Source organism: Cupressus sempervirens, chromosome 11, assembly GCF_028749045.1.
Source record: "Cupressus sempervirens isolate cs-2001-9-10 chromosome 11, ASM2874904v1, whole genome shotgun sequence".
NCBI classification, from domain to species: domain Eukaryota; kingdom Viridiplantae; phylum Streptophyta; class Pinopsida; order Cupressales; family Cupressaceae; genus Cupressus; species Cupressus sempervirens.
Window position 1 is genome coordinate 665,225,535 of NC_143128.1, and position 144,179 is coordinate 665,369,713.

Here is a 144,179-nt window from a genome sequence, read left to right on the forward strand (position 1 = left end):
AATGTAGGTATTCTTTGTGTGATGACAAATGTGGTCACACGAAATTATTATTAAGATTTCCAATATAGCTTGTATTTAAATAGTATAAGATATTATTATTGAATTATTATTATGATCTTTTGAGTATTGAATTATAGTTGACTTTCAACTTACAGAATTCTAGTTAGTTATTAGTCAACAGATATTAATTGGAATGATGCTATGGTTATGCAATTATTAATTGGATTAATTAATGAGAGTTAATGGAGATTTAGTTGATATAATTCTTTTAACGAGATTGGAAATTATCTATATCGAAGTTGATAAGTTTTATGACTTGAATAATGACTTTAGACATTATATGGTTATCGACGATGATAACGATTAAAGTAAAAGACTCAAACTTTAGTAATACTTAATTAAGTTTCTAATTGAAAAACTAGTAGAATGTAATAGGTCATGGATGGTGTACCTATGTTAATTGATCATTTTAATAAAGTTATAATCTTCTTATTCGAAGATTGATAATTGGTCTTCTTATAATATAACAAATAATGATCTTAGAAAAGTTGAAAGGTTAATCAATTAGAATGTGGATCATAGTTAAATAAAAAAAATAATTTAATTAAAGGCCAATAAGTAAATACTTATCCTTAAGTTATTCTTAGAATGTAATTCTTAATAATGGAAGGATAATGCTATCGGGGAACAAATGGGTTGACTTGTAGGTCAAATGATGAAACTTAAGACACTTGAAAGTATACTTGCAAACAGAAAACTGGAAATCCCTACACATTATTCAACTATGTGATTTTAATAAACTAGAACATGTGTTTGCATCGTGTATTCTCTATGCTTCTTGTTTTGAGTTTTGGGTTGACTAGTGTTGACCAGTCCTAGGTTGTTACCAGAGGCTTGAGGGTTATGAGATGTGATGGCATGTTGATATTATTTGGTCTCGGTCTTTATAAGCCCAACCATGGTAATGTGATCGTATGCTCTATGAAATGTTTGTATTTACTGATTGTTATTGTTCATCAATCTTCATGGGTGAAGCTGAGATGTATGTGTATGAGACACTTGAGCTAATCATTTTTGAGTCATCGATCAGTTATCCTTGGATTATTTTCTAGTCACCATGATGGGATTGAAATGTGGATTTATTTCTTGATGATGTCATGTTGTGACATGTTTGACTCAACCATTTTGGAGTCCTCGATCAGTATGATTTTGAGATATTCTTGGTTGCTTGTTGAAGAACCAATGGATATGGTGATTTATTTTGAAATGTATTTTGGTTATTGAGAACCAATTGATACTTATGATTATCAGTGATGCCTTCAATTGCCAATAGAGAATTGTTGTGGTCATGATTTTCTATGGATGCTTTTCGGATGCTCATGGAGATTTGATGATTCTTATCTTGGAGGTTTGATGATTTTTATTATGGATATTTGATGTTTTTATGCATATTTGATGATTTTATTATGGATTATCTTTTGTGATTTTAAAATTTATAATTCTATGAGCTTAGGGTAGGCAATCTACTTGTAGTGTCAGGAAGTGGCTTGCAATGGGGGTCAGGGCCCTAAGTGGCTGCCAGGGTAACTCATTGTAAGTTTGGTTAATAAGTGATAAAATTTACACACTAAATGGAGATTAGATGAACCTAAAAAGATAATTGTTTTCATGTTCTCGCCCATGCCTTGCGTGCTTGTACAGGCTAGGATGGGAGTAGTGAGAATGCATGGTTGCGATCGTGCATTCCGTAGTATTTCTCATCAGTATGAGAGGATACTAGTGGCCACATGAGATCAGTATGGACCTGTGGAGTTTAGCTAACTACCAGGTTAACTTGTACCTGATAAATGCGATGACACTTTCCCGCTTGTAGAGTAGGTTTCCTACATGTCATTGTGTGCCTCTGGGAATTAGATGTCGATTTTGTGTGTGATTGGAACCTTTGAGTTAGTATACTTTTAGGATTCTTGGACTATAGAGATTTATGCTATGTGTTATGGATAGCCTATTTGGGACTTGAGATTATCTCCTTAGCACGGTGGGAGTGGACCACTTAGGTTCCACACGGTCGGTTGGTAGTGTATTTTCTACTCTTATCATTTGAGATCCGTTTGAGACACCATGGCTGTAGCATTCTTGGTTGGTATTTATCTTCATTACACTCTTGCAGAATTATGATTGATGATATACCTTATGATGGATGTATTTACTGGTATGTTTCTTATATTGATGTTTTACATATATTAGATGATGGTATCCTATGCTTTACTTTGCATGTTAGTAGGATGTTTTAGGAGTGACATTCCTACTATGATAATACTGATGATCTCTTCGATGCTTTAGAATGTTACGCATAGAGGGATGGCTAGGATCCACGATGGGCTAATGATGCTATTAACGGTTGGGAGGAATCGTGCACTTAGCTTATTTTGTTTGATCTTTATGATAGATGTATATGTCTTCTATGATGATGTATCATGTGATTGTCTCTACTTTGATGCATCATGGATTGGAATAGGATGATGTAACTTATTTCACATATGTATATTCTTTTAAGCCTTCATACCCTGTGACATGTACAGTGGATGATTGAGCATTTTGAAATGTAATGTATGAACAATAGACTTATTATTATTATTCACGTGGATGTTGTACTAGATGGATTCATGTATGTTAGTTAGTCTAGATGTAACTCAACGTTAAGGAATTCTTAAAGAATGAAATCGGTTATGTATGTTATGTTTACTTTTAGATGAACAATGCTATTGCTTCCATTACTATGTATATGTTATATGTGGTATTTACTTTCCTGTTATAAAAAAAAAAATGTTACCAAACTTAGTAAAATTCTAAGTTAACTTTGGATCCCTTGGTGGGGCATTACACTTTATGACTGAACTTCACCTTTAATCCTGACCGTTGATGAATTCTTGGAAAGTCTATTTAAGAGACCCTCATCTCTTCATTTTGAAAGGCTGAATGAGAATTTGCATCGAATTGTTGTTGGAATTCATACTCACATTTGCTCATATTCACATACGCAAAGATCAAGTTTGACCAAAAATTGACCAGATTTAACCACGGTTGACCTAAGTTGACTAGTTTCGAAAAGAATTTTGAAATAATTAAACAAAATTATTTAATTAAATGGAGTACTTACTTCTAATTAATTAAACAAAGTTATTTAATTAAATGAGAAGCCATTCCTAATTAATTAAATGAAGTTATTTAGTTAAATAAGAAAAGTGTCTCTAATTAATTAAAGATTATTTAATTAAATAGAAAAAGTAATTATGAGAGCATATATCATTTTATTAAATTAAATATCTCAACAAAATCACCATTCAGTTCAAAAAGGGAAATTTTCAGTTCACTATTGATAAAAATGAGTTAAATCAATTAACTCCTTTCTCTACTCAAATTGAATAAGTTAACTCCTTATTTTACTCAAATTATATCTGTTAACTCCTTTTAATTTAGAAATCTCCTTTTATGACTGAACTTCACCTTTAATCCTGACTGTTGATTGAAATTGATCTCAACCATTGATGAATTTTAAGAAAGTCTATTTAAGAGACCCTCATCTCTTCATTTTGAAAGGTTGAATGAGAATTTGCATCGAATTGTTGCTGGAATTCATACTCACATTTGCTCAGATTCACATACGCAAACAACAAGTTTGACCAAAAGTTGACCAGATTTAACCACGGTTGACTTGAGTTGACTAGTTTTGAAAAGAATTTTGAAATAATTAAACAAAATTATTTAATTAAATGGAGTACTTACTTCTAATTAATTAAACAAAGTTATTTGATTAAATGAGAAGCCATTCCTAATTAATTAAATAAAGTTATTTAATTAAATAAGAAAAGTGTCTCTAATTAATTAAAGATTATTTAATTAAATATAAAAAGTAATTATGAGAGCATATCTCATTTTATTATATTAAATATCTCAACAAAATCTCTCTTCAGTTCAAAAAGAGAAATTTTCAGTTCACTATTGATAAAAAATGAGTTAAATCAGTTAACTCCTTTTTTTACTCAAATTGAATTAGTTCACTCCTTATTTTACTCAAATTAAATCTGTTAACTCCCTTTAATTTGGAAATCTCCATTTATGACTGAACTTCACCTTTAATCTTGACCGTTGATTGAAATCGATCTCAACTGTTGATGAATTCTAGGAAAGTCTATTTAAGAGACCCTCATCTCTTCATTTTGAAAGGTTGAATTAGAATTGTTGCTGGAATTCATACTCACATTTGGTCATATTCACATACGCAAAGATCAAGTTTGACAAAAAGTTGACTAGATTTAACCACAGTCGACTTGAGTTGACTAGTTTCGAAAAGAATTATGAAATAATTAGACAAAATTATTAAATTAAATAGAGTACTTACTTCTAATTAATGAAACAAAGTTATTTAATTAAACAACAAGCCATTCCTAATTAATTAAATGAAGTTATTTAAATAAATAAGAAAAGTGTCTCTAATTAATTAAAGATTATTTAATTAAATAGATAAAGTAATTATAAGAGCATATCTCATTTTATTAAATTAAATATGTCAACAAAATCTCTCTTCAGTTCAAAAAGAGAAATTTCTAGTTCACTATTGATAAAAAATGAGTTAAATCAGTTAATTCCTTTCACTACTCAAATTGAATTAGTTAACTCCTTATTTTACTCAAATACAATCTGTTAACTCCCTTTAATTTGAAAATCTTCCTTTATGAGTAAACTTCACCTTTAATCCTAACTGCTGATTGAAATCGATCTCAACCGTTGATGAATTTGAGGAAAGTCTATTTAAGAGACCCTCATCTCTTCATTTTGAAAGGTTGAATGAGAATTGTTGCTGGAATTCATACTCACATTTGGTCATATTCACATACGCAAAGATCAAGTTTGACAAAAAGTTGACTAGATTTAACCACGGTTGACTTGAGTTGACTAGTTTTGAAAAGAATTATAAAATAATTAGAAAAAATTATTAAATTAAATACAGTACTTACTTCTAATTAATTAAACAATGTTATTTAATTAAACGACAAGCCATTCCTAATTAATTAAATGAAGTTATTTAAATAAATAAGAAAAGTGTCTCTAATTAATTAAAGATTATTTAATTAAATAGAAAAAGTAATTATAAGAGCATATCTCATTTTATTAAATTAAATATGTCAACAAAATCTCTCTTCAATTCAAAAAGAGAAATTTCTAGTTCACTATTGATAAAAAATGAGATAAAGCAGTTAACTTCTTTCTCTACTCAAATTGAATCAGTTAACTCCTTATTTCACTCAAATTAAATCTGTTAACTCCTTTTAATTGGGAAATCTCCCTTTATGACTGAACTTCACCTTTAATACGGACCGTTGATTGAAATCGATCTCAACCGTTGATGAATTCCAAGAAAGTCTATTTAAGAGACCCTCATATCTTCATTTGGAAAGGTTGAATGAGAATTGCATCGAATTGTTGCTGGAATTCATACTCACATTTGCTCATATTCACATACGCAAAGGTCAAGTTCGACCAAAAGTTGACCAGATTTAACCACGATTGAGTTGAGTTGACTAGTTTCGAAAAGAATTTTGAAATAATTAGACGAAATTATTTAATTAAATGAAGTACTTACTTCTAATTAATTAAACAAAGCTATTTAATTAAATGAGAAGCCATTCCTAATTAATTACATGAAGTTATTTAATTAAATAAGAAAAGTGTCTCTAATTAATTAAAAATTATTTAATTAAATAAAAAAAGTAATTATGAGAGCATATCACATTTTATTAAATTAAATATCTCAACAAAATCACTCTTCAATTCAAAAACGGAAATTTCTAGTTCAATATTGATAAAAAATGAGTTAAATTAGTTAACTCCTTTCTCTACTCAAATTGAATCAGTTAACTCCTTATGTCACTCAAATTAAATCTGTTAACTCCTTTTAATTGCGAAATCTCCCTTTATGACTGAACTTCACTTTTAATACTGACCGTTGATTGAAATCGATCTCAACCGTTGATGAATTCCAGGAAAGTCTATTTAAGAGACCCTCATCTCTTCATTTGGAAAGGTTGAATGAGAATTTGCATCGAATTGTTGCTGGAATTCATACTCACATTTGCTGAGATTCACATACGCAAAGATCAAGTTTGACCAAAAGTTGACCAGATTTAACCATGGTTGACTTGAGTTGACTAGTTTCGAAAAGAATTTTGAAATAATTTGACGAAATTAATTAATTAAATGAAGTACTTACTTCTAATTAATTAAACAAAGTTATTTAACTAAATGAAAAGCCATTCCTAATTAATTAAATGAAGTTATTTAATTAAATAAGAAAAGTGTCTCTAATTAATTAAAGATTATTTACTTAAATAGAAAAAGTAATTATAAGAGTATATCTAATTTTATTAAATTAAATATCTCAACAAAATCTCTCTTCGGTTCAAAAAGAGAAATTTCTAATTCACTATTCATCAAAAATGAGTTAAATCAGTTAACTGCTTTTCCTACTCAAATTGAATAAGTTAACTCATTATTTTACTCAAATTAAATCTGTTACATTCTTTTAATTTGAAAATCTTCCTTTATGACTGAACTTCACCTTTAATCTTGATCGCTGATTGAAATTGATCTCAACCATTGATGAATTCTATGAAAGTTTATTTAAGAGACCCTCATCTCTTCATTTTCAAAGGTTGAATGAGAATTTTCATTGAATTGTTGCTGGAATTCATACTAACATTTGCTCATATTCACATACGCAAATATCAAGTTTGACCAAAAGTTCACTAGATTTAACCACGGTTGACTTGAGTTGACTAGTTTCGAAAAGAATTTTGGAATAATTAAACAAAATTATTAAATTAAATGGAGTACTTACTTCTAATTAATTAAACAAAGTTATTTAACTAAATGAGCAGCCATTCCCAATTAATTAAATGAAGTTATTTAATTAAATAAGAAAAGTGTCTCTAATTAATTAAAGATTATTTAATTAAATAGAAAAAGTAATTATGAGAGCATACCTCATTTTTTTAAATTAAATATCTCAACAAAATCTCTCTTTAGTTCAAAAACGGAAATTTTCAATTCATTATTGATCAAAAATGAGTTAAATCAGTTAACTCATTTTTCTACTCAAATTGAATCAGTTAACTTCTAATTTTACTCAAATTAAATTTGTTAACTCCTTTTAATTTGGAAATCTCCCTTTACGACTAAACTTCACCTTTAATCCTGACCGTTAATAGAAATTGATTCCAACAGTTGACGAATTCCAAGAAAGTCTATTTAAGAGACCCTCATCTCTTCACTTGGAAAGGTTGAATGAGAATTTCCATCGAATTGTTGCTGGAATTCATACTCGCATTTGCTCAGTTTCACATACGCAAAGATCAAGTTTGACCAAAAATTGATCAGATTTAACCATGGTTGACTTGAGTTGACTAATTTCGAAAAGAATTTTTAAATAATTAGACGAAATTATTTAATTAAATGGAGTACATACTTCCAATTAATTAAACAAAGTTATTTAATTAAATGAGAAGTCATTCCTAATTAATTAAATCAAGTTATTTAATTAAATATAAAATGTCTCTCTAATTACTTAAAGATTATTTGATTAAATAGAAAAAGTAATTATGAGAGCATATCTCATTTTATTAAATTAAATATCTCAACAAAATCTCTCTTCAGTTCAAAAAGGAAAATTTTCAGTTCACTATTGATAAAAAATGAGTTAAATCAGTTAACTCCTTTCTCTACTCAAATTGAATCAGTTAACTCATTATTTTATTGAAATTAAATCTGTTAACTTCCTTTAATTTGAAAATCTTCCTTTATTACTAAACTTCACCTTTAATCCTGACCGCTGATTGAAATCGATCTCAACCATTGATGAATTCCAAGAAAGTCTATTTCAGAGACCCTTATCTCTTCATTTTGAAAGGTTGAATGAGTGCTTGCATCGAATTGTTGCTTAAATTCATACTCACATTTGCTTATATTCACATACGGAAAGATTAAGTTTGACCAAAAGTTGACCAGATTTAACCACAGTTGACTTGAGTTGACTAGTTTCGAAAAAAATTTAGAAATAATTAGACAAAATTATTTAATTAAATAGAGTACTTACTTCCAATTAATTAAACAAAGTTATTTAATTAAATGAGAAGTCATTCCTAATTAATTAAATGAAATTATTTAATTAAATAAGAAATATGTCTCTAATTACTTAAAGATTATTTTATTAAATAGAAAAAATAATTATGAGAGCATATCTCATTTTAATAAATTAAATATCTCAACAAAATCTCTCTTCAGTTCAAAAAGGGAAATTTTCAGTTCACTATTGATCAAAAATGAGTTAAATCAGTTAACTCCTTTTTCTACTCAAATTGAATCAGTTAACTCCTTTTTCACTCAAATTAAATCTGTTAACTCCGTTTAATTGGGAAATCTCCCTTTATGAATGAACTTCACCTTTAATCCTGACCATTGATTGAAATCGATCTCAACCATTGATGAATTCCAGAAAAGTCTATTTAAGAGACCCTCATCTCTTCATTTTGAAAAGTTGAATTAAAATTTGCATCGAATTTTTGCTTGAATTCATACTCACATTTGCTCATATTCACATATGCAAAGATCAAGTTTGACCAGAAGTTGACTAGATTTAACCACGGTTGACTTGAGTTGACTAGTTTCAAAAAGAATTTTAAAATAATTAAATGAAATTATTTAATTAAATGGAGTACTTACTTCTAATTAATTAAACAAAGTTATTTAATTAAATGAGAAGTCATTCCTACTTAATTAAATGAAGTTATTTAATTAAATAAGAAAAGTGTCTCTAATTAATTATAGATTATTTAATTAAATAGAGAAAGTAATTTTGAGAGCATATCTCATTTTATTAAATTAAATATCTCAACAAAATATCTCTTCAGTTCAAAAAGGAAAATTTTCAGTTCACTATTGTTCTACTCAAATTGAATCAGTTAACTCTTTATTTTACTCAAATTAAATCTGTTAACTCCTTTTAACTTAGAAATCTCCCTTGATGACTGAACCTCATCTTTAATCCTGACCGCTGATTGAAATCGCTCTCAACTGTTGATGAATTCTAGGAAAGTCTATTTAAGAGACCTGCATCTCTTCATTTTGAAAGGTTGAATGAGAATTTGAATCGAATTGTTGCTGGAATTCATACTCACATTTGCTCATATTCACATACGCAAAGATCAAGTTTGACCAAAAGTTGACCAGATTTTAGTACGATTGACTTGAGTTGACTAGTTTTGAAACGAATTTTGAAACAATTAAATAAAATTATTTAATTAAATGGAGTACTTACTTCTAATTAATTAAACAAAATTATTTAATTAAATGAGAAGCCTTTCCTAATTAACTAAATGAAGTTATTTAATTAAATAACAAAAGCGTCTCTAAGTAAATAAAGAATATTTTCATTAAATAGAAAAAGTAATTATGAGAGCATATCTCATTTTATTAAATTAGATATCTCAACAAAAACTCTCTTCAGTTCAAAAAGGGAAATTTTCAGTTCACTATTGATCAAAAATGAGTTAAATGAGTTAACTTCTTTCTCTACTAAAATCTAATTAGTTAACTCCTTATTTTACTCGAATTAAATCTGTTAACTCCCTCTAATTTGAAAATCTCCCTTTATGACTGAACTTCACCTTTAATATTGACCGTTGATTGAAATCGATCTCAACCGTTGATGAATTCTACGAAAGTCTATTTAAGAGACTCTCATCTCTTCATTTTGAAAGGTTGAATGAGAATTTGTATCGAATTGTGGCTAGAATTCATACTCACATTTGCTCATATTCACATACGCAAAGACAAGGTTTGACCAAAAGTTTACCAGATTTAACCACAGTTGACATGAGTTAACTAGTTTCGAAAAGTATTTTGAAATAATTAAACGAAATTATTTAATTAAATGGAGTACTTACTTCTAATTAATTAAACAAAGTTATTTAATTAAATGAGAAGCCATTCCTAATTAACTAAATAAAGTTATTTAATTAAATAAGAAAAGTGTCTCTAATTAAATAAAGATTATTTAATTAAATAGAAAAAGTAATTATTGGAGCATATCTCATTTTATTAAATTAGATATCTCAACAAAATCTCTCTTCACTTCAAAAAGGGAAATTTCCAGTTCACTATTGATCAAAAATGAGTTAAATCAGTTAACTCTTTTTTCTACTAAAATTGAATCAGTTAACTCCTTATTTTACTCAAACTAAATCTGTTAACTCCCTCTAATTTGGAAATGTCCTTTTATGAGTGAACTTCACCTTTAATTCTGACCGTTGATTGAAATCGATCTCAACCGTTGATGAATTCCAGGAAAGTCTATTTAAGAGACCCTCATCTCTTCATTTTGAAAGGTTGAATGAGAATTTGCATCGAATTGTGGCTTGAATTCATACTCACATACACAAAGATCAAGTTTGGCCAAAAGTTGACCAGATTTAACCACGGTTGACTTGAGTTGACTAGTTTTGAAAAGAATTTTGAAATAATTAGACAAAATTATTAAATTAAATGGAGTACTTCTAATTAATTAAACAAACTAGTTTAATTAAATGAGAAGCCATTCCTAATTAATTAAATGAAGTTATTTAATTAAATAAAAAAAGTGTCTCTAATTAATTAAATATTATTTAATTAAATAGAAAAAGTAATTATGAGAGCATATCTTATTTTATTAAATTAAATATCTCAACAAAATCTCTCTTCAGTTCAAAAAGGGAAATTTCTAGTTCACTATTGATCAAAAATGAGTTAAATGAGTTAATTCTTTTTTCTACTCAAATTGAATCAGTTAACTCCTTATTCTACTTAAAATAGATCTGTTAACTCCCTTTAATTTGGAAATCTCCCTTTATGACTGAACTTCACCTTTAATCCTGATCATTGATTGAAATCGATCTCAACCGTTGATGAATTTGAAGAAAGTCTATTTAAGAGACTCTCATCTCTTCATTTTGAAAGGTTGAATGAGAATTTGCATTGAATTGTTGATGGAATTCATACTCACATTTGCTCATATTCACATACGCAAAGATCAAGTTTGAGACAAAGTTGACTAGATTTAACCACGGTTCACTTGAGTTGACTAGTTTCAAAAAGAATTTTGAAATAATTAAACGAAATTATTTAATTAAATGGAGTACTTACTTCTAATGAATGAAACAAAGTTATTTAATTAAATGAGAAGCCATTCCTAATTAATTAAATGAAGTTATTTAATTAAATAAGAAAAGTGTCTCTAATTAATTAAAGATTATTTAATTAAATAGAAAAAATAATTACGACAGCATATCTCATTTTATTAAATTAAATATCTCAACAAAATCTCTCTTCAGTTCAAAAAGGGAAATTTCCCGTTCACTATTGATAAAAAATGAGTTAAATCAGTTAACTCCTTTTACTGCTCAAATTTAATCAGTTAACTCCTTATTTTACTCAAATTAAATCTGTTAACTCCCTTTAATTTGGAAATCTCCCTTTATGATTGAACTTCACCTTTAATCATGACCGTTGATTGAAATCGATCTCAACTGTTGATGAATTCCAGGAAAGTCCATTTAAGAGACCCTCATCTCTTGATTTTGAAAGGTTGAATGAGAATTTGCATTGAATTGTTGCTGGAATTCATACTCACATTTGCTCATATTCACATACGCAAAGATCAACTTTGACCAAAAGTTGACCCGATTTAACTATGGTTGACTTGAGTTGACTAGTTTCGAAAAAAATTTCAAATAATTAAATGAAATTATTTAATTAAATTGAGTACTTACTTCTAATTAATTAAACAAAGTTATTTAATTAAATGAGAAGCCATTCCTAATTAATTAAATGAAGTTATTTAATTAAATAAGAAAAGTGTCTCTAATTAATTAAAGATTATTTAATTAAATAGAAAAAGTAATTACGAGAGCATATGTCATTTTATTAAATTAAATATCCCAAAAAAATCTCTCTTCAGTTAAAAAAGGGAAATTTCCAGTTGACTATTGATAAAAAATGAGTTAAATCTATTAACTCCCTTTAATTTGGAAATCTTTCTTTATGACTGAAATTCACCTTTAATCCTGACAATTGATTGAAATCAATCTCAACCATTGATAAATTTCAGGAAAGTCTATTTAAGAGACCCTCATCTCTTTATTTTGAAAGGTTGAATGAGAATTTGCATCGAATTGTTACTGGAATTCATACTCACATTTGCTCATATTCACATACGCAAAGATCAAGTTTGACACAAAGTCGACTAGATTTAACTACGGTTGACTTGAGTTGACTAGTTTCGAAAAAAATTTTGAAATAATTAAACGAAATTATTTAATTAAATAGAGTACTTACTTCTAATTAATTAAACAAAGTTATTTAATTAAATGAGAAGTCATTCCTAATTAATTAAATGAAGTATTTTAATTAAAAAAGAAAAGTGTCTCTAATTAATTAAAGATTATTTAATTAAATAGAAAAACTAATTACGAGAGCATATCTCATTTTATTAAATTAAATATCTCAATAAAATCTCTCTTTAGTTCAAAAAGGGAAATTTCCAGTTCAATATTGATAAAAAATGAGTTAAATCAGTTAACTCCTTTTTCTACTCAAATTCAATCAGTTACCTCCTTATTTGACTCAAATTAAATATGTTAACTCCCTTTAATTTGGAAATCTCGCTTTATGACTGAACTTCACCTTTAATCGTGACAGTTGATTGAAATCGATCACAATCGTTGATGAATTCCAGGAAAGTCTATTGAAAAGACCTTCATCTCTTCATTTTGAAAGGTTGAATGAGAATTTGCATCGAATTGTTCCTAAAATTTATACTCACATTTGCTCATATTCACATATGCAAAGATCAAGTTTGACCAAAAGTTGACCAGATTGAACCACGATTGACTTGAGTTGTCTAGTTTCGAAAAGAATTTTGAAATAATTAAACAAAATTATTTAATTAAATGAAGTACTTACTTCTAATTAATTAAACAAAGTTATTTATTTAAATGAGAAGTCATTCTTAATTAATTAAATAAAGTTATTTAATTAAATAAGAAAAGTGTCTCTAATTAATTAAAGATTATTTAATTAAATAGAAAAAGTAATTATGAGAGCATATCTCATTTTATTAAATTAAATAACTCAACAAAATCTCTCTTCAGTTCAAAAAGGGAAATTTTCAATTCACTATTGATAAAAAACGAGTTAAATCAGTTAACTCTTTTTTCTACTCAAATTGACTCAGTTAACACTTTATTTTACTCGAATTAAATCTATTAACTCTCTTTAATTTGGAAATCTTCCGTTATGACTGAACTTCACATTTAATCTTGACCGCTGATTGAAATCAATCTCAACCGTTGATGAATTTCAAGAAAGTCTATTTAAGAGACCCTCATCTCTTCATTTTGAAAGGTTGAATGAAAATTTGCATCGAATTGTTGCTGGAATTCATACTCACATTTGCTCATATTCACATACGCAAAGATCAAGTTTGACCAAAAGTTGACTAGATTTAACTACGGTTGACTTGAGTTGACTAGTTTCAAATTTTTTTTTGAAATAATTAAACGAGATTATTTAATTAAGTGGAGTACTTACTTCTAATTAATTTAAAAAAATTATTTAATTAAATGAGTAGCCATTCCTAATTAATTAAATGAAGTTATTTAATTAAATAAGAAAAGTGTCTCTAAATAATTAAAGATTATTTAATTAAATAGAAAAACTAATTATAAGAGCATATATCATTTTATTAAATTAAATATCTCAACAAAATCTATCTTCAGTTCAAAAAGGGAAAAATTCAGTTCACTATTGATCAAAAATGAGCTAAATTAGTTAACTCTTTCTTCTACTAAAATTGAATCAGTTAAATCTTTATTTTACTCAAATTAAATCTATTAACTCCCTTTAATTTGGAAATCTTCCTTGATGACTGAACTTCACCTTTAATCCTGACCACTGATTAAAATCGATCTCAACCATTCATGAATTCTAGGAATGTCTATTTAAGAGACCCTCATCTCTTCGTTTTGAAACGTTGAATGAGAATTTGCATCGAATTGTTTCTAGAATTTATACTCACATTTGCTCATATTCACATACACAAAGATCAAGTTTGACCAGAAGTTGACCTGATTTAACCACGGTTGACTTGAGTTGAATAGTTTCTAAAAAAATTTGAAATAATTAAACGAAATTATTTTATTAAATGGAGTACTTACTTCATAATTAATTAAACAAAGTTATTTAATTAAATGAGAAGCCATTCCTTATTAATTAAATGAAGCTATTTAATTAAATAAGAAAAGTGTCTCTAATTAATTAAAGATTATTTAATTAAATAGAAAAAGTAATTACAAGAGCATATCTCATTTTATTAAATTAAATATCTCAACAAAATCTCTCTTCAGTTCAAAAGGAGAAATTTTCAGTTCACTATTTATCAAAAATATGTAAAATCAGTTAACTCCTTTTTCTTCTCAAATTGAATTGGTTAACTCCTTATTTTACTCAAATTAAATCTGTTAACTCCCTTTAATTTGGAAATCTCCCTTTATGACTAAACTTCACCTTTAATCTTGACCGTTGATGTAGTGCCTATCCTCGTTCACATCTTTTCTGGACATATTATTTCTATTATTATCAGACTATGATAGACTATCTTTATGTTAATGGATTAGTGCTATTGTTTTGACACTATCAGACATTATGTTATGGATTCAGTTGTTATATGATGAGATCATTTAGACTTTACATTTCATGTATGTATGTTGATCGTTATATTGTTTTCAGTTATTGTTGATGATTAGTTAGATGGTTTATTATCTCATGTGTTTTATTATGGATACTTACCCCATACTTGCATGTGTATGGTGTGCGTGTTTTCTTATTGTATGGCATTTCTGATGTGGTTAAGGAAGGGAGTCGTAGTCACCTGCTTAGTCGAGATCTACACGATGCACCACTTCCTGCCATTGCTTGTTTAGCTTAGCACTATATATATTGTATGTACATGCATGGTTTTTTTGCAGGTTGCAGGTACCGGGTATCGACTTCCCTGAATTGCCAGGATGAGCGTACCCTATTATACTATCTCAATGATAAGAGAGAGGAGATAAATTCTCAAGTCCAAATTCCAAACCCTAAAACCATTTGTCCTAGTGAGTTAGGACAAGTATCAAAGTTGAGTACCCACTGAATGTGTCGGATGACATATTTCGTGATTTTTAATCTTTTAGACTGATTTTAAATGAATTGTCCTATGATGGGTTTTCATATTTTATCTTGGAGGTCTATGGTGAATTTTTTATTAATTAAGTCTCAACAAATAGATTTAATTAATAAATTAATTATTTGAGAAAATTAAATATCATGATCTTTGATATTTTGATTATTATTAATTAAAGGAGAATTAATTGAGAGAAAAGAATTAAATAAAAGAAAATTAGAAATTAAAATAAATAATAATAATAAAATACTAATAAATTAATAAACAAATAATAATAATAAAAGTTATAAAAATTAAAATAAAAGTTATAAAAAATTAAAATGGAAGCTATAAATTTTTAAATGAAAATTATTTAAAAAGTAAATTGGAGTTATAAGCTTGCAAAGGAATTAACGCATTTATCTATTTATCATGTGTCAACAACACGAGGGTTAGTGCATCAATTAAGCACATGGTGTCTACAACCCTATGGCTCATCAAAAAGGTTGGAAAAGACCCATGCTTAGTTGGTGACACCTTCCAGCTATTTTTAGAAGCATTCTAGAGGTTTCCTGAGAGCTCTTTATATTCAGGCATTCCTAGAAGCTTAGACATAGCGTGGATAGTGTGTAGAACAATTGGAGCATTGGAAGACTCGAGAATTCTGAAGAAGGGAGCTTGCTCTGCGAGTTTTCTGAGGAAGAGTGAATTAGCATCAGAATCCGGGTAGATTCTTGTGATTTTATTTATGCTATTTCCGCATCATGCATTCCTATCTTCTTCGTGTCTTCCATATGTCTTCTGAGAAATTTCATATTTCTATTGTATGCATTCTCAATTTGAGTAGTTAATTTGTCTGAGAATTCTATATGCATAGATCTGAAAATAACACGGGGCTAAGGTTGCAATTCATAGTCAAACCCATTAGAATTAATTATTGGAAATTTTGGAGATCAAAAATCTATAGGAGAATTCTAAAAATTAGAGGTTTTAAATAAACTGTGTATATACATGATTATACATAAAATATTTATATATAACTTGATTAAAGTCTGCGAATGCATATATATGTATGTATGTATGTATATATGTATGTATATATATATGTATACATACATATATATATATATATGTATACATACATATATATATATATATATATATATATGTATGTATACATATATATATATATATATATGTATGTATACATATATATATACATATATATATATATGTGTGTGTGTGTGTGTGTGTGTGTATATACATATATATATATATGTATATGTATATATGTATATATATATACATACATATATACATATATACATATACATATATATATATATATATATATATATGTATGTATATATATATACATACATATATACATATACACACACACACATATATATATACATACATATATATATATATACATATATATACTGAATAAGGGCATTTATATATGTTTTAATAGTTATGTGATAAAGTTTTTATGATTGAAGTTGTTATAATTCGATTTGTTTTTGTTAAAACATAATAATAATAAATATTTATATATTATATATGTATGTGTATATATATTTCAATACATATATATATATATATATGTGTGTGTGTGTGTGTGTAATATGTAAATATATTATTAATAATAAATTTAAAATTGTTTGATAAAAGATTTAAGGATTCATTTTTATAATGATGAATTATTTTATAATATTATAATTTGACTATTAAGATTTAATTAATAGTTTTAAATTATAAAATATATAAAGTATATGAAATTTAATTGGAAGTTGGTGGGGAACAATTTTAATAAAATATTATAATGGGAAATTGGATCCATCCAAAAATGTTCCTCCATTTATTCTTTTAACTTGGAAATGTAAACCGAGATTTTTGTATTTAAATTCAAATGTGAAAACTTAGCAAAACCAAAACATGTGTTTACATTGTGTATTTCTTATGCTAATGTTTTGGATTTTGGGTTGACTAGTGTTGACCAGTATAGGATGTCTACCAGAGGCTTGAGGGTTATGTGATTGTGATGTCATGATGATGTTCTATTCTCGATCTTTATAAACCCAACCATGATTATGTGATGGAATGCTCTATGTATTGGTTGTGATTACTGATTGTTAAAGTTGAGATTCTTATGTTTGAGACCCTTGACTTAACCATTATTTTTGGTCATCGATCAGTTATCCTTGGTTATATTCTAGTTGCCATGATGGGACTAAAATGTGGATTTATTCTTAATGATGTCATGTTGTGACATGTTTGACTCAACCATTTTTGAAGTCTTCGATCAGTGTGATTGAGACATATTTTGGTTATTAAGAACCAATGGATACTTTGATTATCAGTGATACTTCAGTTGTCAATAGAGAGCTGTTGTGGTCATGATTTTCTATGGATGTTGCTCATGGAGATTTGATGCTTTTATGCATATTTGACGATTTTATCATGGATATTTGATGATTCTTATTGTGGATATTTGATGATTTTATTATGGATTTTCTTTGGTGATTTTGATGATTTATGATACCATGAGCATTAGGGTAGGATATCTACATGTAGTGTCGGGAAGTGGCTTGCAATGGGGGCCAGGGCCCTAAGAGGCTGCCAAGGTAACTTATTGTAAGTTGGATTAATAAGTGATAACATTCACACTTAATACTAACTGAAAAAACCTAAAAAGATAAGAGTTTTGGTTCTTGCCCATGCCTTGAGTGCTTGTATAAGCTAGGATGGGAGTAGTGAGAATGCATGGTTGCGACCTTGCATTCCATAGTATGCCTTGTCAGTATGAGAGGATACTAGTGGCCGCATGAGATCTGTATGGACCAATGGAGTTTAGCTAACTGTCAGGGTAACTTGTATGAGATAAATGCGATGACACTTTCCCGCTTGCATAGTAGGTTCCTACATGTCATTGTGTGCCTCTGGGAAGTAGATGTCTGTTTTATGATTGGAACCTTTGAGTAAGTATACTTTTAGGATTCCTGGACTTTAGAGATTTGTGCTATGTGATTTTGATAGTCTGTTTGGGACTTGAGATTATCTCCTCAGCACGGTGGGAGTGGACCACTTAGGTACCACGCGGTCGGGTGGTAGTGTATTTTCCACTCTTATCATTTGAGATTCATTGAGACATCGTGGCTGAAGCGTCCTTCGTGATGGTGGATATGTATCCTTTCATTGATGATTACCATATGTTAGATGATGTTATCTTATGCTTATATTTGCATGCTAGATTACTTCTACATATGATGTTGTATTTATTAGGAGTGACATTCCTACTATGTTAATGCCGATGATCTCTTCGGTGATTTGGGATGTTACGCACGGAGGGATGGCTAGGGCCCACGATGGTCTAATGATGCTATTAACAGTTGGGAGGAACCATGCACTTAGTTTATTTTGTTTGATCTTTATGATGGATGTATATGACTTCTATGATGATGTATCATGTGTATCATGTGATTATCTTTACTTTGATGTATCATGGATTAGAATAGGATGATGTATCCTATTCTACATATGTATATTCTATGAGCTTGTCATACCCTGTGACATGTACAGAGGATGAATGAGCATTTGAAATGTAATATTTAAACATTGGATTTTCATTATTATTTCATGTGGATGTTGTACTAGATGGATTCATCTATGTAATTCAACGTTAAGGGATCTTTAAAGAATGTAATCTGTTAAGTATGTTATATTTATTTTCAGATAGACATTACTATTGCTTCTGTTATTAAGTACAAGTTATATGTGGCATTTACTTTCATGTTATTTTATTATAAAAATTTGTTACCAAACTTAGTGAAATTCTAGGTTAATTCTTTGGATCCCTTGGCGGGGCATTATAGTTGATTTAAATCGATCTCAACCATTGATAAATTCTAAAAAAGTCTATTTAAGTGACCCTCATCTCTTCATTTTGAAAGGTTGAATGAGAATTTGCATTGAATTGTTGCAAGAATTCATACTCACATTTGCTCATATTCACATACACAAAGATCAAATTTGCCCAGAAGTTGACCAGATTTAACCACGGTTGACTTGAGTTGACTAGTTTTGAAAAGAATTTTGAAATAATTAAACAAAATTATTTAAATAAATGGAGTACTTACTTCATAATTAATTAAACAAAATTATTTAATTAAATGAGAAGCCACTCCTAATTAATTAAATAAAGTTATTTAATTAAATAATAAAAGTGTCTCTAATTAATTAAAGATTATTTAATTAAATAGAAAAAGTAATTATGAGAGCATATCTCATTTTATTAAATTAAATATCTCAACAAAATCTCTCTTTAGTTCAAAAAGGGAAATTTCCAGTTCACTATTGATCAAAAATGAGTTAAATTAGTTAAGTCTTTTTTCTACTCAAATTGAATCAGTTAACTCCTTATTTTACTCAAATTAAATCTGTTAACTCCCTTTAATTTGGAAATCTCCCTTTATGACTGAACTTCACCTTTAATCCTGACCGTTGATTGAAATCGATCTCAACCGTTGATGAATTTTAGGAAAGTCTATTTAAGAGACCTTCATCTCTTCATTTTGAAAGGTTGAATGAAAATTTGCATCAAATTGTTGCTAGAATTCATACTCACATTTGCTCATATTCACATATGCAAAGATCAAGTTTGATCAAAAGTTGACCAGATTTAACCACGGTTGACTTGAGTTGACTAGTTTCGAAAAGAATTTTGAAATAATAAAACGAAATTATTTAATTAAATGGAGTACTTACTTCTAATTAATTAAACAAAGTTATTTAATTAAATTAGAAGCCATTCCTAATTAATTAAACGAAGTTATTTAATTAAATAAGAAAAGTGTCTCTAATTAATTAAAGATTATTTAATTAAATAGAAAAAGTAATTATGAGAGCATATCTCATTTTCTAAAATTAAATATTTCAACAAAATCTCTCTTCAGTTCAAAAAGGAAAATTTTCAGTTCACTATTGATCAAAAATGAGTTAAATCAGTCAACTCATTTTTCTACTCAAATTGAATTAGTTAACTCCTTATTTTACTCAAATTAAATCTGTTAACTCTTTTTAATTTGAAAATCTCCCTCTATGACTGAACTTCACATTTAATCTTGACCGTTGATTGAAATCGATCTCAACCATTGATGAATTTCAGGAAAGTCTATTTAAGAGACCCTCATCTCTTCATTTTGAAAGGTTGAATGAGAATTTGCATCGAATTGTTGCCAGAATTCATACTCACATTTGCTCATATTCATATACGCAAATATCAAGTTTGACCAAAAGTTGACCAAACTTAACCATGGTTAGTTTCAAAAAGAATTTTGAAATAATTAAACAAAATTATTTAATTAAATGGAGTACATACATCTAATTTATTAAACAAAGTTATTTAGTTAAATGAGAAACCATTCCTAATTAATTAAATGAAGTTATTTAATTAAATAAGAAAAGTGTCTCTAATTAATTAAAGATTATTTAATTAAATAGAAAAAGTAATTATGAGAGCATATCTCATTTTATTAAATTAAATATCTCAACAAAATCTCTCTTCAGTTCAAAAAGGGAAATTTCTAGTTCACTATTGATCAAAAATGAGTTAAATGAGTTAACTCCTTTTTCTACTCAAATTGAATCAGTTAACTCTTTATTTTACTCAAATTAAATCTATTAACTCCTTTTAATTTGAAAATTTTCCTTTATGACTTTTCTTCACCTTTAATCCTGACCGTTGATTGAAATCAATCTCAACCATTGATGAATTCCAAAAAAGTCTATTTAAGAAACCCTCATCTATTCATTTTGAAAGGTTGAATGAGAATTTGAATCGAATTGTTGCTGAAATTCATACTCACATTTGCTCATATTCACATACACAAAGATCAAGTTTGACCAAAAGTTGACCAAATTTAACCACAGTTGACTTGAGTTGACTAGTTTCAAAAAGAATTTTGAAATAATTAAACGAAATTATTTAATTAAATGGAGTACTCACTTCTAATTAATTAAACAAAGTTAGTTAATTAAATGAGAACTCATTCCTAATTAATTCAATGAAGTTATTTAATTAAATAAGAAAAGTGTCTCTAATTAATTAGAGATTATTTAATTAAATAGAAAAAGTAATTACGAGAGCATATCTCATTTTATTAAATTAAATATTTCAACAACATCTCTCTTCAGTTCAAAAAAGAAAATTTCCAATTCACTATTGATGAAAAATGAGTTAAATTAGTTAACTCATTTTTCTACTCAAATTGAATTAGTTAACTCCTTATTTTACTCAAATTAAATCTGTTAACTGCCTTTAATTTGAAAATCTCCCTTTATGACTGAACTTCACTTTTAATCCTGACCGTTGATTGAAATCGATCTCAACCGTTGATGAATTCTAGGAAAGTCTATTTAAGATACCCTCATCTCTTCATTTTAAAAGGTTGAATGAGAATTTGCATCAAATTGTTGCTGGAATTCATACTCACATTTGCTCATATTCACATACGCAAAGATCAAGTTTGACCAAAAGTTGACCAGATTTAACCGCGGTTGACTTGAGTTGACTAGTTTTGAAAGGAATTTTGAAATAATTAAACAAAATTATTTAATTAAATGGAGTACTTACTTCTAACTAATTAAACAAAGTTATTTAACTAAATGAGAAGCCATTCCTAATTAATTAAATGAAGTTATTTAATTAAATAAGAATTTTGTCTCTAATTAATTAAAGATTATTTAATTAAATAGAAAAAAGTAATTATGAGAGCATATCTTATTTTATTAAATTAATTATCTCAACAAAATATCTCTTCAGTTGAAAAAGGAAAATTTTCAATTCACTATTGATAAAAAATGAGTTAAATCAGTTAACTCCTTTTTCTACTCAAATTGAATTAGATAACTCCTTATTTTACTCAAATTAAATCTGTTAACTCCTTTTAATTTGGAAATCTCCCTTTATCACTGAACTTCAGCTTTAATCTTGACCATTGATTGAAATCGATCTCAACTGTTGATGAAATCCAAGGTCTATTTAAGAGACCCTCATCTCTTCATTTTGAAAGGTTGAATGAGAATTTGCATCGAATTGTTGCTAAAATTCATAATCACATTTGCTCATGTTCACATATGCAAAGATCAAGTTTGACCAAAAGTTGACCAGATTTAACCATGGTTGACTTGAGTTGACTAGTTTCGAAAAGAATTTTAAAATAATTAAACAAAATTATTTAATTAAATGGAGTACGTACTTTTAATTAATTAAGCAATGTTATTTAATTAAATGAGAAACCATTCCTAATTGATTAAATGAAGTTATTTAATTAAATAAGAAAAGTGTCTCTAATTAATTAAAGATTATTTAATTAAATAGAAAAAGTAATTATGAGAGCATATCTCATTTTATTAAATTAAATATCTCAACAAAATCTCTCTTCATTTCAAAAAGGGAAATTTTCAGTTCACTATTGATCAAAAATGAGTTAAATCAGTTAACTCTTTTTTCTACTCAAATTGAATCAGTTAACTCCTTATTTTACTCAAATTAAATTTGTTAACTCCCTTTAATTTGAAAATCTCCTTATATGACTGAACTTGAGCTTTAATCCTGACCGTTGATTGAAATCGATCTCAACTGTTGATAAATTCCAGGAAAGTCTGTTTAAGAGACCCTCATCTCTTCATTTTGAAAGGTTGAATGAGAATTTGCATCGAATTGTTGCTAGAATTGATACTCACATTTGCTCATATTCACATACGCAAAGATCAATTTTGACCAAAAGTTGACCAGATTTAACCATGGTTGACTTGAGTTGACTAGTTTCGAAAAGAATTTTGAAATAATTAAACGAAATTATTTAATTAAATGGAGTACTTACTTCTAATTAATTAAACAAAGTTATTTAATTAAATGAGAAGCCATTCCTAATTAATTAAATGAAGTTATTTAATTAAATGAGAAAAGTGTCTCTAATTAATTAAAGATTATTTAATTAAATAGAAAAAGTAATTATGAGAGAATATCTCATTTTATTAAATTAAATATCTCAACAAAATCTCTCTTCAGTTCAAAAAGGGAAATTTCTAGTTCACTATTGATCAAAAATGAGTTAAATTAGTTAACTCTTTTTCTACTCAAATTGAATCAGTTTGTAGTGCCTGCCCCTAGTTCGCATTTTGCTAACATTGTTAAACTCTTTTAGAGCTAGTTTAATGTTTTTGGTTAGCAGCATTCTTTTAAGATTATTAGATATTGTGCTATGGATTCAGTTTATTATGTGATGAGATTACTTAGATTCTACATTTCATGTATGTATGATGATTATTTTTAGTGTTCGCAATTATTAATGATGATTATTACATTGCTTTCAGTTATTAATGATGATTAGTAAGATGATTTATTATCATATGTGTTTATTTATAGATACTTACTCCATACATGCATGTGAATGGTGTGCATGTTTACTTTTGTATGGCGTGTCTGATGTGGTTAAGGAAGGGAGTCGTAGTCACCTGCTAGTCGGGATCTATACGATGCACCACTTCTTGCCATTGCATGTTTAGTTTAATATATATTATGTTTTTACATGGATGGTTTTTATGCAGGATGCAGGTACTGGGTGTCGACTTCCTTGAATTGTCAGGATGAGCGTACCCTATCACATTATCTCAATGATAAGAGAGAGGAGATAAATTCTCAAGTCCAAATCCCAACCCTTTAAGCCATTTGTCCTAATTGAAAAATTAGGACAAGTATCTGAGTTGAGTACCCTCCGAATACATTGCATGACGTAATTTGTGATATAAACGCTTGATTTAATTTTGTATGTATTTTGGTTGTGATGGATTTTCATATTTTTACCTTATGAGTCTTTGATGTATTTTCTATTAATTAAGCTTAATTAAAAGATTTAATTAATGGTTTAATTAAATGAAAAATTAATATGATATTTTAATATTTATTTTACTTAATTAATTGAGAAATTAATTAAATAAAATAATTAAATTTGAAAATAAAAAGTTAAAAGTTTAAATTTGGAATGTGACAATATTTATTTTAATAATAATATATTTGGAGTTCACTTTTAAATAAATGACTAAATAATATTATTATTACAGCTAATAAATATTTTTGCAATTAAGTTTTGGGAAATGAAATTTAAAAGTGGAAAATATATTTAAAATTATTAAAAGATTTTATATTTCATGTGATTAAAATATAAATATATTAAGATTGAAAAGTGAAATTATTAAAGTTAGTGCATGAGATTTAATAAATAAATAAATAAAATTGGAAAGGGTTAAGTAAATATTATATTAATGATTGTGTATTATTTTAATATTGAGGAGTTTACAAATTCTCGAGAGTTGTCATGTAGACAACACAAAAGTTTGCACTCTAAGAATGCACTAGTTGTCTATACTTAGGAGTTAGCATTTTATTTGAGCACACGGTGTCTACAACCTTAAGACTCATCTAGAAGGTTGGAGAAGACCCATGCTTGGTTGTCATGCTTATCTTCTAGTTGTTTCTAGAGACACTCTAGATGCATCTTAGAGGCCTTTAAATAGAAGCTCTTCTAGTGTGTTTGAAACTTAATGGAAGCTACAAGCTTCCAGCTTAAATGGAAGCTACAAGCTACAAGCTTAATGGAAGCTACAAGCTACAAGCTAAATTGGAAGCTTCAAAGCTTACATGCATTGGAGAAGCTCATATGCTCATATGTTTCTACATGCTACTATGCTCCTTCTAGCACTTCTAGTCACTTGGAGGTTTTTAGTTGGCTTGGATCTTGGAGGAATTTCAAATGATGGAAAAAGAAAAGATTTTCTATGGACTTCTGAAGCATAGAAAAATTAGCATCAGTGTCCAGGTGCACTCGTGATATTGGCATATTTCTTTTGCACTATTTCTCTTCTTGTCTTCATCGTGTCTGATTATATTCCATGAATGAATTTGCAATTTAAATTGGAACCTAGATGTTTTATTTGGTTGAAAAGAAAACAATAGAAAACACTAGATCCAATTGAGGAAGAAATTAGATCTTAAACGGATTTGGGTTCGAATTTATATTAATTTAGAAAGACAAGATTTAGAATTAAAATAGAAATTTTATGGTGAAAATTCAAATGGTTAGATGTAATCTTTCTATCAAATTATATTTTTAGATGCGTATGAAAAAATCCTTTTATTTAATGATTAAATTTAGAGAACAATTATTTTAAGAGGAAATTCTTAATTCATCACAAACTACCCTGTCGCTGCCCCTTGGATAGACCCAAACTCAGTCATTCATAACTTTTTATTATGATCTAATTTATTCGATCACTCCAGTCAGAATTTATGCAACTTGGCCCTTTCCAACATATTTCAATTTCAGCTCGATCCAATAGTTCACTAGGAAGATATAGCCGTCGTACTGAGACTATTTTATTCAAAGACAGATATTTCTCCATTTCTCATAATCAAGAGTTCTTTATACTTAAACTTCACAAAAATAATATATCAAAGCATGGAATGAATTAAAGATATTATTGCAATCTTCCCTTATTAGAATCTTATTAATATGTATTAGTTTTATATGGTTTATTATCTAATCTAATTAAATCAAATTTAATTAAAATTAGTTAATAGTAGAAGAAGTGTAATTAATTATTAGTCAATCTAAGTAAATGGATTTTTAAATGAGAGAAAGTTTAAAAAAAATATTTTAATATAGTTTATATAGTGGACTTTTTATAATGTATATTAAATACTATTTAATATATATTAAATAGTTAAGAGGTGATAATTATAAAGATGTTTAATGATGATTATTAAGAGATGCAAATTTTAATGATATTGGACAATGGGTCATTGTTACATTTTGACCTTGTTATAACATAGCTACGATTTGAATTATTGTTATGATTAATACATTATGTATTATTGATATACCTTAATGGTATTAAGAGTTAGCTAATGAAGTTTATGCAGGGGTTCTCTAGATCGATTATTTATAATTTTGATGAGTTTATTATTTATTAATGTTTGTTGGGTCTAACAAATTATTAATAAATAATAATATAAATGGTTTAAATAGCTATCAATTAATTCGATTAGAGTAATCTAGTGGAGATTATTTATTAATTGAAATTTGTAAAAGATAATAATTTTTGAATTTGGATTATAATTGATTTTAATCAATTAATGTTCATTGAGTTGACAATATGATTATATGTGATAGAGTTTTAACTTGAAACGATTATTATGATGAATGTGATCTATTAATAAGATTCTCAATATAGCTTGTTATTAATATTAACAAGTTATTATTATTGAATTATTAATATGATCATTTGAGTATTGAATTATAGTTGACTTTTAACTTACAGAATTCTAGTTAGTGATTAGTCAACTGATGTTAATTGGACCGTTGCTATGGTTATGCAATTATTAATTAAATCAATTAATGAGAGTTAATTAGATTTAATTAATAATTAAGTTATGTAATGGAGATTTAATTGATATAATTATTTTAATGAAATACTGATATCAAAATTGATAAGTCTTATTCCGATGACTTGAATAATGACTTTAGATATTTTAATGGTGAGGACTTAGTAATATATAATTGAGAATTATTAGGATGATAAAAGGTCAAAGATTGTGAACCGATATTAATTGATCATTCTAATAAAGTTATGATCTCTTATTCGAAGAATGATAAATGGTCCTCTTATAATATAATGAATAATAATCTTAAAAAAGTTGAAAGGTTAATCAATTAGAATATGGATCATGGTTAATATAAAGGACAATTTAATTAAAGGTCAGTGATGATCAGTTTAGTGAATATTTATTCTTAAGTTATTCTTAGAATGTAATTCTTAATAATGGAAGGATAATGCTATCAGAGAACAATTGGGTTGACTTGTAGGTCAAATGATGAAACTTAAGACACTTGAAAGTATACTTGCAAACAAAAAACTGAAAACTCCTACACATTATTCAACTATGTGAATTTGGTAAACCAAAACATGTTTTTGCATTGTGTATTCTATATGCTTCTTGTTTTGGGTTTTTGGGTTGACTAGTGTTGACCAGTCTTAGGTTGTTACCAGAGGCTTGGGGGTTATGAGATGTGATGGCATGTTGGTTTTATTTGATCTCAATCTTTATAAGCTCAACCATGGTAATGTGATCATGTGCTCTATGAAATGTTTGTATTTACTGATTGTTATTGTTTATCAGTCTTCATATGTGAAGCTGAGATGTATATGTATCCGAGACACTTGAGCTAATCATTTTTGAGTCATCGATTAGTTATCCTTGGATTACTTTCTAGTCGCCATGATGGGACTGAAATGTTGGCTTATTTCTTGATGATGTCATGTTGTGACATGTTTGACTCAACCATTGTGGAGTCTTTGATCAGTATGATTTTGAAATATTCTTGGTTTCTTGTTGAGAACCAATGGATATTGTGATTTATTTTGAGATATATTTCGGTTATTGAGAACCAACGGATACTTATGATTATCAGTGATGCTTTCAGTTGCCAATAGAGAACTATTGTGGTCATGATTTTCTATGGATGCTTTTCTAGATGCTCATGGAGATTTGATGATTCTTATTATGGATATTTGATGCTTTTATCATGGATATTTGATGATTCTTTTTTATGGATTATCTTTTTGATTTTCTTTACAGTCGCTTGTACAGGACTGTGGTGATTTATGATTCCATGAGCTTAGGGTAGATAATCTACTTGTAGTGTCGGGAAGTGTCTTGCAATAGGGGTCGGGGCCCTAAGTGGCTACCAGGGTAACTCATTATAAGTTTTGTTAATAAGTGATAACATTTACACACTAAATGGGGATTAAATGAACCTAAAAAAATAATTGTTTTGATGTTCTCGCCCATGCCTTGAGTGCTTGTATAGGCTAAGATGGGATTAGTGAGAACGCATGGTTGTGACCGTGCATTCCGTAGTATGCCTCATCAGTATGGACCCGTGGAGTTTAGCTACTGCCAGGGTAACTTGTATGTGATAAATGCGATGGCATTTTCCTACTTGGAGAGTAGGTTTCCTACATGTCATTGTGTGCCTCTGAAAATTAGATGTCGATTTTGTGTGATTGGAACCTTTGAGTTAGTATACTTTTAGGATTCTTGGACTTATAGAGATTTATGATTTGTGATTTTGATAGCCTGTTTGAGACTTGAGATTATCTCCTCAGCATGGTGGGAGTGGACCACTTAGGTTCGATGCGATCAGGTGGTAGTGTATTTTCCACTTTTATCATTTGAGATCTGTCTAAGACACCGTGGCTGGAGATTCTTGGTTGGTATTTATCTTCATCATTATGATAGATGATATACCCTATGATGGATGTATTTATTGGTATGTTTCTTATATTGATGATTTGCATATGTTAGATGATGGTATCCTATGTTTTACTTTGCATGTTAGTAAGATATTTTTAGGAGTGACATTCCTACTATGATAATACTGATGATCTCTTCAATGCTTTGGAATGTTATGCATGGAGGGATGACTAGGATCCACGATGGTCTAATGATGCTATTTACGGCTGGGACAAACCGTGCACTTAGTATTTATGTTTGTGATATATGGTTATCTTTTATGATAGATGTTTACATCTTTTGTGATGTTGTATCATGTATGACATGTGGCTTCATTTATGTTATTGCATCATGAATTAATATTGAATGATGATGTTCTTTATTTACACCGATGTATGTTCTTATAAGCTTTTCATACCATGTGTCATGTACAGTGGATGATTGAGCAATTGAAATGTAATTTATGAATATTGGATGTATCATTGTTATTTCATAAGAATGTGATGTTAGATGAATGGTTGATTTAGATGTAATTCGATGTTAAGAGATCTTTAAAAAATGTAATCTGTTATGTATGTTATGTTTTACTTTCAGTTGGATGTTCTATTACTTCCGCGAATGTTATGAATGGTTTATCTTTCATGTTTCAAAAAAAAAAAATTGTTTAGCAAACTTAGTGAAATTCTTTGGATCCCTTGGTGGGGCATTACAAAATTAGCTCCTTATTTTACTATAATTAAATCTGTTAACTCCCTTTAATTTGGAAATCTTCCCTTATGACAGAACTTCACCTTTAATGCTGACCGTTGATTGAAATCGATATCAACCATTGATGAATTTCAGGAAACTCTATTTAAGAGACCCTCATCTCTTCATTTTTAAAGATTGAATGAGAATTTGCATCGAATTGTTGCTGGAATTCATACTCACATTTGCTCATATTCACATATGCAGAGATCAAGTTTGACCAAAAGTTGATCAGATTTAACCACGGTTGACTTGAGTTGACTAGTTTCAAATTTTTTTTTGAAATAATTAAACAAAATTATTTAATTAAATTGAATACTTACTTCTAATTAATTAAACACAGTTATTAAATTAAATGAGAAGCCATTCCTAATTAATTAAATAAAGTTATTTAATTAAATAAGAAAAGTGTCTCTAATTAATTAAAGATTATTTAATTAAATAGAAAAAGTAATTATGAGAGCATATCTCATTTTATTAAATTAAATATCTCAACAAAATCTCTCTTCAGTTTAAAAAGAGAAATTTTCAGTTCACTACTGATAAAAAATGAGTTAAATCAGTTAACTCCTTTTTCTACTCAAACTGAATAAGTTAACTCCTTATTTTACTCAAATTAAATCTATTAACTCTCTTTAATTTGGAAATCTCCCTTTATGACTGAACTTCACCTTTAATCCTGACCGTTGATTAAAATCGATCTCAACCATTGATGAATTCCAAGAAAGTCTATTTAAGAGACCCTCATCTCTTCATTTTGAAAGGTTGAATGAGAATTTACATCGAATTGTTGTTGGAATTCATACTCACATTTGCTCATATTCACATACGCAAAGATCAAGTTTGACCAAAACTTGACCAGATTTAACCACGGTTGACCTGAGTTGACTAGTTTTGAATTTTTTTTTGAAATAATTAAATGAAATTATTTAATTAAATGGAGTACTTACTTCTAATTAATTAAAAAAAGTTATTTGATTAAATGAAAAGCCATTCCTAATTAAGTAAATGAAGTTATTTCATTAAATAAGAAAGTTGTCTCTAATTAATTAAAGATTATTTAATATAATAGAAAAATTAATTACGAGAGCACATCTAATTTTATTAAATTAAATATCTACACAAAATCTCTCTTTAGTTCAAAAAGAGAAATTTCTAGTTCACTATTGATCAAAAATGAGTTAAATGAGTTAACTCCTTTTTCTACTCAAATTGAATCAGTTAACTCCTTATTTTACTGAAATTAAATCTGTTAACACCCTTTAATTTGAAAATCTCCCTTTATGACTGAACGTCACATTTAATCCTGACCGTTGATTGAAATCGATCTCAACCGTTGATGAATTCCAAGAAAGTCTATTTCAGAGACGCTCATCTCTCCATTTTGAAAGGTTGAATGAGAATTTGCATCGAATTGTTACTAGAATTCATACTCACATTTGCTACTATTCACATACGCAAAGATCAAGTTTGACCAAAAGTTGACAAGATTTAACTATGGTTGAATTGAGGTGACTAGCTTTGAATTTTTTTTAAAAATAATTAAATGAAATTATTTAATTAAATGGAGTACTCACTTCTAATTAATTAAACAAAGTTATTTATTTAAATGAGAATCCATTCCTAATTAATTAAATGAAGTTATTTAATTAAATAAGAAAAGTGTCTCTAATTATGAGAGCATATCTCATTTTATTAAATTAAATAATTATGAGAGCATATCTCATTTTATTAAATTAAATATCTCGATAAAATCTCTCTTCAGTTCAAAAAAAGAAATTTTCAGTTCACTATTGATAAAAATTAACTCCTTTTTCTACTCAAATTGAATCAATTAAGTCCTTATTTTACTCAAATTAAATCTATTAACTCCCTTTAATTTAGAAATCTCTCTTTATGAATGAATTTCACCTTTAATCCTGACCGTTGATTGAAATCGATCTCAACCGTTGATAAATTCCAAAAAAGTCTATTTAAGAGACCCTCATCTCTTCGTTTTCAAAGGTTGAATGAGAATTTGCGTCGAATTGTTGTTGGAATTCATACTCAGATTTGCTCATATTCACATACGCAAAGATCAAGTTTGACCAAAAGTTGACCAGATTTAACCACGGTTGACTTGAGTTGACTAGTTTCGAAAAGAATTTTGAAATAATTAAATGAAATTATTTAACTAAATGGATTACTTACTTCTCATTAATTAAACAAAGTTATTTAATTAAATGAGAAGCCATTCCTAATTAATTAAATGAAGTTATTTAATTAAATAAGAAAAGTGTCTCTAATTAATTAAAGATTATTTAATTAAATAGAAAAAGTAATTATGAGAGCATATCTCATTTTATTAAATTAAATATCTCAACAAAATCTCTCTTCAGTTCAAAAAGGGAAAATTTCAGTTCACTTTTGATTAAAAATGAGTTAAATCAGTTAACTCATTTTTCTACTCAAGTTGAATCAATTAACTCCTTATTAAACTCAAATTAAATATGTTAACTCCCTTGAATTTGGAAATCTCCCTTTATGACTAAACTTTACCTTTAATATTGACCATTGATTGAAATCGATCTCAACCGTTGATGAATTCTAGGAAAGTCTATTTAAGAGACCCTCATCTCTTCTTTTTGAAAGGTTGAATGAGAATTTGCATCGAATTGTTGCTGGAATTCATACTCATATTTTCTCATATTCACATACGCAAAGATCAAGTTTGACCAAAAGTTGACCAGATTGAACCACGGTTGACTTGAGTTGACTAGTTTCAAAAAGAATTTTGAAATAATTAAATGAAATTATTTAATTAAATGGAGTACTTGCTTCTAATTAATTAAACAAAGTTGTTTTATTAAATATGAAGCTATTACTAATTAATTAAATAAGAAAAGTGTCTCTAATTAACTAAATATTATTTAATTAAATAGAAAAAGTAATTATGAGAGCATATCTCATTTTATTAAATTAAATATCTCAACAAAATCTCTCTTCAGTTCAAAAAGAGAAATTTCTAGTTCACTATATTAATAAAAAATGAGTTAAATCAATTAACTCCTTTTTGTACTCAAATTGAATCAGTTAACTCCTTATTTTACTCAAATTAAATCTGTTAATTCCCTTTAATTTGGATATCTCCCTTTATGACTGAACTTCACCTTCAATCCTGACCGTTGATTGAAATCGATCTCAACCGTTGAGGAATTTCAGGAAAGTCTATTTAAGAGACCCTCATCTCTTCAATTTGAAAGGTTGAATGAGAATTTGCATCGAATTGTTACTGGAATTCATACTCAGATTTGCTCATATTCACATACGCAAAGATCAAATTTGACCAAAAGTTGATCAGATTTACCCACGATTGACTTGGGTTGACTAATTTCGAAAAGAATTTTTAAATAATTAGACGAAATTATTTAATTAAATGGAGTACTTACTTCTAATTAATTAAACAATGTTATTAACTTAAATGAGAAGCCATTCCTAATTAATTAAATGAAGTTATTTAATTAAATAAGAAAAGTGTCTCTATTTAATTAAAGATTATTTAACTAAATAGAAAAAGTAATTATGAGAGCATATCTCATTTTATTAAATTAAATATCTCAAGAAAATCTCTCTTCAGTTCAAAAAAAAGAATTTCCAGTTCACTATTGATAAAAAATGAGTTAAATCAGTTAACTCCTTTTTCTACTCAAATTTAATCAGTTAACTCCTTATTTTACTCAAATTAAATCTGTTAACTCCCTTTAATTTGGAAATCTGCCTTTATGACTGAACTTCACCTTTAATCCTGACCGTTGATTGAAATCGATCTCAACCATTGATGAATTCCAAGAAAGTCTATTTAATAGACCCTCATCTCTTCATTTTGAAAGGTTGAATGAGAATTTGCATCGAATTGTTGATGGAATTCATACTCACATTTGCTCATATTCACATATGCAAAGATCAAGTTTAACCAAAAGTTGACCAGATTTAACCACAGTTGACTTGAGTTGACTAGTTTTGAAAAGAATTTTAAAATAATTAAATGAAATTATTCAATTAAATGGAGTACTTACGTCTAATTAATAAAACAAAGTTATTTAATTAAATGAGAAGTCATTCCTAATTAATTAAATGAAGTTATTTAATTAAATAAGAAAACTGTCTCTAATTAATTAAAGATTATTTAATTAAATAGAAAAAGTAATTATGAGAGCATATCTCATTTTATTAAATTAAATATCTCAACAAAATCTCTCTTCAGTTCAAAAAGATAAATTTTCAGTTAACTATTGATCAAAAATGAGTTAAATCAGCTAACTCCTTTTTCTACTCAAATTGAATCAGTTAACTCCTTATTTTAATCAAATTAAGTCTGTTAACTCCTTTTAATTTAGAAATCTCCCTTTATGACTGAACTTCACCTTTTATCCTGACCATTGATTGGAATCAATCTCAACCATTGATGAATTCCATAAGAGTCTATTTAAGAGACGCTCATCTCTTCATTTTGAAAGGTTGATTGAGAATTTGCATCGAATTCTTGCTGTAATTCATACTCACATTTTCTCATATTCACATATGCAAAGATCAAGTTTGACCAAAAGTTGACCAGATTTAACCACGGTTGACTTGAGTTGACTAGTTTTGAAAAGAATTTTGAAATAATTAAATAAAATTATTTAATTAAATGGATTACTTACTTCTAATTAATTAAACAAAGTTATTTAATTAAATGAGAAGCCCTTCCTGATTAATTAAATGAAGTTATTTAATTAAATAAGAAAAGTGTCTCTAATTAATTAAAGATTATTTAATTAAATAGAAAAAGTAATTATGAGACCATATCTCATTTTATTAAATTAAATATCTTAACAAAATCTCTTTTCAGATCAAAAAGAAAAATTTCCAATTCACTATTGATCAAAAATGAGTTAAATCAGTTAACTCCTTTTTCTACTCAAATTGAATCAGTTAACTCCTTATTTTACTTAAATTAAATCTATTAACTCCCTTTAATTTTAAAATCTCCCTTTATGACTGAACTTCACCTTTAATCCTTCCCGTTGATTGAAATCGATCTCAACCGTTGATGAATTCCTGAAAAGTCTATTTAAGAGACCCTCATCTCTTCATTTTGAAAGGTTAAATGAGAATTTGCATCGAAGTGTTGCTGAAATTCATACTCACATTTGCTCATATTCACATACTCAAAGATCAAGTTTGACCAAAAGTTGACCAAATTTAACCACCGTTGACTTGAGTTGACTAGTTTTGAAATTTTTTTTGAAATAATTAAACGAAATGTAGTGTCTGCCCCTAGTTCACATTTTGTTATCATTGCTAAACTCTTTTAGGGCTAGTTTTATGTTGATGGTTAGCAGCATTGTTTTGAGATAATCAGATATTCTGCTATAGATTCAGTTTATTATGTGATGAGATTACTTAGACTCTATATTTCATGTATGTATGATGATTATTTTCAGTGTTTGCAGTTATTAATGATGATTAGTAAGATGATTTATTATCATGTGTTTTATTATGGATACTTACCCCATACTTGCATGTGTATGGTGTGCGTGTTTGCTTTTGTATGGGATGTCTGATGTGGTTAAGGAAGGGAGTTGTAGTCACCTGCTAGTCGGGATCTACACGATGTACCACTTCCTACCATTGTCTGTTTAGTTTAGTATATATTGTGCTTGTACATGCATGGTTTTTATGCAAGTTGCAGGTACCGAGTATCGACTGTTGGAAATGAGAATGAAGTAACTGAGAGGGGGAGGGGGTGAATCAGTTACTACAAAAACATTTCATAGTCCCTTAGATGTCTAAAAGTTTGATCTATTTTACAGATTATTGAAACTTGATATTGCAGCAAATTATTAAAATCATTAAGAACTGATAACCAAAATAATTCAGCAATCATGAACACTAAAGACACCAGATTTAACGTGGAAACCCAATATGGGAATAACCACCAATGTAACTAGTTACTATTTTTCACTCTTCTAAAGTGAGCCCTGTTAGGAGCCAACCCTGTTAAAGGTTACAAAACACACTATTAGGTGTGACCCTGTTAGAGGATTTAATCACCCTGTTAGGAGTGGCCTTGCTAGAGGTCTTTAGAACAATTCAACTGAACTGTCACCTTGTTAGAGGATTTATAGAATGGCTATTAAACCAACTCTGTTAAGAGATTTTGAGTGCACTGTTACAATGGTAAGAAAGCAACAATGAAGTGACCTGATATAATGTGCAACTTATCTTTGCTGATTGTAGATCTCTGTTATGCTTGACTGGATCCTTACTGATCACATACAACTTTGTAGCTCCTTCAATGCATATGATCCTTCATCACACTTCTTCAACATTCGCTCTTATGTTCAATATTCACTCATTCCATATGCATACATTCGCACTTCTTATGCATCCAAATTCTTACATCTCACGAATTCACAACTTGATCTTTCATATATACCTTACAGATTATCTTAGTCGGCTCTAATCACTAACCAATAAACAAATACAATAGTTGGCTAGAAATAATTAAAATTACAAACTAACAAATCCCTTTACTGGCCGAAACTGCTTGGTTAATACTGTTCAAAAAATAATTCCTGTGTTAACCGACTGAGCTCGGTTAATACAGCAAACTTCGTGACATCCCTTCAATCGTCGGGGGAACTCGGTAAGTATAGATGACTGAGTGAGCTCGGTAGAAACTGTCTTTGCCAAATTCCCTTTGGACACCGAGTGAACTCGGTAAACACTGACTTTCTTTTGTTTACCTTCCCAGATCAGTAAACACTAACTTTTCTTCGGTTACCTTCCTAGCTCGGTAAACACTAACTTTTCTTCGGTTACCTTCCCAGCTCGGTAAACACTAACTTTTCTTCGCTTACCTTCCCAACTCGTTAAACACTTTTTCACAGTTTCCTTCGATTACCGAGTGAGCTTGGTAAGTACTGAACTTCCTTCGTTTAACCAAGTTAGCTCGGTAGAAGCTATCTTTACAGTGTAATATACAACAATGCTCGGTAGACTTTGTAAACGACTATACTTACCTTTTGAGCTCGGTAGACTCTGTCTGATGACTGATATGACATTTGTGTAACATCAAAGACAACACTCAATTAACCAATTGTGTCCAACATCGACTTCCTTGAATTGCCAGGATGAGCGTACCCTATCATATTACCTCAATGATAAGAGAGGGGGGATAAATTCTCAAGTCCAAATCCCAACCCTTTAAGCCATTTGTTCTAATTGAAAAATTAGGACAAGTATTTGAGTTGAGTACCCTCCGAATATGTTGGATAACGTAATTTGTGATTTAAACCTTTGGTTTGATTTTGTATGTATTTTCTATTAATTAAGCCTAATTAAAAGATTTAATTAATGGTTTAATTAAATGGAAAATTAATATGATATTTTAATATTTATTTTATTTAATTAATTGGGAAAATTAATTAAATAAAATAATTAAATTTGAAGATAAAAGTTAAAAGTTTAAATTTGGAATGTGACAATATTTATTTTAATAATAATATATTTGGAGTTCATTTTTAAATAAATGACTAAATAATATTATTATTAAAGCTAATAAATATTTTAGCAATTAAGTTTTGGAAAATGAAATTTAAAAGTGGAAGATATATTTAAATTAATAAAAGATTCTAAATCTCATGTGATTAAAATATAAATATATTAAGATTTAAAAGTGGAATTATTAAAGTTAGTGCATGAGATTTAATAAATAAATAAATAAAATTGAAAAGAGTAAATTAAATTTTAATTTAATTAATATTTGCTCATATAGGAGTTGACAAATTTTCGAAAGTTGTCATGTAGACAACATAGGAGTTTGCACTCTAAGAATGCACTAGTTGTCTACACTTAGGAGATAGCATTTTATTTGAGCACATGGTGTCTACAACCTTAAGACTCATCTAGAAGGTTGGAGAAGGCTCATGCTTGGTTGTCATGCTTATCTTCTAGTTGTTTCTAGAGACACTCTAGATGCATCTTAGAGGCCTTTAAATTGAGGCTCTCCTAATGTATTTGGACAAGCTTAATGAAAGCTTAAACACAAGCTTAATGAAAGCTTAAACAAAAGCTTAATGGAAGCTTAATGCAAGCTACAAGCTACAAGCTTCAAGCTAAAATGGAAGCTTCAAGCTTACATGCATTGGAGAGGCTCATATGCTCATATGTTCTATATGCTTCTATGCTTCTTCTAGCACTTCTAGTCACTTGGAGGATTTGATTGGCTTGGATCTTGGAGGAATCGCGGATGATGGAGAAGGAAGAGATTTTCTATGGACTTCTGAGGCATGGCGAATTAGCATCAGTGTTCAGGTGCACTCATGATATTCACATATTCTCTTTGCACCATTTCTCTTCCTGTCTTCATCATGTTTGTTATATGTGTCTGATTATATTCCATGAATGAATTTGCAATTTGAATCAGAATCTAGATATGTATTTATTTGTTTGAGAAGAAAACATTAGAAAACTCTAGATCCAATTAAAGAGAAATTAGATCTAAATGGGTATGGGTTCGGATTAGAATCAAATTGAGAATGATGATTTCAAATTTTATAGATAAACTTATTGGATGTTTTAATGAATATGTCTAGAAAACAATTATTTTAAGAAGAAATTCTTAATCTATAGATTTAGAAAATCTTGTTTGTTCTTTTATCAAGATATGCAAATCTGCATATATATATATATATATATATATATATATATATATATATGCTGTTATAATTTGCATATTTTTACATATATAAGTATATATATACATACATACATACATATACATATATATACATACATATATAAATATATATATATATATATACATATATATACATACATATATAATACATATATATACATACATATATAAATAAATAAATATATATATATATATATACATACATATGTATATATATAAATATATATATTTATTTAAATTGCATAGAAATTATATACATGAAATTCAGATTTGGACTATTGGAAAAGCGAAAAATCATTTAAATAAAATAAAATTTATATCACTCTTGGGTGGGCAGGATTTACCCAACCGCACCCCACTTTTCCCTTCATTTACCACGACAGTGTACTCAACTCTACCGCATGGATGCAGAGTGCAAGGTACTTGCGGGTGCATGTACGTCGCAGGGTACCCGCCTGCGACCATTGTTGAGAACAGGTGGGGTCAACGAAATTTAGAAACCCCTCGTACCTTTCCTTTGACCGTCACTACAAGGACGTGTGGCACGTGGTAAGGTCACGGGGTACTCATAAGGTACCAGCAACAGTGGTATTATTAAGCCACGGTCTGAGTGTATTTTAAACTTTAATATGTTTTGAGAATTTGGTATTAATCGAATCATTAATAAATAAAAACATTATTGTTATTAATAAAGTAAGTAATAATATTTATTAATAATATTTTACATTATTATTAAATAATAACATTTATTAAAAAGTTTAGTTAACATTAATAATGTTATTAATTATTAATAATTTGTCAATGTAGAGATATTATTATAGTCATGTAAATTATTAAGTTAATTCAATTATTATAGGAATAATTAAGTTAACTAATAATTAAACTATACATCAGAATTTGAATAGATGTTGATTTCGATCAAATGAAAATTATGGATTCATGAATATGGTGGTTAATCCAAGCTTTAAATTTAATTAACCATTATCTTTTGGTATACTTTGAGAAGGTTGATCTAATATACCAAAGGTAGTTCTTTTGTTAGATGTCGGTTAGTTATCCTTTATGAAATAATTATAAATTCAATTAAGAGATTCCAATTTGGATAATTTTTCATCTAGTCTTAATTGAGTAGTTGTTTGGGGTTGTAAATGACGAATTTTATGAGATTTATTGAAATGATAAGGAGTCATTGATATATTATGATATTGGATTAAAATTCAATTAAGTAAAACAACAAGGGGTCATGGATTGCGAAACTATGTACATCATTAATCAACTTAAATAATGTGATGTAATTAATGGGAAAGTTGTTCAATTTAAGTTGTTGAGATTAATGTGAAGTTGATTTAATTGAGATAAGATGAATTTGTAGAAATTCTAGAGCATTATTTTAAATGATGATGGAGTTTTTAATATAGTTATTTAGTTGGTCAAATTTATGCAATGGGTTTAATTGAAATGAATATTGATAATACGGATTAATTAAGGAAACATCAGTATTCATATAAGAAGGACAAATGTGGTCATTATAGAATTATTAATAAGATTTTTGATATAGCTTGTTATTAAATATTAACAAGTCATTATTATTGAGTTAGTAATGTGATCATTTGAGTATTGAATTATAGTTGACTTTTATCTTACAAAATTCTAGTTAGTTATTAGTCAACTGATATTAATTGAAACAATTAATAAGAGTTAATTAGATTTAATTAATAATTAAGAGATGTAATAAAGTTTTATTTGATATCGGTTCCTCTAGAAAAGTTGTAAATGATCTATATCGAAGTTGATAAGTTTTATGACTTGAATAATGACTTTAGATATTATATGGTTGTCAACAATGATAACGATTAAATTAAAAGACTCAAACTTTAGTAATACTTAAGTAAGTTCTAATTGAAAACTATTAGAATGTTAATAGGTCATGGATGGTGTACCTATGTTAATTGATTAATTAAATTGATCATTTTAATAAAGTTATAATCTTCTTATTCGAAGATTGAAAATTGGTTCCTTTATAAAAGAATAATGATCATTTGATAATGTTGATAAGTAGAAATAACATTAAGGAAGAATTATTCAATTAGTAATATGGATCTTAGCAAATAAAGCAATTGATTTAATGAGTAAATAATTATCCTTAAGTTATTCTTAGGATAATGCTATCGGGGAACAATTGGGTTGACTTGTAGGTCAAATGATGATAACTTTATACACTTGAAGTATACTTGAAAATGGAAACTAAAAATCTCTATACTTGATTCAACTATGTAATATAGCGAAACCAAAACATGTGTTTGCATCGTGTATTCTATATGCTTCTTGTTTTGGGTTTTGGGTTAACTAGTGTTGACCAGTCTTAGGTTGTTACCAGAGGCTCGGGGGTTATGAGATGTGTTGGCATGTTGATCTTATTTGGTCTCGATCTTTATAAGCCCAACCATGGTTATGTGATCGTATGCTCTATGAAATGTTTGTTATTGGTCATCAGTCTTCATGTGTGAAGCTAAGATGTATATGTATCTGAGACACTTGAGCTAATCATTTTTGAGTCATCGATCAGTTATCCTTGGATTACTTTCTAGTTGCCATGATGGGACTGAAATGTGGATTTATTTTCTGATGATGTCATGTTGTGACATGTTTTGACTCAACCATTTTGGAGTCTTCGATCAGTATGATTTTGAGATATTCTTCGTTGTTTGTTGAGAACCAATGGATGTGATAATTTATTTTGGTTATTGAGAACCAATGGATACTTATGATTATCAGTGATGCCTTCAGTTGCCAATAGAGAACTATTGTGGTCATGATTTTCTATGGATGCTTTTCTGGATGCTCATGGAGATTTTGATGATTCTTATCTTGGAGATTTGATGATTTTTATTATGGATATTTGATGCTTTTATCATGGATATTTGATGATTCTTTTATGGATTATCTTTTGGATTTCTTTACAGTCGCTTGTACAGGACTGTGGTGATTTATGATTCCATGAGCTTAGGGTAGGTTATCTACTTGTAGTGTCGAGAAGTGGCTTGCAATGGGGGTCGGGGCGCTAAGTGGCTGCCAGGGTAACTCATTGTAAGTTTGGTTAATAAGTGATAACATTTACACAGTAAATGGGGATTAAATGAACCTAAAAAGATAATTGTTTTGATGTTCTCACCCATGCCTTGAGCGCTTGTATAGGCTAGGATGGGAGTAGTGAGAATGCATGGTTGCGACCTTGCATTCCATAGTATGCCTCATCAGTATGAGAGGATACTAGTGGCCGCATGAGATTAGTATGGACCCGTGGAGTTTAGCTAACTGCTAGGGTAACTTGTACGTGATAAATGCGATGAAACTTTCTCGCTTGCAGAGTAGGTTTCCTACATCTCATTGTGTGCCTTTGGGATTTAGATGTCGATTTTGTGTGTGTTGGAAACCTTTGAGTTAGTATACTTGTAGGATTCCTGAACTTTAGAGATTTGTGCTATGTGATTTTGATAGCCTGTTTGGGACTTGAGATTATCTCCTCAGCATGGTGAGAGTGGACCACTTAGGTTCCACGCGGTTGGGTGGTAGTGTTTTATCACTCTTATCATTTGAGATTCATTGAGACACCATGGCTAGAGAATTATTGGTTGGTATTTATCTTCATTCTGTTCTTGGAGCATTATGATAGACGATATACCTTATGATGGATGTATTTACTGGTATGTTCTTGTATTGATGATTTGCGTATGTTAGTTGATGATATATTATGCTTTGCTTTGCATGTTAGTAGGATGTTTTAGGAGTGACATTCCTACTATGTCTATAGCTGATGATCTCTTCGGTGCTTTAGAATGTTATGCATGGAGGGATGGCTAGGATCCGTGATGGTCTAATGATGCTATTTACGGTTGGGAGGAACCGTGCACTTAGTTAGTTATGTTTGCGATATATGATTATCTTTTATGATGGATGTTTATGTCTTTTGTGATGATGTTTCATGTATGGTTTATGGTCTCATTATGTTATTACATCATGGATTTATATTGGATGATGATGTACTTTATTTACATGGATGTTTATTCTTTTAAGATTTTTATAACTTGTAATATGTACAGTGGATGATTGAGCAATCTAAAATGTAGTTACTAAAAAGAGACTTGTATATTGTTTAAGAACATTGGATGTATCATTGTTATTTCATAAGATGTGATGTTAGATGATTACATATGTTAGATGTGATACCACGTTAAGGGATCTTTAAAGAATGTAATCTGGTATGTATGTTATGTTTACTTTCAGATGGATGTTACTATTGCTTTTGCTATCATGTTAATGTTATGAATGGTTTTACTTTCATGTTTTAAAAAAAAAAATTGTTTGGCAAACTTAGCGAAATTATTTGGATCCCTTAGCGGGGCATTACACGAAATTATTTAATTAAATGGAGAATTTACTTCTAATTAATTAAACAAAGTTATCTAATTAAATGAGAAGCCATTCCTAATTAATTAAATGAAGTTATTTAATTAAATAAGAAAAGTGTCTCTAATTAATTAAAGATTATTTAATTAAATAGGAAAAGTAATTATGAGAGCATATCTCATTTTATTAAATTAAATATCTCAACAAAATCTCTCTTCAGTTCAAAAAGGAAAATTTCCAGTTCACTATTGATCAAAAATGAGTTAAATCAGTTAACTCCTTTTTTTACTCAAATTGAATAAGTTAACTCCTTATTTTACTAAAATTAAATCTGTTAACCCCCTTTAATTTGGAAATCTTCCTTTATGACTGAACTTCACCTTTATTCCTGACCGTTGATTGAAATCGATCTCAACAATTGATGAATTCAAAGAAAGTCTACTTAAGAGACCCTCATCTCTTCATTTTGAAAGGTTGAATGAGAATTTGCATCGAATTATTGCTGGAGTTCATACTCACATTTGCTCATATTCACATATGCAAAGATCAAATTTGACCAAAAGTTGACCAGATTTAACCACGGTTGACTTGAGTTGACTAGTTTCGAAAAGAATTTTGAAATAATTAAAAGAAATTATTTAATTAAATGGAGTACTTACTTCTAATTAATTAAACAAAGTTATTTAATTAAATCAGAAGCCATTCCTAATTAATTAAATGAAGTTATTTAATTAAATAAGAAAATTGTCTCTAATTAATTAAAAATTATTTAATTAAATAGGAAAAGTAATTATGAGAGCATATCTCATTTTAGTAAATTAAATATCTCAACAAAATCTGTCTTTATTTCAAAAAGGGAAATTTTTAGTTCACTATTCATAAAAAATGAGTTAAATGAGTTAACTCCTTTTTCTACTCAAATTGAATCAGTTAACTCCTTATTTTACTCAAATTAAATCTGTTAACTCCATTTAATTTGGAAATCTCCTTTTATGACTAAACTTCACCTTGAATCCTGACCGTTGATTGAAATCGATCTCAACCGTTGACGAATTCCAAGAAAGTCTATTTAAGAGACCCTCATCTCTTCATTTTGAAAGGTTGAATGAGAATTTGCATCGAATTGTTGTTGGAATTCATACTCACATTTGCTCATATTCACATACGCAAAGATCAAGTTTGACCAAAAGTTGACCAAATTTAACCACGGTTGATTTGAGTTGACTAGTTTCAAAAAGAATTTTGAAATAATTAAATGAAATTATTTATTTAAATGGAGTACTTACTTTTAATTAATTAAACACAGTTATTTAATTAAATGAGAAGCCATTCCTAATTAATTAAATGAAGTTATTTAATTAAATAAGAAAAGTGTCTGTAATTAATTAAAGATTATTTAATTAAATAGATAAAGTAATTATGAGAGCATATCTCATTTTGTTAAATTAAATATCTCAACAAAATTTCTCTTCAGTTCAAAAAGAGAAATTTTCAGTTCACTATTGATCAAAAATGAGTTAAATGAGTTAACTCCTTTTTCTACTCAAATTGAATCAGTTAACTCCTTATTTTACTCAAATTAAAGCTATTAACTCCCTTTAATTTGGAAATCTCACTTTATGACTAAACTTCACCTTTAATCCTGACCGTTGATTGAAATCGAACTCAACCGTTGATGAATTCAATGAAAGTCTATTTAAGAGACCCTTATCTCTTCATTTTGAAAGGTTAAATGTGAATTTGCATCGAATTGTTGCTGGAATTCATACTCACGTTTGCTCATATTCACATACGCAAAGATCAAGATTGACCAAAATTTGACAAGATTTAACCATCGTTGACTTGAGTTGACTAGTTTCAAATTTTTTTTTGAAATAATTAAACAAAATTATTTAATTAAATGGAGTACTTACTTCTATTTAATTAAACAAAGTTATTTAATTAAATGAGAAGCCATTTCTAATTAATTAAATGAAGTTATTTAAATAGATAAGAAAAGTGTCTCTAATTAATTCAAAATTATTTAATTAAATAAAAAAAGTAATTATGAGAGCATATCTCATTTTATTAAATTAAATATCTCAAAAAAATCTCTCTTCAGTTCAAAAAGGGAAATTTCCAGTTCACTATTGATAAAAAATGAGTTAAATCTGTTAACTCCTTTTTCTACTCAAATTGAATCAGTTAACTCTTTATTTTACTCAAATTAAATCTGTTAACTCCCTTTAATTTGAAAATCTCCCTTTATAACCGAACTTCACCTTTAATCCTAATCGTTGACTGAAATCGATCTCAACCGTTGATGAATTCCAGAAAAGTCTATTTAAGAGACCCTCATCTCTTCATTAGGAAAGGTTGAATGAGAATTTGCATCGAATTGTTGTTGGAATTCATACTCATGTTTGCTCATATTCACATACAAAAAAATTAAGTTTGACCAAAAGTTGACCAGATTTAACCACAGTTGTCTTGAGTTCACTAATTTCATAAAGAATTTTGAAATAATTAAGCAAAATTATTTAATTAAATGGAGTACTTACTTCTAATTAATTAAACAAAGTTATTTAATTAAATGAGAAGGCATTCCTAATTAATTAAATGAAGTTATTTAATTAAATAAAAAAAGTGTCTCTAATTAATTAAACATTATTTAATGAAATAGAAAAAGTAATTATGATAGCATATCTCATTTTATTAAAATAAATATCTCAACAAAATCTCTCTTCAGTTCAAAAAGGAAAATTTTTAGTTCACTATTGATAAAAAATGAGTTAAATCAGTTAATTGCTTTTTCAACTCAAATTGAATTAGTTAACTCTTTATTTTACTCAATTTAAATCTGTTAACTCCTTTTAATTTAGAAATCTTCTATTATGACTAAACTTCACCTTTAATCTTGACCATTGATTGAAATCGATCTCAACTGTTGATGAATTCCAAGAAAGTCTATTTAAGAGACCCTCATCTCTTCATTTTGAAAGGTTGAATAAGAATTTGCATCGAATTGTTGCTGGAATTCATACTCACATTTGCTCATATTCACATATGCAAAGATCAAGTTTGACCAAAAGTTGACCAGATTTAACCACGATTAACTTGAGTTGACTGGTTTCGAATTTTTTTTTGAAATAATTAAAAGAAATTATTTAATTAAATGGAGTACTTACTTCTAATTAATTAAACAAAGTTATTTAATTAAATGAAAAGCCATTCCTAATTAATTAAATGAAATTATTTAATTAAATAAGAAAAGTGTCTCTAATTAATTAAAGATTACTTACTTAAATAGAAAAAGTAATTATGAGAGCATATCTCATTTTATTAAATTAAATATTTTAACAAAATCTCTCTTCAGTTCAAAAAGGGAAATTTCTACTTCACTATTGATCAAAAATGAGTTAAACCAGTTAACTCCTTTTTTTACATAAATTAAATCAGTTAACTCCTTATTTTACTCAAATTAAATCTGTTAACTCCATTTAATTTTGAAATCTCCCTTTATGACTCAACTTCACTTTTAATCTTGATCATTGATTGGAATCGATCTCAACCATTGATGAATTCTAAGAAAGTCTATTTAAGAGACACTCATCTCTTCATTTTGAAAGATTGAATGTGAATTTGCATCGAATTGTTGCTGGAATTCATACTCACATTTGCTCATATTCACATACGCAGAGATCATGTTTGACCAAAGGTTGACAAGATTTAAGTACGGTTGACTTGAGCTGACCAATTTCGAAAAGAATTTTGAAATAATTAAATGAAATTATTTAAATAAATTGAGTACTTACTTTTAATTAATTAAACAAAGTTATTTAATTAAATGAGAAGCCATTCCTAATTAATTAAAAAAAGTTATTTAATTAAATAAGAAAAGTGTCTCTAATTAATTAAATATTATTTAATTAAATAGAAAAAGTAATTATGAGAGCATATCTCATTTTATTAAATTAAATATCTCAACAAAATTTCTCTTCAGTTCAAAAAGAGAAATTTTCAGTTCACTATTGATCAAAAATGAGTTAAATCAGTTAACTCCTTTTTCTACTCAAATTGAATCAGTTAGCTCCTTATTTTACTCAAATTAAATCTATTAACTCCCTTTAATTTGGAAATCTCACTTTATGACTAAACTTCACCTTTAATCCTGACCGTTGGTTGAAATCGAACTCAACCATTAATGAATTCGACGAAAGTCTATTTAAGAGACCCTTATCTCTTCATTTTGAAAAGTTGAATGTGAATTTGCATCGAATTGTTTTTGAAATTCATACTCACGTTTGCTCATATTCACATACGCAAAGATCAAGATTGACCAAAATTTGACTAGATTTAACCATCGTTGACTTGAGTTGACTAGTTTCAAAATTTTTTTTGAAATAATTAAACAAAATTATTTAATTAAATGGAGTACTTACTTCTAATTAATTAAACAAAGATAATTAATTAAATGAGAAGCCATTTCTAATTAATTAAATGAAGTTATTTAAATAAATAAGAAAAGTGTCTCTAATTAATTCAAAATTATTTAATTAAATAAAAAAAGTAATTATGAGAGCATATATCATTTTATTAAATTAAATATCTCAACAAAATCTCTCTTCAATTCAAAAAGGAAAATTTTCAGTTCACTATTGATAAAAAATGAGTTAAATGAGTTAACTCCTTTTTCTACTCAAATTGAATCAGTTAACTCCTTATTTTACTCAAATTAAATCTGTTAACGCCCTTTAATTTGGAAATCTCCCTTTATAACTGAACTTCACCTTTAATCCTAACCGTTGATTGAAATCGATCTCAACCGTTGATGAATTCCAAGAAAGTCTATTTAAGAGACCCTCATCTCTTCATTATGAAAGGTTGAATGAGAATTTTCATCGAATTGTTGCTGGAATTCATACTCACGTTTGCTTATATTCACATACGCAAAGATCAAGTTTGACCAAAAGTTGACCAGATTTAACCACGGTTGTCTTGAGTTCACTAATTTCAAAAAGAATTTATAAATAATTAATCAAAATTATTTAATTAAATGGAGTACTTACTTCTAATTAATTAAACAAAGTTATTTAATTAAATGAGAAGCCATTCCTAATTATTTAAATGAAGTTATTTAATTAAATAAAAAAGTGTCTCTAATTAATTAAACATTATTTAATTAAATAGAAAAAGTAATTATGATAGCATATCTCATTTTATTAAATTAAATATCTCAAAAAAATCTCTCTTCAGTTCAAAAAGGGATATTTTCAGTTCACTGTTGATAAAAAATGAGTTAAATCTGTTAACTCCTTTTTCAACTGAAATTGAATTAGTTAACTCCTTATTTTACTCAAATTAAATCTGTTAACTCTTTTTAATTTGGAAATCTCCCTTTATGACTGAACTTCACCTTTAATCTTGACCATTGATTGAAATCGATCTCAACCGTTGATGAATTCCAGGAAATTCTATTTAAGAGACCCTCATCTCTTCATTTTGAAAGGTTGAATAAGAATTTGCATCGAATTGTTGCTGGAATTCATACTCACATTTGCTCATATTCACATATGCAAAGATCATGTTGACTTGAGTTGACTAGTTTCAATTTTTTTTTTGAAATAATTAAACGAAATTATTTAATTAAATGGAGTAGTTACTTCTAATTAATTAAACAAAGTTATTTAATTAAATGAGAAGCCATTCCTAATTAATTAAATAAAGTTATTTAATTAAATAGGAAAAGTGTCTCTAATTAATTAAAGATTATTTAATTAAATAGAAAAAGTAATTATGAGAGCATATCTCATTTTATTAAATTAAATATTTCAACAAAATCTCTCTTCAGTTCAAAAAGGGAAATTTCTACTTCACTATTGATAAAAAATGAGTTAAACCAGTTAACTCCTTTTTTTACTCAAATTGAATCAGTTAACTCCTTATTTTACTCAAATTAAATCTGTTAACTCTCTTTAATTTGGAAATCTCCCTTTCTGACTCAACTTCACTTTTAATCTTGACCGTTGATTGGAATCGATCTCAACCGTTGATGAATTCTAAGAAAGTCTATTTAAGAGACACTGATCTCTTCATTTCGAAAGGTTGAATGTGAATTTGCATCGAATTGTTGTTGAAATTCATACTCACATTTCCTCATATTCACATATGCAGAGATCATGTTTGACCAAAGGTTGACAAGATTTAACCACGATTGACTTGAGTTGACCAATTTCGAATTTTTTTTTGAAATAATTAAATGAAATTATTTAATTAAATGGAGTACTTACTTCTAATTATTTAAACAAAGTTATTTAATTAAATGAGAAGCCATTCCTAATTAATTAAAAAAAATTATTTAATTAAATAAGAAAAGTGTCTCTAATTAATTAAATATTATTTAATTAAATAGAAAAAGTAATTATGAGAGCATATCTCATTTTATTAAATTAAATATCTCAACAAAATCTCTCTTAATTTCAAAAAGAGAAATTTCCATTTCACAATTGATCAAAAATGAGTTAAATCAGTTAACTCCTTTTTCTACTCAAATTGAATCAATTAACTCCTTATTTTAGTCAAATTAAATCCGTTAACTCCCTTTAATTTAGAAATCTCACTTTATGACTAAACTTCACCTTTAATCCTGACCGTTGATTGAAATCAAACTCAACCATTGATGAATTCAACGAATGTCTATTTAAGAGACCCTTATCTCTTCATTTTGAAAGGTTAAATGTGAATTTTCATCGAATTGTTTCTGAAATTCATACTCACGTTTGATCATATTCACATACGCGAAGATCAAGATTGACCAAAATTTGACTAGATTTAACCATAGTTGACTTGAGTTGACTAGTTTCAAAATTTGTTAAATGAAATTATTAAACGAAATTATTTAATTAAATGGAGTACTTACTTCTAATTAATTAAACAAAGTTAATTAATTAAATGAGAAGCCTTTTATAATTAATTAAATGAAGTTATTTCAATAAATAAGAAAAGTGTCTCTAATTAATTCAAAATTATTTAATTAAATAAAAAAAGTAATTATGAGAGCATATATCATTTTATTAAATTAAATATCTCAACAAAATCTCTCTTCAGTTCAAAAAGGGAAATTTCTAGTTCACTATTTATAAAAAATGAGTTAAATCAGTTAACTCCTTTTTCTACTCAAATTGAATCCGTTAACTCCTTATTTTACTCAAATTAAATCTGTTAACTCCCTTTAATTTGGAAATCTCCCTTTATAACTGAACCTCACCTTTAATCCTAACTGTTGATTGAAATCGATCTCAACCGTTGATGAATTCCAGGAAAGTCTATTTAAGAGACCCTCATCTCTTCATTATGAAAGGTTGAATGAGAATTTTCATCGAATTGTTGCTGGAATTAATACTCACGTTTGCTCATATTCACATACGCAAAGATCAAGTTTGACCAAAAGTTGACCAGATTTAACCACGGTTGTCTTGAGTTCACTAATTTCAAAAAGAATTTTGAAATAATTAATCAAAATTATTTAATTAAATGGAGTATTTACTTCTAATTAATTAAACAAAGTTATTTAATTAAATGAGAAGGCATTCCTAATTAATTAAATGAAGTTATTTAATTAAATAAAAAAAGTGTCTCTAATTAATTAAAAATTATTTAATTAATTAAAAAAAGTAATTATGATAGCATATCTCATTTTATTAAATTAAATATCTCAACAAAATCTCTCTTCAGTTCAAAAAGGGAAAATTTCAGTTCACTATTGATAAAAAATGAGTTAAATCAGTTAACTCCTTTTTCAACTCAAATTGAATTAGTTAACTCCTTATTTTACTCAAATTAAATTTGTTAACTCTTTTTAATTTGGAAATCTTTCTTTATGACTGAACTTCACCTTTAATCTTGACCATTGATTGAAATCGATCTCAACCGTTGATGAATTCCAGAAAAGTCTATTTAAGAGACCCTCATCTCTTCATTTTGAAAGGTTGAATAAGAATTTGCATCGAATTGTTGCTGGAATTCATACTCACATTTGCTCATATTCACATATGCAAAGATCAAGTTTGACCAAAAGTTGACCAGATTTGACCACTATTGACTTGAGTTGACTAGTTTCAATTTTTTTTTAAAAATAATTAAACGAAAGTATTTAATTAAATGGAGTACTTACTTCTAATTAATTAAACAAAGTTATTTAATTAAATGAGAAACCATTCCTAATTAATTAAATGAAGTTATTTAATTAAATAAGAAAAGTGTCTCTAATTAATTAAAGATTATTTAATTAAATAGAAAAAGTAATTATGAGAGCATATATCATTTTATTAAATTAAATATTTCAACAAAATCTCTCTTCAGTTCAAAAAGGGAAATTTCTACTTCACTATTGATCAAACATGAGTTAAACCAATTAACTCCTTTTTTTACTCAAATTGAATCAGTTAACTCCTTATTTTACTTAAATTAAATCTGTTAACTCCCTTTAATTTGGAAATCTCCCTTTATGACTCAACTTCAATTTTAATCTTGACCGTTGATTGGAATCGATCTCAACCGTTGATGAATTCTAAGAAAGTCTATTTAAGAGACACTCATCTCTTCATTTGGAAAGGTTGAATGTGAATTTGCATCGAATTGTTGCTGGAATTCATACTCACATTTGCTCATATTGACATACGCAGAGATCATGTTTGACCAAAGGTTGACAAGATTTAGCCACGGTTGACTTGAGTTGACCAATTTCAAAATTTTTTTTGGAATAATTATATGAAATTATTTAATTAAATGGAGTTCTTACTTTTAATTAATTAAACAAAGTTATTTAATTAAATGAGAAGCCATTCCTAATTAATTTAAAAAAGTTATTTAATTAAATAAGAAAAGTGTCTCTAATTAATTAAATAGAAAAAGTAATTATGAGAGCATATCTCATTTTGTTAAATTAAATATCTCAACAAAATCTCTCTTAAGTTCAAAAAGAGAAATTTCTACTTCACTATTGATCAAAAATGAGTTAAATGAGTTAACTCCCTTTTCTACTCAAATTGAATCAGTTAACTCCTTATTTTAGTCAAATTAAATCCGTTAACTCCCTTTAATTTGTAAATCTTCCTTTATGACTGAATTTCACCTTTAATCCTGACCGTTGATTGAAATCAATCTCAACCGTTGATGAATTCCAGGAGAGTCCATTTAAGAGACCCTCATCTCTTCATTTTGAAAGTTTGAATGAGAATTTGCCTCAAATTATTTCTGGAATTCATACTCACATTTGCTCATATTCACATACGCAAAGACCAAGTTTGACCAAAAGTTGACCAAATTTAACCACAGTTGACTTGAGTTGACTAGTTTCAAATTTTTTTTTGAAATAATTAAACAAAATTATTTAATTAAATGGAGTACTTACTTCTAATTAATTAAACAAACTTATTTAATTAAATGAGAAGCCATTCCTAACTAATTAAATGAAGTTATTTAATTAAATAAGAAAATTTCTCTAATTAATTAAATATTATTTAATTAAATAGAAAAAGTAATTATGACAGCATGTCTAATTTTATTAAATTAAATATCTTAACAAAATCTCTCTTCAGTTCAAAAAGGGAAATTTCCAGTTCATTATTGATCAGAAATGAGTTAAATGAGTCAACTATTTTTTCTACTCAAATTCAATCAGTTAACTCTTTATTTTACTCAAAATAAATCTGTTAACTCCCTTTAATTTGGAAATTTCCCTTTATGACTAAACTTAACCTTTAATCCTGACCGTTGATTGAAATTGATCTCAATCGTTGATGAATTAAAAGAAAGTCTATTTAAGAGACCCTCATCTCTTCATTTTGAAAGGTTGAATGAGAATTTGCATCGAATTGTTGCTGGAATTCATACTCACATTTGCTCATATTCACATACGCAGAGATCAAGTATGACCAAAGGTTGACAAGATTTAACCACGGTTGACTTGAGTAGACTAATTTCAAAAAAAATTTTGAAATAATTAGACAAAATTATTTAATTAAAATGAGTACTTACTTCTAATTAATTAAACAAAGTTATTTAATTAAATGAGAAGTCATTCCTAATTAATTAAATGAAGTTATTTAATTAAATAAGAAAAGTGTCTCTAATTAATTAAAGATTATTTAATTAAATAGAAAAATTAATTATGAGAGCATATCTCATTTTATTAAATTAAATATCTCAACAAAATCTCTCTTCAGTTCAAAAAGAGAAATTTTCAGTTCACTATTGATTAAAAATGAGTTAAATGAGTTAACTCCTTTTTCAACTCAAATTGAATCAGTTAACTCTTTATTTTACTCAAATTAAATCTGTTAACCCCCTTTAATTTGGAAATCTCCCTTTATGACTGAACTTCAACTTTAATCCTGACCGTTGATTGAAATCGATCTCAACCGTTGTTGAATTCTAGGAAAGTCTATTTAAGAGACCCTCATCTCTTTATTTTGAAAGGTTGAATGAGAATTTTCACCAAATTGTTGCTAGAATTCATACTCACTTTTGCTCATATTCACATACACAAACATCAAGTTTGACCAAAAGTTGACCAGATTTACGTACGGTTGACTTGAGTTTGACTAGTTGAACGAAAAAAATTTGAAAAAAATTAAACAAAATTATTTAATTAAATGGAGTACTTACTTTTGATTAATTAAACAGAGTTATTTAATTAAATGAGAAGCCATTTTTAACTAATTAAATGAAGTTATTTGATTAAATAAGAAAAGTGTCTCTAATTAATTAAAGATTATTTAATTAAATAGAAAAAGTAATTATGAGAGCATATCTCATTTTATTAAATTAAATATCTCAAGAAAATCTCTCTTTAGTTCAAAAAGGTAAATTTTCAGTTCACTGTTGACTTGAGTTGACTAGTTTCGAAAAGAATTTTGAAATATTTAGACAAAATTATTTAATTAAATGGAGTACTTACTTCTTATTAATTAAAAAAAGTTATTTAATTAAATGAGAAGCCATTCTTAATTAATGAAATGAATTTATTTAAGTAAATAAGAAAAGTGTCGCTAATTAGTTAAAGATTATTTAATTAAATAGGAAAAGTAATTATGAGAGCATGTCTCAACTTATTAAGTTAAATATCGCAACAAAATCTCTTTTGAGTTTAAAAAGGAAAATTTTCAATTCACAATTGATCAAAAATGAGTTAAATCAGTTAACTCCTTTTTCTACTCAAATTGAATCAGTTAACTCCTTATTTTACTCAAATTAAATCTATTAACTCACTTTAATTTGGAAATCTCCTTTTATGATTGAACTTCACTTTTAATCCTGACTATTGATTGAAATCAATCTCAACCATTGATGAATTCCAAAAAAGTGTATTTAAGAGACCCTCATCTCTTCATTTTGAAAGGTTGAATGAGAATTTGCATCGAATTGTTGTTGGAATTCATACTCATATTTGCTCATATTCACATATGCAAAGATCAAGATTGACCAAAAGTTGACCAGATTTAACCACAGTTGACTTGAATTGACTACTTTCGAAAAGAATTTTGAAATAATTAATCGAAATTATTTAATTAAATGGAGTACTTACTTCTAATTAATTAAATAAATTTATTTAATTAAATGAGAAGCCATTCCTAATTAATTAAATAAAGTTATTTAATTAAATAAGAAAAGTCTCTCTAATTAATTAACGATTATTTAATTAAATAGTAAAAGTAATTATGAAAGCATATCTCATTTTATTAAATTAAATATCTCAAAAAAATCTCTCTTCAATTCAAAAAGGGAAATTTCCATTTCACTATTGATAAAAAATGAGTTAAATCAGTTAACTCCTTTTTCTACTCAAATTGAATCAGTTATCTCCTTATTTTACTCAAATCATATCTGTTAACTCCCTTTAATTTAGAAATCTTTCTTTATGACTGAAGTTAACCTTCAATCCTGATCGTTGATTGAAATCGATGTCGACCGTTGATGAATTCCAAGAAAGTCTAATTAAGAGACCCTCATCTCTTCATTTTGAAAGGTTGAATGAGAATTTGCATCAAATTGTTGCTTGAATTCATACTCACATTTACTCATATTCACGTACACAAAAATCAAGTTTGACCAAAAGTTAACCAGATTTAACCACGGTTGACTTGAGTCGACGACTTTTGAAAGGAATTTTGAAATAATTAAACGAAATTATTTAATTAAATGGAGTACTTACTTATAATTAATTAAACAAAGTTATTTAATTAAATGAGAAGCCATTCCTAATTAATTAAATGAAGTTATTTAATTAAATAAAAAAAGTGTCTCTAATTAATTGAAGATTATTTAATTAAATAAAAAAAGTAATTATGAGAGCATATCTCATTTTATTAAATTAAATATCTCAACAAAATCTCTCTTCATTTCGAAAAGGAAAATTTCTAGTTCACTATTGATCAAAAATGAGTTAAATCAGTTAACTCCTTTTACTACACAAATTGAATCAGTTAACTCCTTATTTTACTCAAATTAAATCTGTTAACCCCCTTTAATTTTGAAATCTCCCTTTATGACTGAACTTCACCTTTAATCCTGACCGATGATTGAAATTGATCTCAACCATTGATTAATTCTAGGAAAGTCTATTTAAGAGACCCTCATCTCTTCATTTTGAAAGGTTGAATGAGAATTTTCATCAAATTGTTGCTAGAATTCATACTCACATTTGCTCATATTCACATACACAAACATCAAGTTTGACCAAAAGTTGACCAGATTTAAGTACGGTTGACTTGAGTTTGACTATTTGAACGAAAAGAATTTTTAAATAATTAAACAAAATTATTTAATTAAATGGAGTACTTACTTTTGATTAATTAAACAGAGTTATTTAATTAAATGAGAAGCCATTCCTAACTCATTAAATGAAGTTATTTGATTAAATAAGAAAAGTTTCTCTAATTAATTAAAGATTATTTAATTAAATAGAAAAAGTAATTATGAGAGCATATCTCATTTTATTAAATTAAATATCTCAAGAAAATCCCTCTTTAGTTCAAAAAAGGTAAATTTTCAGTTCACTGTTGATAAAAAATGAGTTAAATCAGTTAACTCCTTTTTCTACTCAAATTGAATCAGTTAACTCCCTTTAATTTGGAAATCTCCCTTTATGATGGAACTCCACCTTTAATCCTGATTGTTGATTGAAATCGATCTCAACCGTTGATGAATTCCAAGAAAGTCTATTTAAGAGACCCTCATCTCTTCATTTTGAAAGGTTTAATGAGAATTTGCATCGAATTGTTACTGGAATTCATATTCACATTTGCTCATATTCACATACGTAAATATCAAGTTGGAGCAAAAGCTAACCAGATTTAACCATAGTAGACTTGAGTTAACTAGTTTCGAAAATAATTTTCAAATAATTAAACGAAATTATTTAATTAAATGGAGTACTTACTCCTAATTAATTAAACAAAGTTATTTAATTAAATGAGAAGGCATTCCTAATTAATTAAATGAAGTTATTTAATTAAATAAGAGAAGTGTCTCTAATTAATTAAAGATTATTTAATTAAATAGAAAAAGTAATTATGAGAGCATATCTCATTTTATTAAATTAAATATCTCAAGAAAATCCCTCTTCAGTTCAAAAAGGGAAATTTCCAGTTCACTATTGATAAAAAATGAGTTAAATCAGTTAACTCTTTTTTCTACTCAAATTGAATCAGTTAAATCCTTATTTTACTCAAACTAAATTTGTTAACTCCATTTAATTTGGAAATCTCCCTTTATGACTGAACATCACCTTTAATCCTGACCGTTGATTGAAATCGATCTCAACCGTTGATGAATTCTAGGAAAGTTTATTTAAGAGACCCTCATCTCTTCATTTTGAAAGGTTGAATGAGAATTTGCATCGAATTGTTGCTAGAATTCATATTCACATTTTCTCATATTCACATACGTAAAGATCAGGTTGGACCAAAAGCTAACTAGATTTAACCACAGTAGACTTGAGTTGACTAGTTTCGAAAATAATTTTGAAATAATTAAACAAAATTATTTAATTAAATGGAGTACTTACTTTTAATTAACTAAAAAAAGTTATTTAATTAAATGAGAAGCCATTCCTAATTAATTAAAGATTATTTAATTAAATAGAAGAAGTAATTATGAGAGCATATCTCATTTTATTAAATTAAATATTTCAACAAAATCTCTCTTCAGTTCAAAAAGGGAAATTTCTAGTTCACTATTGATAAAAAATGAGTTAAATTAGTTCACTCTTTTTTTTACTCAAATTGAATCAGTCAACTCCTTATTTTACTCAAATTAAATCTGTTAACTCCCTTTAATTTGGAAATTTCCATTTATGACTGAACTTCACCTTTAGCCCTGACCATTGATTAAAATCGATCTCAACCGTTGATGAATTCTAGGAAAATCTATTTAAGAGACCCTCATCTCTTCATTTTGAAAGGTTGAATGAGAATTTGCATCGAATTGTTGCTTCAATTCATGCACACATTTGCTCATATTCACATACACAAAGATCAAGTTTGACCAAAAGTTGACCAGATTTAACTATGGTTGACTTGAGTTGACTAGTTTCAAAAAAAAATTTAAATAATTAAACGAAATTATTTAATTAAATGGAGTACTTACTTCTAATTAATTAAACAAAGTTATTTAATTAAATGAGAAGCCATTCCTAACTAATTAAATGAAGTTATTTAATTAAATAAGAAAAGTGTCTCTAATTAATTAAATATTAATTAATTAAATAGAAAAAGTAATTATGAGAGCATATCTCATTTTATTAAATTAAATATATCAACAAAATCTCTTTGCAGTTCAAAAAGAGAAATTTTCAGTTCACTGTTGATAAAAAATGAGTTAAATCGGTTAACTCCTTTTTCTACTCAAATTGAATCAGTTAATTATTTATTTCACTAAAATTAAATTTGTTAACTCTGTTTAATTTGGAAATCTCCCTTTATAACTGAATTTCACCCTTAATCCGAACCGTTGATTGAAATCGATCTCAACCATTGATGAATTCTAGAGAAATCTATTTAAGAGACCCTCATCTCTTCGTTTTGAAAGGTTGAATAAGAATTTGCATCGAATTGTTGCTGGAATTCATACTCGCATTTGCTCATATTCACATATGCAAAGATCAAGTTTGACCAAAGTTGACCAAATTTAACCACGGTTGACTTGAGTTGACTAGTTTTGAAAATTTTTTTTAAATAATTAAATGAAATTATTTAATTAAATGGAGTACTTAATTCTAATTAATTAAAAAAAGTTATTTAATTAAATGAGAAGCCATTCCTAATTAATTAAATGAAATTATTTAACTAAATAAGAAAAGTGTCTCTAATTAATTGAAAATTATTTAATTAAATAAGAAAAGTAGTTATAAGAGCATATCTCATTTTAGTAATTAAATATCCCAACAAAATCTCTCTTTATTTCAAAAAGTGAAATTTTTAGTTCACTATTGATTAAAAATGAGTTAAATTAGTTAACTCTTTTTTCTACTCAAATTGAATCAGTTAACTCCATATTTTACTCAAATTAAATCTGTTAACTCTCTTTAATTTAGAAATCTCCCTTTATGATTGAACTTCACCTTTAATCCTGACCGTTGATTGAAATCGATCTCAACCGTTGATGAATTTCAAACAAGTCTATTTAAGAGACCCTCATCTCTTTATTTTGAAAGGTTAAATGAGAATTTGCATCGAATTTTTACTGGAATTCATACTCACATTTGCTCATATTCACATATGCAATAATCAAATTTTACAAAAAGTTCACTAGATTTAACCACGGTTGACTTGAGTTGACTAGTTTCAGAAAGAATTTTGAAATAATTAAACGAAATTATTTAATTAAATGGAGTACTTACTTCTAATTAATTAAACAAAGTTATTTAATTAAATGAGAAGCCATTCCTAATTAATTAAATGAAGTTATTTAATTAAATGAGAAAAGTGTCTCTAATTAATTAAAGATTATTTAATTAAATAGAAAAAGTAATTATGAGAGCATGTCTCATTTTATTAAATTAAATATCTCAACAAAATCTCTCTTCTGTTCAAAAAGGAAAATTTCCAGTTCACTATTGATCAAAAATGAGTTAAATCAGTTAACTCTTTTTTCTACTCAAATTGAATCAGTTAACTCCTTATTTTACTCAAATTAAATCTGTTAACTCCCTTTAATTTGGAAATATCCCTTTATGACTAAACTTCACCTTTAATCCTGACCGTTGATTGAAATCGATCTCAACCGTTGATGAATTCCAGGAAAGTCTATTTAAGAGACCCTCCTCTCTTCATTTTGAAAGGTTGAATGAGAATTTGCATCGAATTGTTGCTGAAATTCATACTCACATTTGCTCATATTCACATACGCAAAGATCAAGTTTGATGAAAAGTTGACCAGATTTAACCATGGTTCACTTGAGTTGACTAGTTTTAATAAAAAAATTGAAATAATTAAATGAAATTATTTAATTAAATGGAGTACTTACTTCTAATTAATTAAATAAAGTTATTTAATTAAATGAGAAGCCATTCCTAATTAAGTAAATACAGTTATTTAATTAAATAAGAAAAGTGTCTCTAATTAATTAAAGATTATTTAATTAAATAGAAAAATTAATTATGAGAGCATATCTCATTTTATTAAATTAAATAGCTCAACAAAATCTCTCTTCAGTTCAAAAAGGGAAATTTTCAGTTCACTATTGATCAAAAATCAGTTAAATCGGTTAACTCTTTTTTCTACTCAAATTGATTCAGTTAACTCTTTATTTTACTCAAATTAAATCTGTTAACTCCCTTTAATTTGGAAATCTCCTTTTATGACTGAACTTCACCTTTAATCCTGACTATTGATTGAAATCGATCTCAACCGTTGATGAATTCCAAGAAAGTCTATTTAAGAGACCCTCATCTCTTCATTTTGAAAGGTTTAATGAGAATTTGCATCGAATTGTTGCTGGACTTCATACTCAAATTTTCTCATATTCACATACGTAGAGATCAAGTTGGACCAAAAGTTGACCAGATTTAACCACAGTTGACTTGAGTTGACTAGTTTTGAAAAGAATTTTGTAATGCCCCGCCAAGGGATCCAAAGAATTAACCTAAAATTTCACTAAGTTTGGTAACTTTTTTTTTTAAATTTTTAAAAATAACATGAAAGTGAATACCACATATAACTCGTACTTAATAACGGAAGCAATAGCAATGTCCATCTGAAAGTAAACATAACATACATAACCGATTAGATTATTTAAAGATCCCTTTACGTTGAATTACATACATGAATCCATCTAGTACAACATCCACATGAAATAATATTGATCCAATGAGTGCTAAGTGTTCCATTTATTCTCATGAGAGATGGATTCATGTTGAATCACTACTCATGAAACATGGGTCATCGAGTTTGACTCAAAAATCACACAGTTAAATCCTGATATTCACATCACAATTTGACTAGCTGTGGAAATCATCTCCTACTTATCAATTGATGAGCTTAAGGGGCTTTCTAATGAATGGTTCATAAGGCACAACACTTGGTGAAGGTTTTGCAAATGGGGTTGCAAGCTTTGGGTTTAACTGTGGAGGAAACTCCGTAGTTAAGCGCGCTCAGGCTGGAGTAGTACTGGGATGGGTGACCTCCCGGGAAGTCTCGGTGCTTCACCCCTGTGAGCATCACCTAGATCCAATGAGTGCTAAGTTTTCCATTTATTCTCATGAGAGATGGATTCATGTTGAATCACTACTCATGAAACATGGGTCATCGAGTTTGACTCAAAAATCACACAGTTAAATCCTGATATTCACATCACAATATTGATAAGTTCAATGTTTAAATATTATATTTCAAATGCTCATTCATCCTCTGTACATGTCACAGGGTATGACAAGCTCAAAGAATATACATATGTAGAATAAGGTACATCATCCTATTCTAATCCATGATACATCAAAGTAAAGATAATCACATGATACATCATCATAGAAGACATATACATCCATCATAAAGATCAAACAAAATAAATTAAGTGTACGGTTACTCTCAATCGTTAATAGCATCATTAGACCATCATGGGCCCTAGCCATCCCTCCATGCGTAACATTCTAAAATCACCAAAAATATCATCGGTATTAACATAGTAGGAATGTCACTCCTAACATATACTATATCATATGCAGAAAGTAATCTTACATGCAAATAATAGCATAAGATAACATCATCTAAAAAATGCAAATCATCAATGAAAGGATACATATCCACCATCACGAAGGACGCATCAGCCATGATGTCTCAATGAATCTCAAATGATAAGAGTGGAAAATACACTACCACCGAACCACATGGTACCTAAGTGGTCCACTCCCACCGTGCTGAGGAGATAATCTCAAGTCCCAAATAGGCTATCCATAACACATAGCACAAATCTCTATAGTCCAGAAATCCTAAAAGTATACTAGCTCAAAGGTTCCAATCACGAAACTGACATCTACTTCCCAGAGGCACACAATGACATGTAGGAACCTACTATGCAAGTGGGAAATTGTCATCGCATTTATCTCGTACAAGTTACCCTGGCATTTAGCTAAACTCCACGGGTCCATACAGATCTCATGTGGCCACTAGTATCCTCTCATACTAATGATGCATACTATGGAATGCAAGGTCGCAACCATGCGTTCTCACTACTCCCATCCTAGCCTATACAAGCACCCAAAGCATGGGCAAGAACCAAAACTCTTATCTTTTTAGGTTCATTCAGTTAGTATTAGGTGTGAATATTATCACTTATTAATCCAACTTACAATGAGTTACCCTGACAGCCTCTTAGGGCCCCAGCCCCCATTGCAAGCCACTTCCCATCACTACATGCATATATCCTACCCTAATGCTAATGGAATCATAAATATCAAAATAACAAAAGATAATCCATAATAAAATCATCAAATATGCACAAAAGCATCAAATCACCATGAGCAAATAGAAAATCATGATCACAATAGCTCTCTATTGGCAACTGAAGCATCACTGATAATCAAAAGTATCCAATGGTTCTTAATAACCAAAATATATCTCAATCATACTGATCAAAGACTCCAAAACTGGTTGAGTCAAACATTTCACAACATGACATCATCAAAGATAAATCCACATTTCAGTCTCATCATGGCGACTAGAAAATAACCAAGGATAACTGATCGATGACCAAAAATAATGGTTAAGTCAAGTGTCTCATCTATAACAATCAGTATTACAACCAATACATAGAGCATTCCATCACATAACCATAATTGGGTTATAAAGATCGAGATTGAAATATCATCATGACATCACAATCACATAACTCTCAAGCCTCTGGTAGACGTCCTATAATTGGTCAACACTAGTCAACCCAAAACCCAAAACAATAGCATAAGAAATACACAATGCAAACACATGTTTTGGTTTTGCTAAGTTTTCAAATTTGAATTTAAAAGTCTCAGGTTATGTTTTCCTATATTAATATCAAGTGAAAAAATTCCACGTTTTACCTAACCCATGTATTTGTTTGATAGATAAAAGTTTCACCATTAGACTCAATTTTCTAAATGATAAAGTCTTGTTTATATAAAAACATCATTTTGAAAATTGACAATCCCAATGAATCCAAACTTCGATTATATATTCTAATAATTAATTTTAATTAAAACTAAGTTTAATTAATATCTCTTCATAATTGACAAGTCTAACATTAATACTTTAGATCATTAAAAGAATGATCCATTATTTCAAATCTTCCTAATAATCATTTATAATTATATATATATATATATATATATATATATACTTACATACATATACATATATTTATATATATTCATATATATATATATATACATAAATATATATATATAATAACTTTTAATAATGCAATGTTGAAAGGTCGAAATTCATATGAAATTACATTTAACAATGTGTGTTTTTAATAAAAGAAAACGTTTTTAAATAAAATGCCAACCGAGCATTTAGTACCGCCTGCGGATCGCAGAGCATACGCGCGCGTTGAAATGAACGCTTTTTTTTTTGAAAATACTTGCTTACGGTACCATGGCAGCTGTAGTACATGGTTGGGCAACCCTTGTCTGACGTCGCAGGCCTGCGACGTCAGTCGCAGTTCCTGCAACTGCAGACAAGGTGTCATTGTTTATTAAACGTGTGGAGGGGGTACGAAATTAAAAACCCTCCCTTACAAAATTTATTATTACAATTGCGTTTTAATAAAATGCATTCCCTCCAATGTGAACTGCAATGCGATATCTACTCGCTGCGAAATGTATATGTCGTTCAACTTATATATATGTATATATATACATATACAGAGTATAATCAAATACCACAGCATCTAAACATATATATATATATATATGTATAAAATTGTATTTATATATATGTATGCACGCATATATGTATTCAGATTTAAAAATATATACACCATATATAAATTCCATTTCTCAGAATTTTTCTATAATCCTTTGATCTAAAATTTTATCCATTAAATCATCTGATGGTTTTGGCTACAAATTTAAACCCTAGCCCTGTGTTCATTCCAGATCTAAGCATATAGAATTCTCAAATAAAATTAGCTACCATATTGAGAATTGCATAAGAACTTCCTCAAAAGACATATGGAAGACACAAAGAAGACATGGAATGCATGATGCGAAAATAGCATAAGTAAAATCACAAGAATCTACTCGAATTCTGATGCTAAATCGCTCTTCCTCAAAAAAAAATCTGCAGAGCAAGCTCCTCCCTTCTTCAGAGTTCTCGAGTCCTCCAATGCTCCAATTACACTCCAAAATGCTCTCCCCCTAAGCTTCTATGAATGCCTGAATATGAAGAGCTCTCAAGAAACCTTTGGAATGCTTATTGAAACTATTGAAAAGTTTCACCAACTAAGCATGGGTCTTTTCCCACCTTTTTGATGAGTCATAGAGTTGTAGACACCTTGTGCTTAATTGATGCACTAACCCTCGTGTTGTTGACACATGTTAATTCCCATGCAAGCTTTTAACTCCAATTTACTTTTAAATAATTTCTATTTAAATATTTATAACTCCCATTTTAATTTTTATAACTTACATTTTAATTTTTATAACTTTTATTATTATTATTTATTTATTACTTTATTATTATTTTATAATTATTATTAATTTTAATTTCTAATTTTCTTTATTTAATTCTTTTCCTCAATAATTCACATTTAATTAAACACAATTAAAATATCAAAGATCATGATATTTTATTAATTTTTTCAAATAAATAATTTATTAATTAAATCTATTTATTAAGACTTAATTAATGAAAAATTCACCATAGACCTCCAAGATAAAATATGAAAACCCATCATAGAACAAATCATACAAAATAAATCTAAAGGGTTAAAAATCATGAAATATGTCATCCGACACATTCGATGGGTATTCAACTTTGATACTTGTCCTAACTCACTAGGACAAATGATTTTTAGGTTTGGGATTTGGACTTGAGAATTTATCTCGCTTCTCTTATCATTGAGATAGTATAATAGGGTACACTCATCTTGGCAATTTAGGAAAGTCGATACCCGGTACCTGCAACCTGCAAAAAAACTATGCATGTACATACAATATATAATGGTAAGCTAAACAGACAATGGTAGGAAGTGGTGCATCGTGTAGATCCCGACTAAGCAAGTGACTACGACTCCCTTCCTTAACTACATCAGAAATGTCATACAATAAGAAAACACACACACCATACACATGCAAGTATGGGGTAAGTAACCATAATAAAACACATGAGATAATAAACCATCTAATTAATCATCATTAATAACTGAAAACAATGTAATGATCATCATACATACATGAAATGTAAAGTCTAAATGATCATATCATATATAAACTGAATCCATATCATAATATCTGATAGTGTAAAAGCAACACCACTAAACTATCAACATAAAACTAGTCTACATAATCTGATAATAATAAGTCCAGAAAAGATGTGAACGAGGGTAGGCACTACAAATTTTAAAATAATTAAATAAAATTATTTAATTAAATGGAGTACTTACTTCTAATTAATTAAACAAAGTTATTTAATTAAATGAGAAGCCATCCATACTTAATTAAATGAAGTTATTTAATTAAATAAAAAAAGTGTCTCTAATTAATTAAAAATTATTTAATTAAATTGAAAAAGTAATTATGAGAGCATATCTCATTTTATTAAATTAAATATCTCAACAAAATCTCTCTTCAGTTCAAAAAGGGAAATTTCTAGTTCACTATTGATCAAAAATCAGTTAAATCAGTTAACTCCTTATTTTACTCAAATTAAATCTGTTAACTCCCTTTAATTTGAAAATCTCCCTTTATCACTAAACTTCACCTTTAATCCTGACCGTTGATTTAAATCGATCTCAACCGTTGATGAATTGTAAAAAAATCTATTTAAGAGACCCTCATCTCTTCATTTTGAACGGTTGAATGAGAATTTGCATCGAATTGTTGTTGGAATTCATACTCACATTTGCTCATATTCACATACGCAGAGATCAAGTTTGACCAAAAGTTGACCAGATTTAACCACAGTTGACTTGAGTTGACTAGTTTCGAAAAGAATTTTGAAATAATTAAATGAAATTATTTAATTAAATGAAGTACTTACTTCTAATTAATTAAACAAAGTTATTTAATTCAATGAGAAGCCATTCCTAATTAATTAAATAAAGTTATTTAATTAAATAAGAAAAGTTTCTCTAATTAATTAAAGATTATTTAATTAAATAGAAAAAGTAATTATGAGAGCATATCTCATTTTATTAAATTAAATATCTCAACAAAATCTCTCTTCAGTTCAAAAAGGGAAATTTCCAGTTCACTATTGATGAAAAATGAGTTAAATCAGTTAACTCCTTTTTCTACTCAAATTGAATCAGTTAACTCCTTATTTTACTCAAATTAAATCTGTTAAATCCCTTTAATTTGAAAATCTCCCTTTATGACTGAACTTCAACTTTAATCCTTACCGTTGATTGAAATCGATCTCAAGCGTTGATGAATTCCAGGAAAGTCTATTTAAGAGACTCTCATCTCTTCATTTTGAAAGGTTGAATGAGAATTTGCATCGAATTGTTCCTGCAATTCATATTCACATTTGCTCATATTCACATCCGCATAGATCATGTTTGACCAAAAGTTGACCAGATTTAACCACGATTGACTTGAATTGACTAGTTTTGAAAAGAATTTTGAAATAATTAAATGAAATTATTTAATTAAATGGAGTACTTACTTCTAATTAATTAAACAAAGTTATTTAATTAAATCAGAAGCAATTCCTAATTAATTAAATGAAGTTATTTAATTAAATAAGAAAAGTGTCTCTAATTCATTAAAGATTATTTAATTAAATAGAAAAAGTAATTATGAGAGCATATGGCATTTTATTAAATTAAATATCTCAACAAAATCTCTCTTCAGTTCAAAAAGGTAAATTTTCAGTTCACTATTGATCAAAATAAAGTTAAATGAGTTAACTCCTTTTTCTACTCAAATTGAATCAGTTAACTCCTTATTTTACTCAAATTAAATCTGTTAACTCCTTTTAATTTGAAATTCTCCCTTTATGACTGAACTTCACCTTTAATCCTGACCGTTGATTGAAATCGATCTCAACCGTTAATGAATTCAAGGAAAGTCTATTTAAGAGACCCTCATCTCTTCATTTTGAAAGGTTGAATGAGAATTTCCATCGGATTGTTGCTGGAATTCGTACTCACATTCGCTCATATTCACATACGTAGAGATCAAGTTTGACCAAAACTTGACTAGATTGAACCACGGTTGACTTGAGCTGACTAGTTTCGAAAAGAATTTTGAAATAATTAAATGGAGTACTTACTTCTAATTAATTAAACAAAGTTATTTAATTAAATGAGAAGCCATTCCTAATTAATTAAATGAAGTTATTTAATTAAATAAGAAAAGTGTCTCTAATTAATTAAATATTATTTAATTAAATAGAAAAAGTAATTATGAGAGCATATTTCATTTTATTAAATTAAATATCTCAACAAAATCTCTCTTCAGTTCAAAAAGGGAAATTTTCAGGTCACTATTGATAAAAAATGAGTTAAATCATTTAACTCCTTTTTGTACTCAAATTGAATCAGTTAGCTCCTTATTTTACTCAAATTGAATCTGTTAACTCCCATTAATTTGGAAATCTCCCTTTATGACTGAACTTTACCTTTAATCCTGACCGTTGATTGAAATTGATCTCAACCGTTGATGAATTCCAGGAAAGTCTATTTAAGAGACACTCATCTCTTCATTTTGAAATGTTGAATGAGAATTTGCATCAAATTGTTGCTGAAATTCTTACTCACATTTGCTCATATTCACATACGCAGAGATCAGGTTTGACCAAAGGTTGACTAGATTTAACCATGGTTGACTTGAGTTGACAAGTTTTGAAAAGAATTTTGCAATAATTAAACAAAATTATTTAATTAAATGAAGTACTTACTTCTAATTAATTAAACAAAGTTATTTAATTAAATGAGAAGCCATTCCTAATTAATTAAATAAAGTTATTTAATTAAATAAGAAAAGTGTCTCTAATTAATTAAAGATTATTTAATTAAATAGAAAAAGTAATTATGAGACCATATCTCATTTTATTAAATTAAATATCTCAACAAAATCTCTCTTCAGTTCAAAAAGGGTAATTTTCAGTTCACTATTGATCAAAAATGAGTTAAATTAGTTAACTCCTTTTTCTACTCAAATTGAATCAGTTAACTCCTTATTTTACTCAAATTAAATCTGTTAACTCCGTTTAATTTATAAATCTCCCTTTATGACTGATCTTCACCTTTAATCCTGACCGTTGATTGAAATCGATCTCAATTGTTGATGAATTCCAAGAAAGTCTATTTAAGAGACCCTCGTCTCTTCATTTTGAAAGGTTGAATGAGAATTTGCATCGAATTGTTGCTGGAATTCATACTCACATTTGCTCATATTCACATACGCAGAGATCAAGTATGACCAAAGGTTGACAAGATTTAACCACGGTTGACTTGAGTAGACTAGTTTCGAAAAAAAATTGAAATAATTAAACGAAATTATTTATTTAAATGGAGTACTTACTTCTAATTAATTAAACAAAGTTATTTAATTAAATGAGAAGCCATTCCTAATTAATTAAATGAAGTTATTTAATTAAATAAGAAAAGTTTCTCTAATTAATTAAAGATTATTTAATTAAATAGAAAAAGTAATTATGAGAGCATATCTCATTTTATTAAATTAAATATCTCAACAAAATCTCTCTTCAGTTCAAAAAGGGAAACTTCCCATTCACTATTGATCAAAAATGTGTTAAATCAGTTAACTTTTTTTTCTACTCAAATTGAATCAGTTAACTCCTTTTTGTACTCAAATTGAATCAGTTAACTCTTTATTTTACTCAAATTAAATCTATTAACTCCCATTAATTTGGAAATCTCTCTTTATGACTGAACTTTACCTTTAATCCTGACCGTTGATTGAAATTGATCTCAACCGTTGATGAATTCCAGGAAAGTTTATTTAAAAGACCCTCATCTCTTCTTTTTGAAAGGTTGAATAAGAATTTGCATCGAATTGTTTTTGAAATTCATACTCACATTTGCTCATATTCACATACGCAAATATCAAGTTTTACCAAAAGTTGACCAGATTTAACCACAGTTGACTTGAGTTGACTAGTTTCGAAAAGAATTTTCAAATAATTAAATGAAATTATTTAAATAAATGGATTAATTACTTCTAATTAATTAAACAAAGTTATTTAATTAAATGAGAAGTCATTACTAATTAATTAAATGAAATTATTTAATTAAATAAGAAAAGTGTCTGTAATTAATTAAAGATTATATAATTAAATAGAAATAGTAAATATGAGAGCATATCTCATTTTATTAAATTAAATATCTCAACAAAATTGCTCTTCAGTTCAAAAAGAGAAATTTTCAGTTCACTATTGATCAAAAATGTGTTAAATCGGTTAACTCCTTTTTCTACTCAAATTGAATCAGTTAGCTCCTTATTTTACTCAAATTAAATCTATTAACTCCCTTTAATTTGAAAATCTTCCTTTATGACTGAACTTCACCTTTATTCCTGACCGTTGATTGAAATCGATCTCAACCGTTGATGAATTCCAAGAAAGTCTATTTAAGAGACCCTCATCTCTTCATTTTGAAAGGTTGAATGAGAATTTGCATCGAATTGTTGCTGGAATTCATACTCACATTTGCTCATATTCACATACGCAGAGATCAAGTATGACCAAAGGTTGACAAGATTTAACCATGGTTGACTTGAGTAGACTAGTTTTGAAAAAAATTTGAAATAATTAAACGAAATTATTTATTTAAATGGAGTACTTACTTCTAATTAATTAAACAAAGTTATTTAATTAAATGAGAAGCCATTCCTAATTAATTAAATGAAGTTATTTAATTAAATAAGAAATATTTTTCTAATTAATTAAAGATTATTTAATTAAATAGAAAAAGTAATTATGAGAGCATATCTCATTTTATTAAATTAAATATCTCAACAAAATCTCTCTTCAGTTCAGAAAGGGAAATTTTCCGTTCACTATTGATCAAAAATGTGTTAAATCAGTTAACTTCTTTTTCTACTCAAATTGAATCAGTTAACTCCTTATTTTACTCAAATTAAATCTGTTAACTCCCTTTAATTTGGAAATCTCTCTTTATGACTGAACTTCACCTTTAATCTTGAGCGTTGATTGAAATCGATCTCAACCATTGATGAATTCTAGAAAAGTCTATTTAAGAGACCCTCATCTCTTCATTTTCAAAAGTTGAATGAGAATTTGGATCGAATTGTTGCTGGAATTCATACATTTGCTTATATTCAGATACATAGAGATCAAGTTTGACCAAAGGTTGACTAAATTTAACCATGATTGACTTGAGTTGACTAGTTTCGAAAAGAATTTTAAACTAATTAAACGAAATTATTTAATTAAATGGAGTACTTACTTCTAATTAATTAAACAAAGTTATTTAATTAAATGAGAAGCCATTCCTAATTAATTAAATGAAGTTATTTAAATAAATAAGAAAAGTGTCTCTAATTAATTAAAGATTATTTAATTAAATAGAAAAAGTAATTATGAGAGCATATCTCATTTTATTAAATTAAAAATCTCAACAAAATCTCTCTTCAGTTCAAAAAGAGAAATTTCCACTTCACTATTGATCAAAAATGAGTTAAATGAGTTAACTCCTTTTTCTACTCAAATTGAATCAGTTAACTCCTTATTTTTCTCAAATTAAATCTGTTAACTCAATTTAATTTGAAAATCCCCCTTTATGACTTAACTTCATCTTTAATCCTGACCGTTGATTGAGATCGATCTCAATTGTTGCTGAAACTCATACTCACATTTGCACATATTCACATACGCAAAGATCAAATTTGACCAAAAGTTGACCAGATTTAACCACGGTTGACATGAGTTGACTAGTTTTGAAATGAATTTTAAAATAATGAGATGAAGTTATTTAATTAAATGGAGTACTTACTTCTAATTAATTAAAGAAAGTTATTTAATTAAATGAGAAGCAATTCCCAATTAATTAAATGAAGTTATTTAATTAAATAAGAAAAGTGTCTCTAATTAATTTAAAATTATTTAATTAAATAAACAAAGTAATTATGAGAGCATATCTCATTTTATTAAATTAAATATCTCAACAAAATCTCTTTCAGTTTAAAAAGGGAAATTTTCAGTTCACTATTGATAAAAAATGAGTTCAATCAGTTAACTCCTTTTTCTACTCAAATTGAATCAGTTAACTCCTTATTTTACTCAAATTAAATCTATTAACTACCTTTAATTTGAAAATCTCCCTTTATAACTGAACTTCAACTTTAATCCTGACCGTTGATTGAAATCGATCTCAACCGTTGATGAATTTAAGGAAAGTCTATTTAAGAGACCCTCATCTCTTCATTTTGAAAGGTTGAATGAGAATTTGCATCGAATTGTTACTTGAAATCATACTCACATTTGCTCATATTCACATTCGCAAAAATCAAGTTTGACCAAAGGTTGACCAGATTTAACTACGGTTGACTTGAGTTGACTAGTTTTGAAAAGAATTTGGAAATAATTAAACAAAATTATTTAATTAAATGGAGTACTTACTTCTAATTAATTAAATAACGTTATTTAATTAAATGAGAAGCCATTCCTAATTAATTAAATGAAGTTATTTACTTAAATAAGAAAAGTGTTTCTAATTAATTAAAGATTATTTAATTAAATAGAAAAATTAATTATGAGAGCATATCTCATTTTATTAAATTAAATATCTCAACAAAATCTCTCTTCAGTTCAAAAAGGGAAATTTCCAGTTCACTATTGATGAAAAATGAGTTAAATTAGTTAACTCCTTTTTTTACTCAAATTGAATCAGTTAACTCCTTATTTTACTCAAATTAAATCTGTTAACTCCCTTTTAATTGGGAAATCTCCCTTTATGATTGAACTTCACATTTAATCCTGACCATTGATAGAAATCGATCTCAACCATTGATGAATTTCAGGAAAGTCTATTTAAGAGACCCTCATCTCTTCATTTTGAATGTTTGAATGAGAATTTGCATTGAATTGTTGCTGGAATTCATACTCACATTTGCTCATATTCACATACGCAAAGATCAAGTTTGACCAAAATTTGACCAGATTTAACCACGGTTGACTTTAGTTGACTAGTTTCGAATTTTTTTTTGAAATAATTAGATAAAATTATTTAATTAAATGGAGTACTTACTTCTAATTAATTAAACAAAGTTATTTAATTAAATGTGAAGCCATTCCTAATTAATTAAATGAAGTTATTTAATTAAATAAGAAAAGTGTCTCTAATTAATTAAAGATTATTTAATTAAATAGAAAAAGTAATTATGAGAGCATATCTCATTTTATTAAATTAAATATCTCAACAAAATCTCTCTTTAGTTCAAAAAGGGAAATTTTTAGTTCATTATTGATAAAACATGAGTTAAATCATTTAACTCCTTTTTCTACTCAAATTGAATCAATTAACTCCTTATTTTACTCAAATTAAATTTGTTAACCCCCTTTAATTTGCAAATCCCCCGTTATGACTGAACTTCACCTTTAATCCTGACCATTGATTGAAATCGATCTCAACCATTGATGAATTACAGGAAAATCTATTTAAGAGACCCTCATCTCTTCATTTTAAAACGTTGAATGAGAATTTGCATAAAATTGTTGTTGGAATTCATACTAACATTTGCTCATATTTATATACGCAAAGATCATGTTTGACCAAATGTTGATCAGATTTAACCATGGTTGACTTGAGTTGACTAGTTTCAAAAAGAATTTTGAAACAATTGGAAAAAATTATATAAATAAATGGAGTACTTACTTCTAATTAATTAAACAATGTTATTTAATTAAATGAGAAGCCATTCCTAATTAATTAAATGAAGTTATTTACTTAGATAAGAAAAGTGTTTCTTATTAATTAAAGATTATTCAATTAAATAGAAAAAGTAATTATGAGAGCATATCTCATTTTATTAAATTAAATATCTCAACAAAATCTCTCTTCAGTTCAAAAAGGGAAATTTCTAATTCACTATTGATAAAAAATGAGTTAAATCAGTTAACTCCTTTTTTTACACAAATTGAAGTTAACTCCTTATTTTACTCAAATTAAATCTATTAACTCCCTTTAATTTGGAAATCTTCCTTTATGACTGAACTTCACCTATAACCTTGACCGTTGATTGAAATTGATCTCAACCGTTGATGAATTTTAGGAAAGTCTATTTAAGAAACTCTAATCTCTTCATTTTGAAAGGTTGAATGAGAATTTGCATCGAATTGTTGTTAGAATTCATTATCACATTTGCTTATATTCACATACACAAAGATCAAGTTTCACCAAAAGTTGACCAGATTTAACCACGGTTGACTTGAGTTGACTAGTTTCGAAAATAATTATTTAATTAAATGGAGTACTTACTTCTAATTAATTAAACAAAGTTATTTAATTAAATAAAAAAAGTGTCTCTAATTAATTAAAGATTATTTAATTAAATAGAAAAGGTAATTACAAGAGCATATCTCATTTTATTAAATTAAATATCTCAAAAAAATCTCTCTTCAATTCAAAAAGGGAAATTTTCAGTTCACTATTGATAAAAAATGAGTTAAATCAGTTAACTCCTTTTTCTACTTAAATTGAATATGTTAACTCTTTATTTTACTCAAATTAAATCTGTTAACTCCCTTTAATTTGGAAATCTCCCTTTATGACTGAACTTCACCTTTAATCCTGACCGCCGATTGAAATTGATCTCAACCGTTGATGAATTCCAAAAAAGTCTATTTAAGAGACCTTCATCTCCTCATTTTGAAAGGTTGAATGAGAATTTGCATTGAATTATTGCTGGAATTCATACTCACCTTTGCTCATATTCAAATGTGCAAAGATCAAGCTTGACCAAAAGTTTACCAGATTTAACCACAGTTGACTTGAGTTGACTAGTTTCGAAAACAATTTTGAAATAATTAAATGAAATTATTTAATTAAATGGAGTACTTACTTCTAATTAATTAAACAAAGTTATTTAATTAAATGGGAAGCCATTCCTAATTAATTAAATGAAATTATTTAATTAAATAAGAAAAGTGTCTCTAATTAATTAAAGATTATTTAACTAAATAGAAAAAGTAATTATGAGAGCATATCTCATTTTATTAAATTAAATATCTCAACAAAATCTCTTTTCAGTTCAAAAAGGAAAATTTCCAGTTCACTATTGATAAAAAATGAGTTAAATCAGTTAACTCCTCTTTCTACTAAAATTGAATCAATTAACTTTTTATTTTACTCAAATTAAATCTGTTAACTCCTTTTAAATTGGACATATCCTTTTATGACTGAACTTCACCTTTAATCCTGACCGTTGATTGAAATCAATCTCAACTGTTGATAAATTTTAGGAAAGTCAATTTAAGAGACCCTCATCTCTTCATTTTGAAAGGTTGAATGAGAATTTGCATCGTATTGTTGCTGCAATTCATACTCACATATTCTCATATTCACATATGCAAAGATCAAGTTTGACCAAAAGTTGGCCAGATTTAACCACGGTTGACATGAGTTGACTAGTTTCGAAATGAATTTTGAAATAATGAGATGAAATTATTTAATTAAATAGAGTACTTACTTGTAATTAATTTAAAAAAATTATTTAATTAAATTAGAAGCAATTCCTAATTAATTAAATGAAGTTATTTAATTAAATAAGAAAAGTGTCTCTAATTAATTAAAGATTATTTAATTAAATAGAAAAAGTAATTATTAGAGCATATCTCATTTTGTTAAATTAAATATCTCAACAAAATCTGTCTTTAGTTCAAAAAGGGAAATTTTCAGTTCACTATTGATTTAACTAATTTTTTATCAATAGTGAACTGGAAATTTCCCTTTTTGAACTAAAGAGGAATTTTGTTGAGATATTTAATTTAATAAAATGAGATATGCTCTAATAATTACTTTTTCTATTTAGTTAAATAATCTTTAATTAATTAGAGACACTTTTCTTATTTGATTAAATAACTTCATTTAATTAAATAACTTCATTTAATTAGTTAGGAATGGCTTCTAATTTAATTAAATAACTTTGTTTAATTAACTAGAAGTAAGTACTCCATTTAATTAAATAATTTTGTTTAATTATTTCAAAATTCTTTTCGAAACTAGTCAACTCAAGTCAACCGTGGTTAAATCTGGTCAACTTTTGGTCAAACTTGATCTTTGCGTATGTAAATATGAGCAAATGTGAGTATGAATTCCAGCAACAATTTGATGCAAATTCTCATTCAACTTTCAAAATGAAGAGATGAGGGTCTCTTAAATACACTTTCTTAGAATTCATCAACAGTTGAGATTGATTTCAATCAACGGTCAGGATTAAAGGTGAAGTTCAGTCATAAAGGAAGATTTCCTAATTAAAGGGAGTTAACATATTTAATTTGAGTAAAATAAGGAGTTAACTGATTCAATTTGAGTAGAAAAAGGAGTTAACTCATTTAACTCATTTTTGATCAATAGTGAACTGGAAATTTCCCTTTTTGAACTGAAGAGAGATTTTGGTGAGATATTTAATTGAATAAAATGAGATATGCTCTCATAATTACTTTTTCTATTTAATTAAATAATCTTTAATTAATTAGAGACACTTTTCTTATTTAATTAAATAACTTGATTTAATTAGTTAGCAATGACTTCTCATTTAATTAAATAACTTTGTTTAATTAATTAGAAGTAAGTACTCTATTTAATTAAATAATTTCATTTAATTATTTCAAAATTCTTTTCGAAACTAGTCAACTCAAGTCAACCTTGGTTAAATCTGGTCCACTTTTGGTCAAACTTGATCTTTGCGTATGTGAATATGAGCAAATGTGATTATGAATTCCGACAACAATTCGATGCAAATTCTCATTCAACCTTTCAAAATGAAGAGATGAGGGTCTCTTAAATAGACTTTCTTGAAATTCATCAATGGTTGAGATTGATTTCAATCAACGGTCAGAATTAAAGGTGAAGTTAAGTCATAATGAGAGATTTCCAAATTAAAGGGAGTTAACAGATTTAATTTGAGTAAAATAAGGAGTTAACTGATTCAATTTGAGTAGAAAATGGAGTCAACTTATTTAACTCATTTTTGATCAATAGTGAACTGAAAATTTTCCTTTTTGAACTGAAGAGAGATTTTGTTGAGATATTTAATTTAATAAAATGAGATATGCTCTCATAATTACTTTTTCTATTTAATTAAATAATCTTTAATTAAATAGAGACACTTTTCTTATTTAATTAAATAACTTTGTTTAATTAATTAAAAGTAAGTACTCCATTTAATTAAATAATTTCATTTAATTATTTCAAAATTCTTTTCGAAACTAGTCAACTCAAGTTAGTCGTGGTTAAATCTGGTCAACTTTTGGTCAAACTTGATCTTTGCGTATGTGAATATGAGCAAATGTGAGTATGAATTCCAGCAATAATTTGATGCAAATTCTCATTCAACTTTTCAAAATGAAGAGATGAGGATCTCTTAAATAGACTTTCTTGAAATTTATTAACGGTTGAGATCGATTTCAATCAACGGTCAGAATTAAAAGTGAAGTTCAGTCATAAAGGGAGATAATAGATTTAATTTGAGTAAAATAAGGAGTTAACTGAGTCAATTTGAGTAGAAAAAGGAGATTTAACTCATTTTTGATCAATAGTGAACAATAAATTTCCCTTTTTGAACTGAAGACAGATTTTTTTGAGATATATAATTTAATAAAATGAGATATGCTCTCATAATTACTTTTTCTATTTAATTAAATAATCTTTAATTAATTAGAGACACTTTTCTTATCTAGATAAATAACTTCATTTAATTAGTTAGGAATGACTTCTCATTTAATTAAATAACTTTATTTAATTAATTAGAAGTAAGTACTCCATTTAATTAAATAATTTCGTATAATTATGTTAAAAAAAATTTTGAAACTAGTCAACTCAAGTCAACCGTGGTTAAATCTGGTCAACTTTTAGTCAAACTTGATCTTTGCGTATGTGAATATGAGCAAAAGTGAATATGAATTCCAGCAACAATTCGATGCAAATTCTCATACAACCTTTCAAAATGAAGAGTTGAGGATCTCTTAAATAGACTTTCTTGAAATTCATCAATGGTTGAGATCGATTTCAATCAACGGTCAGGATTAAAGGAGAAGTTCAATCATAAAGTAGATTTCTAAATTAAAGGGAGTTAACAGATTTAATTTGAGTAAAATAAGGAATTAACTGATTCAATTTGAGTAGAAAAAGTAGTCAACTGATTTAACTCATTTTTTATTAATAGTGAACTGAAAATTTCCCTTTTTGAACTAAAGAGAGATTTTGTTGAGATATTTAATTTAATAAAATGAGATATGTTCTCATAATTACTTTTTCTATTTAATTAAATAATCTTTAATTAACTAGAGACAGTTTTCTTATTTAATTAAATAACTTCATTTAATTAGTTAGGAATTGCTTCTAATTTAATTAGATAACATTGTTTAATTAATTAGAAGTAAGTACTCCATTTAATTAAATAACTTCATTTAATTATTTCAAAATTCTTTTCGAAACTAGTCAACTCAAGTCAATCGTGGTTAAATCTGGTCAACTTTTGGTCAAACTTGATCTTTACGTATGTCAATATCAGCAAATGTGAGTATGAATTCTAGCAACAATTCGATGCAAATTCTCATTCAACCTTTCAAAATGAAGAGATGAGGGTCTCTTAAATAGACTTTCTTAGAATTTATCAACGGTTGAGATCGATTTCAATCAACGGTCAGGATTAAAGGTGACATTCAGTCATAAAGGGAGATTTTCAAATTAAAGGGAGTTAACTGATTTAATTTGAGTAAAATAAGGAGTTAAATTATTCAATTTGAGTATAGAAAGGAGTTACTTATTTAACTCATTTTTTATAAATAGTGAATTGGAGATTTCCCGTTTTGAACTGAAGAAAGACTTTGTTTAATTAATTAGAAGTAAGTACTCCATTTAATTAAATAATTTTATTTAATTATTTCAAATTGTTTTCAAAACTAGTCAACTCAAGCCAACCGTGGTTAAATCTGGTCAACTTTTTGTGAAAATTGATATATGTGTATGTGAATATGAACAAATGTTAGTATGAATTCCAGCAACAATTCGATGCAAATTCTCATTCAACTTTTCAAAATGTAGAGATGAGGGTCTCTTAAATAGACTTTCCTGGAATTCATCGACGGTTGAGATCGATTTTAATCAACGGTCAGGATTAAACTTGATGTTCAGTCACAAAGAGAGATTTCCAAACTAAAGGGAGTTAACCGATTTAATTTGAGCAAAATAAGGAGTTAATTGATTCAATTTGAGTAGAGAAAGGAGTTAATTGATTTAACTCATTTTGATCAATAGTGAACTGAAAATTTCCCTTTTTGAACTGAAGAGAGATTTTGTTGAGATAGTTAATTTAATAAAATGAGATATGCTCTCATAATTACTTTTTCTATTTAGTTAAATAATCTTTAATTAATTAGAGACACTTTTCTTATTTAATTAAGTAACTTTATTTAATTAATTAGGAATGGCTTCTCATTTAACTAAATAACTTTGTTTAATTAACTAGAAGTAAGTACTCCATTTAATTAAATAATTTCGTTTAATTATTTCAAAAATCTTTACGAAACTAGTCAACTCAAGTCAACCGTGGTTAAATCTGGTCAACTTTTGGTCAAATTTGATCTTTGCATATGTGAATATGAGCAAATGTGAAAATGAATTCTAGCAACAATTCGATGCAAATTCTCATTCATCCTTTCAAAATGAAGAGATGAGGGTCTCTTAAATAGACTTTCCTGGAATTCATCAACGGTTGAGATCGATTTCAATCAACGGTCAGGATTAAAGGTGAAGTTTAGTCATAAAGGGAGATTTCCAAATTAAAGGGATTTAATAGATTTAATTTGAGTAAAATAAGAAGTTAACTGATTCAATTTGAGAAGAGAAATGAGTTAACTAATTTAACTCATTTTTTATCAATAGTGAACTGGAAATTTCCCTTTTTGAACTGAGGAGAGATTTTGTTGAGATATTTAATTTAATAAAATGAGATATGCACTCATAATTTATTTTTCTATTTAATTAAATAATCTTTAATTAATTAGAGACACTTTTCTTATTTAATTAAATAACTTCATTTAATTAATTAGGAATGCCTTCTCATTTAATTAAATAAATTTGATTAAATAATTAGAACTAAGCACTCCATTTAATTAAATAATTTTGTTTAATTATTTCAAAATACTTTTCGAAACTAGTCAACTCAAGTCAATCGTGGTTAAATCTTGTCAACTTGTGGTCAAACTTGATCTTTGCGTATGTGAATATGAGCAAATGTGAGTATGAATTCCAAGAACAATTCGATGCAAATTCTCATTCAACCTTACAAAACGAAGAGATGGGGGTCTGTTAAATAGACTTTCCTGGAATTCATCAATGGTTGAGATCGATTTCAATCAACGGTTAGGATTAAAGTTGAAGTCCAGTCATAAAGGGAGATTTTCAAATTAAAGGGAGTTAACAAATTTAATTTGAGTAAAAAAGGAGTTAACTGATTCAATTTGAGTAGAAAAAGGAGTTAACTAATTTTAACTCATTTTTGATCAATAGTGAACTGGAAATTTCCCTTTTTGAACTGAAGATAGATTTTGTTGAGATATTTAATTTAATAAAATGAGATATGCTCTCATAATTACTTTTTCTATTTAATTAAATTATCTTTAATTAATTAGAGACACTTTTCTTATTTAATTAAATAACTTCATTTAATTAGTTAGGAATGGCTTCTCATTTAATTAAATAACTTTGTTTAATTAATTAGAAGTAAGTACTCCATTTAATTAAATAATTTTATTTAATTATTTCAAAATTCTTTTCGAAACTAGTCAACTCAAGTCAACCATGGTTAAATCTAGTCAACTTTTGGTCAAACTTGATCTTTGTGTATGTGAATATGATCAAATTTCTGTATGAATTCAAGCAACAATTTGATGCAAATTCTATTTCAACCTTTCAAATTGAAGAGATGAGGGTCTCTTAAATAGACTTTTCCAGAATTCATCAATGGTTGAGATCGATTTCAATCAACGGTCAGGATTAAAGGTGAAGTTCAGTCATAAAGGGAGATTTCTAAATTAAAGGGAGTTAACAAATTTAAGTTGAGTAAAATAAGGATTTAACTGATTCAATTTGAGTAGAGAAAGAAGTTAACTGATTTTACTTATTTTTGATCAATAGTAAACTGGAAATTTCCCTTTTTGAACTGAAGAGAAATTTTATTGATATATTTAATTTAATAAAATTAGATATGCTCTCATAATTACTTTTTCTATTTAATTAAATAATCTTTAATTAACTAGAGACACTTTTCTGTCATGCCTGAACAGTAAGGGCAAAAACACATCAGCAAATTTTTTTTTTTTTAAGGTTAAAAACTTAAGCTACTATAAGCTTGATATGCTTGTGCTCATAATATAAGCAAGGTTCTACACTCTTCATCTAAGTTTTATATTCTCCACACATAAGATTTAACGTTAACTTAACTTTCATCAAAAATGATCTTGAGCTAACTTACAATTTTAACAATCCTCAGTCATAGACTGAATTAGTACTACTACCTAAGAAATAATAATAATTTAAATTGAATGAAAGAAATCTGAACTAAAGCATACTATGACAAATAATATTTAATGTATTCATTACTTCCCTTACCAATGAGCACTAGAGTTGCTCAAATGAATTAACCTTTAACTTTAATCCTAAGTTTATTATAAAGCTAACTGCTACATAATCATAACAATCCATCTTGCATCAATCTATCATTAATTATGATTGAAGACTAGGGTTAATTCAATTAGATCTAAGAGTCAACTGAACGTTATTTAGAACTACTAAAATTTTAGGTTTGACTTTTAGGTGCCAGTGTAGGGGTCCCTCTAACTCTTCTCGCAATCTATAAAACTAATTATTAAACATTAAAACATTCAATTCAAGATATTCAAATTTCTGAGTTTAACTTTTATAATAACTAATTTAATGTTAACATCATTTCCTAACACAATACATTTCAACTAACTAAACATAAATACTAACTAAATGATCCTTGACTATTAATATAAATTAACATAATTTAAATTTTTTTTAAAAACATGATTTAACACTATACTAACAATATAACGACTAGATTTAACCTCAATAAATTTAAAACTTCATATTGAAACATAACTACCTAATTACTAAATCAAACATGACTACTACTAATTACAATTACAACTAATCTAAGCATAATATACTAACCTTAAAAACATACCCTAAAACGTAGCTAACATAAAACTCAAATCTAATACTCACTAAGTTATAAACAACCTAACTCAAGTAACATAAACTAACAACTAACAATAAACAAGATTAAACACTAACACATCTACTAACCTAAACCTAACCCTACAAACTTCCACGCAAGCCAAAGACCCGACCCCACAAATGGCCCACTCTCCCCTACGCGCTTCCCTAAGTCCTAGCACGCTGCCCAATGGTCTGCGCTCGCAGACCTGTCTCCTCCCTCTGTCATGCATTGGATCACGTGAGAGGTAGAGTGAGATGCTGGGATGGGGGTGGGTGAAAAGCGCAGGGCAATAACATTTATGTTAACCCTTTCTCCACCTAAATAAGCCAGCATGCCCCCACGTCATCGCAGGGTTAAGGTGATGAGTTGGGGGGGACAAGAAAATAATAAAAAAAGGTTTTGCCACTATATAAATGTTTTAAAAAATATCTCATGCCCTCCCTCAAGAGATTCAACCCTTGTACTTGCTGACAGGTGGTTGGGAGATATATATATATATATATTTAAAATTTCTATATGATTCGACTTGTCTCACAAGTCCTAAGGAATTAAATGCCCAAAGTTTTATAGTTGGGATGTTGAACTTAAAGCAATTATCATATATGTAATCTAGATGTTTTATATTCAAATTTATTCAAGTCATAGTATTTAATGAATTCACAATGATTTTTGGTTTGAAAATCAAGGAGAATATTTCATAAAATATTCTTTGTGACAAGAAAGTGGAAAATAAACTTTTCCATACATTTTCCAGAGAGGTATTTTAGGCCTGGAGGTGCACTTTTTTTTTTTTTGAAAGCCAATTTTGGTTAAGAGTTGGCATATTTATTTTTTTTGCTAAAGATTTATGATATGCAAGATGAATTTTAGACATTTCTAGAGACAATATGGAGCTATAATTCTCTTAATCAATTTAATACAAAAGCATGCAAGGAAATCATAATCTTCCTAATCGTATTGATTATGTTCTTTAATAATTTTAACAAGGAATTATAATTCTATATTTAGAATTCAAAAAGGTGATGAATAATTATTTCAATTTCAATTGCATTACTAATAGGGTATAACAATGAATGTATTAGTTTGGTGATCACAATGTGGTATTTCTAATTCATTAAATTGTTTAACCGTATATTGAAACTTCAACATCTCAAATTGCATTGTAATAACATAATTGGAAAACTTGGAGATCTATAATTTAGTGTCAATATATAACAACCTATTTTCTCACAACATATGCAAAATTTGAAACCACATGAGAGCAATGCAAGGAGAATTTCTTATTCTTTTCTTTCCTCTATTATTCATCCTGGTTCAAGGCTCCATCGGGAAAGAACCATTAAGAAAACCTGATATCTTTGCCACTACATCAAATTCAACTTCAATTTACATAATATTACAATTCATTGAGTTTCTTCAAGACTTTCACAAGAGACTTTTATCAAAGGTCTTCATTTCCTCAAGGGTAAACATGGGAGATATAAGGAATAACATGGAGATAACAACATAAGGAGATAAGAAAAATGAACATACATTCCCACCCAGTTGCACAATAAGTCCAACAATGAACCAATATAGGGGAAAGGTGGATTTTCTCAATAAGAGAAGTCAATCACCATACCTTCACTTAGCCCTTTCAGGGCTTAAAACTTCAAGAATTTTCATTCTTTCACAAGGCCCTTTCGGGGCTATATCCACAAGGATTTTCATTCTTTTTCACATTCAAGAATTCTCAATAACAACAAGGTATGGGATGACAAGTGGAGGCCCATACACCCTACCCTTTCTCCCTCCTCTCTCCATGAGAGGAGACTCTACACTATTGAGGTCCAACTAATGCCCTTTCCCCAAGCATGGCCACTTCTTCCCTATCCAAGGGTGAGTGTTGCCAAAAACATCCTCATGAAAACTCTCAAAAAAAACAATCAACACACCAAGAAGGCATATGAATAACATCAAAGAAAACAAGATAAAATCCCTCCCAATACCACCCTCAACACAAAAACAAGGAAAGCATATCTACACAATGTCTCCAACATGATGCAACAAGATTCAAAATATGAACACACACAAAGAACCATTCATGGAGTGTAGAACTCCTACCTTCATAAAAGAGTTATGGCAATGGTGGTTGAGAAGAGCTTCCCTTTTTTCTTTTCTTCCTTCAATCTTCAAGGCTTCCTCCAAAACTAGAGGATTGGGTGACAAAAAACTAAAGTTCCCCCAAAAAGGCGTCTAAGTATGGTCCTTAACCCCACTAGGGTTCAAGTAACACAAGATGGAGGTTGGTTTTACTAACCCAAGTAGAGGACAACCCATTTTCGAAATCAGCCTATAATAGGGTTTTTAAGAGACCCTAAGAGTCAACCTAGGAGGCTAGAGGGTTGGAAAGTAACCCCACCCATACCCTTATCCATAGGGGTGCTTAAATTTAATGTTGTTAAGCCTTTAAGGGATCATTATGAATAATTAAAAGTTAGTAGCATAGTAAGATCAAATTACAACCTTTAAAGAATTACAATATAAACTTAGCACAACTTAACAAGAAATTTAACTCTGTTTCTTCCATTGGGTCATCTTGGCTGATTTTCCTGCACACTCATTGCACACATCAGTAGGTCCAAAATCACGTGCATAATGTGAATTAACATGCTAAGAGAAATTATATATAATTTAAAGCATCTACTTCTTAATAAATAGTTGTTTATCTAATTCTACTCATATTTCTAGCCTTTCGACTTGCATAACCAAATGTGTTAGCTTGCATACATTTTCTTTCATCATTATACATATTTATAAGAATTAAATAGAAAAATCAACTAACTGAAGTAAGCATCACAAGTTGCAAAATAGCATACAAAGTTCAGTGTATCCAATAATGTTCTGACATGTCATCATGAGTATAAAAAATAACAATGTATCATAGGTGCTAGGATGGGTCGGGGTGAGGCTTCACATTTTCTTATTTAATTAAATAACTTCATTTAATTAATTAGGAATGGCTTCTCATTTAATTAAATAAATTTCTTTAATTAATTATAAGTAAGTACTCCATTTAATTAAATAATTTCGTTTAATTGTTTTTCAAACTAGTCAACTCAAGTCAACCGTAGTTAAATCTGGTCAACTTTTGGTAAAACTTGATCTTTGCATATGTGAATATGATCAAATGTGAGTATGAATTCCAGCAACAATTCGATGCAAATTCTCATTCAACCTTTCAAAATGAAAAGATGAGGGTCTCTTAAATAGACTATCCTGGAATTCATCAACAGTTGAGATAAATTTCAATCAATAGTCAGGATTAAAGATGAGGTTCAGTCATAAAAGGAGATTTCCAAATTAAAGGGAGTTAACAGATTTAATTTGAGTAAAATAAGAAGTTAACTGATTCAATTTGAGTAGAAAAAGGAGTTAACTGATTTAACTCATTTTTTATCAATAGTGAACAGAAAATTTCCCTTTTTGAACTGAAGAAAGATTTTGTCGAGATATTTAATTTAATAAAATGAGATATGCTCTCATAATTACTTTTTCTATTTAACTAAATAATCTTTAATTAATTAGAGACACTTTTCTTATTTAATTAAATAACTTCATTTAATTAATTAGGAATGGCTTCTCATTTAATTAAATAACTTTGTTTAATTAATTAGAAATAAGTACTGCATTTAATTAAATAATTTCTTTTAATTATTTCAAAATTATTTTCAAAACTAATCAACTCAAGTCAACCGTGGTTAAATCTTGTCAACTTTTGGTCAAACTTGATCTTTGCGTATGTGTCACGCCCAATCTACGAGGGCAAAAACACACAATTTTTTTTTTTAATAATTAAATTGATTTAAGTTTTGAAATGATTGATTATAGTTTAAGTAAAGGTTCTCTACATCATCTTAGTTTAAAACTCTTGTGGAGGAATGCATCGTCAGGATTTTGAAGTACTTTGTTATTAGATTGAAATCAATGTTTACTTAATTCGTTATTACATTGCTTAAACAATCAAGTGAAAATTATTTTAATAACAATCCAAATGAAATTGGGTTTATATAAATCGAAAAATACAAATCAATAAAGCTGATTTTAATCCTATATCAAAATAGCCAATTAACCTTTCATACTTTATCTACTTAGAATGAACTAAAACAATTCTAATAGTTCAAACCAAACCATAAATCTCATACTTAAATTAAAGGTTACTAATGTGAATTATACACTAGTCATAAATTTAATTTTACTAACAACTAACTAATTAAACTAACTAACGAAATCTAACATTAATCTAACCATATACAAATTGAGTGTCTAATCTTTCAATAGAACTTAACTTTACAATTTAAATAAAATTAAAACTGTCTAATTAAATCATGACATTAAACTAAAATTACAAAAGAAATATAATTATAAAATGTAAACAATAACTTAACAATTTACATGACAAGAATAAAACAATTAAATTAAAACAAACCAACTAACTTATCTTAATCTAAACTAACATCTGATACTAACTACATTTAAAACATTTAATAAAACATGATTTTAAATAACCAATAAACTAACTAACATAAATAACTAAACTTATCTTATTTTTAACATTAAAAAAAAACACAAATTACATTTAATAAAAAACTACTAACATACTAACTAAACCTAACTCAACACTCTAAACCCTACTCCAAACTAAGCCTCTACCCTAAACCCCACCTGCCAACCCTCCCACTTGGGCAGCGCTTTCCAAGGAAGCGTTTCTGAAGCGTAGTCCTTAGGACAATGCTCTGCCCAATGAGATGAGCACAGACCCAAGGAGGAAGGGAGGCACCAAACAACAAGGTCAAATGCATTGATTTAATTTAAACAACTTGCCATAAGCAAACCAACCAACGTGAGCGCTCAGTAAGGGATAAAGGAGATGGGTGAAACATTTCTGGGGACAGGTGATGTCATCGATGGACATGATGACCCTGTCAATCCCATCGCCTAGGGAGAGTAGGATGGGAGGTAAGTATTAAATTTAAAAGTTAATTTGGTAAGAGTAGAATATTTAGGTAGATGATTATATATATGTTTTTTTAAATTTCTTTTGAATTTTGAACATTAATATCTATATTTTCTTTTTATTTTGTTTTATTTCAAATTTTAAAAATAAGAATATTCTGGGGAATATTCTCTGTTGCAAGGAGGCATTTAAATTTCCTCCCATACAAAAGGTAGAGAGTTTTACTCTCTTGCAACACTTTTTTTTTTTAATGAGAATTTCTAAGTATAGATTTCAAGCCATGTATTTTTTTTTAAGGGTGTATATTTTTTTTTTGAAAGGCTTTAAGCATTGATACAAAAGTTTAAGGTATATTAACACCATATTTAATATGAACTCCTATGTAACTTGCATTGCAATAAAACAACCATAGAAGTTAATTCCTTTCCTGAACATAGTTATCATTTGAACATATAAGGAACATATAAAGAACTTGAAAATTTGCTCAATCCAACTAAATCTACATCCATGATATAATTTTCATTTCCAACATAGAAGTAAACTTGAAATTTGCCTAATTAAATCAACACCATTTTCATCTTCTTTTGATGTGCATCCATCCAAAATAAAGTTTACAAAATTGCATCACATGACAAGCAATTATACTCAACACCAATTTTATTGGCAAACCTGATTCAAGGCTCAGCCGAGAAAGAATCAGGAAGAAAACCTGGCTTCGTTGCCAATTACAACAAGGTTTAAAATACAATTTACAATAGGATCTCAATCCCAAATTTCAACAATTAAATCAAATTTTCTTCATGACCCTATTCAAGGGATTTATAATGTTTTCTGCAACTCATTTCTATAACCATGGAGGGAATAGAATCTGATCAGGTGACCAAAAGCATGAACAAGAACAATTCAAAACATGCATATTTATACAAGGTTTTCACACCAAGATCTACAATAAATCAACACTAGGAAAAGGTGGATTCTTCCAACTAGGAGAAGTCGAGCACAACACCAAATCAGATGTCCAATCTGGGCTATTAACCAAGAACTTTCATTTTTCCATTTTAAAATGCCATACTCATATGAGGTTTGTGTTGATAGGTAGGGGCCCAAAACACCCTACCCTTTCTCCCTCTTCTCATCCTGAGAAGAGACTCTGCACTAGTTGGAGTCCAACTAAACAGACCTTTCCCAAAATTGGTCACTTCTGCCCTCTCCAAGGGTGAGTAATACCAAAATACCCATGCAAGAAAAATCTCAAAATTGCAAACATAAACAAGAAAGGAAAACATCCACAATAGCAAGGTTTTGAAATCTCCCCAACATACCCACAAACATACAAACATTGAAACAACAACAAAGTAGCAAAAGCATGAAACAAACATGAAAACTGAATAAGGGAGATGAGAGTTTCCTACCTTCACAAAGAGGTAATGGCAAAGAACAAGTTTGTGTAGAGTTTCCACTTCCTTCCTTCAATCTTCAAAACTCCTCTCTAAATGTAGAGATTGGGTAACAACCTACACAAGACCAAGAAGGGCCTCTAAATAGGCCTCCAACTCAACCACCCAAGGGCTCAATAACTACCCCACCCACTTGCAATTCTAGAAACTCCTAACTCAACCTACACTATGATTAAACCCTAAGTGGAGATGAGGTGAAGTAACTCAAGATAACCATGGTCAATTTTTGCACAAAGGCAAAAAGAGACTTTTTGAGTGACCTCAAAAGTCAATAAAAGGGGCTTAGGGGTTGGAAAAGACCCCTAACCCATACCCATACCCTTTGGGTATAATTATATCAAGTTTTAAGCCTTAGGAAAGAGGTTTAGAGCCAAATAAAGTCTCGGAATAAAATAGGACCATCTAACTACTCTAACTTTGCAGATTAAACACTAATTGGGATTAAGGGATGACTAACCTCGATTAAGAACCCAATAGCAAACTAACACCAACTAAACCAACTTGGGTCCAAAGGTTAAACAACTAACCTTAAATAGCACACTAAAGCACATAAACATTTTATAAGTGTCAAGCGACACTGAAAGAACATAATTACAAACATTAACATTTACTAAACAAAGAAGATACATACATATATCTCACAAGAGAATATGCGAATTATGAACAACAAGGTCTCCAAAATTAGCACAAGTAGATCAGTTATGTTCCTCTGTAGGGTTTCTCGGCTAAATATCTGCACACTCATTGCACACATCATTAGTCCCGTAAAATCACATGTACATAATGTATACGTATCAAAAATTCACATAAATTAAAACATACATCAATCATCAACATACATATACATGAAACATTAAATGATAATCATCAAATATATCTGAACGTAACATCACACAACATCAAATAATAAAGTATGTTCTAAGCATCAGATAATGTCTTGACATCTCAAGTCGTGAATATCAAAATAATAGTAATGTATCACTATGCTACGATGGGTCGGGGCGAGGCCTCACATCCTCACCCACTAGGCATGAACTTCCTCCTGGAGTTCATAAAAAGATACGGGTACTGAGATCGCATCTGCGCTGCATCCTCCCATGAAGTTGTGACCTCATCATAATAATCCCATTGGACCCTAACCTAGTCCAGCTCTCAGCCTCAAAGTGCTAGGGTCCATCTGGCAATAATGTGGATAGGCTCCAGTGCTAACTGTCCATCCGACTCCACCTGTAAAGCATCCCAATCTATAATATGAGACTCATCATAAATGTATCCTCTAAGTACTAAAATATGAAACACATTGTGGATACATGACAGGCTAGGTGGCAAAGCTAAATGGTATGCAACAGGTCCTATCCTCTCAAGGATCTCGAACGGCCCAACAAAACGGGGTGCCAACTTAGAGCCCTTTCCAAATCAAATCGGACTCTTGTGTGGTCGCACCCTCAAGAACACTCTATCACCAACCTGATACTCTCAATCTATCCTCTTCCCATTAGCATACTTCTTCTGCCTATCTTGTGCCTCTCTCAGGCGTTGTCTAATCAGGGTCACCTGCTGCTCCATCTCCTTTACTAACTGGGGACCAATAGATACTCGATCCTCGATCCTGTCCCAACTCAAGGGTGTCCTGCACGGTCTCCCATACAAGGCCTCATAAGGCATCATACCTATGGAAGAATGATGCCCATTGTTATAGGAAAAATCAACAAGATGTAGGTATTCCTCCCATTTGACTTGATGATCCATCACATACATACATAGCATGTCCTCCAAAACCTGATTCACTCACTCGATCTGGCCATCGATTTGAGGATGGTACACTATACTAAAATTGAGCCTAGTGCCCAAAGCCAACTGCAACTCCCTCCAAAATGAAGAAGTGAACAATGAGTCTCTATCGGAGATGATATTACAAGGAACACCATGAAGTCTAACAATTTCCCGCAAGAACACCTTGGCTATATCTCATGCTGTGAATGTAGTATGCACAGGTGAGAAATGAGAAACCTTGGTCAATGTGTCAACTATCACCAAAATGGCATCATGGTGACAAGATGAGATAGGAAGACCAATAATAAAATACATAGATATAGTGTCTCATTTCCACACTGCAATCTCGTGTAGCTGAAGAAGCCCACCAGGGTGACGATGCTCCGCCTTCACCCTCTGGCACTCAAGGCATCTCGCAACTATGCTAGCAATCTACACTCTCATGCCTGGCCAATGATACAACTCCCTCAAATCTGCATGTAACTACTTAACACCAGGGTGCGCTGCATAAGGTGCTCTGTGAGCCTCTAGTACAATGATCTCGCGCAAACCCCCAATGGAAGGTACATACATATGTCCCCTATGACGCAAAAGTCCATCAGACTCCAAGGAATACTCTACAAACTTCCCTTCCAAGGGTCTTTGAGAAAGTACTAACTGACTAACTTCTTCATAAAGCTCATCAGTTGGTAAGTGTTGTAAGATCCGCTCTCTCAAGTCAGTGCAAGTAGTCACAGATAAAAGCTCATGGCGCCTTCTACTTAAGGCATCTGCAACCACATTCTCCTTTCCCTTGATGTAATGAACATCAAAATCATACTCACACAGGAACTCCATCCACCTTCTTTGCCTAGCATTAAGGTTCGGCTGAGAAAATATGTACTATAAGCTTTGGTGATCAGAATGAAGCTCAAATCTATGACCCAGAAGGAAATGTCGCCATCTCACAAAAGCATGAACCATTGTCGGTAGTTCTAGGTCATGAGTATGATAATTGAGTTCATGAGTCTTCAACTTCCTAGACTTAAAGGAAATAGGTCATCCTTCCTGCATAAGGACTGCCCCTAAACCATCTAAAGATGCATTGGTGCACACCAAAAAATTTACAATAGGATCTGGTACTGCAAGAATCAGTGCACTCGTGAGGGCTCTCTTGAGCTCTTGAAAAGCTCTATCACACTTTTCTGTCCACTCGTACTTCTTCCCCTTTTTCTGAAGAGATGTGATGGAGTGTGCCAATCTAGAGAATCCTGAAATGAAGCGTCGATAATATCTTGCTAGCCCCATAAAGTTCATCACTTCAGTAACATTGGTGGGTGCTGGCCAATCCATGATAGCCCTAATCTTTGATGGGTCTACTAAGACACCATCACCTGATATGACATGACCCAAATAATGTATCTCGAGTCTAAAGAATGGACACTTCGACAAGCTACCAAACAACTGATTCTCTCTCTGCCTCTGCAATACCTGTCTCAGGTGCTCTTCATGCTCTCTCTCATTATGAGAATAAATAAGAATGTCATCAAGAAACACAACCACAAACTTATCCAAAAAGGTACCAAATACTCCATTCATGAGGCTCATGAATATAGCTGGAGCATTCGTAAGGCCAAAAGGTACCACGGTGAACTCGTAGTGGCCATACCTAGTACAAAAAGCTATTTTGGGGATATCACTATCCACAATCCTCAACTGATGGTAACCCGACTTTAGGTCAATCTTTGAAAATACTCGGGCACCCTGCAATTGATCAAAGAAGTCATTGATTCTAGGAAGAGGATATCGGTTCTTGATGGTCACTTTGTTTAATTGTCAATAATCGATACACAACCTAAGTGATCCATCCTTCTTGATGAAGATCACTGGTGCACCCCAAGGTGACACACTAAGTCAAATATGCCACTTCTCTAAGAGTTCCTCCAACTGAGCTTTTAGCTCACTAAGCTCATGAGTAGTCATCCTCTACAGTGCTCTCGAAACTGGCTCGGCTCCTGGCACTAGGTCTATATGAAAATCCACTGCTCGAGGTGGAGGCATACTAGGAAGCTCTGAAGGAAACACATCTGCAAACTCCTGAAGGATTAGAAAATCATCAAGGGATGGATCCCTCTTTGAATCTTCCTATCTGTCACTAATAGTGATAGCAAACAACTGAAAACCCTTTTGCATGCACCATCTAAGCTGCATAGCGGAAATCATACAAAGGGACACTGGCTTCTTCACTTCGAAGATCTCCCTAGAGATACCATCATCATCCACACATTCCACCCTCTTCTGTTGACAATCCATCTTGGCGTTGTGGGCATAAAGCCAATCCATGCCAAGAACAAAATCATAAGAACCTAGAGGGGTAATGCGTAGATCAGTCCTAGTGGACATGTCTCCAATCTGCATCTGACAACTCTGCACCAAAGAACTAACTGACACTCTGGCTCTTGAGGCTAACTCTACCTCCCAACTAACATCCTGTCTAACTACCACTAGCCCGCAATGCTCCACCACAAATGGAGATATAAAACAGTTAGTAGCCCCAAAATCAAATAAAACTGCAACCATACGACCCTGTATAATACCTGTAGCCTCGATAACTGTGGCCTGATGCTCAGCCTAGCGGTTGTCAACCACTGCAAAAAATCTATGGGAACTATCCATGTCACCAATTGTCGGCTTTGAAAAAGCCCTTCTCTGACCACTAGATGCCTGTCCCTGCGGACACTCCCTAGCTATATGACCCATGCCACCACAAGTGTAGCATGGTCTGCGAGTATAAGATCATGCACCCTGTGACCCAGACTACTATGGGCCTCCTGACCTACTAGATCCATTGTATCCACCCCTAGAAGACTGCTGAGTCTTCACTGACTATGACTGTGGGGCCTATACTTTCTGATACTGCCTAGGTCCCTATGATTGCCACTGCTTGGGCTTGGAGCCCTGATAACCATGAGAAGGTTTCTGCTGCTGCTGTTGCTGGAGTTTTGGCTGCTGAGACTACTGGCCCTTAGAGGACCCTGCTGTATAGTTTTGATTCCATTTCCAAGGGGGTTTCTGTTGGGAGGAGTTTCGATTTTGAGACTGATCCCATGACTCTTGCCTACCTTGAGTATCCTTAGTAACTAGTGCTATCTCCACTGCCTGTCTAAAGGTGGTACAGAAGGCCATCCGAACTCGTCCTTGAAGAGAGAAATTCAGCCCCACGATAAAGCGATGCACCTATAGTTTCTTGTCCTTCATGTATTCCACATAAGGAAGGAGCTCGAGAAACCTGCTCTCGTACTGTGCCATTGTAAGGCCTCTTTGATAAAGAGAATGGAACTACTCAATCTGTTTCTATCGAAAATGCTCTAACAAGTACCTCTCTTAGAATCTTTCTAGGAAAGATTCCCATGTGAGGGTGTCCATCCTCACTCCACCTATGATCTCCTCCTGACGCCACCAGTTGGAGGCATCCCCTCTCGACTGATGAACTGCTAGGCATGCTTTTAGATTACTCCCATAAGGGCGTAACCCAAAGCATCACTGTAGGCTCTGCAACCATGCCTCTACTACTATTCCCTCAATGGAACCAATAAATAATGGTGGCCCAAGTCGAATCAATTCCCTGATATCATCTCCTATATGTCTAAGAGGTCTATCAAATTGGGGTCCTCTCTGGTGTATGGACTCTTCCTCATGTTCACCCTAACCCTCTAACTGCCTCGGTGGGGGACTCCTAGTCCTCTCTCTGACTCTAGGCCTGCCTCCTTTGGTTCACTCTGCTTCCACTACTGGAATCTGCTAAACTGGCTGAACTACAAGTACTACTCTTTGCTAAACCACATCGATCAAAGTCTGAAGTGCATCTATAATGTCCTAGCTTGGGTTTGGTGGTGGTGGAGGTGGTGGTGGTGGAGGTGGTCCATCCTCCTATCCTGCTCTACAACCCCTAGCACTACGACCTCTGCCTCGCCATCTACAAGTAACAGGCGGCATCTAAAAAATTAAAAGTTTGTGTTAAGTTTAGGAAGCACAATAGTTTAAGGTTCCTAGTGTTGAAAACTAGGCTCTGATAGTATGTGAATATGAGAAAATGTGAGTATGAATTCCAACAACAATTCGATGCAAATTCTCATTCAACCTTTCAAAATGAAGAGATGAGGGTCTCTTAAATAGACTTTCCTAGAATTCATCAATGGTTGAGATCGATTTCAATCAACGATCAGAATTAAAGGTCAAGTTCAGTCATAAAGGGAGATTTCCAAATTAAAGGGAGTTAACATATTTAATTTGAGTAAGATAAGGAGTTAAATGATTCAATTTGAGTAGAACAAAGAGTTAACTGATTTAACTCATTTTTTATCAATAGTGAACTAGAAATTTCCCTTTTTGAACTAAAGAGAGATTTTGTTGAGATATTTAATTTAATAAAATGAGATTTTCTCTCATAATTACTTTTTCTATTTAATTAAATAATCTTTAATTAATTAGAGACACTTTTCTTATTTAATTAAATAACTTCATTTAATTAATTAGGAATGGCTTCTCATTTAATTAAATAACTTTGTTTAATTAATTAGAAGTAAGTACTCCATTTAATTAAATAATTTTTTTAAATTATTTCAAAATTCTTTTCGAAATTAGTCAACTCAAGTCAACTGTGGTTAAATCTGGTCAACTTTTGGTCAAACTTGATCCTTGCGTATGTGAATATGACCAAATGTGAGTATGAATTCCAGCAACAATTCGATGCAAATTCTCATTCAACCTTTCAAAATGAAGAGATGAGGGTATCTTAAATACACTTTCCTAGTATTCATCAATAGTTGAGATCGATTTCAATCAACGGTCAGGATTAAAGGTGAAGTTCAGTCATAAAGAGAGATTTTCAAATTAAAGGGAGTAAACAGATTTAATTATAGTAAAATAAGGAGTTAACTGATTGAATTTGTGTAGAAAAAGGAGTTAACTGATTTAACTCATTTTTGATAAATAATGAACTGGAAATTTCCCTTTTTGAACTGAAGAGAGATTTTGTTGAAATATTTAATTTAATAAAATGAGATATGCTCTCATAATTACTTTTTCTATTTAATTAAATAATCTTTAATTAATTAGAGATACTTTTCTTATTTATTTAAATAACTTCATTTAATTAATTAGAAATGGCTTCTCATTTAATTAAATAACTTTGTTTAATTAATTAGAAGTAAGTACTCCATTTAATTAAATAATTTCGTTTAATTATTTCAAAAAAAAAATTTAAACTAGTCAACTCAAGTCAACCATGGTTAAATCTGGTCAACTTTTGGTCAAACTTGATCTTTGCCTATGTGAAAATGAGCAAATGTGAGTATGAATTCCAGCAACAATTCGATGCAAATTCTCATTCAACCTTTCAAAATGAAGAGGTGAGGGTCTCTTAAATAGACTTTTCTGGAGTTCATCAACGGTTGAGATTGATTTCAATCAATGGTCAGGATTACAGGTGAAGTTCAGTCATAAAGGGAGATTTCCAAATTAAAGGGAGTTAACATATTTAATTTGAGTAAAATAAGGAGTTAACTAATTCAATTTGAGTAGAAAAAGGAGTTAACTGATTTAACTCGTTTTTGATCAATAGTGAACTGGAAATTTCCTTTTTTAAACTAAAGAGAGATTTTTGTTGAGATATTTAATTTAATAAAATGAGATATGCTCTCATAATTACTTTTTCTATTTACTTAAATAATCTTTAATTAATTAGAGACACTTTTCTTATTTAATTAAATAACTTCATTTAATTAATTAAGAATGGCTTCTCATTTAATTAAATAACTTTGTTTAATTATTTAGAAGCAAGTACTCCACTTAATTAAATAATTTAGTTTAATTATCTTAAAATTCTTTTCGAAACTAGACAAATCATGTCAACCATGGTTAAATTTGGTCAACTTTTGGTCAAACTTGATCTTTGCGTATGTGAATATGAGCAAATGTGAGTATGAATTCCAAGAACAATTCGATGCAAATTCTATTTCAACCTTTCAAAATGAAGAGATGAGGGTCTCTTAAATAGACTTTCCTAGAATTCATCAACGGTTGAGATCGATTTCAATCAACGGTCAGGATTAAAGGTGTAGTTTAGTCATAAAGGGAGATATCCAAATTAAAAGAAGTTAACAGATTTAATTTGAGTAAAATAAGGAGTAAACTGATTCAATTTGAGTAGAAAAAGCAGTTAACTGATTTAACTCATTTTTTATCAATAGTGAATTGGAAATTTCCCTTTTTGAACTGAAGAGAGATTTTGTTGAGATATTTAATTTAATAAAATGAGATATGCTCTTATATTTACTTTTCCTATTTAATTAAATAATCTTTAATTAATTAAAGACACTTTTCTTATTTAATTAAATAACTTCATTTAATTACTTAGGAATGGCTTCTCATTTAATTAAATAACTTTGTTTAATTAATTAGAAGCAAGTACTCAATTTAATTAAATAATTTCGTTTAATTATTTAAAAATTCTTTTCGAAACTAGTTAACTAAGGTCAACCGTGGTTAAATCTAGTCAACTTTTGGTCAAACTTGATCTTTGCGTATGTGAATATGAGCAAATGTGAGTATGAATTCTAGCAACAATTTGATACAAATTTTTATTCAACCTTTCAAAATGAAGAGATGAGGGTCTCTGAAAAAGACTTTCCTAGAATTAATCAATGGTTGAGATCGATTTCAATCAACGGTCAGGATTAAAGGTGAAGTTCAGTCATAAAGAGATATTTGCAAATTAAAGGGTGTAAACAGATTTAATTTGAGTAAAATAAGGAGTTAACTGATTCAATTTGAGTAGAAAAATGAGTTAACTCATTTAACTCATTTTTTATTAATAGTGAACCGAAAATTTCCCTTTTTGAACTGAAGGGAGATTTTGTTGAGATATTTAATTTAATAAAATGAGATATGCTCTCATAATTATTTTTTCTATTTAATTAAATAATCTTTAATTAATTAGAGATACTTTTCTTATTTAATTAAATAACTTCATTTAATTAATTAGGAATGGCTTCTCATTTAATTAAATAACTTTATTTAATTAAATAGAAGCAAGTACTCCATTTAATTATATAATTTCATTTAATTATTTCAAAATTCTTTTCAAAACTAGTCTACTCAAATCAACCGTGGTTAAATCTGGTCAACTTTTGGTCAAACTTGATCTTTGCGTACGTGAATATGACCAAATGTGAGTATGAATTCCAGCAACAATTTGATGCAAATTCTCATTCAACCTTTCAAAATGAAGAGATGAGGGTCTCTTAAATAGACTTTCCTGGAATTAATCAATGGTTGAGATCGATTTCAATCAACGGTCAGGATTAAAGGTGAAGTTCAGTCATAAAGAGATATTAGCAAATTAAAGGGTGTAAACAGATTTAATTTGAGTAAAATAAGGAGTTAACTGATTCAATTTGAGTAGAAAAAGGAGTTAACTGATTTAAATCATTTTTGATCAATAGTGAACTAGAAATTTCCCTTTTTGAACTGAAGAGAGATTTTGTTGAAATATTCAATTTAATAAAATGAGATATGCTCTCATAATTACTTTTTCTATTTAATTAAATAATCTTTTATTAATTAGAGATACTTTTCTTATTTAATTAAATAACTTCATTTAAGTAATTAATAATGGCTTCTCAGTTAATTAAATAACTTTGTTTAATTAATTAGAAGTAAGTACCCCATTTAATTAAATAATTTCGTTTAATTATTTCAAAATTGTTTTCGAAACTAGTCAACTCAAGTCAACCGTAGTTAAATCTGGTAAACTTTTCGTCAAACTTGATCTTTGCGTATGTGAATATGAGCAAATGTGAGTATGAATTCCAGCAACAATTCGATGCAAATTCTCATTCAACCTTTCAAAATGAAGAGATGAGGGTCTCTTAAATAGACTTTCCTGAAATTCATCAACGGTTGAGATCGATTTCAATCAACGGTCAGGATTAAAGGTGAAGTTCAGTCATAAAAGGAGATTTCCAAATTAAAGGGATTTAATAGATTTAATTTGAGTAAAATAAGGAGTTAACTGATTCAATTTGAGTAAAAAAAGGAGTTAACTGATTTAACTCATTTTTTATCAATAGTGAACCAAAAATTTTCCTTTTTGAACTGAAGAGAGATTTTGTTGAGATATTTAATTTAATAAAATGAGATATGCTCTCATAATTACTTTTTCTATTATTTAAATAAATCTTTAATTAATTAGAGATACTTTTCTTATTTAATTAAATAACTTCATTTAATTAATTAAGAATGGCTTCTCTTTTAATTAAATAACTTTGTTGAATTAATTAGAAGTAAGTACTCCATTTAATTATATAATTTTGTTTAATTATTTCAAATTCTTTTCGAAACTAGTCAACTCAAGTCAACCGTGGTTAAATCTGATCAACTTTTGGTCAAACTTGATCTTTGTGTATGTGAATATGAGCAAATGTGAGTATGAATTCTAGCAACAATTCGATGCAAATTCTCATTCAACCTTTCAAAATGAAGAGATGAGGGTTTCTTAAATAGACTTTCCTTGATTTCATCAACGGTCAAGATTGATTTCAATCAACGGTCAGGATTAAAGGTGAAATTCAGTCATAAAGGGAGATTTGCAAATTAAAGGGAGTTAACAGATTTAATTTGAGTAAAATAAGGAGTTAACTGATTCAATTTGAGTAGAAAAAAGAGTTAACTCATTTAACTCATTTTTTATCAATAGTGAACTGGAAATTTCCCTTTTTGTACTGAAGAGAGATTTTGTTGAGATATTTAATTTAATAAAATGAGATATGCTCTCATAATTAGTTTTTCTATTTAATTAAGTAATCTTTAATTAATTAGAGACACTTTTCTTATTTAATTAAATAACTTCATTTGATTAATTAGGATTGGCTTTTCATTTAATTAAATAACATTGTTTAATTAATTAGAAGTAAGTACTCCATTTAATTAAATAATTTCATTTAATTATTTTAAAATTCTTTTCGAAACTAGTCAACTCAAGTCAACCATGGTTAAATCTGATCAACTTTTGGTCAAACTTGATCTTGGTGTATGTGAATATCAACAAATGTGACTATCAATTCCAGCAACAATTCGATGCAAATTCTTATTCAACCTTTCAAAATGAAGAAATGAGGGTCTTTTAAATAGACTTTCGTGGAATTCATCAACGGTTGAGATCGATTTCAATCAACGATCAGGATTAAAGGTGAAGTTTAGTCATCAAGGGAGATTTCCAAATTAAAGGGAGTTAATAGATTTAATTTGAGTAAAATACGGAGTTAACTGATTCAATTTGAGTAGAAAAAGGAGTTAACTCATTTAACTCATTTTAGATCAATAATGAACTGAAAATTTCCCTTTTTGAATTGAAGAGTGATTTTGTTGAGATATTTAATTTAACAAAATGAGATATTCTCTTATAATTACTTTTTCTATTTAATTAAGTAATCTTTAATTAATTAGAGACACTTTTATTATTTAATTAAATAACTTCATTTAATTAATTAGGAATGGTTTCTCATTTAATTAAATAACTTTGTTTAATTAATTAGAAGTAAGTACTCCATTTAATTAAATAATTTCGTTTAGTTATTTCAAAAAAAAATTTGAAACTAGTCAACTCAAGTCAACTGTGGTTAAATCTAGTCAACTTTTGGTCAAACTTGATCTTTGCGTATGTGAATATGAGCAAATGTGAGTATGAATTCTTGCAACAATTTCATGCAAATTGTCATTCAAGCTTTCAAAATGAAGAGATGAGGGTCTCTTAAATAGAGTTTCCAAGAATTCATCAACGGTTGAGATCGATTTCAATCAATGGTCAGGATTAAAGGTGAAGTTCAGTCATAAAGGAAGATTTCCAAATTAAAGGGAGTTAACAGATTTAATTTGAGTAAAATAAGGAATTAACTGGTTCAATTTGATTAGAAAAAAGAGTTAACTCATTTAACTCATTTTTTATCAATTGTGAACTGAAAATTTTCCTTTTTGAACTGAAGAGAGATTTTGTTGAGATATTTAATTTAATAAAATGAGATATGATCTGATAATTACTTTTTCTATTTAATTAAATAATCTTTATTTAATTAGAGACACTTTTCTTATTTAATTAAATAACTTCATTTAATTAATTAGGAATGGCTTCTCATTTAATTAAATAACTTTGTTTAATTAATTAGAAGTAAGTACTCCATTTAATTAAATAATTTCATTTAATCATTTGAAAATTCTTTTCGAAACTAGTCAACTCAAGTCAACTGTGGTTAAATCTATTCAAGTTTTGGTCAAACTTGATCTTTGCGTATGTGAATATGAACAAATGTGAGTACGAATTCTAGGAACAATTCGATGCAAATTCTCATTCAACCTTTCAAAATGAAGAGATGAGGGTCTCTTAAATAGACTTTCCTAGAATTCATCAACGGTCGAGATCAATTTCAATCAACGGTCAGGATTAAAGGTGAAGTTCAGTCATAAAGGGAGATTTCCAAATTAAAGGGAGTTAACGGATTTAATTTGTGTAAAATAAGGAGTTTACTGATTCAATTTGAGTAGAAAAAGGAGTTGACTGATTTAACTCATAATTTATCAATAGTGAACTGGAAATTTCCCTTTTTGAACTGAAGGGAGATTTTGTTGAGATATTTAATTTAATAAAATGAGATATGCTCTCATATTTACTTTTTCTATTTAATTAAGTAATTTTTAATTAATTAGAGAAAAATTTCTTATTTAATTAAATAACTTCATTTAATATATTATGAATGGCTTCTCATTTAATTAAATAACTTTGTTTAATTAATTAGAAGTAAGTAATCCATTTAATTAAATAATTTTGTTTAATTATTTCAAAATTCCTTTCGAAACTAGTCAACTCAACTCAACCGTGGTTAAATATGGTCAACTTTTGGTCAAACTTGATCTTTGCGTATGTGAATATGTGCAAATGTGAGTATGAATTCCAGCAACAATTCGATGCAAATTCTCATTCAACCTTTCAAAATGAAGAGATGAGGGTCTCTTACATAGACTTTCCTAGAATTCATCAACGGTTGAGATCGATTTCAATCAACAGTCAAGATCAAAGGTGAAGTTCAGTCATAAAGGGAGATTTCCAAATTAAAAGGAGTTAACAGATTTAATTTGAGTAAAATAATGAGTTAACTGATTCAATTTGAGTAGAAAAAGGAGTTAACTAATTTAACTCATTTTTTATCAATAGTGAACTGGAAATTTCCCTTTTTGAACTGAAGAGTGATTTTGTTGAGATATTTAATTTAATAAAAGGAGATATGCTCTCCTAATTAATTTTTCTATTTAATTAATATTTAATTAATTAGAGACACTTTTCTTATTTAATTAAATAACTTCATTTAATTAATTAGGAATGGCTTCTCATTTAATTAAATAACTTAGTTTAATTAATTAGAAGTAAGTACTCCATATAATTAAATAATTTCGTTTAATTATTTTAAAATTCTTTTCGAAACTAGTCAACTCAAGTCAACCGTGGTTAAATTTAGTCAACTTTTGGTCAAACTTTTGTTGGAATATTCAAATATGGAAAGAGTACTTTTGAGAGGGGGGGGGGGGGGGGGTGGGGTGAATCAGAAGTACCACACTTTATGCAATAAAATTTTTAGGTGAATGTAAATTGCGTGCATGTAAGTACATTAGGTAAACATGAAGTTAAACACATGCATCAATAACACTTAACACTGAAATTTGGTAACCCAGAAACCCTCCAGGAATAAGAAGGTAAAACTGGGGTGGGGATGATACCCACAAAAAATTACTACAGCAATATTGTTTAACCACTTCTGATGGTCTACCGTATTAAAGGCTTTACACTATGTCAATAGTGACCTAGTTAGAGGCTTTCAAACACTTAACATGAAGTGTTACCCTATTAAAGGATTTTATCGCCTAGTTAAAGGATTTATCAAAATAGCTGTTAAGCTAACCTAACACCATAGGATTTTTATTCTAATACAATTGCTAGAAAGTATTAGGCACAATAAACCTGACTGATTACAATCCTTGATTGCTGAATGTAGGCTCTATTCCACTTTGTCTGATCTCAATCCGTTGTGATCTGATATCTTTCGCTTCTAAAAATAGATTTCCTTTCATACCCTCATCCATCCACTGATTATCATATATATTTACAAATGAAATTTCGTCTTCCTTATAAAGACTTTTGAGGATTTAGGGTTAGGTATGGATCTACGATCCATATTCAATCTTCATTTTTCGCTTATTGTTTGCACTTCTTCTATTGGTTGCATGCTTTTATCATTTTTGTTATTAGGTACATGTAGATTGCATAGGAAGGATAAAAGATTTGATCTTATCATTAAATCCTTCAAGATTTACCTCATGTCTACTGTAAAAATGATTTACATCATAATATGTGCAAGTACAGATTCCTCTGCTAATATCCTGACTTACTCGACTCCTGAAGCATTCCTGATGCTCGACACATGCTATTTTCTGGATTACTCGGCACTTACAAAAAACTGTATCACTCGGCACTTTATGCTACTCGGCACTTGATATCACTTGGTATCTATTCTTCACTCGACATCTAAACTTTGCTCGGCATCTAAACTTTACTCGGCACCTGATCTTCACTCAGCATTTGAAAGTTGCTCGGCACCTGAATACCTTCCTGGCTTGGCTTATGTTGTGGCTCAGCTTACATGGTGTAGCATGTGATTAAGTGTGTTGGTACTCAATTGTCAAAAACCATTATGAGGGTAACAATCTCCCCCTTTGACATGAGTGACAAAAACACTTAATTGTCCTTATGAGTACAATAACTAATCTGTTTGGTATATACAAAGTGTTAAAGAAAACTTGATCAAAATTTGTACTTTGGAATATATACCTCAAAAATTTTGTAACTCCCCCTGAGTTGATTGTGCCTTATCTATATATTATTTGTATATCAGTGCTCTTCCTTTGTATCTGTTCTCCCCTTATTAATCCATATCTCCCCCTTTACAAAATATATCTCCCCCTTTTTGACACTTTTGTCAAAGAGTGTTTAAGGGTTAAGACCATATTTAGCCAAAAATGTGCTATTTACCTCCATAATCATTCTGAGAGCTGCATCCCAATTGTTCAAAGCGATTTCTAATGACTTATGTTGGATAGCAGTCTCGGCAGCAAGTTGAATAAGTCCATCTAATGTAGAAATATTTGGATCTTTCTTGAGTACATTTTCAGCATATACTTGCTCTTTATGGAGTATCTCTAAATGTGGGGTAATGGAGGATTGGAGCTATATTACTTTGGCCTTAATATTAGCCTCATCTACTATTAAGACAGCTATTTCTTTGTGAGTGTGAAGCAATTGAGCAAAATGCTTCTCACTTTGAGCTGGATCACTTCGTAGTTGCATGCTTGAAATGTTTAAATTTCTTTCCAAGCTCAGTATCTTTTGGCTAGTTTCTTGTCTGAAGTATGAAAAATCACACAACTTTTTATACAGTGAGAATATATTCTCAAGTACCTTCTTCACCTTATCAATAAGCTTTGCTAATTCTACTTGTGAAAGTGCAATTTGTCTTGATATTTTCTCATTCACTTTCCCTTGAAATTTTCTTTCTGATCATTCTAGAAGTTTTGCATTGGTTTCTAGGTCTTCATTTGTCACCTGGCGAACAATATCTGTTAGTTGCTCTGTGATGTGCTTCGACTCATCCGGTGATTGCAAACTGAAGGCATCCATAAAGATGTCCTTGATCTCATAAAGTGTTTGCTTATTTTTATACTCTTTCCTGAGTATTTCCTGCCTTTTCCTTCTATTTAGTGCATCCTGCACCTCATTGATTTGATCAATGGTTATTGATTTCGAGTCATATCTCGATATGACTATCTCTTCATCTAATTTAGGGTAGTGAAGTACCCTTGCAACTCTAGCAGTACTAGATGATGGTACTAAAATCTGTAATGGCTAGTGTGAAGGAATTCTTGAGGTAGGAAAATTTATTAATGTTTGAATTGCCTCCTATTCTTTAGGGGTTTTTACTATTTCCTCCTCCTTCTGTCTACCATGATAAATTATTGTTATTTATGGAAGTGCACCTTGTGTTTGTGCTGTAGGATCAGATGTAATAGTCTGTCCTATTTGTTCTATTCGTTCTTTTTGTCCTGTTCCTTTTTCTACAGCTGCACTTTGCTTTTGTCTTGCAGCATCAACTATACTAGTTGGTATTTCAAATTAACTACTAGTAGTTGTGATAGAAGGTGGTTCTTGTGTATTCACCTTATCTTTAACTATACTTTATACTAGTTTTTGCAGCTCATCCAAACTGGCCAAAATTGGATCTGAACATAATAAAGCTTGTTGTGTTGATTGGTCAAGAATTCTTTTAAGATCTTCTGCAGTTAATGGATTGATATTCTGATCAGAAGTATCAGTAAAATCAACATTAGTTACAATGTTTTCAGGTGAGATCGATGCTTGAGGAGGGCTAGGGGGTGGCAATTGTGTGTCTTGCACACTCTGATCTGGTTGCTACTCTTGCTCAGTTGTTGCCATTTCATCCTATTTTTGTGTCTCTTCCTCCTCTCCATCTTTCATTTCTTCTTCCTTCTTTTCTCCTTCCACTTTCTTCTCTTCTTCTCCTTTTTCTACTACTGTCTTCTCTTCTCTTCTTTTTCTCCTCTCTTCTACTAGAATAATAGCTTCTTCCTTGTATTCTTCTTCAAGAAGATCTTCAACCTTTTTGTATAGATTCTTCCATAATTTCATTGTTCTTTGAACAATTTCTTCTATCCTATTTTGAAGTATAAAGAATGCCCTGTATTTGGGTGTAAACCTGTTATTATGCCTTTTGACTGCATTCTTTACTTGTTCCTTAGTCAAATCCGGCAATATACTGGCTAGGGTTGATTCCCTCATCTCTTTCTCCATTTTTAGACAAAAATGCCATCTGTCTTCTATAATTTTTGACAGCTCCTTTGGCAATTGACCATCTAGTTCAAGTGGGGTGTACTTGAACTATGCCATCATTCCATACACTGTTTCTTCTATCTTATTTTGTTTTTCTTTATTAAATTTACTAAAATCAACTTTATTTAAATTATTCAAGTCACCACTTGCAATTCTTTTACATAGGATATCAACTGATGAATTGCTTACCTTTTCTGTTTGCTCTTCTTCATCAGTGTCAGGTTGAGCCACATACCTTCTTCTTTTCCTCAACTCTTCTTGTGATTCCTTGACTTGTTTCTTCTTGGAAACTTCCTCTTTAGCCTTTTGAGTAGAGGCTCTTGTTGATGCTCATGTTGTTGGCTTTTGAGGTGATGGAGTGGCAGCTTTCTTCGTTCTGGGCTTGGCTGAAGGCTATTCTGTTGCCTTTCTCTTCTTTGGCTTGGCTTCAGTTGGTGCTTCCTTGGCTTCTTCTTCCTTTGCACCTTCCTCCTTGTCTTCTCTAAGATCTTGGGTTAGTTCTATTGGCCCTTGTTCTTGCTCATCTTCATCCTCACTGTCATCTTCTTCTTCTTCTGCCTCAGCCTCAATTTCTTTGCCAAACTTCTTCTTGATCTTCTTGATTAATTTATCTTTCTTCTTCAATGTAGAAGAAATTTTTAATTCCATGTTTATTTTTGATCTCACCACATCATAAGTGCCAAAATGCGGTGCATTTTTATCTCCTTCCTCTGCCAATAATGCAGTTATTGCTACTGATTCCTCATCAATATTGATTTCATATCCAAATGGCCTTAGCCATCTTACCCTTGGTATTACTGCTTGAATGTAAGTGAAATCTATGTCAACTAAGAAACATATGTCATTAGTATTGTTTTCTACTAATGAAGCTGGCATCCTTGACCTTTGCTTCATGGATTTCTTGAAATCCTCAAAATAGCTTGTCATCAAGGTATCAAAATTTTTTTCCATTTGCTCTATATATTCATTAATTTGTTCAACAATCATTTTATTTGGATTTTGTTTTACTTTCCCTATAGAAGGAAATTATTTCATCAGATAGAAGAACATACACATCAAAACTGATCCAAATTTACATTGAGCTCCCTTGCTTTTCCTTATAGCTCCCAGATTTCCATTAATCTGTTGAAACATGATCTCTGCCAGATCATAAGTGTGATCTCTTTTGATTATCTTGTATGCAACATCAACTACTATACAAGGTACACTATTCAACCTGCTTGATTGATAGAATTTGTGTGAGATAATTCTCACAGCAAAGTCTAGTAGGGGATCTGTGACTGTGTCGATAGTCATTCCTCTATTGTTCCATTTTGCACCTATATTTTTCTCTATTATTTCCCTTTTGTCACTTCGTAGGGTCTTTCGCCGATCTAGGGTTGGAATACCAGTAACCCTATGAACAGTTTTCTTAGTAAATTTTACTGGCCTTGACTCTAACCAAAAAGCTCCGTCATGTATTAGGCTCAAAATTATCCGTACGCATTCTATTTTGAAAACAGTCAGAAATGCTAGGGTTTTGGTCAATCCTTTTCTTTCTACTATTGAAAACTCATTTTTCAGTACTTTTTTTTCACACAGTTTATCATATGCATTATGAATTTCTAAGTCTCCTATGGTGCCAATTTTGCAATTGTAACATTTCCTCACATCTTGAACCATTACAACTTTTGGGGGAATGTGGGAGAAAGCTCTAGCTGGGTCATTTTTGTAGGCAACTTCAGGAATAGGGCAGAAATCAGGTTGCTTCATTTCATTTGAAACTAACTGGACTTCAAATGACTCTTTTTCTTGGGTTTTCTTTGAACTTGATGCCATTATTGCGAACTAAGGTTTATACAGCAAATGAATATGAAACTACGTAGTTCGGCACAAATGAAAATACCTTTAGATCAATGAAAAATGCATTGAATGAGTTTGCAATCTGCTTCAAATATTGGATTCTTGCTATGAAGTCGCTCAACTCTCTTTCTTCTCCTTTGCTTCTTGATCGCAATGCGAAAAATTGATTGAAATCGTGATAATATACCCCAATTTTATCGCATTGAATGCTCAACTGTCAACTCAGCTTCTAAAGAAATTTTAACCTAACTCGGCATCAACTACATTTCCTCTTTACTCGGCTTCCATTAGAGTTATCCAACTCAGCATCAGTTATCAGCTCGATCGCTGTTGGGAGTTCGGCATCTGTTTGAGTTTAACTCGGTATCCAAAGGCAGCTCGGCATCAACATTTAGTTTTTGTCTTGACATCTTGTTTCATGTAGATTTATACCTTGCTTTAGCTTCTTTATCTTGGGACTGATGTATGATATAGCTTTGTATATCAATCCTATGGACTTCTCATGCTTAGTTTGATGAAGTGTGATCACTTGACCCATTGGGTGAAGTGATCCCTCCACTTGATGTGTTGCACTCTTCCTTCTTTTTCCAAGTCTTACTTATTTGCTCCCTTATCTTTTCGACATCAACCTTTTCTTTTCCCTTATTTTCTTTAGTCTTGGGTGCCTTTGATCTTGTAGGATTGTTTCTGCTGAAATGACCAATTTTCAGACAACTGAAATATGTAGTTTGATTCAACCATCTTTTGTAGTTCCCTCTGAAATGTGTTCTCATGCAGTTCTGTGGTATATGTCCATATTCTTCACAATAATGACAATTGTACCTGGTGTTGTAATCCCAATGATGATGACTTTCATTCCCTTCTATTTTTGCTGGTTGATTTGATGTCCACATAGGTTTTGATTTTCATTCAAATGCCCTATGTCCATACTTTTTGCAATTATAACAATGTCGATCAAATCTTTGAGTCCTTGTGACATTGGATCTACAATTTTGTGTCATATGTCCTTGCATGTTGCACTTGTGACAGAAACTTTTGGGTATATTTGATTGATTGAATCTTCTGCTCCTACACACATTAGTTGTATGCCCCTTCTTATTATAGTAATGACAAGTGGGTTTTGAATTCTTACCTTTATCACTTCTTTGTTCAGCATTCTTTGATGATTCTCCAACTTCAGTGCTATTGTATCCTAGTCCTGATGTATCATGGGCAGATTTTGGTGATTTCAGCAACTATTCAAAATACTTGATTGCTTCACTTGATTTGTTGAGATTCTATGCTACCTCTTTTTCTCTGTTCAATTCACTCTACATTTGTTCATTCTGCATCTTCAAAGTAGAGATCTCAATATCTTTCACATTGAGTTCATGATGAAGGTTCATCATTTGAGCAAGTGTATCCATCTGCATGTTTGAGATCCTTGTCAATTCAGTACATTTTACTTCAAGTCTGTTTGCAAGATTTCTTTTGTCATTTTCCATCATGACTTTATCTTCGACTACTCTTTTCTTTTGTTCAGTGATTTCACAAATCATTATGGCCTGTGATTCATGTTCCATCTTGAGAGATCTTATCTCCTCTACTTGAATTTTGTTTTTCTCCATCAGTTCTGCTATTGTTGCATCAAACTCTTTGTTATCTCCGTTGGAAAATATGTTGGTGGTATCAATCTCCTTGTAGTGTATATCATTCTCAGCTATGGCTAGATCCTTCCTCTTTTTTAATGAGTTTCTCAACTAGTTTCTCAATTCCTCCAAGCTATGCAGAGCAAGTTGCACATCTATCACCTGATTTTCAATGATCTTTCCAAGTTTGAAAGCTTCCATCTTTAGATCTTTTCCTTCAAGCTATTAGGCTTTCCCTTGTGAGAACCTGGACAATCTCATACCAATTGTTGGAATATTCAAATATGGAAAGAGTACTTTTGAGAGGGGGGGGGGGGGGGGGGGGGGGGTGAATCAGAAGTTTCACACTTTATCCTATAAAACTTTTAGGTGAAAGTAAATTGCATGCATGTAAGTACATTAGGTAAACATGAAGCTAAACACATGCATCAATAACACTTAACACTTGAATTTGGTAACCCAGAAACCCTCTAGGAATAAGAAGGTAAAATTGGGGTGGGGATGATACCAACGAAAAATTACAGCAGCAATATTGTTTAACCACTTCTGATGGTCTACCCTGTTAAAGGCTTTACACTATGTCAATAGTGACTTGGTTAGAGGCTTTCAAACACTTAACATGAAGTGTTACCTTGTTAAAGGATTTTATCACCTAGTTAAAGGATTTATTGAAATAGCTGTTACGCTAACCTAACACCATAGGATTTTTATTCTAATACAATAGCTAGAAAGTATTAGGCACAATAAACCTGACTGATTACAATCCTTGATTGCTGAATGCAAGCTCTGTTCCACTTTGTCTGATCTTGATCCTTTGTGATCTAATAACTTTCACTTCTGAAAATATATTTCCTTTCATACCCTCGTCCATCCACTGATTATCATATATATTTACAAATGAAATTTCGTCTTCCTTATAAAGACTTTTGAGGATTTAGGGTTAGGTATGGATCTACGATCCATATTCAATATTCATTTTTCGCTTATTGTTTGCACTTCTTCTATTGGTTGCACGCTCTTATCATTTTTGTTATTAGCTGCATGTAGATTGCATAGCAAGGATAAAAGATTTGATCTTATCATTAAATCCTTCGAGATTTACCTCATGTCGATTGTAAAAATGGTTTATATCATAATATGTGCAAGTACAAATTCCTATGCTGATATCCTGACTTACTCGGCTCCTCAAACATTCCTGATGCTTGACACATGCTATTTTCTGGATTACTCAACACTTACACAAAACTGTATCACTCAGCACTTTATGCTACTCGACACTTGATATCAGTCGGCATCTGTTCTTCACTCGGCATCTAAACTTTGCTCGGCATCTAAACTTTACTCGGCACCTGATCTTCACTCGGCATCTGAAAGTTGCTCGACACCTAAATAACTTCCTGACTCAGCTTATGTTGTGGCTCGACTTATATGGTGTACTTGGCTTACATGGTGTAGCAACATGTGATTAAGTGTGTTAGCACTCAATTGTCAAAAGCTATTATGACGGTAACAACTTGATTTTTGCGTATGTGAATATGAGCAAATGTGAGTATGAATTCTAGCAACAATTCGATACAAATTCTCATTCAACCTTTCAAAATGAAGAGATGAGGCTCTCTTAAATAGACTTTCCTGAAATTCATCAACAATTGAGATTGATTTAAATCAGCGGTTAGGATTAAAGGTGAAGTTCAGTCATAAAGGGAGATTTCCAAATTCAAGGGAGTTAAAAAATTTAACTTGAGTAAAATAAGAAGTTAACTGATTCAATTTGAGTAGAAAAAGGAGTTAACTCATTTGACTCATTTTTTATCAATAGTGAACTGAAAATTTCCCTTTTTGAATTAAAGAGAGATTTTGTTGAGATATTTAATTGAATAAAATGAGATATGCTCTCATAATTACTTTTTCTATTTAATTAAGTAATCTTTAATTAGTTAGAGACACTTTTCTTATTTAATTAAATAGCTTCATTTAATTAATTAGGAATGGCTTCTCATTTAATTAAATAACTTTGTTTAATTAATTAGAAGTAAGTACTCCATTTAATTAAATAATTTCGTTTAATTATTTCAAAATTCTTTTTCGAAACTAGTCAACTCAAGTCAACTGTGGTTAAATCTGCTCAACTTTTGGTCAAACTCGATCTTGGCATATGTGAATATGAGCAAATGTGAGTATGAATTCGAGCAACAATTCGATGCAAATTCTCATTCGACCTTTCAAAATGAAGAGATGAGGGTCTCTTAAGTAGACTTTCCTGGAATTCATCAACGGTTGAGATCGATTTCAATTAGCAGTCAGGATTAAAGGTGAAGTTCAGTCATAAAGGGAGATTTCCAAATCAAAGGGAGTTAAGAGATTTAATTTGAGTAAAATAAGGAGTTACCTGAATCAATTTGAGTAGAAAAATGAGTTAACTGATTTAACTCATTTTTGATCAATAGTGAACTGAAAATTTCCCTTTTTCAACTGAAGAGAGATTTTGTTTAGATATTTAATTTAATCAAGTGAGATATGCTCTCATAATTACTTTTTCTATTTAATTAAGTAATCTTTAATTAATTAGAGAGACTTTTCTTATTTAATTAAATAACTTCATTTAATTAATTAGGAATGGCTTCTCATTTAATTAAATAACTTTGTTTAATTAATTAGAAGTAAGTACTCCATTTAATTAAATAATTTCATTTAATTATTTAGAATTTTTTTCGAAACTAGTCAACTCAAGTCAACCGTGGTTAAATCTGGTCAACTTTTGGTCAAACTTGATATTTGCGTATGTGAATATGCCCAAATGAGAGTATGAATTCCAGTAACAATTCGATGCAAATTCTCATTCAACCTTTCAAAATGAAGAGATGAGGGTCTCTTAAAAAGACTTTCCTGAAATTCATCAACGGTTGAGATCGATTTCAATCAGCGGTCAGGACTAAAGGTGAAGTTCAGTCATAAAGGGAGATTTCAAAATTAAAGGGAGTTAACAAATTTAATTTGAGTAAAATAAGGAGTTAACTGATTCAATTTGAGTAGAAAAATGAGTTAACTAATTTAACTCATTTTTTATCAATAGTGAACTATAAAATTTCCCTTTTTGAACTGAAGAGAGATTCTGTTGAGATATTTAATTTAAAAAAATGAGATCTGCTCTCATAATTACTTTTTCTATTTAGTTAAATAATCTATAATTAATTAGAGACACTTTTCTTATTTAATTAAATAACTTCATTTAATTAATTAGGAATGGCTTCTCATTTAATTAAATAACTTTTGATTAATTAATTAGAAGTAAGTACCCCATTTAATTCAATAATTTCATTTAATTATTTCAAAATTCTTTTCGCAACTAGTCATCTCAAGTCAACCGTGGTTAAATCTAGTCAACTTTTGGTCAAACTTGATCTTTACGTATGTGAATATGAGGAAATTTGAGTATGAATTCTAGCAAAAATTCGATGCAAATTCTCATTCAAACTTTCAAAATGAAGAGGTGAGGGTCTCTTAAATAGACTTTCTTGGAATTCATCAACGGTTGAGATCGATTTCAATCAACGGTCAGGATCAAAGGTGAAGTTCAGTCATAAAGGGAGATTTCAAAATTAAAGTGAGTTAACTGATTTAATTTGAGTAAAATAAGGAGTTAACTAATTCAATTTGAGTAGAAAAAGGAGTTAGCTGATTTAACTCATTTTTGATCAATAGTGAACTGAAAATTTCCCTTTTTGGACTGAAGAGAGATTTTGTTGAGACATTTAATTTAATAAAATGAGATATGCACTCATAATTACTTTTTCTATTTAGTTAAATAATCTTTAATTAATTAGAGACACTTTTCTTATTTAATTAAATAACTTCATTTAATTAATTAGGAATGGCTTCTCATTTAATTAAATAACTTTGTTTAATTAATTAGAAGTAAGTACTCCATTTAATTAAATAATTTTGTTTAATTATTTCAAAATTCTTTTCAAAACTAGTCAACTAAAGTCAACCGTAGTTAAATCTGGTCAACTTTTGGTCAAACTTGATCTTTGCGTATGTGAATATGCCCAAATGAGAGTATGAATTCCAGTAACAATTCGATGCAAATTCTCATTCAACCTTTCAAAATGAAGAGATGAGGGTGTCTCAGAAAGACTTTCCTAAAATTTATCAACAGTTCAGATCGATTTCAATTTGCGGTCAGGATAAAAGGTGAAGTTCAGTCATAAAGGGAGATTTCCAAATTAAAAGGAGTTAATAGAATTAATTTGAGTAAAATAAGAAGTTAACTAATTCAATTTGAGTAGAAAAAGGAGTTAACTCATTTAACTCATTTTTTATCAATAGTGAAATGAAAATTTCCCTTTTTGAACTAAAGAGAGATTTTGTTGAGATATTTAATTTAATAAAATGAGATATGCTCTCATAATTACTTTTTCTATTTACTTAAATAATCTTTAATTAACTAGAGACACTTTTCTTATTTAATTAATAACTTCATTTAATTAATTAGGAATGGCTTCTCATTTAATTAAATAACTTTTGATTAATTAATTAGAAGTAAGTACTCCATTTAATTAAATAATTTTATTTAATTATTTCAAAATTCTTTTAGAAACTAGTCAACTCAAGTCAACTGTGGTTAAATCTGGTCAACTTTTTGTCAAACTTGATCTTTGCGTATGTGAATATGAGAAAATGTGAGTATGAATTCCAGCAACAATTCGATGCAAATTCTCATTCAACCTTTCAAAATTTAGAGATGAGGGTTTCTTAAATGGACTTTCCTGGAATTCTTCAACGGTTGAGATAGATTTCAATCAGCGGTCAAGATTAAAGGTGAAGTTTAGTCAGAAAGGGAGATTTCCAAATTAAAGGGAGTTAACATATTTAATTTGAGTAAAATAAGGAGTTAACTGATTCAATTTGAGTAGAAAAAAGAGTTAACTCATTTAACTCATTTTTTATCAATAGTGAACTGGAAATTTCCCTTTTTGAACTGAAGAGAGATTTTGTTGAGATATGTAATTTAATAAAATGGCATATGCTCTCATAATTACTTTCTCCATTTAATTAAATAATCTTTAATTAATTAGAGACACTTTTCTTATTTAATTAAATAACTTCATTTAATTAATTAGGAATGGCTTCTCATTTAATTGAATAACTTAATATAATTTTCCACTTAATATAATTTGCAAAAATGTAAACAGAGACTTTTGAATTCAAATTTGAAAACTTAGCAAAACCAAAACATGTGTTTACATTGTGTATTCTTTATGCTATTGTTTTGGATTTTGGGTTGACTAGTGTTGACTAGTATAGGACGTCTACCAGAGGCTTGGGAGTTATGTGATTGTGATGTCATGATGATGTTTTAATCTCGATCTTTATAAACCCAACCATGGTTTGTGATGGAATGCTCTATGTATTAGATGTGATTACTGATTGTTATAGTTGAGATTCTTGTGTATGAGACTCTTGACCTAACCATTATTTTTTTCATCGATCAGTTATCCTTGATTATTTTTTAGTCGCCATGATGGGACTGAAATGTGAATTTATTCTTGATGATGTCATGTTGTGACATGTTTGACTCAACCATTTTTGGAGTCTTCGATTAGTATGATTGAGATATATATTTTGGTTATTGAGAAACATTGGATATTTGATTATCAGTGATACTTCAGTTGCCAATAGAGAGCTGTTGTGTTCATGATTTTCTATGGATGTTTGCTCATGGAGATTTGATGCTTTTATGCATATTTGATGATTTTACTATGTATTATCTTTTGTAATTTTGAGATTTATGAGTCCATGAGCATTAGGGTAGGATATCTGCATGTAGTGATGGGAAATGGCTTGCAATGGGGGCCGGGGCCCTAAGAGGCTGCCAGGGTAACTCATTGTAAGTTAGATTAATAAGTGATAACATTCACACCTAATACTAACAAAATGAACCTAAAAAGATAAGAGTTTTGTTCTCGCCCATGCCTTGAGTGCTTGTACAGGCTAGGATGGGAGTAGTGAGATGCATGGTTATGACCTTGCATTCCGTAGTATGCCTCATTAGTATGAGAGGATACTAGTGGCCACATGAAATCAGTATGGACCCGTGGAGTTTAGCTAACTGCCAGGGTAACTTGTACGTGATAATTGCAATGACACTTTCTCGCTTGCACAGTAGGTTCCTACATGTCATTGTGTGCCTCTGGGATTAGATGTCAGATTTTGTGTTTGGAACCTTTGAGTTAGTATACTTTTAGGATTCCTAGACTTATAGAGATATCTGCTATGTGATTTTGATAGCTTGTTTGGGACTTGAGATTATCTCCTTAGCACGGTGGGAGTGGACCACTTTGGTACCACGTGGTCGGGTGGTAGTGTATTTCCCACTCTTATCATTTTGAGATTCATTGAGACATCGTGGTTGATGCGTCCTTCATGATGGTGGATATGTATCCTTTTTCATTGATGATTAGCATATGTTAGATGATGTTATCTTATGCTTTTATTTGCATGTTAGATTACTTTCTACATATGATGTTGTATATATTAGGAGTGACATTCCTACTATATTAATACCGATGATCTCTTCGGTGATTTGGAATGTTACGCATGAAGGGATGGCTAGGATCCATGATGGTCTAATGATGCTATTAATGGTTGGGAGGAACCGTGCACTTAGTTTATTATTTTTGATCTTTATGATGGATGTATAGGTTCTCTATGATGTTGTATCATGTGATTATCTCTACTTTTATGTACATGGATTAGAATAGGATGATGTACCTTATTCTATGTATGTATATTTTTGAGCTTGTCATACCCTGTGACATGTACAGTGGATGAATGAGCATTTGAAATGTAATGTATAAACATTGGCCTTATCATTATTATTTCATGTGGATGTTGTACTAGATGGATTCATGTATATAATTCAATGTTAAGGGATCTTAAAGAATGCAATCTGTTATTTATGTCATGTTTACATTCAGATGGACAATGCTATTGCTTCTGTTAATGTGCATAATTTATATGTGATGTTTACTTCAATGGAAAAAAAAAATGTTAGTGAAATTCTAGGTTAATTATTTGGATCCCTTGGTGGGGCATTACATTTGGTATTAGAGCCCGAGTTTCTACATTGGGAGCTCTGGGTAATTTGGAACACCTAGAACTTTGAACTATTAAGTGTAACTTTCCAAACTTGAACTAGGTGAACTAAAACAGGACTCAAACTATTACTTGAATATTTTTCATACTTCAACACTTAGGTTCAAAACTGGAAATTTTACTTAAACCTAAAAATAGAACTGAACATAGTCTATGGCAACATGTGATTTTAATAGTACTTTGTACTATTGTAGGATGGTATCTGGGACTAGGTCTTCTGTTAGAGGCCATGGTAGAGGCCGTGGTCATGGCAGAACTATCAGTGCCCATGAGTCTGCCCATGAGGGATTGGCTTGTGTAGAGAGTAGGGAAGAGCACTGTAGTAGACAATAGGAAGAGAGCCGTAGAGAGGACCAAGCTGAGTCTGAAGAGGTAAGTTTGAGACAAATGAATCAAACTATTCTAGAATGTCTACCTCCTGTTCAAGAATAGCCTAAAGTGCATCAGACAGAACAAGAGCATAGACCCAGATCTAGAAGTCCTCGGAAGGATCATCAGAGGTCCATTGTGTCCACTCAGATGAAGGATCTTTCAAGATCCAAGGTTAAGCCTTTTAATGGGCAAGATCCTGGTTATGTGGCCGAGCAGTGGCTTATTTCTCTCGATAGGATTTTTTCCATGCAGGAGTTTGACAGCAATGTTAAGGCAAGGTTTGCGATCACTAATTTAGAGAATTTTGGGACCACTTGGTGGGCAATTGAGGAGAAGAAGTTGGGAATCGATATGAGCAGTGTTACTTGGGAGTTATTCCTAGAGAGTTTTTGTGAACGATTCCTACAAGAGGAATGGAAACAACAAAGGGCTGATGAATTTCATAATCTCAGACAGTACACTTTGTCAGTGACCGAGTATGAGCATAAGTTTTATGAGCTTATGCTTTTTTCAGGGTTTAGTGAAAATTCAGCTCAGTTGACACAACACTTTATTAGGGGTTTGAATAACCGTATTATTGGGGGAGTTAAGGTATTTGAGCCAAAAACCCTCAAGGATGTGGTGCATCGAGCTATCCTTGTTGAGAAAAGTGTTAACCTTGGTCAAGGTGGTTTTGTAGGAGCGCCATTAGCATCAGGATCTAAAGGCAACTTTAATTCAGGTGGTAACAAGAAGTTCTCTTTTTCTAAGGGGAAACAATATTAGCAGCAGTCTTAACAGACACAGCAACAGAAGGGCTCAAATTCTCAAGCTCAAGGTGGTGGTAAAGGTTCTAACACCAAGAACAACTGCAATGCTCAATGCAATAGACAGAATCGGACCAATCAGCCAGCTTAGAGTAGCCAGTCTTTTGTGAGCAGGAATAGTCATCAACAATCAAATGTACCACCTATGGGAAGAGGTTCTGACAAAAATACGAAATGTTTTTCATGTGGTTAGATTGGACATTATGCAGCTTAGTGTCCTCAGTGGGAACCTCAGTTTTTAGGACCTAGGCCTACAGTTTCAGAGCCTACAGTTGGTGATGCCGATAGAGCTCATAGAGTATTTGCAGCAGTTGATCAGCGTCAGGCAGATCACCAGGGAACAGTGGTTGAGACCATAGGAGCTATTAGAGGTATATCTCTTTCAGTATTGTTTGATTCAGGAGCTACAGATTCATTTATTTCACCATATATAGTTTCTAAGTGTAAGCTAGCTGCGGTGAAGCAAGATCGTGGTTGGCAAGTGGAACTAGCCTCAGGCATTAAGGTTTTCACAGATTTTGTAGTTCATAAGTGTGGGCTTAGCTTAGGAAGCTTTGATACGAAAATGGATCTTCGAGTCATACCCCTTGGTTCCTATGATGTGGTTCTAGGCATGGACTGGCTTGGATCTCATAGAGCCAGTATAGATTGTAGGAAGAAGATTATTATGTGCCAAGATGACCAAGGGAATGATGTGAAGATAGTTGGGATACCGACGCCTATATCTCTACAGATAATTTTTGCTATGCAAATGAAGAAAAGTTTCTGTAAGGGATGTTAGATATTTTTTGTTATGGTAAATGATCTTGATGAGGAAGATCCTATGAGGAAGACTTTTGATCACCCAATTTTGCAAGATTACGCGGATGTTTTTCCAAGTGAGATTCCAGGCATGCCTCCTAAGAGGGACATTGATTTTAGTATTGATCTGATTCCTGGAGCGGAGCCTATCTCTAAAGCTCCTTATCGCATGACTACTCAGGAATTGGGTGAGCTACGTCTTCAGCTAGAGGAACTTCTGGCCAAAGGGAGCATTCAACCTAGTGTATCACCATGGGGAGCTCCAGTGCTCTTTGTGAAGAAGAAAGACAGTTCTTTACACCTTTGCATTGACTACAGACAGTTGAATAAGGTGACTATTAAGAACAGATATTCTTTACCTAGGATTGATGAATTATTTGATCAGATCAAGGGAGCTACGGTATTCTTCAAGATTGATCTTAAGTTAGGATACCACCAGCTTCACATTAAGGAAGCAGATATTCACAAGACTGCTTTTCGAACTCGTTATGGGCAATATGAGTTCACAGTGGTACCCCTTTTGGATTGACTAATGCTCCATCAGTTTTCATGAGTTTGATGAATGGTGTTTTTTGATCATATCTTGATAGGTTTGTACTTGTGTTTCTTGATGACATATTGATATATTCTAGGACTCAGAAGGAGCATGAGGAACACCTGCGGTTGGTATTGCAGTGTTTGAGGGACAATCAGCTTTATGCTAATGCAGCTAAGTGTGAATTCTTCAAATCGGAGATTCAGTATTTAGGGCATGTTATTTCAGGTGATGGTATTTCAGTGGATCCTGCAAAGATTTAGGTGATAATAGAATGGCCTACACCGACTAATGTGTCAGAAATTCATAGTTTCATGGGTTTAGCCGATTATTATAGCAGATTTGTCCAGAACTTCTCTAGGATAGTACATCCTATCACTTCTCTTCAAAGGAAAGGAAAGAAGTTCGTATGGACAGAGAAATGTGAGGAAGCTTTCCGGAAGCTCAAGGACCTTTTGACTAGTGCACTGATTCTAGCTGTACTGGAGCCAGAAGGTGATTTCATGGTATGTACAGATGCTTCTCTTGAAGGGATTGGGGCAGTGTTGATGTAGAATGGACGGGTGATTGCGTATGAATCACACAAGCTCAAGGATCATGAGTTAAATTATCCTACACATGATCTTGAGTTAGCAGCAGTAGTTCATACTTTGACGAGGTGGAGACATTTCTTGTTGGGGTACAGATTTAAGCTACACAGCGATCATCATAGTCTTCAGTGCATTTTTAATTAGCCTAATTTGAATGCTCGCCAGAGGCGATGGATGGAGTTTCTATGCGAGTATGATTTTGAGGTTAAGTACATTCAGGGTAAGGAGAATGTGGTGGTGAATGCTTTGAGTCGCAAGAGACATGTGTTATCATCGATGACTCTTAGTGTGGATTTGAGGAGTCAGATTCTTTAGGCACTTCCTATGGATTCCTGGTATCAGGAAGTGTGTAGAGAGATAGATTTAGGAAGATCTTTGGAAGGTAAGTTTACAGGTTACGTTCGAGAGTTAGATGGTCTTTTGAGACATTTGGGGAGGATTTATGTGCCATTTTTGGATGAGCTTCGCACCTTGATACTGGCAGAAGCCCATCGTACACCTTACTCAGCACATCCAGGTGTCAAGAAGATGCATGCTAATTTGAGACGTTTGTTCTTTTGGTCTGGGATGAAGAGAAATATTGCTGCTTTTGGGCTAGGTGCCTTGAGTGTCAAAGAGTTAAGGCAGAACATTAGCACCCGGCTGGACTTTTGCAGCCTAATCTCATTCCTTCTTGGAAGTGGGATATCATCTCCATGGATTTTATTGTAGGATTACCTATGATAGTTCGGTGTCATGATGTTATCATGGTTACCGTTGATCGGTTGACTAAGGTGGCACATTTCTCACCAATCAGGTCTTCCTACACAGCAGCTTCTGTAGCTAATATCTTCATGCATGATATTGTGAGATTACATGGTATTCCTAGAAAGATCATTTCTGACAGGGATCCTGTATTCACATCTGCATTCTGGATATGGCTGCAGCATGAGCTTGGAGCGCAGTTAAACTTCAATTCAGCATATCATCCAGAGACTGATGGTTAGATAGAGAGGGTGAACCAAGTTTTGGAGGATATGTTACAGATGTATGTGATGGATAGTTAGACACATTGGGAGGATTATTTCTATCTAGTGGAGTTTGCTTACAACAATGGGTATCATAGTTCTATTGGTATGGCACCATCTCAGGCATTATATGGACGTCCTTGTCATACACCATTGAGTTGGGATAGTCTTGAGGATCGCATCTTGTTGGGTCCTAAGATGCTTCATGATATGGAGCAACAGGTAGTGCGTATCCATGAGCATTTGACTATGGCACAGGATAGGCAAAAGAAGTATGCTGATGCTCATAGGACTGATAAGCAGTTTGCTGTGGGAGATAAGGTTTTCTTGAGAGTGCGACCGTGAAAGCGTCCAATCTGATATGGAAAGGGTTCTAAGTTAGCACCTCGTTTTGTGTGAGCATTCAAAATTTTGGAGAGGATTGGCCCGGTTGCTTACCGTCTTGCTCTACCACACAGCCTAGCTCGCATTCATGATGTTTTCCATGTTTCAGTGCTTAGGTAAGGGTCCAATGGGACCCTACTGATGATTCTTCAGCTACTTGGGAGGATGCAGCTAGATTGAGGGAGTTATATCCCTACTTGTTTGTAGGTTTCCAGGAGTAAGCCTAACCCAAGGGGGGGTGGATGTAGTGCCTACCCTCATTCACATCTTTTCTGGACATTGTTATTATTATCAGACTGTGATAGACTAGTTTTATGTTGATGGATTAGTGGTATTGTTTTGACACTATCAGACATTATGTTATCGATTCAGTGGTTATATGATGAGATCATTTAGATTTTACATTTCATGCATACATGATGATAATTATACTGTTTTCAGTTATTATTGATGATTAGATGGATGGTTATTATCTTATGTGTTTTATTATGGATACTTACCCCATACTTGCATGTGTATGGTGTGCGTGTTTTCATGTTGTATGGTGTTTCTGATGTGGTTAAGGAAGGGAGTTGTAGTCACCTGCTTAGTTAGGATCTACACGATCCACCACTTCCTGCCATTGTCTTTTTAGCTTAGCATTATATATTGTATGTACATGCATGGTTTTTCTACAGGTTGCAGGTACCGGGTATTAACTTCCCTGAATTGCCAGGATGAGCATACCCTATTATACTATCTCAATGATAAGAGAAGGGAGATAAATTCTCAAGTCCAAATCCCAAACCCTTAAACCATTTGTCCTAGTGAGTTAGGACAAGTATCAGAGTTGAGTACCCACCGAATGTGTCAGATGACATATTTCGTGATTTTTAACCCTTTAGACTGATTTTGTATGATTTGTTCTATGATGGGTTTTCATATTTTATCTTGGAGGTCTATGGTGAATTTTCTATTAATTAAGTCTTAATAAATAGATTTAATTAATAAATTAATTATTTTGGAGAAAATTAATAAAATATCATGATCTTTGATATTTTGAGTATAATTAATTAAATGAGAATTAATTGAGAGAAAAGAATTAAATAAAAGAAAATTAAAAATTAAAAATTAATAATAATTATAAAATAATAGTAAAGTAATAAATAAATAATAATAATAAAAGTTATAAAAAAATAAAAATAAAAGTTACAAAAATTAAAATAAAAGTTATGAATATTTAAATAGAAATTTTATAAAAAGTGGATTGGAGTTATAAGCTTGCATGGGAATTAATGCACTTCTCTATTTCTCATGTGTCAACAACACGGGAGTTAGTGCATCAATTAAGCACATGGTGTCTACAACCCTAGGGCTCATCTTGAAGGTTGGAAAAGACCCATGCTTAGTTGGTGACACCTTCCAGCTGTTTCTAGAAACATTCTAGAGGTTTCTTGAGAGCTCTTTATATTCAGGCATCCCTAGAAGCTTAGACATAGCATTTTGAGTGCAATTGGAGCATTAGAGGATTCGAGAATTCTGAAGAAGGGAGCTTGCTCTGCGAGTTTTCTGAGGAAGAGCAAATTAGCATTAGAATCTGGGTAGATTCTTATGATTTTACTTATGCTATTTTCGCATCTTGCATTCCCTGTCTTCTTCGTGTCTTCCAAATGTCTCTTGAAGAATTTTATATTTTTATTGTATGCATTCTCAATATGGGCAATTGAATGTGGAAATCTTTATATGCATAGATCTGAAAGAAAATGGGGCTAGGGTTTAAATTCATAGCCAAACCCATTAGATTATTTATTGGATAAATTTGAAGATCAAAGATTTAAAGGAAAATTTTGAAAATTAGAATTTCTAAGTAAACTGTGTATATTCTTGAATCTACATACACATATACGTATATATCATTATATATATGTATGTGTTGTGATGGTGATAAACTCTGCGTGTATATATATACACAAACACACACACATATATATACATATATATACCCATATATATATACATACATATGTATATATATACATATATATATAAATACATATATATACATACATACATTATTTCATATGAGATTTGGATATGAATCTCGATTTTGTTGCAATATCATTAATTATTAAATGTTATTATATATATATATATATATATATATATATATATATATATATATATATATATATATATATATATATATATATATATATATATTAGTATATATAATTAATTATAAAAGAGCATTATAAAGTTCTAAATTAATGGATCACTCTTTTAATGATTTAAAATATTGATATTGAGCTTCTCAATTATGAAGAGATATTAATAATTAATTTAATTAAACTCAATTTAATTAAGATTAGTTATTAGAATATATAATTGAAGTTTTGATTCATTGAGAGTGTCAATTTTCAAACAATGTTATATAAACAAAATATTATTAGATCAATTAGAAAATTGAGTCTAATAGTTTTGGGGAGAAACTTTTATCTATCAACCAAATACATGGGTTAGGAAAAACGTGAAATTTGAAAAAATGTAAACAGAGACTTTTAAATTCAAATTTGAAAACTTAGCAAAACCAAAACATGTGTTTACATTGTGTATTCTTTATGCTATTGTTCTAGATTTTGGGTTGAGTAGTGTTGACCAATATAGGATGTCTACCAGAGGCTTGGGGGTTATGTGATTGTGATGTCATGATGATGTTTTAATCTCGGTCTTTATAAACCCAACCATGGTTTGTGATGGAATGCTCTATGTATTGGATGTGATTACTGATTGTTATAGTTGAGATTCTTGTGTATGGGACTCTTGACCTAACCATTATTTTGGTCATCGATCAGTTATCCTTGATTAGTTTCTACTCGCCATGATGGGACTAAGATGTGGATTTATTCTTGATGATGTCATGTTGTGACATGTTTGACTCAACCATTTTTGGAGTCTTCGATCAGTATGATTGAGATAAATATTTTGATTATTGAGAACCATTGGATATTTGATTATCAGTGATACTTCAATTGCTAATAGAGAGTTGTTTTGTTCATGATTTTCTATGGATGTTTTCTCATGGAGATTTGATGCTTTTATGCATGTTTGATGATTTTATTATGGATTATCTTTTGTGATTTTGAGATTTATGAGTCCATGAGCATTAGGGTAGGATATCTGCATGTAGTGACAGGAAGTGGCTTGCAATGGGGGTCGGGGCCGTAAGAGACTGCCAGGGTAACTCATTGTAAGTTGGATTAATAAGTGATAACATTCACACCTAATACTAACAAAATGAACTTAAAAAGATAAGAGTTTTGTTCTCGCCCATACTTTGAGTGCTTGTACAGGCTAGGATAGGAGAAGTGAGATGCATGGTTGCAACCTTGCATTCCATAGTATGCCTCGTCAGTATGAGAGGATACTATTGGCCACATGAAATCAGTATGGACCCGTGGAGTTTAGCTAACTGCTAGGGTAACTTGTACATGATAATTACGATGACACTTTCCCGCTTGCATAGTAGGTTCCTACATGTCATTGTGTGCCTCTGGGATTAGATGTCAGATTTTGTGTTTGGAACCTTTGAGTTAGTATACTTTTAAGATTCCTGAACTTATAGAGATATGTGCTATGTGATTTTGATAGCTTGTTTGGGACTTGAGATTATCTCTTTAGCACAGTGGGAGTGGACCACTTTGGTACCACGCGGTTGGGTGGTAGTGTATTTTCCACTCTTATCATTTTGAGATTCATCGAGACATCATGGTTGATGCGTCCTTCATGATGGTGGATACGTATCCTTTTTCATTGATGATTAGCATATGTTAGATGATGTTATCTTATGCTTTTATTTGCATGTTAGATTACTTTATACATATGATGTTGTATAGATTATGAGTGACATTCCTACTATGTTAATACCGATGATCTCTTCGGTGATTTGGAATGTTATGCACGGAGGGATGGCTAGGATCCACGATGGTTTAATGATGCTATTAATGGTCGGGAGGAACCGTGCACTTAGTTTATTATGCCTGATCTTTATGATGGATGTATAGGTTCTCTATGATGTTGTATCATGTGATTATCTCTCCTTTGACGTATCATGGATTAGAATAGGATGATATACCTTATTCTATGTATCTATATTTTTGAGCTTGTCATACCCTGCGACATGTATAGTGGATGGATGAGCATTTGAAATGTAATGTATAAACATTGGCCTTATCATTATTATTTCATGTGGATGTTGTACTAGATGGATTCATGTATGCAATTCGACGTTAAGGGATCTTAAAGAATGTAATATGTTATTTATGTTATGTTTAATTTCAGATGGACAATGCTATTGATTTTGTTAATGTGCATAAGTTATATGTGATGTTTACTTCTATGGAAAAAAAATGAATCCCTTGGCAGAGCATTATAGTTTAATTAATTAGAAGTAAGTACTCCATTTAATTAAATAATTTCATTTAATCATTTCAAAATTCTTTTCGAAACTAGTCAACTCAAGTCAACCGTGGTTAAATCTGGTCAACTTTTGGTCAAACTTGATCTTTGCGTATGTGAATATGAGCAAATGTGAGTATGAATTCCAGCAACAATTTGATGCAAATTCTCATTCAACCTTTCAAACTGAAGAGATGAGGGTCTCTTAAATAGACTATGCTGGAATTCATCAATGGTTGAGATCAATCTCAATCAACGGTCAGGATTAAAGGTGAAGTTTAGTCACAAAGGAAGATTTCCAAATTAAAGGGAGTTAACAGATTTAATTTGAGTAAAATAAGGAGTTAACTAATTCAATTTGAGTAGAAAAATGAGTTAATTGATTTAACTCAATTTTTATCAATAGTGAGCTGGAAATTACCCTTTTCGAACTGAAGAGAGATTTTGTTGAGATATCTAATTTAATAAAATGAGCTACGCTCTCATAATTACTTTTTCTATTTAATTAAGTAATCTTTAATTAATTAGAGACACTTTTCTTATTTAATTAAATAACTTCATTTAATTAATTAGGAATGACTTCTCATTTAATTAAATAACTTTGTTTAATTAATTAGAAGTAAGTACTCCATTTAATTAAATAATTTCGTTTAATTATTTCAAAATTCTTTTCAAAACTAGTCAACTCAAGTCAACTGTGGTTAAATCTGGTCAACTTTTCGTCAAACTTGATCTTTGCGTATGTGAATATGAGCAAATGTGAGTATGAATTCCAGCAACAATTCGATGCAAATTCTCATTCAAACTTTCAAAATGAAGAAATGAGGGTCTCTTAAATACACTTTCTTGGAATTCATCAACGGTTGAGATCGATTGCAATCAACGATCAGGATCAAAGCTGAAGTTCAGTCATAAAGGGAGATTTCCAAATTAAAGTGAGTTAACAGATTTAATTTGAGTAAAATAAGGAGTTAACTAATTCAATTTGAGTAGAAAAAGGAGTTAACTGATTTAACTCATTTTTGATCAATAGTGAACTGAAAATTTCCCTTTTTGAACTGAAGAGAGATTTTGTTGAGACATTTAATTTAATAAAATGAGATATGCTCTCATAATTACTTTTTCTATTTAATTAAATAATCTTTAATTAATTAGAGACAATTTTCTTATTTAATTAAATAACTTCATTTAATTAATCAGGAATGGGTTCTCATTTAATTAATTAACTTTGTTTAATTAATTAGAAGTAAGTGCTCCATTTAATTAAATAATTTCATTTAATTATTTCAAAAAAAAATTTGAAACTAGTCAACTCAAGTCAACCGTGGTTAAATCTGATCAACTTTTGGTCAAACTTGATCTTTGCGTATGTGAATATGAGCAAATGTGAGTATGAATTCCAGCAGCAATTCGATGCAAATTCTCATTCAACCTTTCAAATTGAAGAGATGAGGTTCTCTTAAATAGACTTTCCTGGAATTCATCAACGGTTGAGATCGATTTCAATCAATAGTTAGGATTAAAGGTCAAGTTCAGTCATAAAGGAAAATTTTCAAATTAAAAAGAGTTAAGAGATTTAATTTGAGTAAAATAAGGAGTTAAGTGATTCAATTTGAGTAAAAAAAGGAGTTAACTGATTTAACTCATTTTTTATCAATAGTGAACTGGAAATTTCCCTTTTTGAACTGAAGAGAGATTTTGTTGAGATATTTAATTTGATAAAATGAGATATGCTCTCATAATTACTTTTTCTATTTAATTAAATAATCTTTAATTAATTAGAGACACTTTTCTTATTTAATGAAATAATTTCATTTAATTAATTAGGAATGGCTTCTCATTTAATTAAATAGCTTTGTTTAATTAATTAGAAGTAAGTACTGCATTTAATTAACTAATTTTGTTTAATTATTTCAAAATTCTCTTCGAAACTAGTCAACTCAAGTCAACCATGGTTAAATCTGGTCAACTTTTTGTCAAACTTGATCTTTGTGTATGTGAATATGAGCAAATGTGACTATGAATTCCAGCAACAATTCGATGCAAATTCTCATTCAAACTTTCAAAATGAAGAGATGAGGGTCTCTTAAATAAACTTTCTTGGAATTTCGTCAACGGTTGAGATCGATTTCAATCAATGATCAGGATTAAAGGTGAAGTTCAGTGATAAAAGGAGATTTTCAAATTAAAGGGAGTTAACAGATTTAATTTGAGTAAAATAAGGAGTCAACTGATTCGATTTGAGTAGAAAAAGGAGTTAGCTGATTTAACTCATTTTTTATCAATAGTGAATTGAAAATTACCCTTTTTGAATTGAAGAGAGATTTTGTTGAGATATTTAATTTAAAAAAATGAGATATGCTCTCATAATTACTTTTTCTATTTAATTAAGTAATCTTAAACTAATTAGAGACACTTTTCTTATTTAATTAAATAACTTCATTTAATTAATTAGGAATGACTTCTCATTTAATTAAATAACTTTATTTAATTAATTAGAAGTAAGTACTTCATTTAATTAAATAATTTTGTTTAATTATTTCAAAATTCTTTTCGAAACTACACAACTCAATTCAACCGTGGTTAAATCTGGTCAACTTTAGGTCAAACTTGTTCTTTGCGTATGTGAATATGAGCAAATGTGAGTGTGAATTCCAGCAACAATTCGATGCAAATTCTCATTCAAACTTTCAAACTGAAGAGATCAGGCTCTCTTAAATAGACTTTCCTAGAATTCATCAATGGTTGAGATCGATTTCAATCAACGGTTAGGATTAAAGGTGAAGTTCAGTCATAAAGAGAGATTTCCAAATTAAAGGGTGTTAACATATTTAATTTGAGTAAAATAAGTAGTTAACTGATTCAATTTGAGTAGAAAAAGGAGTTGACTGATTTAACTCATTTTTGATCAATAATGAATTGGAAATTTCCGTTTTTGAACTGAAGAGAGATTTTGTTGAGATGTTTAATTTAATAAAATGAGATATGCTCTCATAATTACTTTTTCTATTTAATTAAATAATCTTTAATTAATTAGAGACACTTTTCTTATTTAATTAAATAACTTCATTTAATTAATTAGAAATGGCTTCTCATTTAATTAAATAACTTTGTCTAATTAATTAGAAGTAAGTACTCCATTTAATTAAATAATTTCATTTATTTATTTCACAATTCTTTTCGAAACTAGTCAACTCAATTCAATCGTGGTTAAATCTGGTCAAGTTTTCGTCAAACTTGATCTTTGCGTATGTAAATATGAGCAAATGTGAGTATGAATTCCAGCAACAATTCAATGCAAATTCTCATTCAACCTTTCAAAATGAAGAGATGAGGGTCTCTTAAATAGACTTTCCTGGAATACATCAACGATTGAGATCAATTTCAATCAACGGTCAGGATTAAAGGTGAAGTTCAGTCATAAAGGTAGATTTCCAAATTAAAAGGATTTAACAGATTTAAATTGTAGTAAAATAAGGAGTTAACTAATTAAATTTGAGTAGAAAAAGGAGTTAACTCATTTAACCCATTTTTGATCAATAGTGAACTGGAAATTTCCCTTTTTGAACTGAAGAGAGATTTTGTTGAGATTTTTAATTTAATAAAATGAGATATGCTCTCGTAATTTACTTTTTCTGTTTAATTAAATAATCTTTATTTAATTAGAGACACTTTTCTTATTTAATTAAATAACTTCATTTAATTAATTAAGAATGGCTTCTCATTTAATTAAATAAATTTGTTTAATTAATTAGAAGGAAGTACTCCATTTAATTAAATAATTTCGTTTAATTATTTCAAATTTTTTTTCGAAAGTAGTCAACTCAAGTCAACCATGGTTAAATCTAGTCAACTTTTGGTCAAACTTGATCTTTGCGTATGTGAATAGGAGCAAATGTGAGTGTGAATTTTAGAAACAATTCAATGCAAATTCTCATTCAACCCTAAAAAATGAAGAGATGAGGGTCTCTTAAATAGACTTTCCTGGAATTCATCAATGGTTGAGATCGATTTCAATCAACGGTCAGAATTAAAGGTGAAGTTCAGTCATAAAGGGACATTTCCAAATTAAAGGGAGTTAACAAATTTAATTTGAGTAAAATAAAGAGTTAACTGATTCAATTTGAGTAGAAAAAGGAGTTAACTGATTTAACTCATTTTTGATCAATAGTGAACTAAAAATTTCTCTTTTTGAACTGAAGAAAGATTTTGTTGAGAAATATAATTTAATAAATTAAGATATGCTCTCGTAATTACTTTTTCTATTTAATTAAATAATCTTTAATTAATTGAAAAAAAATTTCTTATTTAATTAAATAACTTCATTTAATTAATTAGGAATGGCTTCTCATTTAATTAAATAACTTTGTTAAATTAATTAGAAGTAAGTACTCCATTTAATTAAATAATTTTGTTTAATTTTTTCAAAATACTTTTCGAAACTAGTCAACTGAAATCAACCGTGGTTAAATCTGGTCAACTTTTGGTCAAACTTGATCTTTGCGTATGTAAATATGAGCAAATGTGAGTATGAATTCCAGCAACAATTTGATGCAAATTCTCATTCAACATTTTAAAATGAAAAGATGAGGGGTCTCTTAAATAGACTTTTTTGGAAGTCATCAACGGTTGAGATCAATTTCAATCATCGGTCAGGATTAAAAGTGAAGTTCAGTCATAAAGGGAGATTTCCAAATTAAAGAGAGTTAACAAATTTGATTTGAGTAAAATAAGGAGTTAACTGATTCAATTTGAGTAGAAAAAGGAGTTAACTCATTTAACTCTTTTTTTATCAATAGTGAACTGGAAATTTTCCTTTTTGAACTGAAGAGAGATTTTGTTTAGATATTTAATTTAATAAAATGTGATAAGCTCTCGTAATTACTTTTTCTATTTAATTAAATAATCTTTAATTAATTAGAGACACTTTTCTTATTTAATTAAATAACTTCATTTAATTAATTAGGAATGGCTTCTCATTTAATTAAATAAATTTGTTTAATTAATTAGAAGTAAGTACTCCATTTAATTAAATAATTTTGTTTAATTATTTCAAAATTCTTTTTGAAACTAGCCAACGCAAGTAAACCGTGGTTAAATCTGGTCAACTTTTAGTCAAACTTGATCTTTGCGTATGTGAATATGACCAAATGTGAGTATGAATTTCAGAAACAATTGGATGCAAATTCTCATTCAACCTTTCAAATCGAAGAGATGAGGGTCTCTTAAATAGACTTTCCTAGAATTCATCAATGGTTGAGATCAATTTCAATCAACGGTTAGAATTAAAGGTGAAGTTCTGTCATAAAGGGAGATTTCAAAATTAAATGGAGTTAATAGATTTAATTTGAGTAAAATAAGTAGTTAACTGATTCAATTTGAGTAGAAAAAGGAGATAACTGATTTAACTTATTTTTGATCAATAGTGAACTAGAAATTTCCCTTTTTGAACTGAAGAGATATTTTGTTGAGATATTTAATTTAATAAAATGAGATATGCTCTCATAATTACTTTTTCTATTTTGTTAAATAATCTCTAATTAATTAGAGACACTTTTCATATTTAATTAAATAACTTCATTTAATTAATTAGGGATGGCTTCTCATTTAATTAAATAACTGTGTTTAATTAATTAGAAGTAAGTAATCGATTTAATTAAATAATTTCGTTTAATTCTTTAAAAAGTCTTTTCGAAACTAGTCAACTCAAGTCAACCGTGGTTAAATCTTGTCAACTTTTTATCAAATTTGATTTTTGCGTATGTGAATATGAGCAACTGTGAGTATGAATTGCAGCAACAATTCGATGCAAATTCTCATTCAAGCTTTCAAAATGAAGAGATTAGGGTCTCTTAAATAGACTTTTCTAGAATTCATCAACGATTGAGATCGATTTCAATCAACGGTCAGGATTAAAGGTGAATTTCACTCAAAAAGGGAGATTTCCAAATTAAAGGGAGTTAATGGATTTAATTTGAGTAAAATAAAGAGTTAACTGATTCAATTTGAGTAGAAAAAGGAGTTAACTGATTTAAGTTATTTTTGATCAATAGTGAACCGAAAATTTCCCTTTTTGAACTGAAGAGAGATTTTGTTGAGATATTTAATTTAATAAAATGAGATATGCTCTCATAATTACTTTTTCTATTTAATTAAATAATCTTTAATTAATTAGATGCACTTTTCTTATTTAATTAAATAACTTCATTTAATTAATTAGGAATGGCTTCTCATTTAATTAAATAAATTTGTATAATTAATTCGAAGTAAGTACTCCATTTAATTAAATAATTTTGTTTAATTATTTCAAATTTCTTTTTGAAACTAGTCATCTCAATACAACCGTGGTTAAATCCGATCAACTTTTGGTCAAACTTGATCTTTGCATATGTGAATATGAGCAAATGTGAGTATAAATTCGAGAAACAATTTGATGCAAATTCTCGTTCAACCTTTCAAAATGAAGAGATGAGGGTCTCTTAAATAGACTTTCTTGGAATTCATCAACGGTTGAGATCGATTTCAATCAGCAGTCAGGATTAAAGGTGAAGTTCAGTCATAAAGGGAGATTTCCATATTAAAGGGAGTTAACAGATTTAATTTGAGTAAAATAAGGAGTTAACTGATTCAATTTGAGTAGAAAAAAGAGTTAACTGATTTAACTCATTTTTGATTAATGGTGAACTTAAAATTTCCCTTTTTGAACTGAAGAGAGAGTTTGTTGAGATATTTAATGTAATAAAATGAGATACGCTCTCATAATTACTTTTTCTATTTAATTAAGTAATCTTTAGTTAATTAGAGACACTTTTCTTATTTAATTAAATAAATTCATTTAATTAATTATGAATGGGTTCTCATTTAATTAAATAACTTTTTTTAATTAATTACAAGTACTCCATTTAATTAAATAATTTTTTTTAATTATTTCAAAATTCTTTTCGAAACTAGTCAACTCAAGTCAACCGTGGTTAAATCTGGTCAGCTTTTTGTCAAACTTGATTTTTGCGTATGTGAATATGAGAAAATGTGAGTATGAATTTGAGATACAATTCGATGCAAATTCTCGTTCATCCTTTCAAAATGAAGAGATGAGGGTCTCTTAAATAGACTTTCCTTGAATTCATCAACGGTTGAGATCGATTTCAATCAATGGTTAGGATTAAAGGTGAAGTTCAATCATAAAAGGAGATTTCCAAATTAAAGGGAGTTAACAGATTTAATTTGAGTAAAATAAGGAGTCAACTTATTCGATTTGAGTAGAAAAATGAGTTAACTGATTTAACTCATTTTTTATCAATAGTGAATTAAAAATTTCCCTTTTTGAACTGAAGAGACATTTTGTTGAGATATTTAATTTATTAAAATGAGATATGCTCTCATAATTACTTTTTATATTTAATTAAGTAATCTTTAATTAATTAGAGACACTTTTCTTATTTAATTAAATAACTTAATTTAATTTATTAGGAATGACTTCTCATTTAATTAAATAACTTTGTTTAATTAATTAGAAGTAAGTACTCGATTTAATTAAATAATTTCGTTTAATTATATCAAAATTCTTTTCGAAACTAGTCAACTCAATTCAACCGTGGTTAAATCTGGTCAACTTTTGGTCAAACTTGATCTTTGCATATGTGAATATGAGCAAATGTGAGTATTAATTCTAGCAACAACTCGATGCAAATTCTCATTCAAACTTTCAAAATGAATAGATGAGGGTCTCTTAAATAGATTTTCCTGGAATTCATCAACGGTTGAGATCGATTTCAATCAACGGTCAGAATTAAAGGTTAAGTTCAGTCATAAAAGGAGATTTCCAAATTAAAGAAAGTTAACAGATTTAATTTGAGTAAAATAAGGAGTTAACTGATTCAGTTTGAGTGGAAAGAGGATTTAACTGATTTAACTCATTTTTGATGAATAGTGTACTGGAAAATTCCCTTTTCGAACTATAGAGAGATTTTGTTGAGATATTTAATTTAATAAAATGAGATATGCTCTCATAATTGCTTTTTCTTTTTAATTAAGTAATCTTTAATTAATTAGAGACACTTTTTTTATTTAATTAAATAACTTCATTTAATTAATTAGGAATGGCTTCTCATTTAATTAAATAACTTTGTTTAATTAATTAGAAGTAAGTACTCCATTTAATTAAATAATTTTGTTTAATTATTTCAAAATTCTTTTTCGAAACTAGTCAACTCAAATCAATCGTGGTTAAATCTGGTCAACTTTTGGTCAAACTTGATCTTTGCGTATGTGAATATAAGAAAATGTGAGTATGAATTGCACCAACAATTCGATGCAAATTCTCATTCAACCTTTCAAAATTAAGAGACGAGGGCCTCTTAAATAGACTTTCCTTGAATTCATCAACTGTTTAGATCGATTTCAATCAACGATCAGGATTAAAGGTGAAGTTCAGTCATAAAGGGAGATTTCCAAATTAAAGGGATTTAATAGATTTAATTTGAGTAAAATAAGGAGTTAACTGATTCAATTTGAGTAGAAAAAGGAGTTAACTGATTTAACTCATTTTTAATCAATAGTGAACTAGAAATTTCCCTTTTTGAACTGAAGAGAGATTTTATTGAGATATTTAATTTAATAAAATGAGATATGCTCTCATAATTACTTTTTCTATTTAATTAAATAATCTTTAATTAATTAGAGACACTTTTCTTATTTCATTAAATAACTTCATTTAATTAAATAACTTTGTTTAGTTAATTAAAAGTAAGTACTCTATTTAATTAAATAATTTCATTTAATTATTTCAATTTCTTTTTGAAATTAGTCAACTCAAGTCAACCGTAGTTAAATTTTGTCAACTTTTGGCCAAACTCGATCTTTGCATATGTGAATATGAGCAAATGTGAGTATGAATTCCACCAACAATTCAATGCAAATTCTCGTTCAACCTTTCAAAATGAAGAGATGAGGGTCTCATAAATAGACTTTCCTAGAATTCATCAACGGTTGAGATCGATTTCAATTAGCGGTCAGGATTAAAGGTGAAGTTCAATCATAAAGGGAGATTTCTAAATTAAAGGGAGTTAACATATTTAATTTGAGTAAAATAAGGAGTTAATTGATTCAATTTGAGTAGAAAAAGGAGTTAACTGATTTAACTCATTTTTTATCAATAGTGAACTGAAAATTTTTCTTGTTGAATTGAAGAGAGATTTTGTTGAGATATTTAATTTAATAAAATGAGATATGCTCTCATAATTACTTTTTCTATTTAATTAAATAATCTTTAATTAATTAGAGACACTTTTCTTATTTAATTAAATAACTTTGTTTAATTAATTAGAAGATAGTACTCCATTTAATTGAATAATTTCATTTAATTATTTCAAAATTATTTTTGAAACTAGTCAACTCAAGTCAACTGTGGTTAAATCTGGTCAACTTTTGGTCAAACTTGATCTTTACGTATGTGAGTATGAGCAAATGTGAGTATGATTTCCAGCAACAATTCAATGCAAGTTCTCATTCAACCTTTCAAAATGAAGAGATGAGGGTCTCTTAAATAGACTTTCCTGGAATTCATCAACGGTTGAGATCAATTTCAATCAACGGTCAGGATTAAAGGTGAAGTTCAGTCATAAAAGGAGTTTTCCAAATTAAAGGGAGTTAACAGATTTAATTTGAGTAAAATAAGGAGTTAACGGATTCAATTTGAGTAGAAAAAAGAGTTAACTGATTTAACTCATTTTTGATCAATAGTGAACTGGAAATTTCCCTTTTTGAACTGAAGAGAGATTTTGTTTAGATATTTAATTTAATAAAATGAGATATGCTCTCATAATTATGTTTTCTATTTAATTAAATAATCCTTGATTAATCAGAGACACTTTTGTTATTTAATTAAATAACTTCATTTAATTAATTAGGAATGGCTTCTCATTTTATTAAATAACTTTGTTTAATTAATTAGAAGTAAGTACTCCATTTAAGTAAATAATTTCGTTTAATTATTTCAAAATTCTTTTCAAAACTAGTCAACTCAAGTCAACCATGGTTAAATCTGATCAACTTTTGGTCAAACTTGATCTTTGCATATGTGAATATGAGCAAATGTGAGTATCAATTCTGTGAGGCCTCGCCTCGACCCTTCGTAGCCTTAGTTGTTATTTTATCATTTTGACACTCACGACTCGAGATGTCGAGACATTATCTGATACTTAGAAAATATTATATTATTTCATGTTATGTGATGTTACTTTCAGATATATTGATTTTTGTCATTTAATGTTTTATGTATATGTATGTTGATGAAATCGATAAATGTATGATTGATACTTTGATTTAAGATATTTTTAATGGTTAAGAATTAAGTAGGATGGAAGAAACCCTGATTGATGTATGGTTCAATTTATGTGAATTTTTGATACGTATATATGTACATGTGATTTTGGAGACTACTGATGTGTGCAATGAGTGTGCAGATATTTTAGTCGAGGAAACCGACGGAGGAACATAACTGATCTCTATGTGCTAATTTTACCTTGTTGTTCGTAATTCACGTATTGTATTGTGAGATGTATGTATGTATCTTTCTATGTTCAGTAAATGTTAGTGTTCATAATTATGTTCTGTTAGTGTCGCTTGACACTCGTAAATTGGTTATGTTCTTCTGTATGTTGTTTAGGGTTAGTTTTGTAACCCATGGACCTAAGTCGGTTTAAGTTAGTGTCAGTTTGCTAATTGAGTTCTTAATCGAGTTTAGTCACCCTTAATCTGGATAAGTGCTTATCTATTTTTTTTAGAGTTATTAGTTGGTCCTAATTATTTTCTAGCCTTTGTGTGGCTCTAAACCTATTACTGAGGCTTTAAAACATGAAATAATTATACCCAAGGGGTATGGGTATGGGTTGGGGGTCTTTTCCAACCCCTAAGCCCCTTTTGTTGACTTTGGAGATCACTCAAAAAGTCTCATTTTACCTTTGTGCGAAAATTGCAAGTGGTTATCTTGGGTTACCTCACCTCATCTACACTTAGGGTTTAATCATAGTGTAGGTTGAGTTAGGAGTTTCTAGAATTGCTAGTGGGTGGAATTAGTTTTTACTCCTTTTGGGTGGTTGAGTTGGAGGCTTATTTAGAGACCTTCATTGGACTAGTTAAGGTTGTTACCCAATCTCTACATTTAGAGAGGAGTTCTTGAAGATTGAAGCAAGGAAAGGGAAGCTCTACTCAAACGTGTTAATTGTCATTACATCTTTCTGAAGGTTGGAATTCTTATCTCCCTTGTTCAGATTTCATTCTTGTTTCATGCTTATGCTACCTTGTTGTTGTTTCAATGTTTGTATGTTTGTGGGTATGTTGGGAAGCTTTGAAAACCATGTTATTTTTGGATGATTTCCTTTCATGTTTATGTTTGCAATTTTAAGATTTTTCTTGCATGGGTGTTTTGGTATTACTCACTCTTGGAGAGGGCAGAAGTGACCAATTTTGGGAAAGGTCTGTTTAGTTGGACTCCAACCAGTGTAAAGTCTCTTCTCAGGATGAGGAGAGGGAGAGAAAGGGTAGGGTGTTATGGGCCCCTACCTGTCAGTACAAACCTTGTATGATTATGGTATGTTGAAATGGAAGAACGAAAGTTCTTGGTATATAGCCCCGATTGGGCATCTGTTTGGTGTTGTGCTTGACTTCTCCTAGTTGGAAGAATCCACCTTTTCTTAGTTTTGATTCATTGTGAATCCCTTTGTGAAAAAATTGTAGGAATATGCACATTTGAATTGTTTCTTGGACATGCTTGTTATCACCTGATTAGATTATGTTCCATCCATGGTTCTAGTAATGTGTTGCAGAAAACATTATAAATCCCTTGATGAGGGTCATGAAGAAAATTCAATTATGTTGTCAAAATTTGGGATTGATATCCTATGTAAATTAGTATTTCAAACTTTTTTAGATTGGCAATGAAGCCGAGTTTTCTTCCTAATTCTTTCCCGGCTGAGCCCTTGAATCAAGTTTGCCAATAAAATTGGTGTTGAATATAATTGGTTGTCTTGTGATTTAATCGTAATTTTAAATTAGATGGATGCATATCAAAACAAGATGTAATGATGTTGGTTTAAATTTAGCAAAATTTTCAAGTTTCTTATATGTTCAAAATGAAAACTATGCTTAGGAAAAATAATAATAATAATTATGATTTATAGTTCAATTCAAGTTGTTAGAGAAATCAATAAATCCATGGTTTAAATCCATTCCATAAATATATACATCTTTAAAAAAAAAAATTATACACCTTAAGAAAAAAAAAATATTCATTTGCTTTGTTAATCCATACTTAGAAAAAAAAAATGTTTAAGAGAGTAAAAACTCTCTGTCTTTTGTATGGGAGACTCATTTTAATGGTTTTGGACAACAGAGAATATTCTCAAAGATTCTCTAAATTTATATTTATATATATCTTTCTTTAATGATATAATTTCCTTATAACTTCTTTATGTTAAAAAAAAAAAAAAAATAAATAAACTAAATATCCTAAGCTACCTAATAATCTTTTGTCTTAAATACCTTTCCATCTTCCCATGGGCGTCTTTTTAAAAAATAATGCTTTAAAAATGTTTTTTTTTGTTTTGAATGGTTTAGCATGTTGAAGTGTACATGAGGGGGGTGACATCACCCTGCCCCCCCATGTCCCATCTCCTTTCCTTAGCTCAATGCTCACCTCATTGCTTTGGATGGAGGTTGATGTATTAAAGTTTTTTAAAAGACATGGCAATCAAGTTGTTTTTTTAAACTTTTGGAAATCTCCTCCGTATCTTGCTGAGCTCCCAACTTGGGGCTTGTCCCTGCGTGGATGGAAAGTGGGGTACCACTAACACTGGGTCAGTGAGGTTGGGCAGTGCGCCCAACCTTTGGGAAGCACCCATTTGGGGAGTAGAGTAGGGGTGTAGGGGGGGGGGGGGTAGAGTATAGGTAGTATAGGATAGAGTTAGTGGTTAGGTTAGTGGTTAATAAGCTTAGTTATTAGTATGTTAGTTGTATATTGTTAATTTTTAATTTGTGTTTTATTTAATGCTTTAAATAAGTTAGTGGTTAAAATTTTAGATTAGTTAGAAGTAGAGTTAGATAGGGTAGTTAGTATATGTTAAGTTAAATTACTATTTTTTTTGTTAGTAAGTAGTTAAGTTAATATTTGTTTTATTTTTTAGCATGTTAGTATTTAAGTTAGTTAATTTATTAAAGTTTTATGTTTGTTATTATTTGTTATTTGTTAAATATTAATAATTTTGGTTAATTGATTAATATGTTGTTTTAATGTTAATTGTTTTAAAGATATATGTTAACTCAAAAAGTTTTAGTTTAAAATTAGTTTAGTTTAGTTGCTTGTATTTTGTTAGTGTTAGTTAGTAGATTAGTAATGGTTGTAATAAGAAATCTATTAGTCTTAATTTAAAAATTATAGATGTAAGTTAGTTTCGATTTTGATTCATTCAATTGTTAGGTATTATGGACATAATTGTTAATTTAGATTTGATTTCTTTTAATTCATTTTTAAATGTATTTAATTTTGGTATTGAAGTAAGTCTGAATTTTTGAGTACTAATAAGCTTTAGGCTTCGGGTTATTGTCTATTTAAATTAAGTTTTAATGTCGATGTTATTTTCTTAGTTGTTTCATTAAACTAATTTTGAAGTCATCTACATAATTTTTTTATATATATAACTTTTACTATAATGTTGTATAAGAAATGTAAAAACATAAGTTTATCAATATCAATCTTATAACAAAAGCTTCAATATCTTAACGATGTAATCGCCCTCATGTTTATAATCTTAGGACATAATGGAGAGAACCTTTACTAAAACTACTATGACTTTCATTTCAAACTTAGAGCATGTTTAATTATTAATCATTTTCAAAAAAAAATTGTGTGTTTTTGCCCTCGTAGTTTGGGCATGACAAATTCCAGCAACAATTCAATGCAAATTCTCATTCAACCTTTCAAAATGAAGAGAGAAGGTCTCTTAAATAGACTTTCCTAGAATTTATCAATGGTTGAGATCGATTTCAATCAGCGATCAGGATTAAAAGTGAAGTTCAGTCATAAAGGGAGATTTCCAAATTAAAGGGAGTTAACAGATTTAATTTGAGTAAAATAAGGAGTTAACTGATTCAAATTGAGTAGAAAAAGGAGTTAACTGATTTAACTCATTTTTTATCAATAGTGAACTGGAAATTTCCCTTTTTGAACTGAAGAGGGATTTTGTTGAGATATTTAATTTAATAAAATCAGATATGCTCACATAATTACTTTTTCTATTTAATTAAGTAATCTTTAATTAATTAGAGACACTTTTCTTATTTAATTAAATAACTTCATTTAATTAATTAGGAATGAATTCTCATTTAATTAAATAAATTTGTTTAATTAATTACAAGTAAGTACTCCATTTAATTAAATAATTTGATTTAATTATTTCAAAAAAAAAATTGAAACTAGTCAACTCAAGTCAACCGTGGTTAAATCTGATCAACTTTTGGTCAAACTTGATCTTTGCGTATGTGAATATGAGTAAATGTTAGTATGAATTCCAACAACAATTCGATGCAAATTCTCATTCAACCTTTCAAAATGAAGAGATGAGGGTCTCTTAAATAGACTTTCCAGGAATTCATCAACAGTTGAGATCGATTTCAATCAGCGATCAGGATTAAAGGTGAAGTTCAGTCATAAAGAGAGATTTCCAAATTAAAGGCAGTTAACAGATTTAATTTGAGTAAAATAAGGAGTTAACTGATTCAATTTGAGTAGAAAAAGGAGTTAACTCATTTAACTCATTTTTTATCAATAGTGAACTCGAAATTTCCCTTTTTGAACTGAAGAGAGATTTTGTTGAGATATTTAATTTAATAAAATAAGATATGGTCTCATAATTACTTTTTCTATTTAATTAAGTAATCTTTAATTAATTAGAGACACTTTTCTTATTTAATTAAATAACTTTATTTAATTAATTAAGAATGGCTTCTCATTTAATTAAATAACTTTGTTTAATTAATTAGAAGTAAGTACTCCATTTAATTAAATAATTTTGTTTAATTATTTCAAAATTCCTTTCGATACTAACCAACTCAAGTCAAGCGTGGTTAAATCTGGTCAACTTTTGGTCAAACTTGATCTTTGCGTATGTGAATATGAGCAAATGTGAGTATGAATTCCAGCAACACTTCGATGCAAATTCTCAGTCAACCTTTCAAAATGAAGAGATGAGGGTCTCTTAAATAGACTTTCCTGGAATTCATCAATGGTTGAGATCAATTTCAATCAGCGGTCAGCATTAAAGGTGAAGTTCAGTCATAAAGGGATATTTTCAAATTAAAGGGAGTTAACAGATTTAATTTGAGTAAAATAGGCAGTTAACTGATTCAATTTGAGTAGAAAAAGGAGTTAACTGATTTAACTCATTTTTGATCAATAGTGAACTGGAAATTTCCCTTTTTGAACTGAAGACAGATTTTGTTGAGATATTTAATTTAATAAAATGAGATATGCTCTCATAATTACTTTTTCTATTTAATTAAGTAATCTTTAATTAATTAGACACACTTTTCTTATTTAATTAAATAACTTAATTTAATTAATTAAGAATGGCTTCTCATTTAATTAAATAACTTTGTATAATTAATTAGAAGTAAGTACTCAATTTAATTAAATAATTCCATTTAATTATTTCAAAATTCTTTTTGAAACTAGTCAACCCAAGTCAACCATGGTTAAATATGGTCAACTTTTGGTCAAACTTGATCTTTGCGTATGTGAATATGAGCAAATGTGAGTATGAATTCCAGCAACAATTCGATGCAAATTCTCATTCAACCTTTCAAAATGAAGAGATGAGGGTCTCCTAAATAGACTTTTTTAGAATTCATCAACGATTGAGATCAATTTCAATCAGCAGTTAGGATTAAAGTTGAAGTTTAGTCATAAAGGGAGATTGCCAAATTAAAGGAAGTTAATAGATTTAATTTGAGTAAAATAAGGAGTTAACTGATTCAATTTGAGTAGAAAAAGGAGTTAACTGATTTAACTCATTTTTTATCGATAGTGAACTGGAAATTTCCCTTTTTGAACTGAAGAGTAATTTTGTTAAGATATTTAATTTAATAAAATGAGATATGCTCTCATAATTACTTTTTCTATTTAATTAAGTAATATTTAATTAATTAGAGACACTTTTCTTATTTAATTAAATAACTTCATTTAATTAATTAAGAATATGCTCTCATAATTACATTTTCTATTTAATTAAGTAATCTTTAATTAATTAGACACACTTTTCTTCTTTAATTAAATAACTTCATTTAATTAATTAAGAATGGCTTCTCATTTAATTAAATAACTTTGTTTAATTAATTAAAAGTAAGTACTCCATTTAATTAAATAATTTCATTTAATTATTTCAAAATTCTTTTCGAAACTAGTCAACCCAAGTCAATCATGGTTAAATCTGGCCAACTTTTGGTCAAACTTGATCTTTGCGTATGTGAGTATGAGCAAATGTGAGTATGAATTCCAGCAACAATTCGATGCAAATTCTCATTCAACCTTTCAAAATGAAGAGATGAGGGTCTCTTAAATAGACTTTCTTGGAATTCATCAACGATTGAGATCAATTTCAATCAGCGGTTAGGATTAAAAATGAAGTTCAGTCACAAAGGGAGATTGCCAAATTAAAGGAAGTTAATAGATTTAATTTGAGTAAAATAAGGAGTTAACTGATTCAATTTGAGTAGAAAAAGGAGTTAACTGATTTAACTCATTTTTGATCAATAGTGAACTGGAAATTTCCCTTTTTGAACTGAAGAGTAATTTTGTTGAGATATTTAATTTAATAAAATGAGATATGCTCTCATAATTACTTTTTCTATTTAATTAAGTAATATTTAATTAATTAGAGACACTTTTCTTATTTAATTAAATAACTTCATTTAATTAATTAGGAACGGCTTCTCATTTAATTAAATAACTTTGTTTAATTAATTAGAAGTAACTACTCCATTGAATTAAATAATTTCGTTGAATTATTTCAAAATTCCTTTCGAAACTAGTCAACTCAAGTCAGACCTTGTTAAATCTGGTCAACTTTTGGTCAAACTTGATCTTTGTGTATGTGAATATGAGCAAATGTGAGTATGAATTGTAGCGACAATTCGATGCAAATTATCATTCAACCTTTCAAAATGAAGAGATAAGCGTCTCTTAAATAGACTTTCTTGAAATTCATCAACGGTTGAGATCGATTTCAATCAGCAGTCAGGAGTAAAGGTGAAGTTCAGTCATAAAGGGAGATTTCAAAATTAAAGGGAGTTAACAGATTTAATTTCAGTAAAATAAGGAGTTAACTCATTCAATTTGAGTAGAAAAAGGAGTTAACTGATTTAACTCATTTTTGATGAATAGTGAACTGGAAATTTCCCTTTATGAACTGAAGAGAGATTTTGTTGAGATATATTATTTAATAAAATGAGATATGCTCTCATAATTACTTTTTCTATTTAAATAAATAATCTTTAATTAATTAAAGACACTTTTCTTATTTAATTAAATAACTTCATTTAATTAATTAGGAATGGCTTCTCATTTAATTAAATAACTTTGTTTAATTAATTAGAAGTAAGTACTCCATTTAATTAAATAATTTCGTTTAGTTATTTCAAAATTCTTTGCGAAACTAGTCAACTCAAGTCAACCATAGTTAAATCTAGTCAACTTTTGGTTAAACTTGATCTTTGAGTATGTGAATATGAGCAAATGTGAGTATGAATTCCAGCAACAATTTGATGCAAATTCTCATTCAACGTTTCAAAATGAAGAGATGAGGGTCTCTTAAATAGACTTTCCTAGAATTCATCAACGGTTGAGATCAATTTCAATCAGCGGTCAGGATTAAAGGTGAAGCTCAGTCATAAAGGAAGATTTCCAAATAAAGGGGTTTAACTGATTTAATTTGAGTAAAATAAGGAGTTAACTGACTCAATTTGAGTAGAAAAAAGAGTTAACTGATTTAACTCATTTTTTATCACTAGTGAATTGGAAATTTCCCTTTTTGAACTGAAGAGTGATTTTGTTGAGATATTTAATTTAATAAAATGAGATATGCTCTCATAATTAAATTTTTTATTTTATTAAATAATATTTAATTAATTAGAGACACTTTTCCTATTTAATTAAATAACTTCATTTAATTAATTATGAATGGCTTCTCATTTAATTAAATAACTTTGTTTAATTAATTAGAAGTAAGTACTCCATTGAATTAAATGATTTCGTTTAATTATTTCAAAAAAAAATTCGAAACTAATCAACTGAAGTCAACCGTGGTTAAATCTGGTCAACTTTTGGTCAAACTTGATCTTTGCGTATGTGAATATGAGCAAATGTGAGTATGAATTCTAGCAACAATTTGATGCAAATTCTCATTCAACCTTTCAAAATGAAGAGATGAGGGTCTCTTAAATAGACTTTCTTGAAATTCATCAACGGTTGAGATCGATTTCAATCAGCGGTCAGGATTAAACGTGAAGTTCAGTCATAAAGGGAGATTTTCAAATTAAAGGGAGTTAACAGATTTAATTTGAGTAAACTAAGGAGTTAATTGATTCAATTTGAGTAGAAAAAGGAGTTAACTGATTTAACTCATTTTTTATCAATAGTGAACTGGAAATTTCCCTTTATGAACTGAAGAGAGATTTTGTTGGGATATTTAATTTAATAAAATGAGATATGCTCTCATAATTACTTTTTCTATTTAATTAAATAATCTTTAATTAATTAAATAATCTTTTATTAATTAAAGACACTTTTCTTATTCAATTAAATAACTTCATTTAATTAATTAAGAATTGCTTCTCATTTAATTAAATAACTTTGTTTAATTAATTAGAAGTAAGTAGTCCATTTAATTAAATAATTTCGTTTAATTATTTCAAAATTCTTTTCGAAACTAGTCAACTCAAGTAAACCATGGTTAAATCTGGTCAACTTTTGGTCAAACTTGATCTTTTCGTATGTGAATATGAGCAAATGTGAGTATGAATTCTAGCAACAATTCAATGCAAGTGCTCATTCAACCTTTCAAAATGAAGAGATGAGGGTATCTTAAATATACTTTCTTGGAATTCATCAATGGTTGAGATCAATTTCAATCAGCGGTCAGGATTAAAGGTGAAGTTCAGTCATAAAGGGAGATTTCTAAATTAAAGGGAGTTCACAGATTTAATTTGAGTAAAATAAGGAGTTAACTAATTCAATTTGAGTAGAAAAAGGAGTTAACTAATTCAACTCATTTTTAAACAATAGTGAATCAAAAATTTCCCTTTTTGAACTGCAGAGAGATTTTGTTGAGATATTTAATTTAATAAAATGAGATATGCCCTCATAATTACTTTTTCTATTTAATTAAGTAATCTTTAATTAATTAGAGACACTTTTTTTATTTAATTAAATAACTTCATTTAATTAATTAGGAATGGCTTCTCATTTAATTAAATAACTTTGTTTATTTAATTAGAAGTAAGTACTCCATTTAATTAAAAAATTTCATTTAATTATTTCAAAATTCTTTTCAAATATAGTCAACTCAAGTCAACCGTGGTTAAATCTGGTCAACTTTTGGTCAAACTTGTTCTTTGCGTATGTGAATATGAGCAAATGTGAGTATAAATTACAGCAACAATTCGATCCAAGTTCTCATTCAACCTTTCAAAATGAAGAGATGAGGGTCTCTTAAAGAGACTTTACTGGAATTCATCAACGGTTGAGATCGATTTCAATCAGCGGTCAGGATTAAAGGTGAAGTTCAGTCATAAAGGGAGATTTTAAAATTTAAGGGAGTTAACAGATTTAGTTTGAGTAAAATAAGAAGTTAACTGATTCAATTTGAGTAGAAAAAGGAGTTAACTGATTTAACTCATTTTTGATCAATAGTAAACTAAAAATTTCCCTTTTTGAACTGAAGAGAGATTTTGTTGATATATTTAATTTAATAAAATGAGATATGCTCTCATAAAACATTTTTTTATTTAATTAAGTAATCTTTAATTAATTAGAGACACTTTTCTTATTTAATTAAATAACTTCATTTAATTAATTAGGAATGGATTCTCATTTAATTAAATAACTTGGTTTAATTAATTAGAAGTGAGTACTCCATTTAATTAAATAATTTCATTTAATTATTTCAAAATTCTTTTCGAAACTAGTCAACTCAAGTCAACCGTGGTTATATCTTGTCAACTTTTGGTCAAACTTGATCTTTGCGTATTTAAATATGAGCAAATGTGAGTATGATTTCCAGCAACAATTCGATGCAAATTCTCATTCAACTTTTCAAAATGAAGAGATGAGGGTCTCTTAAATAGACTTTCTTGGAATTCATCAACGGTTGAGATCGATTTCAATCAGTGGTCAGGATTAAAAGTGAAGTTCAGTCATAAAGGGAGATTTCCAAATTAAAGGGAGTTAACAGATTTATTTTGAGTAAAATAAGGAGTTAACTGATTGAATTTGAGTAGAAAGAGGAGTTAACTGATTTAACTCATTTTTGATCAATAGTGAACTGGAAATTTCCCTTTTTGAACTGAAGAGAGATTTTGTTGAGATGTTTAATTTAATAAAATGACATATGCTCTTATAATTACTTTTTCTATTTAATTAAGTAATCTTTAATTAATTAGAGACACTTTTCTTATTTAATTAAATAACTTCATTTAAT